Raw genomic sequence first — 144,179 nt, 5'->3', positions numbered from 1 at the left:
CAGGGTACTGGGATCGAGTCCCACATCGGGCTCTCTGCTCAGCAGGGAGCCTGCTTCCTCCTCTCTCTCTCTCTCTGCCTGCCTCTCTGCCTACTTGTAATCTCTCTCTGTCAAATAAATAAATAAAAAAAAAAGAAAAAAAAAAAAAAAGAAATACATCCTCCTAATGGAGCTATGCTGTCCCGACTGCTCTGGCCCACGCTCTCCCTCTGCATCCCTCGCAGGCTCCCTGGTGCTCTCAGTCTGAGCTGTGGGCCTCTGCTGCTTCAGAGGGTAGGAGCAGAGCATTTGTCCCACGTGTGGCCTCTCCTGTCAGGTTTCCCTGAATCTCAGATGTCCACCAGCCCCCAAGGGAGGGGGTGAGATTCTCGGTCTGCACACTCAGCAGTGGTTTCAAAAGAGTTTGTTTTACTTTCAAAACAGATTGTATCGAGCGTCCGGATGACCGGTGGGTCTGGGGCCAGAGCAGAGAGAAGGGCTATGACCACTGGGCATGCCGAGTCGACCTCACAGGTGGACAGTGCCCGCAGGAGCTGGGCCGGGTCCCAGCAGCAGGCAGCGCCCCTGGCCGGTCCACCCCAGCGGAGGGCAGCGGAGGCCGAGCGTCTGGGCTTCCAATGGGTTCCACTCATCCTGGGCTGTTGCTGTGGAAGCAGGCGTGACTCACTCTGTGCCCTGTCCACACCTCACCCTCGGGGGCTCTCTTGGGCAGACCTCCTCCCTCCGTCCTCCCAACCCAGCACAGACTTCCCAGGGCAGTTCCTGTGTCTTGAGGGCATACATCCTCCAGTCACACGTCTCCCAGCGACCCTCGATACTATGACTTCACGAATGAGGGAGCTGATTGACGACATGCCTGGAGCCCAATATCCCTCCCTTCCTCCTTCCACGGCAGTCAAGTAACAGAAGGCTGATCTGGGCACACGGGCTACATTTCCCAGACTCCCTTGCAACAAATCATGGCCATGGGTAAGTTCTGACCAAGACGATGTGACGAAGTGTGTCCTCCCCTTCTTCCCCATCTGGGGGCTGACGGAGAAGCCACTGGCCGAGGGCAGCTGAACAGAGGAGGTAAGGGAGCCCACATGGCCCTGGGCTACTCATCTGGCCTTTTCGGGAGAAATTAATTTGGAGATCGAGCCACTGTATGATCTGGCGAGCTTGTTACGCAGCTGTATACTGACAAATACAGGGCTGCTGAGACCATGTATTGGGATGCTTGCAGCTTTCAACACCATGCAGTCCGCTTTTGGTTTTGGGACTTTGGCAGAGGGATCCTAAGGTGTTTTGCCAAGAAAGTGAGCCTGCGACGGGCTGTCACACACCATGACTTGGCTGGCTCTGGGCTCTCTGTACCCAGCCCAGGGCCTGGCCCCAGGCAGGAGACCGGCATGGCCTGGGAGCTCCAGAGTGTGGCGCTGAGGGAAGGGACCCATGTTTCCTGGGTGCTGAGAGATGCACAGGGCTGGGCCAGGCACTTCTCTGTGTGGTCTTGATTCATTTTTTAAATTTTATTATGTATGATCACTTATACATTCATGGATTTAGTGATGCACAAAGGGTAGGACGTTGGGCACTTTCTAAACTGTCCATGTTCTCTGATCTTGGGCAAGTTTACTGTGGTGTAACTCACACACCCTACAACGGACCCATTTGCAGCGTGCGATTCAGTGGTGTCTAGCAAATTCACAGCCGCGCCTCCGTCCTCACAGCCAACATTAGACCATTTTCAAGACCACCAAGGAAGCGATACCCTCCTTAGCCCCACCCCCAAGATTCCCCAGTCTCCCCCCACTCCCACGCCCTGGCAACGACAGGTCTCCTTTCCGGTCTGTGAACTTGCCTATCCCGACATCCCGTATCAGTGGAATCATACAGCATGTGGTCTTCTCACCCAGCGTAACGTGTTCGAGGCTTGTGTTTGCTGCGGCATCGAGCAGGGTCAGTAAGTCATTGTTTTTTAGAGCTTAATATTATTCTCTTGTGTGGACATGCCACATTCTCTCTATCCGTTTGCTGGCTGGCGGACATTCAGGTTGTTTTCACTCTTGGGCTGTTATGAGCACTTACACACATGTGCGTGTGTGGACGTATGTGTCTCCTGAGCACTTACACACGCACGTGTGTGTGGACGTACGTGTTCACTTCTCCTGGGTCTGTCTCCAGGTGTGGAGCTGCTGGGTCCCATGGCAGCTCTATGTCTAGTCAATTAGATTTACTTTTGCACCTAGACTGTGAAGGTGGCGTCCAGGCCTAGTGGCCTTGGCCCTGACCCTGGGCAGCTCCGAGCCTGCCTTTGCTCATCAGTGACAGGGGGGTGCGGATGACAGCTACCACGTTGCAGAGGGGTTCTGTGGTTCCGACCTGGCACATGGGGGTTCTCGCTGAAGGACAATCCTTCTCTTCAGGATGAGAAGGGGGGTGGGGACAGGACAGAAAGAGGCATCAAGAGTCACACACACCCCACCCCTCAACATTATCCTGACGTCTGCCCCTTTATTCCCATGGGTCTGGTCTGGGGATGTGCAGAGCTGCCCACCGACTCCTGCCTCCCCATCTCAACCACAAGCCTCTACCCTATGGCTGTGGGTTACCTGTTGGGGGGCCACAGAGCCCTCAACTCTCACCCATGCCGATGACAGAGGCTGGGCCGGGCTGGCAACAGCCGCGGGTTTTCTCCGAGGGCAGTAGCTGAGCCCTGCCTGTCAGGGACTCTGTCCTTCCCCACCCCAGCTCACCCGCCCCTCTCCGTGATTCCAAGTGACCTTAGTCCCGCTGCGACATTGGAAGGGACCTCGGCCTGTGTGGGTGGCAATTGGTATGTGAACCCAAGGCCTTCGGCACCTCTCAAAGGCCCGCGTGGCCCCTGGACACTTCTGGTGGCCCTGCCGCAACCTGGCCACCTCGAGCTTACCCAGGGCCAGCAGTGCCGTGCTCCTCCCCCGGGTCATCCAACGTCATCCCCACGTGAGCCCCGTGAGGCAGGTGCTGTCATCATTCCCACTTTGCAGATGGGGAAACCAAGGCACAGAAAAGGGAGGAAATCTTCACTAGGTCCCATGTGGGACAATCAAACCCCAGACTGGCCTTCACCACTCACAGCACCTCCCAGGACCAGACCCCCAAGCACCCTGGGGCCGCACAGCTGAGTACTAGAAGACCAGCTGATCACCCCACCACCCCAGACCGCCCTGGATGCCCTGGGGAGGGAGAGCCCCACGGAGCCCAGACAGCACCCAGGCATCTAGGCAGTGCCTGGGGCTTCACCCACCAGCCCTGGCATTCTGGGAGAAGGTCAGGGTAAGCTAAAGGTCTGTGCCCAGAGGACAAGGCCCAAGGGGCTCCAGGGCAGGGGGGCACCCCACGACTGCAATGAGAATGGTGCCTTTAGAGTTGTGCAGTGCACAACCTGCACACTCACAGTACTGGCCTGGAGAGGACCCAGGGCTGACATGAGGGCCATTGGGCTAGGAGATATAACCAGCCCCTGGAGAGTAGTGCTGCTACCTTGGTCTTCTCGATGCTCTCAGGGCTTTATGCCCCCACTGGGCTGACCAGAAGCTGGAACTAGGGAGGGGCACGGGCCAGGCGGGAGGTAGCTCCCACCATGCTCTTCTCTGATACTCAGGGTGAGGTGGGCTGTGAAGTAACACTATAGTAACTCTAATTGGCCTTAGAAACATTAGGTGTATATACTACAATTCCTAGAGTAACCACATGCACAGGAAGAAATATAGCCAGAAAGCCAGTAGGTCAACTAAATATATATAAATATATTTTATATATATATAAAATTTATATATATATATAAATTTTATATATACATAAAATATATAATATAAATATATATAAATATATATATTTTATATATTTTATATATATATAAATTTTATGTATTTTATATATATATTTTATATATTATATATATATACTATGGTATATATAATATATATTATAAATATTTATATAATATATATAAATGTCAAATAATTCAAAGGCATGCAGAGAAAGAACAAAGAAACAAAAAATAGAATGGACCAGGGTTAATCATTAATATTCTAAAACACCAATTAAAAGTAAGAGATTGTCAGTAATGGATAAAAACAGCCAGACTCAATAATGTGCTGCCTATAAGAGATTCATTTTAAATATAAAGACACAGGTTGAAAGTAAATAAGTTGAAGAAGATACACCATGAAAATAATAGCATCAGGTAGCTGGGTGGATATAGTAATATTAATTAAAATTTATACTAATAATAAACTTTAAGACAAAAATATTATTGGAGATAAAAGAGACATTTGTTATAATAGAAGGGTTGATTAATCAGGAGGATGTAACAGTGATTGATTTTTATGTGCCTAATAATAAGGCCTCGAAAGGCATGAAGCAAAATTGACAAGATCAAGGGAAGAAACAAACAATTTCACAATCATAAAAGGGAGATTTTAACACCCCTCCCACAGCAATCAATAGAACAAATATACCCAAAAAATGAGTAAAGACATGGAAGGTACAAGCAACACTATTAGTCACTTTGATCTAATGATATTTATAGAACACTACACCCAGTAACTGAAAAGTACATATTCTTTTCAAGTGCACTATTGTGAAGATAAACCATTCGCTGGGCCATAAATCAAGTCCCAGCAAATTTTAAAGCTAGAAATCACACAGAGTGTGTTCTCTGGCAACAACTGAATCTCGTTAGAAATTAATAACGAGACATCTAGGAAAATCCTAAGTATCAATGATTCATGAATCTACAAATGATTCATGAATTAAAAATGGAATCACAAGAGGTACTAGAAAATAATTTGAATTGAGTGACAATGGAAATATATCAAAATCTGTGGGATGTAGCAAAATGAGTGCTTATAAGGAAACTTAGAACTTTAAACACTTATCTCAGAAAACAAGAGCAACTTAAAATCAATGACCCGAAGATCCAGTTTGGGTAGCTAGGAAAGGACGAACAAAGCAGGGAACAATAAAACAGAAAACAGACAGCCAAAAGGTGGGGTGGGGGAGCCAAAAACTGATTCTTTGAGAAAATCAACAAAATTTATCAACTCCTACTGAAGTAAATAAGAGAGAGGAATAGAGACAGAGAGACAGACAACACAAATATCATTACTAATAATGGAAATTGAAAAAATATTATTACTGCAGATCCTATAGACTCTTCAAGGTATCACTTCTTTATACCAACAAATCCAGCAACCCAAATGAAATGAGCAAATATGTAGAAAAATCAAACTTAACAAATTGATACCAGAGGAAACATCACCCAAATCATTTTAAAAGACCAGAATAACCCTAATACAGAACTTGAAAAAGACATTTTTAATTTTTTAATATTTTATTTATTTATTTGACAGAGGGAGAGACATCACAAGTAGGCAGAGAGAGAAGGGGAAGCAGGCTCCCCACTGAGCAGAGAGCCGGATGCGGGGCTTGATCCCAGGACCCTGAGATCATGACCTGATCTGAAGGCAGAGACTTTAACCCACAGAGCCATCCAGGTGCCCCCAAAGACATTTTTAAAAAATAAAATTGTAGACCAACATTCCTCAGGAATACAGGCACAAAAATCCTTTTAAAATATTAGTAAGTCAACTCTACAATATACAAAAATAATAATGCATCAGGAATAAGTAGGGTTTGACCCAAGAATGCAAAGTTGGTTAAATATTTGAAATATAATTCATCATATTAACCACGTAAAGAAGGTAAATCTCATAAATTTTAAAATAACTATAGAAAAGGCATATGACCAAATTTGATGCCCATTCATGATAAAACAACTTCAACAAACTAAGGTAGTAGGGAAAGTCCTCAAATGGATAAAAAATATTTACAAAAGCACAGTAGCCAACAATATAATTAATAGTGAGCCTGGAATTTCTTTTCATTAAGATCAAGAAAAAGCTAAAGGTGTCTCCTTTCAGAGTGTCTGCCCAACATTATACTGGCAATCCTAGCCACTGCAATAAGGGAGGAAAAAACCTATAAAAGGAATAAAAATTATTAAAGAAATAAAACTATTCCCAGTTGCCACTGATGTGATTACACAGATGATCCCAGGGAACCTCCTAAACAGCCACTAAAACTAACAACAGCAAATAGTTGATAAACAAAATGACTTAAAAGATCTACGTAAAACAGCAAGCCACCCTCAAAAAACAAACAAACAAAAAACAGACAAAAACCCTAACAATAGGCAACCAAGACCCTAAGCTGAAAATTATAAAACATTGTTGAGAGAAATTTAAGAAGGCTAACAGGTTAAAGAGCCCAGAAATATATCCATGCATCTATACTTAGTTAACTCATGATGCAGGAGTCAAGAATATACAACAGGGAAAGGACAGTGTCTTCAACAAATGGTGTTAAGAAAACTGGACGGACAGGTGGAAAAGAGTGAAACAGGACCACTATCTCACACCATACGCGAAAATTAACTCAAATTGATTAAAGACTTAAACATAAGACCCAAACCCATAAAACTCTGAGAAGAAAACAAGTGGTAAGCTCGTTGACGTGGGTATTGGTGATGATCTTTTGAATCTGACACCAAAAGCAAGAAAAACAAAAGCAAAATAAAGAAGGGGTACTACATCAAACTAGAAAGCTTCAGAGCAAAGAAAACCATCAACAAAATGAAAAGACAATGCACTGAATGGGAGAAAATATTGGTAAGTCACGTACCTTCTAAGAGGTTAATATCTAAAATATATAAAGAACACATACAATTCAATAGCAAAAAATCTGAAGCAATTTGGTTTTTAAAGTGAGCAGAAGATCTGAATAGATATTTTTCCAGAGGAGAATACAGATGGCCAATGGGTGCATGAAAAGATGTTCAACATCACTAAGAACCAGGAAAATGAAAACCAAAACCACAATGAGATATCTCCCCACAACCATCACAATGGCTAGTATCAAAAAGACGAGAAATAACAAGCATTGGCGAGGATGTGAAAAAAAGGAAACCCCTGTATGCTGGCAGTAGGAATGTAAATTGGTGCACCACTGTGGAAAGCAGTATGGAGTTTCCTCAAAAAATTAAAAATAGAACTACCATATGATCTAGAAATTCCACTTCTGGGTATTTATCTGAAGGAAATGAAGACACTAACTCAAAAAGATATCTGCACTGCGTGTTCATTCCAGTGTTATTTACAATAGCCAAGATATGTAAACAACCTAAGTGCCCATCAGTGGGCGAATGGATATATATGTGCGCGCACACACATACACACACACACTCACACATGCACACATACACCATGGAATGTCATTGAGCCATAAAAGAAGGAATGAAATCTTGCCGTTTGCAACAGACAACATAGGTGGACGTACAAGGCATTATGCTAAGTGAAATAAGACAGAAAGACAAATACTGTATGATCCTATGCATTTGTGGAATCTAAAAAAAAAAAAAACACCAAGGTTATATAGAGAGAGAACAGACTGATGATTTCCAGAGGTGGGGGTTGGGGGTGAGCAAAGTGGTGAAAGTGGTCTAAAGGTACAAACTTCCAAATAAGTCACAGGGATGTCACGGGCAGCACGGCAATTATAGTCAATAATGCTATATTGCATATGAAAGTTGCCAAGGGAATCAATCTTAAGAGTGTTCATCCCAAGAAAAAAAAACTCTTGTAACTACAAGAGGTGATAGATGTTACTAGACTTATTGTGGTGATCATTTCTCAGAGTATACAAATATTAAATCACTTTTAAAAAAAGACCTAAATAAATGTAGAGATATACCATGTTCATAGATTGGAAGGCCCATATTCAGACGCCAATTGTTCTCAGACTTATATACACATTCAATATATCTGGTAAAAATGTACAGGTTAATCCTAGAATTTATATAGAAATGTAAAGACCTAGAATGAACAAAAAAACTTTCCTAAAAGAATGACAAAGTGGGAGAACTTCTCTGATTTCAAAATATATGTAATAAGCTACTGTGATTGAGAAGGTTGGGTATCAGTGTAAGGAGAGACACGAGTCAATGGAACAGAATGGAGTTCAGAAATTTATCCACATATATGTGCTTGATTGGTTTTTGACAAAGGTGTCATGGCAATTCAGAGAAGGGGAAAAGCAAGTCCTCAAAAAATGGTTTGGATCAACTGAGTTGCCAACTATGAGACTTCTAGGTCAAAGCAGAGGAGAAGAATCTTTGTGACTTTGGGGTATGCCAAGATTTTCTAATAAACATGGAAAGCCCAAACCATGTAAGGAAAAAAAATTGATACATTGGTCCTTAAATTAAGATTTTTCTACTTTTTGAAAGATACCAGTAAGAAAATGAAAAGGCAAATGACAGACCAAGAGATATATTTATAGCACACGTGTCAAACAAAGGATTTGTATCACAATGTATGCATATTTCCAAGACCTCTAAGAAGGTAAGCCAATAAAAGTGGGCAAAGGATTTGAATAGATACTGCATTAAAGAAGATAAACAAATGACCACAGAGTGAAATCATCAACATCATTAGCTATTCTAGAAATGTGGATGAGAATGACAGTGAGCTATGATTACATGCCCATTAGGATGACCGATGTCAAAAAAGAAAACTAAGCACACCAAGTCTAGACACGGATATAAATATACTGGGGCACCTGGTGGCTCAGTAGGTTAAAGCCTCTGCCTTCAGCTCAGGTCATGGTCTCAGGGTCCTGGGATCGAGCCCCGCATCAGGCTCTCTGCTCAGCAGGGAGTCTGCTTCCTCCTCTCTCTCTGCCTGCCTCTCTGCCTACTTGTGATCTCTGTCTGTCAAATAAATAAATAAAATCTTAAAAAATAAATAAATAAATCTATTGGACCTCTCGTTTATGCTGGTGGGAGTTTGAGATGGTACAACCACTTTGGGGAAAGGTTTGGTGTTTCCTTCAAAAGTTAGACATATACTACTGTGTGACCCACACAGTCCATTCCTGGATAGATAGACTATATATCTGACTTAGATACACTCAAGATAAATGGAAACCTGTGTCCAATAAGGAATCTTCACAGCAGCTTTATTGGTAATAGCCTAAACCTGGAAACCACTCAGATGTCCATCAGTGGGTGAACACACCCAGAATGTGATACACCCACACAATGGAATACCATGCAGCAACCAACAAGAGTGGGTTGTGGGCACCCATGACAATATGGGTGAACTTCACAATAATCACACTAAGGGAGAGAAGCCAGACCAAAAGAAAGAGCGTGTACTCTGCGATTCTATTTGCGTAAAGTTGTAGTAAATGCCAACGGATCTATAGTGAAAGAGAGCAGACCGGCGGGGACACGGCGGGGCTGGGGAGAGGTGGATTACCAGGGCACAGGGAATATGGTGGATGCGTTCGTGACCTCGCTGGAGTCCCTGGCTTCACATGTGTTCACCTATGTGAACCTCATGACATTGAACACTTAGATGGGGACGGTTTATTGTATGTCCATTATATACCTCAATAAGAGAAAGTAAAAAATTCATTGAGCTCTATACACTTACGTTCAACCCAAGTTATACTTCAGGTAAAAAGTAAATAACAATTTAAAATGTGTCCTTGAGTCTGTGATCCCTGTCCCCTCCTCCACTCTCTCTGCTCCTCTCCGAGTTCATCCTTCAGCGACTCCTGTTGCGTTGGGTGGAAATCCACAGCTCCCTGAGCCCCCAGGACAGCTACCACCTCTTTGAAACTCTGCCCTTTCTCACCCCAGGACCTCCTCATTTGAACACAAGTGCGCAGTGTTTGAGTGTTAGGACTCCTTCAACAGACTCCCACAGTCTGAGCGGCTTAAGCCACCGAGTGTGTGGTCTCGGTTCTGAAGGCTGGAAATCCAAAACTCAAGGTGTCGGCAGAGCGGGTCCCTCCTGAGACCCACCTCCTTGGCTGCTCTCCCAAGGTCTTTCCTCTGTGTGTCTGTTCCAACTGCCTCTCAGGGCCTCACTCTAATTAGGCCATCCCTGTAAAGACCCTCTGCCCAAATGAGGTCACATGCTGAGGTATGGGCCATGTCAGGGCTCCAACATATAAATTTGAGGGGAGACACAATTCAGCTCATGGCACCCCCTCTGTGCAGAACCCGCTGCCCACTTTCCCCAGCCACTTGCACCCACCCCTTCCTCATTCTCTTTCATCAGCAGGCACCTCCGGGACACCCCCGCCCCGGCTACGTGAGCCCACCAGGGAGGGTGCCCCGGAGACATCCAGCTTGCAGCATCCATCTCATGGATCACTTCCGGTCTCGCCTCCACCTCCTTTGCTGGTGTCGGTGCTAAGTCAGGTGCCGGTGAGGGGCCCGGACTCAGCAGGTGCGTGGTTAGTCTTTGCTGAGTGCACGGTGAACGAAGGAAGGAATGAATGAGTGAGCCAGTGAGGGGCCCGGACTCAGCAGGTGCGTGGTTAGTCTTTGCTGAGTGCACGGTGAACGAAGGAAGGAATGAATGAGTGAGCCAGCGAGTGCGTGAGTCGCCCTGGCCACGACGCTCCTCCACCTTCCCCGGACCTGGCGGCCACTGGGATCCGCTTGGGGCTGCATTGCTTAGGGCCGCTGGAGCAAGCTTCTCCCTTGGCTGAAGGAGGTCTCGGGAAGCCTGAGGTCGCTGTTTGCACCTTCTCGAGCTGGAAGGAGATCAAACGGCTCACGTTCAGCGGCGAGGCTGGCGAGAGGCCACCGCCAGAGAGATGGGCCTGGGGCTCCTGTGTTCCCGGAGAGGAGCCCTCGTGCTTCCCGGCCCTCTCTGCGGACACGCTGACCCACCTTCCCCAGCCAGGTCCAGGATGGCGGGGTGGGGGGGGCAGGGGGGTGCCGCCAGGAGGGTGGTGCTGGGTGGTCCTAGGCAGGCAGGAAGCCCCAGGGCCTGGCTCCTGAGCAGCGGGCAGGGAGAGGTGGTCTCTGTAAATGGGGCGGTGGATGTTGCTTCCCCGCAGCCAGGATGCATGTGCCTGAGGGCCCTTGCCTGGGGGCGCAGGGGGCCACCACCCCTGGTTGGCCAAGGCCCCACACAGCCGGCAGTGGGGCCGACCTGAGCCCTGCCCAGCCCACGCCTGCCCGGCAGCCGGGCCTCTTTCCTCCCTAACTGCTCCTTTCCTGCCACGCCCCCTCCCGGTGTGGGCGGCCGGTGGGGCTCGGGGGACTCACTGTTTGCAAAGTCCCTGTGCCAGGCTCGTCCCCGCTGGTCTCTGGGAGGCACGGGGCAGCTTTGTGTCAAGCTTCTCCAGGCTTTTCAAAAGGGTCACTCCTAAGGGAACACACACTGTGACCAGGATCTCGACCTCATATCCCACCCCGCACCCACCCAACAGCACTACGGTGTCCCTAAAATGAGACCATAAAGTCCCATCTGGAGGTGTCATGGGGAGAAATGCACCTTCTATGAGATCATGTTGAAGGGCCTGGCAGGGGGCTGCCCCGTTGTAGACGGGCCCCTCGCCCGGAGGTGGGGGGGTATATTCTGTCGAAGGTCAAGGTGTGGGCAGGGCGGTGCTCTCTGTGGAGGCCCCAGGGGAGGGTCTTTCCTGCTTCTTCCAGTCCTGGGGCTCCAGGTGTCGCTGAGCTGGTGGCCACGGTCCTCCTGACTCTGGGGTCACACAGTTCCTCTCCTCCTCTGCGTCTCTCTCACACGGACACCTGCCGCCTGCTACTCACTGGGTTAGGGCCCCCATGTATGATCCGGATGGTCTCATCTCAGGATTCCTCACTCAATCACAACTGCAAAGACCCTTTTTCCAAAGAAGGTCACGTTCACAGGTCTGCGGGATTGACGTGACTGTCACCGCTCAAGCCCATACCCCCGACATGGGAGGTGGTCTGGGGCTGGGGCAAGGACATTAAGAAGACCCAGAAGGAGAGAACAGGAGCGGGAGCCCTTGTGGGTTCAGGCCTGACTGAGGGCCCCCGGCCCCTGGAAGGGGACTTGGACCGTTTCCAGGAACCAACTCCAAAACCAGGAACACTTCCCAGGATACATGGTCTGCGGGCTCCCACGGCTCCCACACGGCTGGCCCATCTGCCCTTGTCCACAGAAGACCACGGGCTGCCCTGAAGAATGCCCCAGAGCGTCAAGGCAGTGAGGGCCTTGGAGTGGGGCCAACTGTGTGAGCCTGGCAAGGTGCTCAGCCTCCGGGAGGGATAACAGTGGCTCCGAGGCCCAGGGGACGGCAGCACGGCCGGGGTGAGGCTGGTCAGCAGAAGCCACCTGGGTCCCGTCCTCTCCAGGTAACAGGTGGATGCCTCGGGCCGCTGAGACCTGCAGGCTGGTCCACAGGGTCCGCACACAGACACGCCGCCTCGTCCTCCAGAGGAAATTAAATCGATAAATACAAGGGGCCCGAGGAAAAGTGCAGACTGTGTACCATTTACGTGAGTGATTAACATTCTTTGGCTGGCGACGTTTCATCCCACCTCCAGGAGAGAAATATTCCCCCTTATTAAACTCATATGCAATGTGTCAGATGGGGGCTGGTTGTTAGGTGGTTTCCCTGTTCGTGCCTAGCGGCTTAGCCAGGAGCCCGGCGGCGGCTTCTTCAAAGGGGCCCCCGCTAATCACCCCCTTCCCCAGCGGGGGCTCAGCCTCCCGGAGGCTCAGCCCCTTGGCCCCAAGCAGAAGCTCTTGTCCGTGGGCTGACGTCAACAAAGGCACGCAGGCTGCAGGCTGCCCGTCGTCCCACCCATGGTTCCCTGCAGCAGGGACCCTGTCCCTGTCCCACGAAACCAGGGGGCCCGGCCACGCTTCCTTGGAGAGCAGACCGCTCTCTGCTCACTCTCCAGCTCCCTCTGCCCCAGGCTTAGCCCTGGACCCCCATGTATCAAGAGAAGTGTCCAGAATATCAGAGCACACCCTACTCTTGCTTCATTCCCTCCCTGTGGCTACACACATGCACACACACGCTGCCTGGGCACAACGACCAGACCTGTAGGGTCTGGCCTGCCTCTGACCTCCAGCCGGGTGCCCTGCCCATGCTCCTCCAAGATCCTGGACTCTGGCTTGCCCCAGCCTTGCACATGCTGTTCCCTCTGCCTGGAATGCAGCCTCCCCACTCCTGTGACAGTCCATCCATCCTCCAGGTCTCTAAGGAGCAACTTGGGCAGGCTTAACAAAGTCCCGCAGATGGGGGACTCACACAGTAGACATGCACCGGCTCCCCGTCCTGGAGGCTGAAGCCCAAGATGCAAGCAGGGACCGGCTGGGCGGGTCCTCCTGAGACTTCTCTCCCTGTGTGTGGATGGCTGTCCTCTCCCTGTGTCCCCATGGGGTCGTCCCTCTGTGCGTGTCTGTGTCCCGACCTCAAGTCTTGTAAGGCCCCAGTCCCAGTGGCTCAGGGGTCCATTCTCACAACCCCGATTACCTCTGTGAAGAGCCTCTCTCCAACCAAGTAATAATCTGAGATCCTGGGGTTCCAATGTGTGAATTTGGGGGGACCCACATCGGCCCACGACAGGGTCTAAACCCACCAGCCTCGGCAAGGACAGGTGTCCGTCCTATAACCACCAATCACCTTGTACTACTCAAGGAGCACATGTTCAGCAAATATTGGCGGAAAACTGTACGAACTTCTTGGAACCTTGCCTCGGGCGGTCCAGTTTTAGCATTATGCGCGCACACACAGTCCGTGCCTCATACAGCAATGCCTTCAATGACAGATAACAGGGAACACAACTAACCTCGACTTAGGCAAGCAGAGGTTTATTTTGTTCTCACACAAGAGGCCTGGAAATAGGATGCAGGCTCCAGGCTGGCGTCTCTACCGCGTTCACGGCTTGCTGCTCCTGCGTGTCGCCTCGTGGCTGCTCCATGGCTGCCACGGCTCTGGGCATCGCCTCCACCGCCGAGGTAGGAAGAAAGAGGTGAGGTGGCACCTACTCTGTTTGTCATTCCTTCCCTTCTTTTTCATCAAGAAAGTTTAAAAAACCCCAGAAGTTCCCAGAAGACTTCTGCTTTGTCCCAATGGCCAGAAATGGGCCATTTTCCCTCTCCCAAGCACGTTTCCACCTGAATCTGCCTCCAGACAGACAGAAATCTTCCCCAGGGGGGCGGGAGGGTGGGGAGGAAGCCCAGTGAGCAAAGCAGAATCCGCTCAGGAAGAAATGAGGGCAGGGACCACACAGCCCGAATCCCCCGCACACGAATGAATGAAGGACGTGACATTCTCGTGCCCCTGAGTAAAGCACATCCACATAGTAAAATGGCCACACGGGGCGACGGACATGTGAGCAGTTCTGAGCAGAGCCCTCTGTGCCAGCTCCTTGGCTTCGGGCCGGTCTCTCTCTGGGTCTCAGTGACCCTTCTCGGAGGGCTGACGGCCCAGGTCCTGGCCAGAAAGGTCTGCCTGCAGGTGCCCTGCTGAGGGGGAGGGCGGGTGCACGGGAGCAGGGAGTCCTGCCCTCAGAGCTCTGAAGGGCCGAGACAGGCCTGCCCCAACCAAGTGCTTCTAGCTAGCATGGGCCTCAAGACCAGCCGGGGAGGCTCTGCGAGGTGCTGGGCCAGTGGCACCTCTCCAGGGAGTCAGTAGGAAATACAGAAGTTTCCTTAAAAACCATGAAAGAGATGGGCCCTGGGCAGGACCGAGGGAGGGACTAGAGCCAGGCGCCACGCAGGCTCTTTCACTGTAGCCCTTCCGCATGCACGTGTGTGTGTGTGTGTGTGTGTGTGTGTGTGTGTATGTGTGTATGTACACGCGTGTGAGAGAGCGAGCGATAAGCGTCTGTCCCGGAGGCCCAACCCTCACCCTCGCACCTGCAGAGGGGGCAGCTTGCCTGTTTGGGGTGTCCATCTTTGGCTTGTGGCTCTAGATAGGGTCCCACAGCTTCATTTAAAAGTCCCAGGCAACTCCTGCTTCCAGCTCCGTCAGCGTACCCGGGGCTGGGCTGACCTCGCCAAGCACCCCGACAGCAGGTTTGAGAGTCCCTGACAGGCCCTGGGGAGCTACCCATGACCGAGAGCCGGGAGAAAGGATGCTTGGGACGGGCAAAGCACAAGGTCCCGTGAGACAATCCCCACCACAGCTTGGCAGGCTGGGCCCCTCAGAAAGCACGCGGGTCCCACTGAGCCAAGGGGGCAGAGGTCAGAGTTTAGGGCACAGAAGCTGGGGCAGGGCACCAGTCAGGAGCTACGGAGTTGGGACTAGAATGGGATTCCAGAGGTTGGTCCGTGCTGGGGAACAGGGTCCCCCAGGGTGCCCAGCCTCCTTGTCCCCTCTACATCCAGCAGAGATGACATCCCAAGCAAGGCAGGACCCACTTTATCCTCTCCACAACACGCTTCAGTCACACCGTGCTGGGACCTGTGAGGGATGGTGGCGGAGGAGCGTGTCCCCAAGTCAGGGGAGCTTGAGGACACCGGGGGCTGCACAAAACCCGCCAACAAATATGAGATCAGGTACACACAGGTTCAGGGCCAGCTGGGAGAGTGGAGCTCTCCACTAGGACACCCATCAACACCCTCCAGAAAAAGAAAAGAGAACAGAGCAACCCCACGACATATCACTCAGAATGCAGGGTACACAGTGAAAAATCAGGAGACTTGGGGGAAAAAAACAAAGGCAGGAGAAGGAGACCCACAGTCCAAAGAAGCAGTCAGTAAAAAACAACCACAAGATGACCCGTGGGCCAATGAAGTCATCACAAGGACACAAAAAATATCACTAACCATAAAAGAAAAAAATTGATACATTGACTTCATCAAAATTAAAATATTCTGCACTTAGGAAAACATGGTAACAGCACTGGGGTGGCTCAGTCAGTTAGGCATCTGCCTTCGGCTCAGGTCGTGATCCTGGAATCCTGGGATTGAGCCCCATGTCAGGCTCCCTGCTCAGCGGGGAGTCTGTTTCTCCCTCTCCCTCTGCCCCTTGCCCCCTCACAACCAGGCTCTCTCTCTCTCTCTCTCTTTCTCTCTCCTTCTCTGTGAAATAAATAAATCAATAAAAAAGAAAAGAAAAACATGATTTAAAAAAACTGAAAAAGCAAATCACAGACAGAGAAAGAATATCCCCAAGGCACACCTCCGGCCAAAGACTCCCAGGAAGAATGTATCAAGGACTCTTACAACCGAATCATAAGACAAACAACCCAATAAAAACCTGGGCACAGGGTGTGAACTCATGCCCCACAAAAGGAGAGACCCAAACAGCTGCCAGTAAGCACAGGGAGCGCCACTCACCGTCATCAGTGATCATAGGAATGCAGATAAAGAGCCTGGGGAGACACCAGTCCACACCCGCCACAACTGGTTCCCATTAGAGACGGGCATCGCCAGTGCCGGCGAGGGTAAAGAATATCTAGGACTCTCCGGCGTCGCAGGGGGCCGTGTGAAGTCGCACCGCTACTTTGGATTCCCTTGGCAGTTTCTCGTAAGTTCAAATACACTTTTACTCTATGACCCAGCTGTTGCCCAACGAGGTCTTTCCCCGAGAGGAGGGATTACATCTGCTTACAAGAAGTCTTGGCCCAAGTGCTCACAACGGAAACCGGAATTAGCCCGCCGGGCGTCAACACGGAATGGATAAGCACTCTGGGGTACGTTTGCCATAAGAAAGAGCAAACTGGGGGCATCCAGGGGGGCTCAGGCTGTCAAGCATCTGACTCTTGATTTCAGCTCAGGTCACGATCTCAAGGTCATGGGCTCCAGCCCCATATCGGTCTCCACGCTGAGCATGAAGCCTGCTTAAGATTCTCTCTCTCTCTCCCTCTGCCCCTTCCCCTCTCGTGTGCGTGCTCTCTCTCTCTCTCTTAAAAAAAGGAATAAACTGTAGATACAATCAGCCTCACACAAACTCACAGCCGTTATGCTGAGTGGAAGGAGACAGAAGAAGAAGGGAACACGCGGCATATGGTTCCATTAGCATGGGATCCCACAACGGGCAGCCCTGGACTTCAGCAGCGGACAGCAGACCATCTGCAGCTGTTACCTGCAGATGGGGAAAAGCTGATGGACTGATTGCAAAGAGGCACAAGGAAATGTCTACAAACGTTCAATAGCCTGGTAGAGGTTGTGGCTACCCAGCTAAGCATATTTGTCAATTCTGCCAAATTGTACACTTAAATTGATGGATTTCATTGTATGTAAGTTGTATCTCCATAAAGCTCATTTTCTTTTAAGCCCAAGACTAGATAGTGTACATGTGGGTAGGTTTGTGTGCTTAAATCCAAATATTTAACCCAATGGTGACACAACCCGTGAATGCTATGTTCTCCGGCAGCTGCGTTCTCTGGCAGCAAGCTACCGCCACATCCCAAAGGCCTATGACAGTGAAGGTTTGTGGCTTGGGCACTTGACATGGTAGCCACCAGTCTGTGCCACAGGCTTCATGCCAGGGTCCAGGCTGAAGGCGCAGTCCAGGTGTGGGATGTGCCATCTTTCCTGGCACGTCTTAATGGTACTTCAGTGCTTCCATTCAAAAGGATATCCTTTTGCATTCCATTGGCCAAAGTAAGCAGATAGCCAAGCCCAGCATCACCGGCAGAGACACGGGCCCTTTCTGTGGGAGGCACTGTCATGGCACAAAGCCTCCGTGGGGATGTCCCATTCTCTTATGGGAAGGCAATGCAGTAGAGTTTGACCAAAAATGGCATCTATCACATCTTCTAATCAACACACACACACATACACACATGTATACACACATATATGATGGACTCTTACATATGGCTTCACACCTTGCAAAGTCTTTTCATAGTCACAGTCCCATTTAACAAGGTCAAAGACTTACCTATTTTTATTTTTTATTTATATATTTGAAAGAGAGAGAGAAAGAGAGAGAAACGCACGAGTGGGGGAAGGGGCAGAGAGAGAGAGGGAGAAGCAGACTCCCCGCTGAGCAGGGAGCCCAATGTGGGGCTCAATCCCAGAACCCTGAGATCATGAACTGAGCCCAAAGCAGACACTTAACTGACTGAGCCACCCAGGCACCCACTTTTTAAATTTTAAGTTGTATTTATTTCAGTAATCTCCACACCCAAAGTGGGGCTCAAACTCACAACCCAAGATCAAGAGTCTCATGCTCTTCTGACTGAGCCAGCTAGGTACCCCAACAAGGTCACAGACTTAAAGATGAGGGGGGCAATGTGGGATGAGGAGCCTTTTGTAAACCCTCCCCAACACCCAGTCCCTCAAGCTAATCCGTTTCTCCTCAGATGTTCCTCACCAACTGGTGACCCTACGGTTCCCTGTTCTCCAGGCTGAAGACCTAGACTTCCTCTCTAACTCTCCTTCCCCCCAAACCCTCCAACTAAGAAGTGTGTCATGGAGGATATTTATTATTAAAGGCACAGAACTCCCAACTCAAACTGGATTAAACAACACAGGGGCACATGGTCCCAGGCATAGCTTAATCCAGAAGCTCAGATTATCAGGCCAAGAACTGTTTTCGTTTTTTCTCTGCTTCTTAGCTTTGCTTCTTTAAGGTTGGCTCCATTCTCAATGAACAGGGCCCCCTAGCATTGTGCAGTGCACAACTTACACATCTGTCCATGGCCGCTGCCCACATCTGTTGATGAAAATAGAGGTGGATAGCAGGCCACTCCCGTTTCTGGGCAGCCCAATCTTCAGGCATAGGAGGCATGCTGGCTAAGGTTCATTTAACAGGGCAGGGCTGCATGCTTTTAATAACGCATATGAAAAAACTACCTGAGGGTAGGAAAAGAACCACCCAAAGAGAGTGAGGGAAGAGTGCCCTATGCACACAGGGCCAGGAATTGTACCTGGCACCAGAAGCTCGTAATTTCATGGGGTATCAGCTAGAATACGATGAATGAATTTTGCCTTGAAGTTGGGTAAAATGAACCCCAGAGACAATGCTGCTCTGGCCTCACCCAATAAATATTAAAAGCAAGACCAAAAAAAGGATCAGAGTTTCTCCAGGGAACTTAACTGCATCCAAGAACAAAGGTCAAGAGTGCTTTTTTGAAATACAAACAGCACCCAACAAAGTAAAACTTATCTTGTCAGCCATGCAACCCAAAATTATCAGCAGGAAACTACAACCCAAAATGAGGAGAAAAACCAATCCATCAAACAGGCAGACAAACAACAAAGGTCAAGAGCATGAAAGCAAGTGTGAATACTGTATTCCCACACCACAGTAATGTCAGAGGGAAGCTTTAGCAGAAACTGGTTGAGGACTCTACATGAATTCTGTGCCACCTTTGCACATTTTCTGCAAAGCTGAGAAATGTAGTTTCTGTTTAATACATTCAATCTTTCCTCTGGCTTTAGAAAATATAAAGATTTAATTTGGGAATATATATATATATATATATATATATATATATATATATATACCCAGTGTGGTTCTCTGGAGATGGAAACTAACATTTCAGATAAATTAAACACTGGATGGGATTAATTGTGCATTAGACATTGCAGAAGGAAGGCTGAGTGAACTGGAAGACAGAGAAATAGAAATTAGCCAAGATGAACACAGAGGGGAAAATAACCAACAAAGAAATGAGCAGTGACAATAAACCATGGGAAATGTTAAAGTGTTCAGATGTAAGTGTCACTGACCCCTGAAGGAGGATAGGAAGCCAGAAAAAATTTTGGAAAAATAATGGCTAAAAATTTCTAAATTTGATGGAAGCTTCAAGCTCACAGATCCAAGAAGCTCAATGAACCTCAAACACAAACAACATGAAGAAAAATACACCAAGATGCATCATAATCCCACCACTCTCTTTGCCAAGTTACTTTCCTCCTTGTGCCTTAGTTCCCCCCTTGAGCAGGGCAACCATGGAAGAGGTGAGAACCTGTGAGTCTCCAGCATGAACACCCTCCCTGGGTGGACTAACGCACCTCCTGCATGGAAACAGACACAGTGCCCCCTGGGTGCTGGGATTAGAGGACCCAGGGCCAGTCTATGCTACCAGCCTCTGGTAGCCAGGGGCCAAGCCTGCCTGGGCACTCAGCCTGGGCACTTCTTAGCACATGCTTTCCCAGAAGCCAGTATAGAAGGCACCAGTGGGACCCATTGTCCCAGAAACAGAGAGTCCCAGCCATGCCTCTGGGGCTCACAAGGCAGTCTCCAGCAGTAAGTGACCAACCATCCTGGTCCCCCGGGGAGGGAGCCTCAAGAATGGTGGGCTTTCATGATTCAACCAGCCAAGCAAGTCTAACAGAGCCACCACCCACAATGCCACCTCCTCCATTTCCTCCTACTCCTCCTGTGACAACCTAAATATGCATCATTGGGGATTGAATAAATACATCCATAAGATACCGCTAATATGTTCTCCTCTAACAAAATGGGGAGCTGTGTTCAGTATCCAGAAGATTCCACAATATTCTGGTACCTAGATAAAGTTCCAGAACACCAAGATTCCCTGGCAGGGAACAGAACATTGATAGCTGGCTAGACCTGGAGAGAAGTCTGCAGGTGTCCCAGGGTTATCTCTGGAGGTGGGGATGGTTATCAGGTGGTTTTTATTTATTTCCTTGGGCCTTTCTACGTTGTTCAAATTGGTTTACTTTTCCCAATAAAATCAGCAAAGGTAGCTACAGCATTTTACACTTTATAACAAAGTTTCCCTGTCAAGGTGCCCCCTGGGGACATGGGAAACTGGAGTAACAGTAGATCTCAACCTCAGTTCCCTGACACTGGGGAGCTGGGTCAGTATCATTCTGTTCCCTGGAAAGAGAGGGCAAATGAGCCAGGTTTGGGTCCAGCAAGACAAGAGTCTTTTGTCCTCAAACTTGGAAGTTAGCCCTGTCATAAATTTTGCTTTCTTAGGAAGGTTCTGGGAATTCTAGGAGGCTGAGGAGGTTTAGAGGTATAGGGAAGAACACTTAGGTTTGCAAAATACACACACAGCTCAAGTTCCCTGAGGTTGTTATATGCTTATATAACTTGGAGAGTCAAGAGTGGTTGATTCTCTCTTCAGGTACAGCTGGATCCAGGTGCTTAAACAAAGCCTCTTGGGTTCTCATTGCCACCATCAGTTTCTCTTCCTCTTCTCTTTCTCTCTCTCTTCTTTTTTCAGTTCTTCTCACCCCTACTTCCTGAGCAAGCCCCAGGGAGAACTTGACTTGCCCTGGCCTGGGCCACATACCCATCCCTGTGACCAGGGGATGTAGGGTACCAAGACTGCCAGCCCCCTCTAAACAACAGGAGAAGAAAAATTGTAAGCAATTCTCCAAAGAAAAGGGAGTGTTACAGCCTGAAGAAGGAGGGGAATCCTGGTCCATAGGAAAAAAAAAAAATCACAGAAATCAGGACCCACTACAGCTGCCTTGTGTGGATGCTAAGACTTGTAGGCACAGCTAGTACACACTCAGGGCTTTGCAGCTTGATGTCTTCCATGGTTTCTGCTAGATGTTGGTCACTCACAGTCCCTGGTCACTCTGATCCCCAAGCAGCCCAGAAAGGCAGACACTATCATTCTCCCTTCACTGATGAGTGAACTGAGGTTCAGAGAGACTGGTAAGTCACCCCAGCTCTACCGGATAGTAAGTTGCAGAATTGAGACAAGCACTCAGATTGTCTGGCTTCTTGTACTACTTTGCTCTCAAGCTCAGGCTGGCAGGTGTCAACACCGTCTTCATCACCACCACTCTCGACATCAACATCCCATCAATGCCACCACCACCATCACCACTCCCATCACCATTGGTAACTGCCCACCACCACCATCACCACTCCCATCACCATTGGTAACCGTCCACCACCACCATCACCACTGCCATCAAAAACAACCCAACACCACCACCAGGATCGCCACCATTGTCATCACCAACGACACCCTCACCATAACAACAAAAACATCACATCTACCGGGCAGATGGTGCTCTGCCCACAATTCATCACAGAGCCATAGTTCTAAGCTGTAGGCCCAGCCAAGGGACTGTGGACCTAAACCAAAACGGAGATTTGATTGAGTCAGATTTTCCTAGTGGGAACTCCTTTCTTGGCAGCTGGGCCTGGGCCTAGTTTTTTTGTGGCTGGGACCCAGCATTCCACTCCCAGCCCTGCAACGCCTCTCCAAGATGGCTGAGCTGATTCCAAAGGCCTGGGACCATGTTCTGGGGAGAAACACACGTGAGTCACTGGGGCTGACATTCTTCGGGATCTGACAAGATTTCTACTTTGGGAACCTGCTGACTGACTCAGCAGCGATTCACCCAGCAAACAGGCTGATGAAGCTAAAAACATACCCTCCTCCTGAGCTCTGCTGGGGCCCCTGGAAGCTGGGGTCTGCAATTGCAGCTGTGTGTCCAGCCTCTCATTGACTACCTGGTGGAATTTGGGGTGGACCCAAGAGCTGCAGTGGCACACCCCAAGACTGTGCAGTGAGCCACAGGAAGAGGCAGAACTCGAACCCAAATCTGGGTGATCCCAGAACCAACAGTCATCACTACCCTATGCTTTCCCCATGTTGGCCCCAGGCTGGCTATTTGGCTCTGCCAGTAGCTCATGGGCTGGGGAGCCCCACTGAGAGATGGGACCTCTGTGGGGGAGAACAGATAGGTGGTCCTGGCAGGTGCTGGTGGGGCACTCCATCAAAGCCCCGTGGGAACCCAGCAGCACATCAGAAAGCCTTTCCGGGGTACAGAGTACCCTCTTGGGCTGCCACAGGCTAGGGTTCTGCCAAGAAAGAGATGACTCCAGCTGGGAAAGTGTGTGGTGGAAGAAAACCACACAGGGTGGGCAGCACACCACACCCCAGGGCTGTTGTCACCCTCAAGCTGAAGGCTTAATGGTAAGGAGGCATTGCCAGAAGCTGGAAGGAGAGAGAAGCTATAGAGAGAGTGGCCTAGGGAGAAGATGTGACCTTCAATCCAGACACACAGACTGCCCAAGCTGACTCCAAAGGGGAGATGCTGACCTGAATATTCTGACCTCATCCTCCTCCCCCTTCTTATCTGCAGCCAGGGGTCACCCTGGCCAAACCCCAGAGGAAGCCCTGAAGTAGGATCCATCTGGCTCAGCCCCTGGGGCAGAGAGCAGGCAGAGAGCAGCCTGGAGGGGCAAAGGAAAGAGTGTCCAGCGCAGGGCATTTCTCTGGCCTTCTGGAGCCACAGAGCATCCTGTGATGCAGAGAAAATATCCTCATTTCAGAGAATCTTGGAATGGGCCTGAGGCCAGAGGTCAAAATGTCACAAGAAATAGAGGTTTCCCTATCAGGAATGGGGATACACCAGGAAGGGGAGATGGGTGGCCAAAGTGAGTTTCCCCTCAGGGAAGCAGGTGAGAGGAACAGGAAATCCATCCAATGTTAGGCCTTCTGGAGGGCCTTGGGTCCTCAGAAAGCTGCAGGTGGCCCTGGAGGCAGCACCCTCTCATTTGACAGTGTGTTCACTCTTCCTTCAAAAAGCACCTCTTCCAGGTGCCTGGGTGGCTCAGTGGGTTAAGCTGCTGCCTTCGGCTCAGGTCATGATCTCAGGGTCCTGGGATCGAGGCCCGCATCGGGCTCTCTGCTCAGCAGGGAGCCTGCTTCCCTCTCTCTCTCTCTGCCTGCCTCTCCATCTATTTGTGATTTCTCTCTGTCAAATAAATAAATAAAATCTTTAAAAAAAAAAAAAAAAAGCACCTCTTCCTTATGGGAGTCCATCACGAAACCCTCCAGAATTGTCACCAGCCTGCAGGAACTTCCTTCCCTTTTTGGGGTTTGCCTCCCTGTGAGAAGATTCCCAGGCCCTGCCTGTAGCACTACAGTGCACAAACACCTCCACTCTGCTGGTTCCTCAGCAACCTCACACGTGGACTCCTTCATCTGGGGATGCTGGAACATGTCCCCTTGCCAGGTTCTGGGGACACACAATGAACCTGCCACTCCTCTTGCTTTTGAGGTGCTCGGAGCCTGCTATGATGGAAGAGATGCAGGCATTGTGTTTGCATGTAGAGAAAGCATCTAACTCAGGCTTGAAGATCAGAAAAGGTCACTCAGAAGAAGTGCTATGAAGAGGTGCTAGGTATCTGGCAACATATCCCGAACATGACACTGCAATCACCCACCAAGTGACAGCTCTGAGACAAGAAATGATGTCATCTGGAAGCTACAAAGATGCTGTAAGGAGGACTATGGGGAGGGGGTGGCAATCAAATGGGGCATGGACATAGGTGGGGGTGGATCTCAAGAGGCACCAGCCAAGAAAACTTGGCAAGGTTTTATGTAAGGGAGATGTAGAGGTTGAGAAGGGGACTTCTGGCTGCTGGATTGGTAAAGGATTGAAACAGAGCAAGACTGGAGGTTGGAAGGCCAGCGAGGAGGCTATCAGAGCAGCCCTAGTGAGAACAGATAGCGGACGTGGGAGTAGAGAAGGAAATTTTGATAGACCCAAGAGCTCCAATGAATGTCCAAGAGGCCAATTTGCTGATGGCTCCCCCACAGGGAGTGATAGAGAGAGTGGTCCCAAAGACAACTCCTGGGGAGAAATGGGGAGAAATTGGGAGAAATGGATGGGTTGTAGTAAGTCTGCAGATGGAGAACATAGGAGAAGATCTGGGATAAGATAGTGAGTTTCTACATTCTGGTCATGGCATAAGTAATTGTAACTGTATTAGCCCCTCTATCATGACAATCATAAAACTGAACAGAATACATGAAACCATGGTTTTCAACATTGTACCAAAGGCAGAATGAGACTGTGATCCCCAAGAGAAAGAAAAAACCCAAGTGAGCCCCCACGGTCTCCCTGGACCTGTGTTTGGGGATACTTCCCTGATCAAAGTGCAGTGAGCGGGCATCGAGTGGGACAAAGAGCCGTTATCCCACTGAACTAAGAGGGCAGAGAAGAGAGTTTGGGATAGCTGAAGTAGCTACAATCTGCAGGGCTGAATTTGAAGGTGAGGAAGCTGCATGGGCAGGGATAGGAAGTCTGTGTGAGATCACCTGGCACTTACCAGGTGGTATGAACCCCTAAAGGTTTGAGAGTGGGACAGAGATACTGGACATCAAGCAGTACTGGGAAACTTTGGGGTTCTTGCTCCCAGAGGGGAGAAACCTCATCAAACTCTGAGGCATTTATCTGTGACATCAGAAATGCCTCAGCAATAAGGACCATACCTTAGAGTAAAGGCTACTATAGGGTAGAAACCCTAAAACCAAGCCTCAACAAGATTTTTCAGTTTGGAGCTTAATTCTCACCAAATTAGGGAAATTTGAGAGAACATCTTAGGCTTTGACAGACCTGTCATAATAAACCAAGACCTCAAACATTCAAGCAATCACTCAATAATTGAACTGCCTGAAAAATCAACCGTTTTTAGAGGAAGATATCTGAATCCAGAGTTTCTACAACATATCAACCACAATGTCCAATACATAATCATCAATTACCAAACACACAAAGAAACAGGAAAATGTGACTTATAAGAGGGAAAAACCACAGTCAATAGAAATCAACACTGAGATATTCTGGATAATAGATTTATCAAATAAACCTTTCAAAGGAATTATTCTAAATATGATCAAAAATTAAAGAAAGATATGTTCAAAGAATTAATGGAAAATATGGCCTTAATAAGGGAGCAGATAAAGAATCAAGGTGGTGAGGTGGAAACTATAATAAAGAACCAAATGGAAATTCTAGAACTGAAAAGAATAATAGCTGAAATGAAAAATTCATTAGATGGGATCATGTGTTACTCAGTCTGAAATATGCCACGACACCTGTAGGAGATCGAGATGAAGAAATTAACATACAGATTTGGAGATGCGAGTCTGAAATTCAGAAGGGAGACCAGACTGGAAGATATTTGAAAGTCATCAGCATGGAGATGAGAATGGATAAGCTCGCACTTAAGGCTGTGGGGGTGGAATAATCCTCACTTTGGCCAAAGCCTTCACTCCCACTAGGGAGGTAAAACAAACAAACACCAACCTCTAGACAGCTTGGGTGACTGCTTTCTAGATCTGTTGAGTGGGGAAAGGATTAGATCAGATCACCCACTCTTTCAATCCCACCTCTCAGAGGATTCTGCCCTCCAAGCATAGACTCAGCCAACCTTGCCTCTTTCAATACCCAACTGCTAATTACAAGCCCCTCATGAAGTAGAGGGGGGCCTTGGGGATTCTTCCCTGCCAATTATAGCTGCTTTAGGAAAATGGCTATGACTGGGGCTCCTCATTGGGTCCCAGGTAGACAAGTTCCCCCACTCCCTCCCACCCTTGCAAAATGTGCTCTGTGATCTTGCCTGATTCTGGAACTAGCAGCCCTCCCATGGAGGCCCCATTCCCCTAGGCTCTGGAACCTGAGGAGGGGACTAGCAGGAGTAGCAGCTGTCAGGAGCTGCTCTTGGCAGCCCAGGTCCCAGGGCCTGTTGGAACAGGCTGCTTAGGTGAGGATGAGGAGCTCCCCATGCAGTGGACAGGTAATGATAAATTATAGTCTCTATCTGAGCTCTTACCTTGGACAGACATTGTACTGAGCATGTTACATTAATTGCCATAATATCCCCATAAAGAGACAAGCCCCATTTTCCAGGTGAGGATACAGAAGTTTTGAGAAGTTCAGGACTAACATAAGGATAAGAAAGAAAGCAGTTAAGACAAGGATCTGAACCCAGATCTCTCTGACTCCAGAGCCTGTGTGTTTAGACTGAGGTGTGTGCCCATCAGCTTTTCAAATCTATTTCTTCCAGAGTCATCTTGGGGTCTGCAAACAGCTCATCATTTCCTAGTTTCTCAGGCTGAATAACTGGGAATCACCCTCTTCCTTTCTTCCACAACAGCCGACTTATAAACCAAACCCTGTTGTCTCCAAAATATGCCTTGAACTAGCTCCATCTCTCCAGCTGTACCTCCACTGCCCTCTCTGGCTTTGTCTACTGCGATAATCTTCTCACTGCCATCCTTGGACAGCCCCACATGGGAGCCAGAGTGATGCTTTGAATGTCCTGCTCAACACCTTCCCTTGGTTTCACATCCGGCTCAAAACAAAATCCATAGTTTCTACCACAAGACCCTGGCTGATCTTCCCCTTCCTCCTCCTCATCCTCATCTCCTTCATAAGCCCCATGTTATTTCTGCCTGGAGTGTATAAGCCCTTTTCAATTTTTGAGAAAGCCTAACTTTGCTCATTCTGCAGGACCTCTACATTGACTGTTCTTATGTCTTCTCCAGATCTTCACATAGCTGACTTCTTGTCAGGTCTCAAGTCCAATGTTACAAGTGTTTCCATGACTGCTTAACTAAAGCACTTGCCCCCAAAACTCATCTATCGCACCTTCAAGAAGTCATCACCCTTAAAATCTTTTGTTTTGGTGTTTATTTTCATATTGTCTGTTTTCTCAACTCCATGTGGGCATGGATTGTGTCTGTCTTATTCCATCCACCTATCCAACCGTCCATCCCCTGAACATAATGCTGGGTAATTGAAGACCTGGAGAACCACTCTGTGCTGGGTTCTGAGGACCCCGAGTTTACCAGAACATGCAGTCTGGCCCAGAGAGACTCCCAGTTTAGTCCTCCTGTTCCCTCTGTCATCTATATTGTGAGCTGGCTCAGGTGGGAACTGCTCCTTGCTTGTAGGCACAACCAGGTAAAGCCCTGGGAGGCTGCTCTGTTTGTGGCTAAGTCTTCACTCTCCGGGTCCAGAGAGGCAATCAAGGAGAAGACTCTATCCCACTCTGAAGAGTTAGGTGAGAAGTTACAAAGTTCAAGGTGACGTACCAAAGGCCTGAGGTGAGGTATATTCTATGTGCTCCAAGACAAGAGAAAGAAGCAAGACAGTGCCTGGAGTGGGTAAGAAGTCTTCCAGGAGAAGCTGGAGTTACAGCTGATCTCAAAGGAAGGAGACCCTGGAGAAGAGGAGCAGGGGTGACAAGTATGGTGCAGAGGCAAGAGTATATGCAGCATAAATGTGGGCTGCCGAGGGATTGGAAGGTAGGGAGCATGGCTTGTACATAGCGAACTCCTACTCATCCTTTGATACCCAGCTTGATGACCCCACATTTGAGAATGCTTCCCTAAACCACCCTGTTCACATCCTCGACAGAGATAATAACAATGATGTCAATGGTGATGCGAATAGGTCATAATAGTCATTAAGGACTTTCTATTCCAGGCACACCGCTATGTATCTTAAGTGCATCATCTCGTCTAATACTATTTCAGTCATGGTGGTGGACACTATATTATGCTTATTTTTCCCATGAGAACGTGAGGGTGGGTCCCTGAGAGACACCTACCCCCACCTTCCACACTTGGTTTATACCTTCCTGGTTATGGAACTGCCCTGGGTCACCAGAGGGATTTTTCTTCTGAAAGTTTCCCCCTCCCCCACACCCAACACACACTGGGAATGCCACCAAGGCAGGGACAGTCTGATCATTTCCTGGGTCCCTGGAGCCCAGCAGAGGGAGTGGCTGAGTGCAAGTGAAACTTGTTTGACTATTGGATGGATGGATGGATGGATGGATGGATGGATGGATGGATGGTTGGATGGTTGGGTGGATGGGTGGATGTGTGGGTAGATGGATGGATGGATAGATGGATGGATGGATAGATGGATGCATGGATGGATGGATGGATGGATGGATGGATGGATGGTGAATAGATGGATAGGTGGGTGGTTGGACGGTTGGGTGGATGTGTGGATGGATGCATGGATGGATGAGTAGGTAGATAAATGGTTGTATAAAGAAAAGGTCCACACACCCTTCCATCCCTCCAAAATAATTAGTTTTGTGGCTACTTCAGCACTGTCCATTGAAAGATGGCTCTTCTATGTACAGAGACCAGGGGCTAGGCCCAGCCCCTCCCACCTTCTCCAGGCACATTCTTCCTCCCTTGCGGTCACTCTCCTGTTAGGTCCCATATCCTGGCACCCATCTGAAGGATTTAGCTTTCTGGGAGGCTCGCCTGAGTGAAATCCCCATGACCCCTGCACCTCCACCCCCTTGCAAATGCCTCTGGCTTTGGCCTCCCCCTCCTCAGCTTCCCAAATCCAGTCCCCCAGCCAGCCCCCACCCGCAAGCCAGAGTCGGCCACCATCACTGCAGCTGTCCACGCTTACAAAGCCCGACTGTTCGATAAGGCTGTGCCAGCTGGAACAAGACACTTCCCGTCCGACGGGAGGTTCTGCACGGAGCCTGAGGGCAGCTGTCAGCTCGGGGGCGCAGGACCGGATCTGGGGCCTACTGAGGGCCAGCACCCTTCCTGGGCACCCCCTCCCCAACCTCAGCCGAGGTGCCTCTAGGCCTGGTCGTGGGTCCCAGGGTTGGCTTCTCGGATTAAAAGGATGGGGTGGAGGTTCTGAGGGGGAGAGACTTTAGTGGCTCAACCCTTCTGAGCCCCAATGCCGCCGGGCTTTAGGAACTCTGCCCCTGTGGGAGGTACAGGATCTGCAGCTCCACGGGAGTCTGCGGGCTGGTGGAATGTGTGGACCCCTTCCCAAGGGGGATGCCATGCTCCTTAGCCTCAGTCCCCAGCATGGGGACGGTACATACAACAGGAAGCTCGGTGTGGTCACCCACAACCAAAATGGACACCAGCATTGACCATGAGGGAGTGCATCCGGCCCCACGAGGAGGGGCTGCCTGTGTTCTGGAAAAACGGTCAACAGGGGTCTCCGGGATGGCTGACAGTCACTGCGTCCCCTTCAGCGTTCTCACCGGGCACAGGCTGCACAGCTGTTTTGTGAACACCTACTGTGTGACAGGCATGGGACTCCGACAGACCAAACCCTGGCCCCTGTGGGCGCTGTTCTCACACACTGCCTCCACCTGCCCCCCCCCCCCCCCCCCCCCCCCGCTCTGCCCGGCGTAGCCTTTTCTGGCTCCGGTCCTTTCTAAAAGGTTCTAATTACATCCTGGGAGAAACAATTAGGATGAAACTGAGGGTTTTTCTCTCTCTGCCCCAGGCCGGGCCTGTTTAATAACTTAATTAAATAAACAGAATTATAATTATCATGTTAATATTTCCTTTCTGTAATGCGGCACATTCTGCTGGAAGAAGCCTCTCTGGGGAATGGTAGAACTTCCCGCAGCCCCCCCCCAGCCCCTCCCCGGGGCAAGGCTGGCCGCTCCCCACCCCCACGGCCTCCCCACGGCTGCCCCTGCCCCGGCTCTCCTGCTCCCGCCCCGAAGCGCTGGCAGAAACCCCAAGGAGGGGAAAAGCCGCGTCCCCTCCATCCTGAGTGTTTACAGTCGGGCTCAAACCACACGATGGAAATGACTCTGAAGCTCCTAATTGCACATTTCCTTCCTCCAGTCTGTTTCTTGTGACAGCCGACTTTGAACCACTTAATTCCCCGGGCGGGAAAGGCGAGAAGGAAAGAGGTCCCTGAAGGGGGGTGGGGTGGGGGGCAGCACCCACTCCCCATCCCCAAGGGCCCGGGTCTGCTGTGAGTGGTGAGTAAGCTTTGTCTCCCCCGGAGGCTCATTTCCTCCTCTGTAAAATGTGACAAAGAATATTCACTTGCAAAGTCATGGCACGGGACCATATGCCCTTAGTAGGCGCTCAATAAACGTAAGGCTCCTCCCTCCCGGCTTGTTGGAAGCCCGTCTGCGCCGCGCTGTACGGAGGGGTTCACAGAGGGCTGCCTGGTTCGCCGGCCAGCAGGAGGCCCTGGGACATGGGCTTGGTTTCTTTGTGACTCGTTTTCCAGGTCTGTAAGTGACCACAGTGTTTGCATCACTGAGTCGTCACCAAGGACGTGAAATGGGGCGAGACGTAGAAGGAAACATAGCGAACAGTGGCCATGACCCCCGCGGGTCCCTCTGGGGGTGGCGGGAGGGGCTGGGGGAGCAGACAGAGCGGTTCCAGGTCTGGATGGAAGGGTACCCGGGAATGTCACCTGCCTCGTGGATCCGCCGTGTCCCCACTGTGAATGGGGCAGGGGAAGATGCAAGATTGCCCCAGGGTGGGAGGCAGGCAATGCACGCGGGAGGGTCTCCCCAGAGGGCGGGGTGCCTGCCCCAAGCCTGGGGGCTGGATGGGCCTCCGTTCCAGGACGGTAGGGCTGCAGCATCAGGGGACACCCTCTGCGTGCTAGAGCCTCGGTGAGGGAACACCTGGGACCTCTGTGTCCCACCTGCCCAAAGACTCTGCCCCTTCCGTCCATGCCTGGGCCCTGGAGCCAGGCAGCCTGGCTTCAGCCCTTACTCCCTGTGTGGCCTTGAGCAAGTCACCCGACCTCTCTGAACCTCTGTCTCTAAACCCCTCAACTGGGAATCGTCACTGGGTGGCTGGGATGATCGGAGAGTTAACGCATGTCAGCTCAGGTCCTGGCACACAGTAGGCACTCAATGTTAGCACAATGTCCATGGCTGTTACTCCTTCCTTCCCAAGCTCAGTGCCAGCCCCCGATGTTCCTGGAGCGGCTCTCCCAGCCACCTCCTCAGGCGAGATCCAGGCCGAGGTCAGGATGCACTTGCTCTGCTGGGAGTTCCCCTCCTGCCCCCTCCCATCTCTCGCGGCTCCTCCTCCTGGATGCTTTTCCCAGCTTGGGGTTTCGGGGCTGGACCCCGCTCTCCACACACCTTTCTCTCAGCACTTCCTACCTCCCTCGGGGGTTCCACTTGGGCCTACCTCCCACTGGACTCAGACTCCCGGAGTGCATGGCTGACCTCTGCTTCTCTCCCCTCTGCTCTTCTCCCCAGAAACCCCAGGAAGGAGAGAGCCGGAGCTAAAGCTTTCCCTCTGGAGGCGTGTCCAGGGATGGAGGGAGGGAACCCACTGTGAGGCCGTGATGGCTGAGTAGAGCGTGGGGGCGGTGGGGGGTAGTCAGTTGGATGGAGATGACAATCCCTGGGAGGAGGTCGGAATGAGTCCAAGAGCTGGATCCAGGCCTCCCTGGATGGTCTACGGAAGGACGAGTCAGGGGCAACAGCCGTGTGCGAGGTGGGGAGCACCACGGAGGCCCAGGCTGGGGCTGGTGGGTGAGCAACCGTTGGGGGGCGTCGTGAGTTGAGGGTGACTTTGAGCACGATGGGGACACTGAGGAGCTTTTGGGAGATAGATCTGGGGTGTCTCTGAGCCCCTGATGGGGACACCAAGATGTCAGGAGATAGATCTGGAGTGTCCCTGAGCTCCCGATGGGGACATCAGGGAGATGTCGGGAGATAGATCTGGGGCTCAGCGGAGACACCGCAGCTCTGGGACGACCAGTAGTTTCTGTCGTGTTTCACCCCGGAATCACGCAGGGAGCCAGGAGCAGCCCTGGGACCAGGGCCTGGTCTCCGTTACCCACACTCAGCCCAGATACTCTTTCCGGCCCTTCCTGTACTTTTCCAAGAGGACACAGGGTGGACGAAGCCCAAAGAGGAATGTTCCCTTGAAAACACAAATCCTTTCAGCTGTTTTCCTCTTCACTTATTGGCCAAAGCCCAAAATCTATACATTTTTTTTTCCTGGTGGAAATAATAGCAAATGTGCCTTGGGCACTAACCCTGTGTAATTGGAGGCAGCAGACGGAAGAACATTCCCAGCCCCGGCTGGCCTCCTGCATCGGAAGGGGCCTGAGCAAGCTGGGTGCCAGGGGCTCTGTGCCCCGGGACGACAGGTGGTGAAGACAGGAGGGCCTGGAGCTCAGGCAACCGCCCTCTCTTCTCCAGATGCCCCCCTCTGGAGCGACCTCACCCTCCACACTAAAGTCACCATGGGAGCCCTGGGACCCCCAGCTCTTCTTCTTGTGCCTAGAAGCAGAACCTCAGCACACCCCAAATCGAACCTACGTCTTCACCTCCCTTCCTCTAAGTTCTCCCCCAATATCCAACCACCTGGAGACGCAGTGAAAGGGGCAGCCCCGCTGACCCCTCCTCTGCCCTTGGGTCCACACTTCCACCTGCAGCCCACAAGGACAACTCCCCTAGCTTGCTGCCCCCCCACCCCAGACTCACATTCTGATGCACCCTCTACCTGTCCCTGAGGTCTTTCCAATGGGACCTTGCTAATGTCCCATTCCCCTCTGCGTGGACCTCCGCTTGCTCCTGGTGGCCCGTGAGGCCCTTGGCCCGTGGACCTTGTCATTCCTCAGCTCACTCCAGGCCCTGCCCTGGGGTTCCCCCACTGCCCGCACCTCCATGTGACCTCCAGTCAGGCCCCATGAGGCCAGTTGCCGATCTTCCTGTTTTCCGTCTTTGCTCATGCTGTTCCTTCTCCCAGAATGCACTCCTCATTATATAAAACATACGGAACAATGGGGCCTATCCTGTAGGGTTATTCCTTCATTCTTTAGGGGGCATCCACTCTGTGCCCCTCACAGTTATAGATGTGGGGGGATAAAGTACTGAGGGAAACAGCCAAAACTCCTGTGCAAAGTTGTAGTCATCCAGGTAGAGAAGAGAAGCATTTAACAAGACCAGCGTATCAGACAGTGCTGGGTGCTACAGAAAATGGGGGGGGGGTGGACTGTAAATGGGGGGATCAGGGGAGGCTAACTGAGCCATCTTCCTCTGAGTAAAGATCTGAAGGGAGAAGGAGGCAAACCATGGGGGTATCCTGGAAAGTGTGCCAAGTGGAGGGTAGAAGAAGTGCTAAGGCCCTGGGGTAGAGAGAGGGCTGCTTATAAAGTTCGAGAAGCAGCAGGAAGGCCCTTGTGGCTAGACTCAAAAGAATGGGGGGTGAGGGTGACCTGGTCAGAGAGGGTCTGGGCCGGGCCGGGCAGGGAGATGTGTGGGCTGCAGATCTCGTGAAGACTGTAGTCTGCTTTAAGATGGAGCCCTGGGGTGTGAGCACAGAAAGGACATGACGGCCCCCAGAGTGTGATAAGATCGTTGCCTTCAGGGCCAAGAGAAAGAGCAAAGGGCCCCAGAGGACCTCTGCAGTCAGCCAGGGCTAAAGTGTCGGGGCAGATGGCCAGAAGCGGTCCAGTTCTGGATGCTATGCAGACGGGCAGGCCAGGACACGTGGAGCCCTTCAAAGAGGGCCCAGCACACGTTACATACTCTGGGGGCGGGAGAATTTCATTTGGCCAATAACTGATGAGAAGAACATAAGTATGCAGGGACAATGGCGATTATTGAGACCAAGGCACAGGGGGACGCTCCTCTGAGCAGGACAGTCGTGGCCTCCAAGCTGGGCCTGGGAAGGTGGTGTGGACGATAGGGGGGTGGCGATCGTGTGGTACCCGTGGGAGAAACTGGAAGACACCTTACTGGGTCCCAACCCCTCCTGGCTCTGACCAGGCAGGACCTGGCATCCTCCTGGGTCCTGGAGTGAGAGGAACAGTCGAGACGCAAGTTTGTGTAGGAGACACCAGCCGTGGCTAAGGGGGCCTGGTTCGGGGGAGTTGGGTGTCCACTGGTCTCTGAACCCGCGCGTTCTAACTCCGCTGACCTCCAGACCCTGCAGCTCCCTTCCTGACAGTTAAGGGAAGTGACATCCTGCAATGCTGCAAATGCCCCTTGGAAAGGAAGGAAGAACATTCTGGAGGCCAGCCCATGGGTGGCTTGTGGAAAAGGGGTCCTGCCAGTCAGCAGCTTTCGTTTTGACATGTTTCTTCTTTAGAAGTTTTTGGGTTAATCCCATCCGAGCCCACTGTGTGGCGGGGGCAGAAGAGGCCTGAGGTCCTGGCGGTCCTACCAGATCCTGGATTTGTTCCACTGGACAAGTTCCCTTCCCTTCCAGGGCCCCCGTGTCCCCATGCTTGTGTTGTCAGGTACATTCCTGCGAAGAAAGGCCCACCGCTCCTCCACGGAGACGGTCCTCTCGCTCCACCGATGGGACAAATTCCAGTTCTGGGCTGCTGGGGCCTCATGCCCGCTCCCGGGACGCCAGTGCTGCGGCCGGCCCCTTGCCCTGCAGTGCCTTCCCTGACCCTGCATCTTCAGCCTCCACGTGGGGCCGGGTGCTCCTGGCAGCCCTTCCCATGCCGGGACAGTCAGCAATGGCTCCACGGCACACAGACATGTCCCCAAACAACATAAATACTTCTCGTGAACCCAAACCAAATGGGTCCCCAGCTTCTCCCTAATCAAAGCCCAAACATGTCTAGAGCTGTCCTGGTGTCACCAAAAAAGGGAAAGATGGCAGAGAAGTTGGGAATGGAGACAGTGACCGGAACCAGCTGCGGCTGAAGCATCTACTACTGCAAAGTGTACCGTGGACGTATGACCACAGGCTGGCCGAGGGATGGGGGCTCATGGGGGGAGGGCACTGTGCCATCACCAGTGATGCCAGGAATCACCTTGTTGGGTCTCTTTGAGGCTTAAGCGAGTTGAGGGGTATTCCCGGTTCCTTCTCCCCCACCCTCCGGCCACAACTGTTCTCAAGATGGCCGTCAGGGGCCACAACAGAGGCAAGAAGGCCTTGGTGATGTCTGTTGCCACGTGCCCAGCCTTCTGCCAAGCCAAGGCCATTGGGAAGGTCATGGGTTCCTTCTGAGTAAGTTCCAAGTTGAGAGGCCACCAGGCCCAGGGCTGGGAAGGGGGACATGCAGAATCTCTCGCGGGCTTCCTGCTGCCTATGGGACGGAGAAGTCTCAGTTTTCCCATCTGTGAGATGGGACCCTGGCCCCTCGTGGCTCTGACCATCACAGGCCGTGGTGCTGGCCACTCCACTCACAGGCAAGCCCCTTCAGTGAGAAAACATCTGGTGCCTTCTGAGTTTTCACTGCATGCCGGCAGCCTTACATGTATCCTAGATCCTTGGTCAGCCTACATGTATTAGCTCATTGAATTATTACAAGTATCTCCACTTTACAGATGCACACAGAGGCTCAAAGGGTTTTCCCAAAGACGCACAGCCAGAGAGGGGCAGCCTGAGCCCAGAGCCCATGGTTCACCTGCCTCCATGCCAGGGAAGCAGAGAAGGTCCAGAGAAGCAAGGAGCCTGCCTCCCTTGACCCCAAGGCCCGTTTGCTCACTTCTATGCCATATCATCTAGGCCCTCCATATCTTCAAGGCATTGCAGGGGCAGCTGCTTTATGGGAGAAGAACACAAGATAGATGTGTCCTACAATGAGCTACCTCTTGAGTTTGCTGCACAAGATTCACAAATTCTTACCAAAGAACACATGGATTCCTGCCAACTGCCAAGCCAATTGGGCATCGGCAGGATTGTCATTTGTGCCAAACTCTACAGGTCTTCCTCGATTTACAATGGGGTAATGTCCTGATCAACCCGCCCTTAGTTGAAAACATTGTTAAGTCAAAAATGCATTTAATACCCACCTCACCTACAGAGCACCATAGCTTAGCCGACCTTCAACGCGCTCAGAACACTGATATCAGCCTACCGTTGGGCAAAATCCTCCACACAAAGCCTATTTAAAATACAGCATTGATATGTCATGTAATGTATTGAGTGCTGTACCAAAAGTGATAGACAGAGCAACAGTGTGCGTACAGATGGCTGTCAGCCATCGCTTGTGGACCCCCCGTGACAGTGGGCTGACGGGGGGCTGAGGATCCTGACTCTGTTCCCCATCCCAAGACAGGGTCGCTGGCCCAGGAAAAGATCTACATTCAAGCTTCAAAGCATGGTCTCCACTGAGTGCATACGTCCTTCACACCGTAGTCGAGTTGGGTGTCTGTGATTAGCTGAATTTCCTCTTGGAACCTTGGAAATTCCAGCAGAGCAGCCTCTCCTAGGGGTCACGCATAAGGATCCGCCACTTCTTGTACAAAGTGGTTAGGAGTAAAAATGTGCCAGGCCTTCTTTTGGTGTTTAAAGAGAAATCATTAATGTGGAGACTTGAGAACGTAGTGGAATTTCAAAGACAAGCATTATTGGGATACAGCGCTCGGCAGAGGGAGAGAGGTCTCCGTGACCATTGAATATGGTGTTCTGGCAAGAGCTAAAGAGAGCGAGCTCAGTGGGGTCAGAGCTTCTCTAGGGCTGGCACAGTGTCAGGCGGACTGAGCACATACAAGAAATACGGGGAGGGGGTGAATGAATGAATGGTGTGCAGGTGAGCCATTTCCCACTCCTCGGCCCCGTGGACTACGGTGTGTTTCCAGATGTCCATCTCAAAGAGGCAGATGCAGACCCTCATAGCCATAGGTACCGGCCCCATCCAGCCATGGAGTGCCTGGCCAGTGAGGGTCAGAGAGCTCCTGGGCCACAGTGGGGCTCAGATGGTGTTCACCCCCTTCCAGGGAGGCCACACTGTCCAGTCCTCTCTCCCTGCAGGGCTCCAGGGCCAAGTTCTTGGCCCATTCTACTGAGGCAGGCTAAGTGCCCCCACACCCTTGGCAACTGCCCAAGAAGATTCCAGGGAAGTGGCCTTAGGGATGAGACACTGTATGAATGAGGGAATGTGTGGTAGGAAGTGACAGTGGTGACTCAGGGTGACTCAGCCTGGAACCTGCCAGGGGCCACTGAGCAGCCGTCTGTGGCCACAGCAGCCCCTCAACCACCCACCTCAGGGCAGAGGTCAGTTCTCCTTTCCCCAGGACCCATCTCTTGGACTGGCTTTGTAGCCAGATGCTTGGAGAATGGTGGGGAAGAGGGTGCGTGGCAGGTGCCTGGACTGAGCCCAGGAGTGGATCAAGGGAGAATCCGTGAGCAGGAGCAGACCGGGGCTGGGCTGCTACCCTGTCCTCTGGAGAACTCAGAAGCTGCCACTTGCCTTCCTTAGAAGCCCATCTCAGCTAGCAAGTCTTCATGTAAGTCGGGGAATCAAGGCCTGGAGGGGAGATGAGGCCAAGGCCAAGGGGCTGAGGAAATTGAAGCAAAAGGAGGCTCCAAGATACTTGTCCTAATGTGGATCAGTAACCCTCCCGGCTATTGCCCAGTCGGTGGAGGATATGGGCATCATCCACGCATGTTCAAACTCTGTCCAAGCGCCCCTGTTGACCCCACCAAAGTCTCTGCTGGAATCATCCCACTTGTCCACATTCCCTCCTTGAAATGATTTCAGGGGCTCATTCCAGTATCTGCCAACCCAGCAAGCCACGAATCAATCCATCCATTCACTCATCTGTCCGTCCGTCTCTCCATCCATCCATCCACCCATCCACATGCCCATTCATCCACCCACCTGCCCATCCGTCCGTCCGTCCATCCGTCCATCCACTCGTTCATTCATCCATCCATCCATCCATCCGTCCATCCATCTGTCCATCGAATGTAGCCCTTCCTTGCAGCCTGCCCATGTCTTCAGCATCCCTTTGGAACACACACACACACACACACACACATCCATCCTAATATTATTCATGCTCCACTCACCACATCCACCCCTCCGTCCCTCATCCACCCACCCATCTGCCATTAATGCCTGCATCCACCGTTCACCTGCCCATCCATCCATTATTTGTTCAGTGAGCCTTGCTTAGCCAGCCTTGACAAGGTCGCAGGTCCTGGGCTTTCCTTCCGGCCCCAGTCCTCGAACCCCACTCCGCCCTCTCCAGCCATCAGACCTGTCCCTCCGGCAGCCTTCATGACTCAGGTCATGGCCCATGACCTTCAGTAGCTCACAGGCACCAATTTTCTGGATCTCCATCAGGAAAACTCTAGATCTTCCCACCCTCCTTGTCAACTATGGGGCCCTTGGACTTGCTCCTGCTTCTGCTGCTGCTGCTGTCTTCACTGCTCATCTGACTGGAGAGGGAGAGGCCCCGAAGCTCCCACTGGCCCGCCAACTGGCTCAGGGAGAACGGGCTTGCTGCCGGGAAGGCCTGGGGCTCCAGACTCCAGGGCAGCAGGGAGTGTGAGCCATGCTTGTCGCTTCCTGTCTGGCCCCAGCCTGCCCCTCCCAGCACTCCTAGGTGCGTCTGTGGTCCTGGGCTGCAGGGCCTAATTAATTCTGGACTGGCCCAGCGCTTTGAGATCGCTGGATAAGAGGGAATTCCAGAGGGGCAGCTCAGCCTCATAAAACCGTAATTGGTTGTGTTTTTATAATCATAATAATACCTTTCAGCTTTTGCGTTTCAAAGTGCTCTGCTCCTATGGTTGGATTTGGTGCCTGCGGCAGCCCAGACAGGAGGGGCTGGGGGGGCAGTGGAGACCACCGAGCGGCACAGCGCCATGTGGCCCTGGACGGGACTGTCTTCTGGAGCCTCCGTCTTCTCCCCTGTGCAAGGGGAGGCAAAGCCGTGCCCTGCAGGTGCGTGGAACAGGAGGCCGTGGTCTGTGGGTGAAGCCGGCAGAGCTGATGGGCTGCCCCACCTGGCACTGAGATGCGGCATCCCCAAACGGTCCGAAGGTGTCACAGATGAGCCTCCCTGGCAGCAGCCTTGGCCTGGCTCCCCCACCCGTGCCCCGCACGTCACTTCGGAGTGTCAGCCCCATCTTTTGCCTTCCGCACGGTGCCGCCGTTCCCCGTAGTCTCCACAGGTCACAGACGGCCGAGGATGACAGACAGGACCCTCCCCACGCAGCCGAGAGCCCATGACTGGTCCAGGACCTGGCACCACAGCCTGCTGATGGCTGCTCAGCATCACCCCTTCCTGGCGCTTCTGGGCTCCCGAGTCCCCAGATCCTGCAAACAAGGGAGCTGCTGATACGTCCCTGGGGGTGGCCCAGTGCCACTGCTCTGGCCCAGGAAGAGGGGCCCCCGGGCCTGGGTGGTGAGAGCAGGGCTGGCTGGGCCTCTCTCCTAACAGGCCGTCCTCTTTAGCTTAAGCTCAGCGTCACCTGGCGTCACCGGGCCTCAGCTGTCCCCAAACTGCCCATGGCACTGGGACTCAGTTTCCCCTCCCGTGGTGGTCTTGGCTGCCCCTGCCCACCGGGCCCGGGGGTATCCCCGGCAGCCCACAGCGCTGGCAGAGCCTTGGCGGGAGGGGTGACCCGGCCTCCTCTCCCAGGCCCCCGGCCCGGTGGCCCTTCCCAACAGAGGAGCCCAGAAACTAGTTCCGGAAGAAAACCAAGCCCTCAAATGCTTCCCACCGTCCTTGGGAAACATCACAGCTGCTTGGTTCAGCTTTCCGGCTCAGCAGGGCCCTGGCCTCCCTCCGAGCCTCAGCTCTCCCCTACCCCGCACCCCCCTCCCCTGGGGCGGACTCTCTCCTCCAGCTGCCCTGATGGTGCTCCGCACCTCCAACGTGACACCCGACATCCTGCCTCGAGCTTCCCCTTCCCTCATCCTTGGATCGGTCTCGGGCTTCACGAGGGGAAGCACAGAGGGGAGCGGGCCATCGTGCGGGCTGGCTGCCCCGCCTGGGCCCTCGCCTCCCAGCTGTCTGGGATGAAGACCAATCCGGCCCCTAGGAAGGACCGATGCCTCAGGGGCAGGTCCAGACCCTAGTCCCTGCCCGGTCCCTGGGGAGGGTGAGCCAGGAGGCTGCAGGTGGGAGACCCAGACAAACACCGGCTCTGTGGGTGCACTTGTGGATCTGAGATCCCCATAAACCTCCCCGGCACCCCTGCGAACCTGCCAGCGCTGGGCACGGCTGGGGGCCCACGCTCAGGCGGGACGCGGGCCCTGGGTGAGTCCTGTTTTTGTGAATGGAACCGAGGCCCAGCTTCCCTAGTCGCCCAGGGCCCAACAGCCTCGCCTGGGTCTCCGCAGCCTCAAGAGAGCTGCTGACCAAAAGGGGAACTTCACCACCTCAGTGTGAGTCAGACAGAATGGAAAACAGGGAAATTCTTGTTGGGTTTCACTAATCCCCAAGCAGAGCCCTGCCCCTGCGGGAGCGCCTGGACTCAGGAGCGTCCACGAGTCCCCTTGGCCTGTCCCCCACACAGGTTCCTCTGTCCCCTCATGCCCCATCTGGCGGGGAGGGGCTGCACCCACACTTTCTGTCTGGGGGGAGCCCTGACAGGCGTGGGCTGTGGAGCAATCCCGCCGGCCACCCACCCATTCGCTCATTCATTTAACAGCTCTGTACTGAGCAGCTACTATGTGCCAGGCCTTGTGCTGTGAGCCAGACCCGCAGGGTCCCTGCCCTCCTGGGGCTGAGAGCCCGTACGGGGGGACCCAGTTAGCCCACAGGCAAGCCGGACGGAGCTGCAGGCTGTTACTCATGCTCCAGAGGAAGTAGCCGGCTGCTCTGACCGGGTGGCAGGGGAGCCTCAAGGAGGGGACAGAGCCCCAGGAAGCAGGGGACATGCACCCCGGTGGGGGGCAGGAAGCACTGCCTGGGGCCCCTCAGAACCTTCTGGGAGCTGTGGAAGGCCACGGCGATGGGAATTAAGCAGGACACAGAGGGCCCCCTGCCCAACCTCCTGTACCAGAGCGCTGGCAGGGTTTCTGGCCAGACAAAAAGCAAGGTCGCCGAATGCCCGGGGGTTCCCACCCTGCAGACAGTCAGATTTGGGGGAATCACAGGCTCCGCTCCCTGGGAGCAGACAGGAAAGCCCCTGCATCTTGGGGGGAGGGGAATGGAGAGAGGCGGGGACTGCTCACCCAGCCCAGAGGCTGGTGACCTGCCAGGGACACCCCCCCACCCCCCACCACCCATCCCCACACACCAGACCTGCGTTGCTTCCCCGGGGAAGGCTCCTCCACAGCCTCCCCGTCCTTGCCCAGGCCAGTGGGCTCTGCGGTCCCTTTAAAGGGGCCTGAGTCAGAGACTTAAGAATGAAGCTGAGTCATGGTGGACAGGGCGGTCACCGGGCTGGCTGGGCGCCAGGGCTGCGGCGGCGGAGGAAGTCGGTGACCACAGCTGCCTGCGTGCGCGCTGCTGCGAAGGGCAGAAACCACAAAACCCCATTTGAAATTCCACCGCGCGGCCCAACTTGGGTAATGAGGTTACCCCTCATAATGGGTGCATTCAGGGCCCATGCGGGCCTGTGGGGCTGGGGGCCTGCCCCCCGGGGCCAGCTGATGGTGATGTCATCTTCCGTTTAGGAGCCCCCCCCCTTCCTTCCATCAAGGACATAAAAAAATGCACCAGGGTTAAAGTGAGAGCCAGAACGGAAGTCTTGGTTTTATTTATAGTTGATAACTTATGTCCGGCTGCTCCACGGGAGGCCCAGCAGGGAAGATAAAGAAGAAGCAACAGAAATGCTCCAAACCCCTGGCTACGGTGGCACCCGCGGCTCCGGAGGGCCAGACTAAAGCCCCATTCCGAGCTCCCTAGCAGCCGAAGCAAAGAGGGAACAGGGCGCCGTAGTGTGATGCCGCAGAAAACTGGGAGCTTTGGAGCCTGGGCTCAGATCCCAGCTCTGCAGGGTTGAGCGTGCCTTCTCGTCCGACGATGAGAAGAAGAATCCAGCGCTGTCTGGTTGGGTTTTAGACGCTCTGCTGGGATCCACGGGCAGATAAGAACGCAGAACCCACTCCCCACGCCTTCTACGATGCAGACGTCACTAACAGAGGGCAGCACACTCCCCCGGGCCAGATCCTGCCTCACAGCCCCATCCCACACAGCTCTCCGGGGACCCCCACCAGTGTACCAGAGTCAGCCTGGGGACTGACCCGCTTATCCCCCGTCGGTGACAAGCTGCGGAGAGAGGCCTTGGTCATCTTGGTATTCCCACCCCCCCGGCCACTGCCTGTGCAGGAAGCTCCTGTCTGGGAAGGAGGGAAGGGGCGAGACGGGGGCAGGCGGATGGAGGAGGGCGGCAGGGTCTCGGGCAAGTTGCTGCGTTTCTCTGTGCCTCGGTTTCCTTATCTGTTAGGTGGAGATCTGGAGCAACTCTCCTGCAGGGGCCCCATAGTAAAATGAGTCCGGCGTGTAAACCGGGAGTCGGCGTGTAAACCGCTCCCACACGGGGAGGCCGCAGGGCGCCAGGCGGGAGGCGACGGAGCTGGGTGGCGGCAGCCATGCTGGGAAGGGGCTGGCCTTGCAGGTGGGAGCGCGGGGGGTCCCGCCTGGCTGGGGGTCCCAACTTGTAGGCCCCAGACTCCCGAGATGGAGGCTCTCAGGGGCACGCAGCGCCCCCAGGGCAAGACTCCAGGTTGCAGGGGGTCACAGTCGGGGCTGTCAGGCCTGCCCTTCTTCCCCTGCACAGGCAGCGACGCTCGGGGACCCCAAGGCGTCGACCCAGAGCCACAGTCCCACGAAGCCTTGTCATTTCGGTCCAGATGCTGTGTCCTGGGCACTCCTCGCACCCCGAGCTGACGGCCTTTTCAGCTTCCACTCGCAGGGCTGGTCTCTCAGGGAGAGACACGCTTGCAGAAGCAGTTTCCCAGATTCCCTTGTCCCTGACCCTACGCGGGGCTCCTGGTGGCCTCCGGGGCCAGCCTGAGGCACGGCGGTGTCCCTGCCTCTTGGCGGAGCCCACATCTGCCCGGATTCCCTCTTCCACCCGGGTTCACCGTCTGCCCTGGCTCTAGCAGCAGATGTGATCCTGAGAAACAGAGGAACGATGTGTCCTCACGAGGGGCCAGGCTGGGAGGGAAAGATGAGGCGACAGAGGCCCCACTTGGGACCCCCTGCGGAACGCCCACCAAGCTGCCCAGGGGACGAGAGAAGCCAGGCCCTGTGCTCAAGGGGAACAGGGACCAGACAAGAGGGCACACGATGACAAACCCAAACGCCGACCGCTTGTGTGCAGGGCCACGGAGGGGCAGACAGGTGCTGAGGAGGTGACCTTGAAACTGAGAACCAAAAGCAAGAAGGTGCGGAGCAGGGGGGTGGCCGGAGGGGGTGGGGGAGGAGGGGGAGTGAGACTGTTCCAGCCGAGGGAACAGCATGCACAGAGGCACGGGGAGAGCTCAGGGAGCTGCACCAGCAGGGACCGGGGGCCGGGGTGGGCACCGTACGTGAGCAGGACAGACCCAGGCAGGCCAGGGCCTCATGGAGTGGACAACTATCCTAAGGGCCAGGGGAAGTCTTGGTGACTGCAGGGGTGGTGTGAACGCAAGTTGATTTACCGCTTGAGAAGAACACTCCTGCCTCCGAATGGTTATGACTTTCATACCCCACGTGGGAGGCTGGCTTCTAGGCGGGTCCCCCATGGCCTTGGGTCCCTTCACAGGCCCAGAACCTGACCGGTAGAGAGTGAGCTGCCCAAATCCATGGAAGCGGTCCTAGCCCAGGGGTCTTCCCCCACTGATGCCAGGGCCGCAGCTTCACCTTCTCAGAGAGAGTGGGTGGGCAGCCTTCCCAACCTGAGTTGGCGAGGAGTGGAAGTTCACCCAGACCCGAGTCTTCAGCCCAGTCCTGGGGTTTGAGCACCATCTTGCACTCTGCAGGAGGCAATGACCCGGCGGGAGCCAGCTGGGCCATCCTAGGTGGCAGGGCTGAAGGCTTTGTGTCACGTGGTCGGTCTAGCCTTGGCACCATCTTAAGGTGGGAGAGGCCCACCAGTGGAAGACCTCAACAGCTCCAATATGGCTCCAGACCCTCCAAAAAGGTCTGCTGGTCTCGCTTCCAAAATAACTTTTGGTCTATGCCTACAGCCCCATCTGCCTGATCTGACTTTCCTTCTTTGCCAGAGAGTGGAGGGGTGAGTGTGAGTGTGAGTGGGTGAGTGGGTGGGTGGGTGAGTGGGTGGGTGGGACTCCAACTGAAAGTACAGGAGGGCGGGGTTACCTTGGTAGGCGGGGCTTTCTTCTCCGACCTCATTCCTTCCTCCTTCTGGGGCTAAGGTCAGAGCAGAGCCACAGCCAGCCTAAGCCCCGCCTTGGGTGAGTCAGGACTCCCCAGCTCGCCTGGGACCCACCTGTGGAGGACCCACATGGCCACCTCCTTCCGTGACCTTGGAACCACCCAGGAGACCAGGGGACAAGGGTAGCTTGGGTGCCCCTCATTCATCTGCTCATTCACTCCCTCATCTCCTCTGGGGTAGCAGCAGTAGTACTGGTACGCATACGAGTACCGAACACTCTCGAGGGCTTCCTATACGCCAGGCACCCCCAAGCAAGACAGGCACTTACTCATGGAACCCACACAGCTTTCCCATGAGGCAGATGGGCAGGAAGAGTGGGGAAAGCACGTGCAAGCCCCAGAGGGAGAGGTAGTAGCCGCTGCTGAGAGGCAGTGCGGTCCGCCTGGACCCTGGGCCAAACCAGCCTGGGACGAGAGATGGGGCTGCAGCCATGAGCCAGCCCCAGACCTCACAGGGCCTCACAGGCCTTGTCAGGGCCTTGCACTTGATCCTGAAGACCGGGGACTCTGCAAGCTGCAGGCACAGGACCTTACTTGCCCCTCTAGAAGCTTCTTCCAGATGTGATGTGGAGGTTGGAAGGGGTGAGAGATGAGGTTAGCGTGGTCACACAGGTCCCAGGGAGCAGACGGTGACGGGATGAAAGGTGACCCTGGCAGGACGCAGGGACAGGGTCCAGGTACGGGCCCAGGGGAGGGGGTGTGCTGATGACTCCGGGGGGAGTCCCCATTCAGCGAGATGGGGAGATGGGTGTGATACGAGAGAGGCATTACCCCTTGTTCGGCTCACCCTGAGCAGGAGATGCCTATAGACCACTAGATAGCCAAGGCGAGGTCTGCGGCCCCACCAGAGGGGAGATCCTCCAAAGCTAGCCGGCTCCTCTGCACGCAGGAATCACGAAAGCCCTCACCAGTGCCTTGCTGGGGCTGTTCCCACTGACAGCCGTCGCAGAGACACGTAAGGACCTCTTGCCTCCCCCAACCCCTCCTGCCTGCCCTAGAGTGGTTTTCATACCTGTCAGCGCCATCTACTGACTGCTTAGGTCAGGCCTTCAACAATGTCTCAGCGTGTCCTGTTGTGTCCCATTTTAGAGACGGGAAAACTGAGGCCAAGAGAGGCCTGTCTGAGGTCATCCAGCAAAGGAGAGGTAGGTAGCATGAGACTTCCAGAATCCTGCCTTGCAACCTCTCTCCAAAGAGCCCCTTTTGAGGAGGACGTGGAAAGGGGTAGATGTCAGAAGATGCCTCATCCTACTCTTGTCTGCTGTCAACTTTCTAACATTCTTGACACTTCCAGCATCCCAACACTGACCCTGACTCAGTCCCACCAGAGCTTAGTTTTGGTTAATGAAGCTCATTCCTTTGGTCTGCGTCTACGACCACCACCACCACCGCCAGGAGCCCAGTTGGGCCCTGCGGAGAGATGATGGGTAGTACTGTAGGAATCTGACGTGACCCTGCTTGATCCTCTCCCTCTGCCTACAACACTCATAGCATGATCCCACCTGTTAAACCAATGATGATGGTGATGGTGATGGTGGTGATGATGGTAGAGATGATGATGATGGTCATGTTGGTCTTGATGATGGTGGCGATGATGATGATGGTAGTGGTGATGGTGGTGGTGGTGGTGATGGTGGTGATGATGGGGATGTGGTGGTGGTCATGATGATGGTCGTGATGGGGGTGATGATGTTAGAGATGATGGTGATGATGGTGATGGTGGTGGTGATGACGGTGATGATGGTGGTGATGACGGTAGTGAGGGTGACTACAGCGATGACCATGCTGATGCGGAGGAAGAAGATAATGGTGAAGCTAACTTATACTCGGCAGTCACCACAGACCCATCACATTTCCACAATTTTATTTACCCCTCAGGACAGCCTTGTGTGCTAGGTCTATTATTCTCTCCATTTACAGAGGAAGACGCAGCACAGAAAGGTGCAGTCACATGACTAGTTAGTGGCGAAGCTGAGAGGCACACCCAGGCGCTCGTACCAGAACCTGCTCACTAACCATGCCCTACCCTGCCTTTGGTTATGGAAGAGCCTATATTTGTGGCCCGCATATCTGACACTCCTTGTCTGCCCACAAAGGGTACCATCACCCCCACTAATCACCAGTCTGTCTTCTCTGCCCCAACGAGACACAGGGAGAAAGCTGAGGTCCCTGAAGGGTGGGGCTCTCTGTGGGGTTGCATGTGCCCCTCGGGGCACTGCCAAGGAGGCATCACCACCTGCTGTTGTGAGCATATGAATGCTCTCTCTGCCACAACTCCCCACCCCATGTGCCTGCTCTAATGGATCAGGTATGGCCCTGACATCCTTCCCCTCATGAGCAATGGGCCCGGGCGCCAGGCCAGGGAGGACACTGGTCAGCACATGGCATGCCTCTCAAGACCCCATCCAGCAAGCAGGTTCTTCTTGGCGCCTTGGACTTAGACCGTGAGAAGGGCCTGCTGTGTGCTTGGATGTGTTTGAGCCTGAAAACGTGCATTATCATCAATCCCATTTTATAGATGAGTAAACTGAGGCCCAGAACAGATTATCAGCTTCCTTGAAGCCTTCGGTCATGGGGGATGGAGCCATGACTCTGGGCCACGGCTGCCTGAAGCCCAGGACACCCCCATCCCAGCCCAACACTGGCGGCCTCCTTGGAAAAAGGGAACATCTGCACCAAGAGTGGAAAAGCCTAATGCTGGCTGGTTGTCTAAATTGTGGCAGGCAGAATTCTAGGTCCCCAACTCTCCCATCCCGTGTACATGCCCACATGACTATTACCCCTGCCGCTGGGAATAGGACGGATTTCACTCCCAAGCTGAGGTTGTGCTAGGTGGCACAGTTGACGTGTTCCCTCCAAGAAGTGGATATCAATTAGCCAGGTGGGCCAGACCTCATCACAGGAGTCTTCTAAAAGAAGAGGGTCTTCTCCAGAAAGGAAGTGGGGCATCAGTCCTACAGCTGCAAGAAACTGAATGTGGCCAGCCACCTCAGTGAGCATGGATGTGGATTCTTTCCCAGAGCCTCCCGAAGGGACGCAGCCAGCCTCACAGCCACATTCCAGCCACACAAGACTCTGAGCTGGGGACCCATCTACGCTGTGCCCGACGTCTGACCTGCATGTCTGGGAGCTAGGAAAGGAGCGTTGTTTTAAGGCAGTAAGTTTGCAGTGGTTTGTAACACAGCAGAGGTAACTGATACAGGTATGCATTCAGGGGGCCCCAGGTGGGACTCAGGGGGTCATGGTCAGTGGGGCCTTGCTTCTAGAGTTCCTGAGGTCTGAGTTCTCCCCGGGGGTCAGGGAAGGAACGGAGAACTAGCAGGTGCCACGGTGGGAGCCCCGACCAGGGTGAGACGCAGGGACACCTCGCACTATCTCCCTGGGCCTCCTGTTCCGGTTTAATGAAACCAAATCAAAGCTGGAGAGCTGTGGGAGGGCAAAATAAAGGAACGCACTCAGCAGTGCTTTGCTCAGTGTCTGGGACATAGTAGGTGTTTAAGAAACCATGCGTGGTCATCGTCTGCTGATATTAATAGTAATTGCACTGTGACTTTATGCAGAAATACCCAGGCAAAGTCCTAGAGCAGCAAAACAGAGTCTGGCTTCTGTCTCCCTGGCCAGAGCCTCATGCGGGAATCTCACTCCCAAGGGGCAACAGAGAGGCTGGCCTGACACCCCCCGCTGCTGGGGTACACAGGGGCCCTGCCCATCTCCCCTGGATAAGCCCACATAGTCGAGCCTTCCAGAACCTTTCGGAGAGCTGGAAAAGGTATTCCTTAAACATCAATAAAAGGCAAAATTTTAAAAACCTAAGAGGTCCTTTTTTCCAGGTCCAAGGACTCTGTGTCACCCTGACACTGGTCCCACACATGCACTGTAGGGGACCAAAATGGACCAAACTGCCGTTTCAATGAGCTCTGGGAGCACCAAACATAGAAGTCATGGCTGGCACAGGGCATGAAGGTGAGCGGCGATCATTCCGTGATGTTTCCAGGACATCTGCTGTGTGCCACCCCCTGGGCTGGACTGTGAAGTCCTCGGGGTCTTTAGAATTGGGCAACGGAGAGAGATCTCAGCACACAGGTTGTTGATGACAGGGTGTGATCGGTGCAGACCACCGGACTGTTGGAGAGGCTGCAGGAACTCTGGAAGGGGGGACGCATGGGGCGGGGGCTTTGCCCCGAGCGCTATGGAGCCAGAGCCTTTTTTCAGGCCGATCAGTGACAGAAAGCATCCCAGGTAGAGGAAATAGGTACAGAGGCCAGAACAGACATGGCATGAGGGGAACCACAAGCTGCTTCCCACCTCCTTTGGGAAGGAGCTCTGTCTGTGCCTTGCCTCAGACAGGACTTGTATCTCAGCATCTGTCCCTTCCAAGACTGACTGTGATGATTATTCAAGTAAATGCACTACTTTCCCTGCAAGCTTTGCAGATTGTGATCTTTGCAGATTGTGATCTCTGGGGGGACACCAGAGAGTGAGGACAGCAGCTCTAGTGCTGGTGATGGTGGGTCTACCTGGTGTGCCTTTGGTCCTCGCAGATGCTGAGTCTGTTAGGAGACCTGAGCAATGAGCAGGGCCAATCTGGGTCTTTATCTCCAAACATGTCCCAAGGTACTCCTGGCCCTTGAGACAAGAATGTCCAATGGCTTTGTCCAGGAGCTTTCCTGACTTTCCTGCAAATGCTACTCTAGAGCAAGGTCAGCACAAGCAGAGCTGGCATGCCATCACTCTCCATTTCTGCATCCATGGCAGGCATCCCCAATTGATTGAAGAATCCTCAACCCAGCATTCAGATAAAGGATCTGGGTGCAGACATGGCCAGTTGATTGTAGAATCCTCAACCCAGTACTCAGGTAAGGGATCTGGATCTGCAGACATGACCAACTGATTGAAGAATCCTCAGCCCAGTACTTAGGTTAGGGATCTTTGGGGCTGCTTGGGGTCTGGTCCACTCTTCTCAGGGAGACGGATGCCCAGCTTTGTGATGAAGCCCGCCAGGGTCCGACTATCCTCTCCGTGCTCTGGCCACTGTTGGCCACGACACTTGGGAAATTGTAGAAGGCAACACAAAGGGAGCACGAGATATTTCTCTCTCTCTTTGTCCCTCCGTCTCTTCCACGTGTGTGCGTGCACACGTGCAGGAACATGGGCAGGGCAAAGCACACGCCTCATGAATCATCTGAAGCCAAACCAAGTGCAAGCCGCATGCCGGAGGGCACTTGCTGGTCCTGTCTCGTGCGATGGCCCGGTGTGTAGGACAGTGCCTGGCACACAGAAAGCACTCAATTAATGTTTTCTGAGCACAGAGACATCTGTGGCTCCAAGCTCTTTCCAGACCGAGCCCATCCTCACCAGCACAGTCTCTAAGTCCCAACGACCTTGTGGAGGCTTTCCAGGTTAGCATCTCTCTCCCCGGAGAGGGAAGAAGGTTGAGGGACCGCGTTTTCATGAAGCAGTTGATGAATTCGGGCCTGGAGAGGTTTTCCCCGAGCCTTCAGTTCACCGTGGAGATGAAGTGCTGGGTCCGTGCAGAGCGAGTGAGCCGGGCTGGGAGGACTGGGCTCTCCAGCGTCCCCACCCCGCCCCTTCCCCTTCCTCGGGGGGATTAATTGGTATCAAAAGCAGGATTCTAGGAAATAGCCATGTTTAAAAGTCCCCCTGCTTAATGTTCCCTTTAATTAGAATGGGTTTCACTTGACGGTTTTGCTGACCCGCAGGGGAGGGCAGCCCCTGCCCGAGTGAGTGCCCGCTGACCCGGGAATTCCTGCGTCTCAGTTATGCCCTGTTCAGGGGCTCCCTTAGCAGAGTTCAAAAGAATGGCTTTTTCTGCAGCAAAACAACAGCCAGAACCTAGAGAGTGACTTCCCTCGGTTTGGGCACCTCTGTGGGAACCTGGACACGGGACATTCCTCTGAAAAGAAGAATGTGCATGTGGGGGACAGCTGGGCCCCTGCCAAGCCCAGTTGCTCAACAGGCTCAGCGGGCAGTGCCTGAGCCCTGGGGAGGACAGAGTCAGAGCTGGGCCTGGGGACAGGGACGTGAGCAGGGTAGGCATGCACCTGCCTCCCGGCGCTGAGGTCAGGAGGTGGTCCCATGACCTGTGACAATGGCCAGGTGGGACACGATGTGACAGTCCAAGTGCTGGGGGGGGGGTCCCAGGGGAGGCACTGGATCCCCCCCAGGGCAGGACAGACCTTCACTGGGAAAGTTGTGTCTAAGCGGGAGGACCTTGGATGGGTCTGGATGGGCAAGGCTGTGCTACACTAACAAATAAGCTGGAGCGTGAATGTCTTAACCCAGCGGAGAGCTGGTCTTTACCCTCATCTTGGGCAGCAAGGGTCTTCTTGGCGGGTCTCCTCCAGCAGTGAGGCAGGGATCCAGGCTGCCTCCCGCCATGAGTGGGGAGCAAGAGATGCAGAGAACTCATACCCGGTTCTAATGGACTCAAACCAGACGGGACCTGGAGAAACAGAAGTCCGGGGTGACGGGAGGCTCAGAAGGAGGTTTTCCTCTTAACCCAAGAAGAGGCGACAGCGTAGAGCCAAAGGCCAAGCCGGAGTTAGGCAGGCAAGGGAGGGATGGGGGAGAAAGAAAGAGAAAGAATGGGCAGTGGGAGCTGCTGGCAGAGCTGCCCAGAAGCAGGAGACACAGGAGAAGCCTGGAAGTTCAAGTCTGGGCTGCCACACCTGGGTCTACATTAAGAGGTGACGCTAGGAAAGACCCACCACCACCATTAACCCAGCAGCCTCAGGGCGGGGCTGGTTGCCAGGAGAGCCAACAGTGCAACTAGAGGGCAGGACAGGACTGGGGGTTGGCTGAATCTCCAGGGGCCAATGACTTTATCCATCATGCCTTCGTAAGGAGGCCTCCAGACCAACCCGAAAGAACCACGTTTGGGAAGCTTGGGCTGGCAGCCATGTGGAGGTGCTGGAGGCAGCTTCCCTGTGACCCCACGGAAGCTCTGCACCCACCTCCCCTCCTCGCCTTCATGGGCTGCTCCCCGTGGAGACTTCTGTCCCGTTCCTGAGTTACATCCTTGTATAATAAACCAGTAACCTGGTAAGCGAAGTCTTGTCTTGAGTGAGTTCTGTGCAACTTTCTAGCCATTCTCAAGCCTGAGGAGGTGGTGATGGGACCCTCCAATCCGTATTGCCCTTCGGTCAGAAGGGCAGGTGACAGCCTGGAACTTGATGAGTGGCATCTGAGTGAGGACTGTCTTGTGGGACCGAGCCCTCCCCTGTGCCGTCAGGGCAGGTGGAGAACATCAAAACTGACTTAATTTGTAGGACACCCGGCTGGTGTCTGGAGAATCTGAGAAATGCTTGGTGGGGAGGAAAACCCGCACATTTAGTGGTCAGAAGTGAAGGACAGAGAGAGTTAGGAGCACAGAGAAATACAAGAGATGTTTCTGTACTTCTGGTGCCCATGTTTCTCGCATCCAAACTCACGTAGATGAGTAGGTCGTCACGTGTGCTGATGACCCTCTGGCGGGGGAGCCCTTAGGGCGGGGCCTGAGGATAGAAAGAGCCAGAGACATGGGAAATGGAGCGAAGGGCCTTCTAGGCAGGGTGAACAGTACGTGCAAAGGTCCTGGGGCTGGAAAGGACCCAGGTCGTTGGAGGCGCGGAGAGAACACAGTGCGGTCAGTGTACAAGAGCCGGGAGAGGTTTGTCCCGACAGTCCGCTGCAGCAGTTAGATTCGGGGCTCTGAAAGGTGCCAAGGGAACAGTAGGGTATAGACGTCCAGCACCGAGGTCTCCAGAGAAGGCTGCCGGCGGTCTCTCTGGTGGCGGCAGTGGGTTGGAACTGAGAGGCGCCGAGGAGGGCAGAGTGGCCCAGCTTGGAGGGGAGCTCGGGCGGGCAGTGAGGCTGGGAGGCGTCGACGATGGGCTCTGGCCTCCCCCCGCCCCAGGTCGACGGCAGCGCATTTGCTGAGCAGGGAAGAGGCCAGCACAGGGGCGAGGGGCGAGGGGCGCACCGCCCGCGAACCACCCAAGTGGGGACGCAGGTAGAGGGTCGGATGCGCGGGGGCTCCGGGAAGGAGGCTGATGGAAGTTCGGAAGAAAAATACTCGAGAAGCTCCTCTAGTCTGGAAAGACAGCTCCACTGGTTCACCACGCCTATGCGGGGCGGGGAAGAAAAGGGAGAAACGGGCCTTTCAGGTGGGCTGCAGCGAGGGGTCCCCCATCGTACGGACAAAGGCACCGAGCCTCAGAGCGAGCAGCAAAGCCAGGAAGGCTCGTGGCGCACCTGGCTTGTGTCCAACACGCCCCCAGCCTCACGAGACACACTCCATCCACAAAACGACCCCAGAAGATGGCGGGGAGAATTATCATCCCCATTTTACAGATGGAGAAACCGAGGCACGGAGCAATTCGGCAAGGTTCCCCGAGGCCACCCAAGAGGCCAGAGGTTGGCCCAAGGTTTGACCCAGGCCGTCTGACCCCACAGCCCCCGTGTTGTTACCCCCAGGCAGGTGACTCATCCGAGGTCCCACAGCCCCCAGGCTGGACACAGAACTGACACTGGCTGCCCCGATGTGGGCTTCCTCGAGGACCGTCAGAGTCACAGAGCCGTCAGCCCAGGGCGGTGACGGGCTCATGTCTGAAATTACACCTGGTGTGAGACAGAACTGGGCTAGCTCCTCCCCTGCCGTCCTCCCGTGGCATTCCTGGGCGCAGGACGGCTCAGCTTGGCCCCGGGGGCTTACTGACGGAAAGAGCAGGCATGGGGTATAGGACGGACCCCCTATCTCAGCAGACGGGTGGTAATTCGGGTAACCTGTGCTGCCATGTTGAAACCATGGAGGGGCCACCTCGGCCGGTCCCCTGCTGAGCGGCGTGCCGTCAGGCCAAGGTCAATCAAAGGAGAGGCGCCCTTTCGGGATCCAGAGGTCAAGCCAGGAAGAGTCTACACCCATAAGCACCCCACTCGCTCCACAAAGTCAACACATTTGACCCCTACAGGTGCCCTGTGAGTGAGTCACCATCCCCACTCTGGATGGGGCACTGGGGTCTCTAGAGAACAAGCACATGCGTGAGGCCACCCAGCCGGCACGTGGCAGAACCAGGACACAAACCCAGATGTTCGGACTCTAGTCATCTCTTCCATAAACACATCTTGCATTGGGCTTGTTCAGTGCCAGTTCCCAAGAAGGGGTGGTTGGGAATAAATAGATAAGGGGTGCCTGGGTGGCTCAGCCGGTTCAGCTCTGCCTTTAGCTTGGGTCGTGATCCTGGGATCCCAGGATCAAGCCCCGCTCAAATAAATACATAAAATCTTTTTAAAAAATAGATAAGACTTTGCCCTCACGGTCAGGGCAAAGGAACATAAGTGACCCTGCCCTACGGAATATTCTTCAGCCTCAAAGAGGAAGGACCCGCTGACACCTGTTACATCAGGGACACAGCTGGAGGACGTGATGCTGAGTGACACCGGCCAGTCACGAAAGGACAGATCCGGGGGATCCCACTTGTATGAGGTCCTAGATTCTCCAGATTCATGGACACGGAGAGGAGGACGACGGGCGCCAGGGGCTGGGGGCCGGGACATTAGTGTGCATGGGGCAGAGTTTGGGAAGATGAGAACGTTCCGGAGAGGGACGGAGCGGATGGCCACGCAGCAGTGCGAATGCGCTTAACACGACCTAACTGCTCACTTACAAACAGATTAAAATGCTACATTTTACATTACGGGTATTTTATCATAATTAACGTTTTCTTAATACATTTCAAAAAAAAAAGAAACAATTGACTTCATTTGCTGTCTGCAGGATCATTCAGCCCTGGCCTGGTGATGGCGTGTGTGTGTGCGTGTGTGTGCGTGTGTGTGCATGTGTGTGTGCACATGTGTACATGTGTGCGCGTGTGTACGTGTGTGCGTGTGTGTGCGTGCGCACGCGTGTGTGTGTGCGTGTGTGTGTGCACGCGCACATGCTTTAGGGCACGCGAACGGTATAAGGAGGGGCCCGTGCCGGCAGGTGCTGCCCCCTCCTCGGCGGGAGGCCCTGCACAAGCAAGCGCGTCTCCAGCCACAGCAGTGACCCCGCGTGGGGGGCCAGGCTCCGGGCACTCTGCTCTACGGAGCTCTAGGGGAGTGGCGGTGACCCTGCCTTGCAGAGGAGGAAACCGAGACTCGAAGTTAACACGCAGGAGAGCACGGGGCAAACCTCATATATTCGTTATCTCCTGCTTTGACGGATTACTCCCAAACCGTACGGGCTGAAAACGACAAATATTTATCACCTCCCAGTGTCCGGGGGTCAGAGACCCGGCAGCTGGGTGGCCCCAGATCAGCATGTATCCCGAGGCTGTGGTCAAGACGCCGGCCAGGGCTGCAGCCATCCGAGGCTTGGCAAGGGCTGGCATGGTCTACGTCCAGGACGGCGCGCTCCCCGAGCTGCTGGGGCAAGGCCCCAGGTCCTCACCGCCCGGACCTCTCCACGGGGCTGCGTGAGCTTCCTCACAACATGAGGGACGTCCTTCCCCCGGAGCAGGTGGTTGAAGGAAGCAGGACAGAAGCCATGACGCCCTGTACGATGTGGCCTGGGGAGGCATAATCCTCGCTTCCACAGCCTGCACTGGCTGCAAGGTGAGCCCTTTAAGATGGAAACGAGCCACACGGCAGAGTCAATAGCAAGACGGGAGGACCATGGGGCGCCATCTCGAACCACCCACCGCCCCAGTCCTGACTCTGCCCACCTGTGCCTGAGTGCCCCAGTGGGACCAGTGGTCAGTCACACGGTGGTGTCGGCTGTCGGGGACTTTTCAGAGATCACTGGGACTGGTCACCACGCTGACCAGAGACGAAAACTATCCCACAGGGGCAGCTGTGGGCCTTCGCGGCCTCAGCACCAAGCCGTCCTCATGTTTAGTAAACAGAGGGGTGTGCGGGCACAGGCGCACACTTCTGTCGCACACATGCAACACAAAACAGGGACTGGGGAGGGGACAGCCACATGCACAACATCCCTCCTGGCTGTAGCCTCAAGAGCTGGATGTTGGTGTCAGGTCTGACCTTTGTCCCCTGGGTGTGACCCCGAGTAGGCCTCCCATACCCACTCTGGCCCTCAGTCTCCCCCTCCAAAGTGGGATGCTTAGCTGCTTCTCCCACGTAGGAGAGGGAAAAAAGCCACGTGTGTCCAGGGCCCACACCAGAGAGCCTCGGGTCCAGCCTCTGACGGCCCAGCTCGGGAAGGGAGAGCCGTTGACTCGGTCAGACACGCTGTACCCCGGCACGCGATCTCCAGGTCCAGGTTCAGCCAGTTCAGCTGATTCCACAAACCCGGAGCAGCCAGACCAGTGGCTCCCTCCCAGGGTGCCTGGGGCCGCTGGAATGCCCCCACTGATGGGAAAGGCTCCAACGAATACTTCACATTCCAGCAGGGAAAGTAACAGGGGACGTGGAATGCTCCTTCCCAGCCCGCAGAGGACATGGCCTTTCCTTTATCTCGCCTGGAAGTTTTGTTTTCCTTTTATCAAAAAGGTGTTATCAGCGTGGCTTTGGGAAGAAAGAAATCGGAATGGAAAATGGGCAGGGGACGTGGCCTGGGGGAAGAGGAGGCGAGGGGGGAATGAGAAGCCCCAGAAGGAGGTCACTGGTCATTGCCCTGCCTTTGGCCACAGCAGCCTTCAGCCCAGAGCGCAGTCGGCCACGCTCAGGACCGGCCGGGACGGCTTGGGCACCAGCAGTGACCACTTCCCACGGCGTCCCCACACCTCGGCCCACCACCATCACCACGGCTCAGTGCAGGCGCTGGTGGGATTCCTCGAGCTCCAGGAGTCAGGGACACGCTGGTTAGTCCGCCCGAGGTCATGCAGCTCGTGAACAGCAGACCCAAACCCCTGCTTCCCGACCCCCGTGCCCTCCGACCCCCCGGGCCAGGAGGCTGGTAGGCCGGCAGAAGAATGGTTAGAATTGCTCACTTCTTTTTTCTTTTTTTAAATGTATTTTTTTTGTTAAGATTCCATTTATTTATTCAGCAGACAGAGATCCCAAGTAGGCAGAGAGGCAGGCAGAGAGAGAGGAGGAAGCAGGCTCCCCGCTGAGCAGAGAGCCCGATGCAGGACTCGATTCCAGGACCCTGGGATCATGACCTGAGCCGAAGGCAGAGGCTTTAACCCACTGAGCCACCCAGGCGCCCTAGAATTGCTCACTTCTACCTGCTGCGGGTTTTCACCCAGAATCCACACCGGCCTTGCTCTTGCCGACTTACGACTTCAGGTCTGGCACTGGGGATTCGGGTCAGCAGGCCCACAGAGGGACGGCTCGCGGGCAGGGGACAGACGGCCCCAGGAGAGGCTGAAAGCACAGACACCCATGAGCGTGCCTGGCCAGTGGTGGGTGAACGTGAAGGGACAGGATGGTTGGATAAGGGTAGGAGGGTGGCGGCCAACGTCGGCCCGAAGAGGGGACAAACGGACAGACAGGTGCCGAAGTCGGTGGGCCGTGGAAGGAAGGCGTGCGCAGGGCTGACCGCGGGCCCGACTCCCTGTTCCTGCAGCTGGGAGCCAGGAGCCTGAGGGAGGCTGGCCGAGGCGGGACTCGGTCCGGGATCCTCCCTCTGAGACAGGTCATTCGGGCACACCTGCCCTGAGATGACGGTGCAAGTGACTCTTGGCCTCGGGGATATGGAATCTGACAGGTAAAAGGGTCCATAGAGGTCACATGGGTTTCATGGCCTTGAGCCCAGAGAGGGCGAGAGCCTCTCCTGCAGCCACACAGCAGGATGAACCCTGGGACTCCACCCTTGGTCCAAGCCTCTTGTCTCTAACCATCATCTGGGCTCCAGCAGCTTCAGCCTGCCCTAAACTTGGGCTTGAGCCTGACCCCCTCCCCCTGGCCTAACCCATCATTACCGTGGACTCTGAGGAGGACCCAGGACCAGCACGACAGTGTCCTGACCTGCTGCCCTGTGTGTGGGGACTGGCCAAGGTGGGGGTCCCTGCGAGGCCGCTGTGTGGCCATTCCAGGGGTCCTCTGAGACCCAAAGGCTCAAGGATCCTCAAAGCCCCAGGGAGCCGCGGGAGTCTCCGTCCCTGGGAGCCAGTGGTGACACCCGGTTATCCAGTCGCCAGGGATCAGGCCCTGTGCTGGGTGCTGGGGGGTTGGGGGGAGGGATTCTTGTCTGCGCCCCTGAGAGCCCCCAGCCTGTGGACACAAGGCGCTCCGTCAGTGGGAATCAAGGGAGGGAGTCCTGCCCGCAGGACGGAGTTAGAGAGGGAAACCACGCGTGGCTCCGGCTCCGGGATCCATGTCTTCGTTCCGTCTACTTCTTTGGAATGGGGTGTCCATGGGTGGTAAGGGGCTCGCTCTTGGCTACGCTGATTTGGAGTGAAAGCCCACACTGCTCTGGACCACAGATCCCTGGAAGTAAAACCCGAAAACACAAATCTGGGAGCCAAAGGCATATCCCTCCACGGTCTTCCCCCCACAACTGGACATGCTGTCTGATCACCTCCTGACATATTCCCCCCAAGACAGTCCGGGACCCACTCTCCCATTCTGCAGGTGGAACCCTAGGTCGCCGCTCATAGGACGTGGGGCACCGGGAGCCCCACAGGGCCACTGACCCATATCTGACGCCTGGTGCACAGTGGGGCCTCAGCCAAGTCTGCAGACGCAGCCCTAAGAAAGAGGCCACCAGTCTTTGGAACCAGAGAAACCTGAGTCCAAACCCCCGCTCTTCCTTTTATCGTCGGTAGGAGCCGAGGCCCGTCGCCTCACCTCCGTGGGTCTCGGGTTCCCACTCTGCGAAATGAAGATGGTGACAGTAACTTCGTAAGAGCCTTGGAAGGACGGACGGAGAGCCCAGGTTCGCAGCGCGCGCTCCTCGCTCCCTCCCGCACGCCCCTCCCCCGGCAGAGCCGCCGCCGCTCACCTGTGGGCGGCTGAGGCCCCGCCCCCTCGCATCCCCCGCGGCCAGGTGAGCATCCCCCGGGCGGCTCCGGCCTGGGAGCGTGGGAACTTCCTGCCGCCCTGTTTGTCTTGGGCTGCCCGGGAGGGGCTCCCGGCTCCGTCCGCTCCGGCAGGCTCGCGATCGCCCAGCCTGAAAGGGAGGAATTGTTCCCGTGACCTTTGCTTTCCTTGTCAGAGGTGCGCCGACTCTCCTCCCTAAAGGCCAGGCCAGCCCTGGTTTCCCACTCCCCAAGGGACTGAAAGGGCCACCTTTGCGCCTGAGGGAGGGAGGGGCGCGCGGGGGTGGGGTGACGAACGGGCAGCATCGGTCCCTGCCTGAAGGAGGGAGGCTTCACACCCATCGGTCCCCACTCCCTGAGCCAGCGCTGAGATGACCTTCCCTGTCCCAGGAACCAGCACCCCCCCCCCTTTCCTGGTCTTTGCTGCCCTCTGTGCCTCCCAGGACCAAGAATAGGACCCAGCCCAGAGTCAGAGGCTCAATCAAGCTCTGGCGAGACCCACCCCTGAGAGCAAGGCAACCCCCCTCCTCCCACTTCCATGGAACCCTGCCTCTGGAGGGTGCCACCAAGGCTGGTCTCTACAGGGAGGGCCACGGGTCTCTACATCAACTTCTTACTGCTCTGCCTTAACCTCCTCTGCCCCTTGGTCTCATGGCAAGCCTACAGCCAGGCTGCCCACCTGCCCTGCTGTGACATGTCTCGTGGCCCCAGGGTGTGACCCCAGCAGCCACGGAACCTCGGGTGCATCGGCCACGGGGCAGCCGTTGCAACCAGCGCAGTTGGGGTTAAGGGCAGCCTCGGATCACGGAGGCTCCATTTCCGATTTTCCAGAAGATGCCAATTATTAATGATCATTGTTCTTTCCTTCTGGGGCATGAAAAAGCAGGTTCAGCTCACAACCGGAAAAGCAGCAGGTCAAGGTTCCCAGAGTATGAAATGTCAGCCTCCGGCAGCAATGACATTCACCCAGAAGCACTAAAAATAGACTCCAGAACAGAACCATCCAGTCTCTGGAGGCTGGGGAAGAAGGTGAGCTTAGGGCAGAAAGGACGCTCACCAGCGATGTCTGTGGCCACATGGCAGGGCAAGTAGTTTACTTGTTTTATTCTGGGTTGTTGTGGTTGTTTTTCCCTTAAGAGACAAAAAGAAAGCAAACTTAAAAAGGGCCAGCCCTGAAGGAATTTGGTTTTTTAAGAATGACTTTACTGGATGTCAAGTTCAGATAGAAAGGAAAGACCCAGCCTGGAGTGGGATGTGACCACGGCGGGTCTGGGGCCTGGCCCCAGCAGGACAGAAAGCTCACGATCCTCCCCAGCTCCAGGGGACTGGCTACGGCAGCCTGACTGCCCGAGGCCAGCACAGAGAGAACTTCCGTGATGGTGCAAATGTTCTTTATCTGCTCTATCCAACATGGGAACCACTAGTCACACACAGGTATGCATCAAGCTCTTGAAATGTGGTGATTGAGGCTGAGCAACAAAATTGCCCATTTTATTTCACTTTAATTGACTTAGATCTAAAAAGCCGTATTTAAAGGGTGGCTACTGGCTACCATAGCGGACAGCCCTGTGTTAGGCTTTACAGGAAGGAGAGCTGCGATCGATTAGCAATGTCTGCTGGGAACACAGGATTGGACGATAAGGCATGAACACTGCATTACCCAATGATTGGGATCTGCCACCAGCGAGGTCACCTGACTCCTAAGCCATGGATTCAGATGCCTGGACAATTTTTGTATTTAGGAGGAAAAAATATCTGTAAGGTTTAGTGCCACATCCCCATGACATGCGGCCTCCTGGTCTTTCCTACAGGCAACTGCAATTCTCTTAAATGGTCTCCCCGCCGTGGGACCCCCTCTCCCACATTTCTACCCTTCTCTACACAGGAGCCAGAAGGGTCCTTCCCAAACACCAATCCGACCACACTCTACCTTGCTCAAAACCCTGCATCTAACGTCCTCACCATGACTGTCACCATGCAATGTCTCTCTGACCTCATTCTCTTCGTTCTCCACCCCAGCCAAGATAGATGACCCCCAGCCCTATCTGATGCTGGCTGCTTCCTTTCCTTCTCCACTGCCCAGGAAGCCCCAAAGAGAGAGCAATCTCTTGCCCCTGTTGTGGTATCCTCCACCCAAAGCACAGTTTTAGAAAAGCTCCTGCTGGCAACCTAATGTGATTCCAGGAACTGTCATGCAGATTCTTTTATTGTGCCCTCAAAGTAATAAGACAAGTACCATGGTTGCCCTGTTTCACCGAGGAGGAAACCAAAGGATCTGGCCAAGGGCATTAGAGAAAATGGCAGACCTGAGCCTCGAACATAGGAAGATGGCCATCGTAAACCTCACTTTCTGCACGGAGCAATCGGTTTCAACACGGTGTCTGTGCTGAGAATGAGAACCAGGTCCCAGAACTTCTAGTCCAGAATTTCTTCTACTGCTAATTACACATGCTAGAGAAAAGAAGCGATGGATGGACAGGTGGATAGGTGCATGGATGAGTGGATGGGTGGTGGGTAGATGGATGGGTGGATGGACACAGGGAGGCGTGGATGGATAGATGGATGGATGGATGGATGGACGGACGGACGGACGGATGGATGGATGGATGGATAGATGGATGGATGGAATGATAGAGGGAGAGGTGGATGGATGATGGATGGATGGACAGAGGGAGGGGTGGATGGATGAATGGGTGGATGGATAGACAAACGGATGGGTGGGCAGATGGATGAATTGGTGGACAGGTGGGTGGGTCGGTGGGGGATAGTGGAAGTGTAATGGACAGATGGATGCATGTGCATGAATAAAAGGGCAACAAAACACCATAAGAAGTGAAATAAAAGGTCATGACTAGGGGCGTGGATAACAATCCGCCTTTTTCTTAACCATTTTTTAGGGTTATCAAAAATTCAGGTCATGCAAGAAATTCTTTGAGCCTTTTCTTTTAAAGAGATAAAACGCATGATAAGCGATGTGCCTGTATCCGGAAAGCCCTGGGCTGTGCGAGGCCTGCTTGCCTCTCTCCTCCCCCTGCCACCACCCCGCCCTCCCTCCCCTTCTGGCTCACTGAGCTCCGCCCTAACGCAGCTTTCCCAAGGGAAGGCTGAGAAACAAAAGCAGTTTCTTCTGAATGGAACTCTCCCCTGAGCCAAAAAGTAAACACAAGTGAGCCTGGAAGAGCCCAAGTTGGTGTGTGTCTGCTCCGGCAAGGATTACATAACCAGGACGTACCTGGGAGAGGCGCTGATCCAGGGGATTTTACCAGGCTGGGGGGGGGGGGGGGGGGGGGGGGGGGGGGGGGGGGGGGGCACGCCCAGGGCAGGAATGGCTCTGCAGCTACCTGGCCTTGCTGGGAACTGGAGCCAGCTTGGTCTGGGAGGGAGGAGATTGAAGTGTCATTTATTGAGGCTGCCCTTGCACTAAGACAGGCCCTTGCAGGATTGTTGTTTTTTTGTGCTTTGGGTTTTTTGGGGGTTTTTTTGTTTTTTTTTTGTTTTGTTTTTGTTTTTGTTTTTTTTTACTTCACTACAGCAGTGCCGGCTACGGACAGTTATGTTCTCTTTACAGATGACAAAACAGAAATGAGACACAGAAAGGTACCACCCTTAACCTAAGTCGCACAGCGATTGCTGCAGAACAGGGAGATGAGCCCTCGTCTGGCCCCAGAGCCTGTGGGGCTAACTGAGCTGTCTGGCCTCTCCCTCCTCTTTCTCTTTCCCGCTCTCCCTGCCTCTCCTGCCCTCCGGCTCGCCCACGGAGTCATGCATCCATTTATTCTTGCTCTGTTTCTATCCGTCCATCCACCTGCTCAGGCCCCAGTCGCGTTCCACCTCCCACACCCGCCCTCTGTCCTGGGCCGATGGGGGAAGAGGAGCGGAAGAGAAACCAGATGCAGCTGCTGTCCCCGAAGAGCTGGTTTCTGCCGAGGGAGTGAGACCCATCAGTATCCGTCTGCCATGGGATGTTGAATCCCATGTGGGTGCACGTGGGGGACCAGGAGGAGTTTTATAGTGGGTTTTCTCATGAGATCCAGGTCAGGGCTGCTCCTCCTTGTGGGAGAAGAAGAAACAGGTCCACAGAGCCTCAGGAGTCTCAGTCTTGGGACCTGGAGTTCAGGGAGGGCTTCTCAGAGGAGGCAACCGAGCAGGCTTGGGGAGCACACCTGAGATTTCCTCCAGCAGAGGTGGAAAAGGCAGCTGTGCTTCTGGCATCGAGAGCCTTGCGATGGAGGAGAGGCGGCGAGGAAGGTGGGGTCCACTGTGGCCTGGTCACCCCTCCAGACCCGGCAGCTGCAGCCTCAGAGCTCTTGGGGGTGGCTGGGGAAGACCCCACCTGGCCAGGCCTAGGACAGGAGGCCCAGGACATGGCTGAGTCAGACCACCCCTTCTCCACATGGCTCAGAGTGAGCATCCCCCCTCTCTAGACCCCAAGCGCCCCATCTGTAAAGTGAGGACAAGAGGACTCTGGGAAAAACCGTGGGCATGGCTCTGGGCCCTAGTGAGCCTGCAGACCTGTTTCCCCCCGCCCCCAAGAGACTGAGAGCCAGGAGACTAGTTAGCAGGCGACGGGGCCATCTAGGACTCCCGGCCCAAACAGGGGACCCCCCGAGGGTGGGACCCAGTGTACAAGCCCCATCGTGAAGGCGGCTTCCCCCTCCTGCCACACCCAAGGGCTGCCAAGAGCCACGCTGCCATTATGTAAGCCAACTACCCAGCCACCGCTGGCTGGCTGTGTTGCCGTGTAAATAGAGTCCTGTATTTACCTACCATGGGAAAGGGACAGGTCTGCCCAGCGAGGCAGGCAGGGGTGAGCTCAGAGGCCTTCAGCTCTGATTTCTGTGACATTCCAAGTGTGCACACATCCTGTGCCCACCAACCGGGCATCTGTTGGGGCACATTGGCGGAGGGATCCATGGGAAACTACAATCTGGGAGCCCAGGCCATGGGTCTTCAGGTCGCATGCTTGGGGTGGCAGCCTTGGCCAAGGAAGCCGGCAGCAGGAGGCCAGGCCAAGACTGCATCTGGGTGACAAGTTGCCAATGGTCCCCAATGGCCCCAAAGACCTCCCTGGTGTTGGTACCACTCAGCTGCCCTGGATGGAACAGGGACCATCTGCACAGGATATCAAGGAGCTCAGAGACTAGAGGAACCAGCCCTGGGTACAGCCCTACCTCCCATCAGCACTGCTCCAGGGCACCAGACTTCCATTAAGAAGCTAGTGTGTACAAAAAACCTTTGTCTTTAATTCCCAGAAAAATCTCAGTGGTCACATTGTTTTACACAAGAAGAGAGGCAACTGACTGAGCCTACACAGCTAATGAGATGGAGTCATGATTTCAACCCCTGGTCTGTCTGGCCCTAAGTAGTTATTTCTAATAAATATACTGCCCTCTCTGTTTCAGTGCTTTCATCTGCCAAGTCGGGATAGTCATGAAATCCAAGAAATGGCATCGCCCTGTATTCTGGGGCCGTTATGGCAGGTTTGAGCGGCATTATCTGTTCATGGATCCTTGGTTGGCTCAATGTGTGAATGGGTGAATGGACAGCGGGATAATTAGGTAAACAAGTGAACAGTTGGGTAAACGAGTGCCTCCTTTATGAGGTGAGGAAGAGGGAGGGAGGGATGGGTGACCTGTAAGCAGATAGACTGGTTCATGGAATAAAAGGTAGATACATAGATGAAGGGGTGGATGATTGAAAGGGTTCTAGCTGATGGGATGGAGGGATGCATGGACAAATAAGATGGATACATGAATGGGTAGAACGGATGGATGGATGGGTGGGACAGATAGACAGATGATGGGTGGATGGATGGATGGATGGATGGATACGTGAATGGGTAGAACGGATGGATGGATGGATGGATGGATGGATGGATGGATGGATGGATGGGTGGGACAGATAGACAGATGATGGGTGGATGGATGGATGGATGGATGGATACATGAATGGGTAGAACGGATGGATGGATGGATGGATGGATGGATGGATGGATGGATGGGTGGGACAGATAGACAGATGATGGGTGGATGGATGGATGGATGGATGGATACATGAATGGGTAGAACGGATGGATGGATGGATGGATGGATGGATGGATGGATGGATGGATAGGACGGATAGACAGATGACGGGTGGATGGATGGATGGATGGATGGATACATGAATGGGTAGAACGGATGGATGGATGGATGGGTAGGACAGATAGACAGATGACGGGTGGATGGATGGATGGATGGATGGATAGGACGGATAGACATATGACGGGTAGATGGATGAATGGATGGATGGATACATGAATGGGTAGAACGGATGGATGGATGGATGGATGGACAGATGTTGGGTGGATGGATGGATGGATGGACAAATGGGATGGATACATGAATGGGTAGAATGGATGGATGGATGGATGGATGAATGGGTAGGACGGATAAACAGATGACGGGTGGATGGATGGATGGATGGACCTTTGAATGGCTGGGCCAACAGAGGACTGAAGAGACAGGTAAGTATGTAATGAACGGATTACTGAGCCAATGGACAGGTGGCGGGCCACATGGAGGATTGGTATCAAAAGCAGAAGACCAGCTGGAGGGTGGATGGAAAGGGAGGTGGTGAGGGATGGATGGGTCCCTTCTGATCTAATCCCGGTCGCATAAGAGACATTCTCAAATACTCTCTCAAATACTCTCTCCCCCAAGCAAGATCCTGCTCTGCAGTCCAGGTGTTGCGCAGACCTTATGTCAGAGTCACCTTTTGGACTCAGTATCCTCTCTACTGGGCCAACGAACCTGTGGCAGGTGGGGTGTGTAGTAGGGGTCTACACAGGGCCCTTTCCTCTTCTCCAACATTGCCAAGTCCAGGATCCTAAGTCAAGGCTCCCAGAACAGCCTCCTCTCCTAATCCTCCCTCTCCTCCCACAGGTGAACCAGCTGCTCCTTTCCCATCCCACTGAAGAAGCCAAAGTGAGAGTCCCAGATGGGAGAGAGGAGTGTCCGCAGCCCTGACATGTGTCCCTAGAGGGTGATGCCCACCTCTGGGCCTCTGCTGCTCCAGTAGACAAGCCACAGGAGTGCAGACAAGACTGACAGCTGGCGGAGCCCTGGAGGCCCTCACTTTATCCGCGGCCACAGCCCCCAGTGCTCCTCCTCAGGAGGAGTCTCTGAACCCCACCTGCTGGGACCACCTGAATGGGCCCTTCCAGGGTCGGGAGGCTGAGGCCTTGGCCAGGACAAGTCACCACAGCCTGTGAGGGAGAAACAGCTGGACCAGGAGAAGATGCCTGGTTTGCTCAGGCTCCTCATCTCGCCGGCCGTCTCCGCACACCACACCGCTCCCCCAAATACTGCCTTCCCATCTCTACCCTGAGCGCACGTTGGAAGCCGGCCTAGGTTAGGGACTTACCACTTGTTGCAGTGCAAGAGTCTGGGAGGTCCTCGGTCGGGCAGGGAGCCGGCCTGCCTGCGGGAGGGGTAGCAGGGTGTGGGAGTCTCGATGTGCCACACTTGCCCCAGAGGCAGGGGGAAAGGGCAGGACGTAGAAGCAGGAGGCGCTGGGGCAGGCTGCAGGAGCAAGGGCTGTGCCCCCTTCTGCACACTTCGTGGCCTTGGCATGGTGGCTCCCTGAGGCTGACCTCCTGCTGTGGTGCCATCACCATCTCAGGGCGGCCGCGGGGTACCCGGCCCTTCCCCTCTGAGATCCCAACCGAGAGGCCAAGGCCAGGCCTGGGAGGAGAGGGAGGGACCAGAAGGGAGCCTGGGACTCGCTGTCCCCACCCCTCACTGATCAGCCGTCAGTCATGTCCCCTGGGAGGCAGAGCACGGGCCCTGGACCTTCTCGATCTGCCTGAGCACACGGAGCCTGAGCCAGACCATTCCCACACCAGGCCAGCCCCTGAGGAAGGACCCGTCCCAGGCTTGGGGTCCCCACTCCCGCACACAGAGGCCGCGTGCGTCTCCATTACAGCACTCAGTAAACCAAGCCCCGTAGAGACCCTCACCATGGCCCAGCCACAGGGCACCCAGGGCTGTTTCTTGGGCCCTTCGTTGCCACTTGCGGGCCCTCGCTGTGAGCACAGGGAGGGGAAAAGCTGGCCCACCAAGGCCGGGAGGGCTGGGCCTCTTTGGGCAGCTTTTCTGGGAGATCCTCATGGGGCCACATGAGGGCCGGGGTGGTACAGCTAGAGACTGAAGGCAAGCCCGGTGCGGTTCCTCCTCATGCCGCAGCTGCTCTTCGCCTCCTGCATGGCCAGGGCACCCCCTACGGTCTGACCCAGGACCTGAACTTCCCCAAGGGGTGTTGGAAGCCCTGGTTTTCAGACAGTCTCCCCAGCAGGGAAAGGGATAGAAACCACAGACGTTTCACAGGTGAGGAAGCGGACTCCGAGAAGTTCAGTGAGCAGCCCAGGGTTGCAGAGCGAGGAGAGGGAAGGGGGAACTCAAACCCCGACCTGAGTCTCGCCCGTGGTGGGTGGTGAGCAAACGCACAGACACCTCCGCGCACGCTCTAAGCCTCCACCCTGGGATGTCTCTGCCTGGCTGACAGCTTCATGGGGCCTGGTTCCTGCTAAAATACCTCCAGAGATGGGGTGTTCACTACTGGGCTGGTGCCCGCGTTCTCTCACCCCCCGACTGCTGTGCCGCTCCTCCCCACACCCCACCTGCCAAGGTCCGGGATCTGCTCCAGCTCACACAGGTAAATCCTGTTCCTGCCCATGGGGCAGCCGGCGGGCTCCCAGCAAGTTCCGAGTGAAGCTTCCAGAGACTTGATCCCTGACCCCTTCCCAAATCCGCTTGCACACCTGGCTGCCCTCCTCTGACCTCGCTGAGCCTCTCCGTAGCCCGGCTCCCACACACAGAGCCTGCCGAGCCCGCCGTGGGTCCCTGGTCCCTCACTGGCCTCTGGGCAGCCCCGGGCCATCCAGCTTTGAAGCTGAGAACTGGGAAACCCCGCTCTGCCCAGGCGGCTTGCTTCCCGGACCCCTCTGCACACTTCCCTCAGTCCCAGGCAGCATGGAAGATTCTGGAGTGTCTCTGGCTCTCAGAGGGGAGGAGGAGCCCTCGTCCATGCTGCATCGAGCAGGGGCAGCAGCGAACCCCTCGTCCAGACAAGGTGCACTCCCAAGCCCAAAGCCTGGGGAGGAAAGCCCATTGCCCTGCACGCAGGGCACGGCAGGCACAGACGCACGCGGCCAACACTTTCCAAGGCAGACTCTGCTTCCGTAGGATGCGGACAGGACCCAGGTGGGCTGGAAGTCACAAGATGAAACCAAGTCTTTACTGTGGACTGGCTGGCGCCTTGACTACGCAGTCCCAGAGGAGAGAGCAAGCAGTTTCTCAAGCCAATGCGACCTCCAAAATCCTCCTGGAACATCTTCTGGGACCCGTGCTCCCCGGAACCCTCTTTGAGAAATAGCCCAAGTTGCTGGCGAAGCCCCCAAACAGCCCCATGTGAAGCTGGGTCGGAGGAGACCCAGGGACCCCAGGGAGCAGACGCAGGCTCCCGGCCAGCCCCCCACGCCCAGGGACCAGTGGAGGAAAGGTCCCCCCCTTGCCTGGGGTTGCATCTCTGCTCCAAAGATTCGGTGGCCCCGAAGCCCATGACGCCGCCACCACCAAGAACGTGGGGCCGAACAGCAGCCCTTCCTGGGGCCGGCAGACGTGGCCCCGCAGAGCCTGCAACTCACGGCCAGAGACCAAAACTTTAGGAGGTACAGAAAGGCCCCTGCACATGTCCAGCCTGGCTGGGGGTCCCCAAGAGGGCCTCCCAGCCCAGTTCCAAGACCTTCATCCTCCTCCCTGGAGACTGATGGTTGTGCCCACTGTGCAGATGAGCAAGCTGAGGCTGGGGTTATTCTCAGTGGCTCTGGTCACACGACTCCGAGTACCAGGACTTGAATTCTTGTCCTTTGGACCAAACTGTGAAGGGACTGTTCTGGGTGGCATTCCATCACCCCCTGCTCCCGCTGGTCGGCTGACGGACCTGCGACCATGGCGAGCCCAGAGCCCTGAGGAAGCCGAGTTTTCCAGAATGTGACCCAGGCTCGGATAACCTCCTGGCCTGAAAAGAGCACGCCCCTTCCCAGCCATGCACCCGCTGTCCTGCAGCCCCCTCCCGCCCGACAGCACACTCCCCGTGAAACCCTAGGCTGTGAGGCTGTGCGGAGCTGAACACCAGGGGAATGGGCCCTGGAAAGGCGCAGCTAGCAGATCATCAGCCCTGCCCGGCGAAGAGGGCAGGTCCCAGCCCGACGGCCATGCCAGCGCTCCTCCCACACACCAGGATGGGACTGTGGGCAGAGCCTGGGCTCCCACGCCGGCCCCTGGCTGGGCTTGGGCTCCTGGATGCCAGCAGGAGCCCTGGAGAGGCAGAGAAAAGGACAACACGATGCCCCTGGTTCCAAAATGATGAGGAACCTCTGGCCGGCAGCAAGGGAGCCTGCAGCCCAGCACGGGCCCCTTGGACTGGAAGGACAGCAGCCCAGCACGGGCCCCTCGGACAGGACAGGAAGACAGAGGGAGTGTGACGCCCCGCACAGCTCCAGGATAAAGTCCGGTAATGTCCCAGCTGTGACTTGGCCTCCTGTCCCTGTCTCGTCTTTCCTGGCCACTCCTACCCCGTGCGTCCGCCAGCAGCACCCTGCCTTCCACGACAACACGAAGGGCTGACTTCTGCCCCAGGTCCCCGCTGACTCAGGGACAGGCCCCCCCACTCAGCTCCCTGCACCTCCTTGGCCCTCCCCGGGGGCGAAATGACACGTGTATTGTTCACTAGACCGTTGCCAGCACCAGGAGGGTCCTCTCCACCATGTCTCCGGGTGGACCGACGCCTGCCTGGCACACAGGAGGGGCTCAGGGGTGCTTGTTGAAGCGCCCAGTTTAACCCCCCAGGGGACCTCAGTCCGTCTCTGGGCTCCTCGGCTGAGACCATGCGCAGCCAGGAGACCCTCCACGTGGTCACGGTCAGTCCAAATCCCAAGTCCTGACTGTGAGCGCCAGGGGGGGCCCAAAGTGCTCAGTGCTGGGCAGTGCATGCAGTAGGCACTCAGCAGTGCTGGGAACACCTGGCCGGCTCTCTCCGGGGTCACCGCCCACACGTGGTGATGCGTATTTGCAGGATGTGGGAAAGGTCATTTCTGCCCTAGAAACCGAGCAACATGAAGGGGATGGATGGACACTTCAAGGGGTAGTAACAACGGCTAGTGAGTCAGCCTGCAAGGTGAGTTCTCTGATGAAAAGGGTGCACAGAACGGGATGGAAAGAGGGGGAGGTGAATGGGTGCCTTCTGCGCTGAAACGTCACCTTCAACCTGCCACCCGAGTGACACCCGGGATGGCCACACTCTGCCCTGACACGCAGATGAAACTAGCTGGTCAGCAGGTCCTGGCAAGTCACAGCAGTGGCAGATGGACGTGTTCCTCCCACTGTGCAATGCACGCTGGTTCTGGAAGCTTCCATCAGCCGAGCGTCCTTGGTCAAACTCAGCTCTGGACCCTGGAGCCACAGCGTGATGAGGGGAGCGTAGGCAGCGGTGTGAGCACGAGAGGCTGCCCTGACCCCCATCACTGCCCTCACAGGCCTCTCCGTCTCCCTGGCTCCTCCTCCAGCGTCCAGCCCTAAACCAGGGAAGCTGGTGATTCAGCCTGTCCGTAGCGTCTTCCCATGTACCTCCTCTGTGCCAAGCACGGGACGCCAGGGCTCAGTTCTGGGTCCACCTGGGTGCTCCTAGTGCCTTGACTACATACAGTGCTAGCGATGATGCTCAAAGTCTCCCTCTGGGCCCCATTGCTGTCGCTCTGTCCAGGACGAGAGGGAGGCCTCGATCGCAGGGTCCAGGGCCCCCTCAGGCCACGGCACGCAGAGCTTCATGTGAGCTGGGGCCCTGGGATGTCCCAGAAGTAACTGAAAGAACCACCAGCCCTGGGATGACCTGGGGCAGCTGGAACACCAGGAGCCCCACGCGGGGCACATCCCAGCATCACGCTCGCTCCGGTGCCGGAAGACCCTGCGTGTCATCAGCTCATGGGCTGGGGACGTAGACATGAGCAGGACAGGAAGACAGAGGGAGGGCGTGATGGGCAGAAACATGCGGCATTTGGGAGAATGCGGAGTCAGCGTTTCCACCCCAGGGCAGGTGGGAGGCGGGGGCGGGGGGTGCGAGGAACACTGAGCTTGAAGGTCAGGTAGTCTGCTCCATGCATGGCCAAAGCAGGGGGGCCCCCAGAGGGACCCAGAAGGACCCAGAGGGACCCAGAAGGAGCCTTGGAAAGCAGCCAATCCCATCCCTTCGTGATGGGGGCAGTGGGGACCAGGTGGGAGGTGGGGCGGGCAGCGACCTTCTTCAGGTCACAGAGCAAGTCAGGGAGGGTGCCAGGGTTTACATGCATTGGGGATGCCCTGGCCTAGGCTCGGACCTGGCACCTTCTGCCTCCTTGAAGCCCAAGAGGAGCCATTTGAGTCTACAGAGCAACGTAGGGTCCTATCAGCTAGCTTGAGACATAGCAGGGAGTGGGTGTTGGATTGACTGATGCTCTCCAAAACCCCAGATGGGAACAGCTTCTCTGTCACGGCCCCAAGCGTGGGTCTGCCATGGCCTTGTCCACTCAGCTGCCCCCTACCAGACATCCCAGCAGCGCAAGCTCACTGAGTGTGGAATGGGTGGGGGGCTTGTGGGGTGGCTGGACCGTGGAAGGGGTGAGTGAGGAGAGGACACAGGGTCCTATAGAAGGAATGTTCATGTCCGCCCCCCAAGTTGTATGTTGAAATCCTAACCCCTACAGTGATGGTGTGAGGAGGTGGCGTGTGGGGGAGGTGGTCAGTTCACAAGGCTGGAGCCCTACCGGATGGGATCAGTGCCTGATGAAAGGGGCCCCAGAGAGCACTCTTGCTGCTTCCTCCGCCTGAGGACACAGTGAGCAGTCATGGTCCGCAAACAAGGAGACAGGTTCTTACCAGACACGGAGTCTGCTACAGTCTCGACCTTGGACCCGCAGGCTCCAGAAGGGTGAGGAATAAATCTCTGCCATCTATAAGACACCCACATCCATGGGAGCTTTGTGGTAGCAGCCCGAGCACACTCGGCGGGCAGAGGGACTATGGATGGGTGGACGGGGCAGCGGGGGCCCACTGAGGCCGAGGTCCTGGTTGTCCTGGGGTCTGGGCAGCTATAGGGGAAGCTACAAGGGGCAGTGAGGTCTGACTCTGTGCCCCAACTCTGGGGATGGGAGCCGTGGGAAATAAGCAGAGTGGGGGGACGGCCGGCTTCAGGCTCAGACCCCTGCCAACCCTCCATGCCATCGAGTCAAACTTGTTGTCTGGCCCTTTGAGTCTTAAAAAACCCCAGGAGCTTTAACCCTGCTACCTGCTGCAGCAAGAGGGGGTGCGTTGGGAGCACAAGGGAAGAGCCCACCCTTTCAGGCCAACACCAACCTGGCAAATTCCAGGTGATCCTGATGCCTCACATGTAGTATGACAGTGAGTTTGAGCACAAAGGTGTCCAACTTCAAAACCAAATGCAGCCCTGGAAACCCCCAGGAGCTGGGCTTACAGGCCAGTGTGGCCCCTGAAGGCCAGTGCAACCCCAAAATTAGCACCTGCGGGATGCACGCCTTATCACCACGTGGCAGACCTTGCTCCATTTCTCCCAGGCCTGCCACATCCTGATGCCCTAATCTCGCTGAGCTGCCCATGAAATACTTAGAAACAGGTCTAATCAGAAGTGTACAAGATTTCTAGGACAAAATGATGAAATGCCATTAAAGAATTTAAATCAAGGCCTGAATAAGTGGAGAGAGATGTTCTCTGAGAGGGATCTAGTATCACAGTTGGCCAAATCTTCAGGGACTGACATGCTTACTCTCTTCCCTTCAGAATCCCAGCAAAGCTCTGAGTTTGGGTTTGTGTCATTTCTTTAAAAATAAAACCAAATCTTCTTTTTTTGGGGGGGTGGGGGAATTGGACCATGTGAATCTGATGTTCAGGGAGGAAAAACATCAATCTCGAAAATTGTCAAGATGGCTTTAGAAAGGGAGACCAGGGGCCCCTCGGTGGGGTGGCAGGTTAAACATCTGACTCTTGGTTTTGGCTCAAGTCATGATCTCAGGGTTGTGGGATCAGGCCCGGCACTGGGCTCTGTGACCATCGTGGATTCTGCTTGGGATTCTCTCTCTCTCCATCTGCCCCTGCTGCTTACACTCTCTCTCTAAAATAAATAAATAAATCTGAAGAAGAAGGAGGAGGAGGGGGGAGGAGGAGGGGGAGGAGGAGGAGGAGGAGGAGATGGGGGAGGAGGAGGGGGAGGAGGAGGAGGGGGAGGGGGAGGAGGAGGAGGGGGAGGGGGAGGAGGAGAAGAGCAGAGAAGAAAAGAAAAGGAGGAAAGGAGGACCATGAAAGGATGCGACCGACCAGATATTAAAACCTATTCTGAAGCTATGGTAACTAAATGGTGTCTTCCTGGCATGGGAACAAACTAATTAGCAGGAAAAAGTTCAGAGGTTCCTCCCAGTATATGTAGGAAATTACAACAGACAAACGACAAAGTTTTTGTTTAAAAGAGCTGGGACAGGGCGCCTGGGTGGCTCAGTCTTTAAGCATCTGCCTTCTGCTCAGGTCATGATCCCAGGGCCCTGGAATCGAGTCCCGCATGGGGCTCCCTGCTCAGGGGGAAGCCTGCTTCTCCCTCTTCCACTCCCACTGCTTATATTCCATCTGTTACTCTCTCTATATATATGTCAAATAAATAAAAATAAGACCTTCTAAAAATTTTTAAAATTGAAATTAAAAAAATAAAAGAGCTGGGACCATGGACAGAGATAAATCCCTAACTCACACCGTACACAATAATTTCCAAATGAGTAAAAGGTAAAGGAGTTTTGTGTTTTTTCTTTATAAACTGTAAGCATATGGAAAACAATAATGATAAATATCCTTATAACCTCACAGTGCAAAAAGTCTTCCTACACAGGACAGGAGACCCAGAAGCCATTAAAGGAAATTAATTAATTAATTAATTAATTAAAAATAAATAAAATTGAGTACACAGAACACATAAAAACTCTTAAAGCACTGTGTTTTAGGAAGGCCATTCTGGTGACCAGGATGGGAGAAACATTGGTGGATGATGCCAGCAGGAGGTCAGAAGTCCAGGGGGAAGAAAGTGACCATAGCCCTTTAGAAGATATCAGTATGAATCGGAACAGGGGCCAGGCAGGGCTTGTGAAGGACACCAGAATTGTAGTGGGGTTTAAAACACCTATAATAGAAACAGGCTTTATTAATGTAGAATGTACTTCACCTTTTCCCCAGCCAATCCTTGGTGCTAGAGAAAACTCCAACTTGGCCCAATCAGATTCACTCCCTCCCCTGCCCCAAAAGCAACCTTGGGGTGTATTTGAGGGAGAATGGAGATGCCCACTCACCAGGTGAGACAGGCTAGGAGGAAGCCCTTGAACACTTCATTCTCCAGATATGGTCCCCTCCACTCCCACACCCCAGCTTCTCTGCTTTTCCAGTGGTCCCCAGACTGTGCCCAGGACTCACCTGAGGGCTTGTTAAAACACAAGTTGTTGACCTTGTCCCCAAAGTCTCATCTTTTTCAGAACTGCATTGCCTACTCTCTTACCTATGACTTTCCATATGGGTTTTAGAATCAGTTCCTCAACACCTACAAAACAGTTTGCTGGGACTTTGACTGGGTTCAAATAATATTGGGTTTCTCAATCCATGAACATGGACTACCTCTCCACTTACCCCCAGAGTTTCTGATTCAACAAGTCTAAAGAGGAGCCAGAGATTTTGCATTTCTACCCCATGCCCAGGTGACCCCACCTTGAGAATGGCTGCCCTAGGCCTGGGCAGGAAGCCCCACTGGGTTTGGAAGTTGGGGCTATTCTGAAGACTAAGACCTCCTGGGCCCCAGGATATCAGAGGGAGCTTTTGTTCCTATGCAAATCACATCAGGCCAGTTCTGGGATTTGCATGCTAATAGCTGACTTTTTCAGGTTTTTAATCTCTGGCAGATAAACAGTGAGTGCCAGGAATCTGCAGGTGTGTAGGTTCAAGGAGACACAGCCCCTTGTGAGAAAAGCCTTTTTCTCTAAGTATCCAATTCCTCAACTTTCTGGGTGAATTTCTCACCTCTTGCAACTTCCTCTCCCACTAAGTATCTTCTCAGGAAATCTCAGAAAATCAACCCCAGGTCTGAAACTAAGGCTCTGCCCTTCCCCAACAGGCCATGGTAGTGGCCTCTGGCTGACCCCAAGGTGAGTCCAACTGGTTGGCCCAGGAAGGGCCTGAGCAGTCACAGGAATCCTTGGAGGACAAAACGTGACATTGTGGGCAGAGGGCTGGCATGCAGGACACCTGCACTTTCTTCCCACCATGGAGAAGATGAGAGCCACCTACGGAAGGTAGAAGGAACAGCATGGGTGAGGCTCAGAGGCCAACACCAGGCCTCCATTAGATCATGCAGGTAGAACTCAGAGTGGCTCCCCTGCTGCTTGCCTGTGACTCTGAAGCCCAGGTCCTCACTGGACCAGAGCTCATCCAGAGAGGTGCCGGCCCATATAGAGCTCAGTTCCGTGCAGAACAGGTGCACAGGACCTCAGTGACGTAAGTTGTGGCCCAAAGGAGGTGGCTGTGGCCCATCTCTCTGGCTGACTGTGTGGGTAATCCTGGATGGGGGGCCTTATTCTCCTCTGGGAGCCCTGACAGTTCCTTCTCCTCCCCAGTGTCTGCAGGGGCCCCAGGAACAGGACTCCATCCCTCAGATTCCTCCCAGGGGCCAATTAAGAGCCTGGTCTGGGGAAACAGGGACCCCCAAGAGGAAAGGGTGGCTATGGCTACAGAATGCAGTAATTGGATTGCCTTTGAGCTTGAGTTGCCATTGACATTGGGGTCTCTGATCAACACAAACAGAGGGCCAGAGCTATTCCCATGGACCCAGACACAGCCCATTTGTTCCCAGAGCTACAAGACAAGCCATAGCCTTTGTGCCCAGCAGAGGGGCAGTCCTGAACACCCCATGTCCCTAACTCCACATTCTCTCCCTGCATCGGGGTTCTGGTGCCCTTGAGCTCAAGTACAACCCTGGGCCCAGACCCCAACCCTGGGGGCTGGTGTACCAGGTGGGAGGTTTGGGGTCCAATCTGGAGCTGCCATCAGTGCCAGCGTCTTTCAAAAGTGGCCAAGAACCACCCTTTGGTAGATGCCCACATGCAGCAAGGCCAAGACTTGAATGGCCAGGGGCTTCTGCTCCAAGGTCCCATAGACCCGGGTTCGAATCCCAGGTGGGGGCCCCAACAGCTGTTTGAGCCCAGGCTTCCCAGGCCTCACCAGGCTGTGTCAGGTAGAGTGAGGAGATCCCAGGCAGTGGTGAGGGCCAGAGGTGATGAGGAGGTGCTCCTCTCCATGGCTGCAAGGCCTGCAGCACGTGAGTCGAAGAGGCCATTGCCGTTATTTCTGTCGGGGTCCTCCGCACTCAACAGGGAAGCTGGCACCAAAGCAGCACTTGGGAAGCCCATGAGAGGTACCGCACAGATCTGCAAAGAGCCATGCACATCCAAAGTCACTGCCAGTTCTTGAAACAGCACTTCGGCGTGGCTTTGACCTTGCTGTGACCTGGCCCGGGACTAGACCCGCTCCCCCATGGAGCCCGTGGCACACTCGCTGTTCTGGCACTCATCAGCATCCTGGGGTACCAGGCCTCGGTCTTCCAGGGTCCCTCCTACTTCTCCACTGTGCCCCACCACCCTGGGTGGGATCTTCTCACAGACCACAGCTTTGCAACCACGTATCTGTAGAGTCAGCAAGACCTGCTGCACAAGGTCCCACAGACAGGGCAGCTTAAACCACAGGGTTTCTTGTCCACAGTTCCTGGAGGCTGGAAGTCCAAGAGCCGGGCAGGGGCAGGGCTGGTTCCTCCCAAGGCCTCTCTCTTTGGCGTGCACAGGCTGTCCACCCTCTCTGTGTGTGTCCTGATCTCTCCTTACAGGTAAGGACACCTGTCAGATGAGATTAGGGCCCCGCCTAATGATTTGATTTTACCTTAGTCACACATCTCAGAGAAACACTTCACTTACTAGAACACTGTTTTGTTATAAAAGAGCATAACCGGGACCAGCCGGATGGAAGAGACGCGTAGGGCAAGGTGTGGGGAAGGGGCGTGGAGCTCCGGTGCGTTTCTACTCCCCTCAGGTCTCCACCAACCGAGAAGCTCTCCAAACCCAGGCTTTTGGGTTTCACGGAGGCCTCATCGATTAACTCATTACTGGCCAACGGCAGGTGATTCAACCTCCAGCACCTCTCGGGAGGTGTTACTGAAACCTCCTGTCCTCTAACCACTGGGCTGGCTCCCTTGGCAACCGGCCTTGCTCCTGAGGTGCTTTCCAATAGTTGCCTCATTAACATAGCAAAAGACACCTTTACGCTCTCATCACGGGAAATTCCAAGGGTTTTAGGAGATTTGTGCCAGGAAAGGGGACAAAGACCAAATCCACATCTCTTATTATAAATCACAATATCACACCTGTCCAAAGCCCCATTCTGCTGAGCAGCACCTTTCGGGCAGCACACCCATCCCTGCCCCTGGGGTGCCACACACGAGCAATGGTGGCATATTCTCTGCTCATTCTAGCCACCTGAGGTCCAGACCAGAAGTCCACTATGGTGTGCCCTCATCGATGCGCACAGCACCGCCAGTGAGTCCCAGGCCCCAGACAAGAGGATGTGTGCTTCTGAGGGGAGCACCCAGCAGCGGAATGGTCCCTGCATGGGGCTTCCCAGGAAGAGAAGGGACATCTGGGGCAACAGAATTCACACACCAGACGAGAAGTGGATGGAAAAAGGAATCTAGGTAATATGGTACGGTGTCCCACCAAAAAACACCAGCACGGGAATCAGGCTGGATCCACTGTGACCCCTGCTGACTCCCTCTGTTGGCCTGGTTCACATCACCTCCCTGTCCAGGAACCACCTCCTTGGCTTCTAAAACAGGGGAGGATCTTGCCGTGTGATAGACACCATTGTAGACACACACCGGATCCCATCTCCCGGTCCCCCATCTTGGGCACTCACTGCACTGCCCAGGAAAGGGAAGAAAGAGAACACACGAGAAGTTACGGACAGTGAGAAGTGAGTAAAAGTGATGTGTGGCTTCCAGCCATGGTGGCAAGAAGCCCCCTACACACCTCCTCCAGCAGAACCAAGAGACGAAGATGGCCTGGGTCTCAGGTCACCACGTGCTGGACAGCTGCCCTGGGAAGCCGGCCCTTCGGTCTGAGCTCTGTGTGAGAGGGAAATGAAGTTTTGCGGTGCTAAGCCATTGCGACTGGGAGATGAACTTGTTACTGCAGCAAAACTTAGTGTACCCTGACTAATACATTAGAGACACAGACGGGACGCACACACACCTGACCGAGACCTATGCATTGTCCCGGCACTCAGCTTGTGTTCCAGCCAGCCGACACCGACAGATCTGTGGGCCGTAGGATGTGTCAAGGGCCTCCTAGCTCATGCACACCCCCGTGGGTCATTGATGTGCTCCCTCTTGCTGAATACCCAGCCGTGGGACGTGGGAGCAAGGGAAGCTGCCCCTTGGGAGGACCTCATGCCTTCTTACCACTTGCTGCTCAGGCTTGTCCGAGCCTGCTTTCCTCTCTGCCTGCCCTCCCAGGGCTGCTGGGCTGAGGCCGCCACCCCCGGCCCCTTCCAGCGGCCCTTCCCTCATCGCTGGCTCAGGACACCCTGGTGATTTCAGCGTCCGTGACGTTTTTCTCTGCCTTTCAGCTGCTACTTGTAGAGCCAAGTTGGAGCTTGCTCCCCTGGAGACACTGGGGAGCCGGGCTGCCCCACGCTGTCTCATTCTTTCTCAGGGTGTGCCGCGGCCTCAGACCCAGGAGAGACGATTTCACTTTCGGTGGGGCTCCTTCCAGAGGTAACGTGGGGGCCCATGGCTCGGTGGTCAGCTCCCTCCCCGAATCCAAGAAGAGGGAAGGGCCGTCCCAGGACATGGGCTCCAGGCGGACAAACAGAGCGAACATGACTTTTTACAATGGGGCTTTGATCTGCCTAATGTCACAAGACAGGCTGGGGACAGACGCCAGGCCCTGTGTGACTCCTGGTTCCCACAGGAGATGTCCTGCGAGCTATTCACACGGGGAGATTCTTGGCAGACCTGGCCCTGGGCCTGTGCCCATCACAGACACAGCGTGGCAATTAGGTTTTGGAGAAAGGTGGGTGAGGCTCGTTTGGCTAAGACTTCAGCCTCCAGCGCAAAGGCATCATCACAGGGAGGGGGGGCAGGAGGCTGCCCCCGCGGCCGTGGGCGCCCTCCCGGTGTGAATGAGGGTGAGCACGAGGAATTCCTGCGGTCAGGGGCAGCCTGGAGGGCACAAAGGCTGGGCTGGCGCCCTTGACAATACTCACTCTGTCCCTGGCTGATGGTGACCTTCGCCAAAGCGCTTAGTGAATGGGCCACGCTGCTCCCAGGTGTGTCCGAGCCTCAGGCGCTGGAAGAACATGAAGAGGCTGGGCCGTGGGGAGCACTCACAGGACGTTCTGGAACGCGGGTGCCCACGAGGGCCAGCCTGGGGCTCGGGCCAGGCCGGCGGGGCTGCCAGGGGCCCATCCTTGGGGCTGTCAGGACGCATTATCCCCACCTGTGCGCAGGAACAATGGCCTCACCTGTACCGCCCTGCCATCCCGAGGTGGATGAAACAGTCCGAGCCTCCTGCCCGCAGCTCTGGTTTCCTGGCCCACTCCCCTGGGAAGGCTGCAGCAGGACACACCGGGAACCCAGATCAAGAGAGCGGCGGGCGGGCGGCGGGGCTGGCCCCTGCGAGACCAGACACCCTGAGCATCTTCCTGCCCTGGCCTTCCGGACCACTCACTCCCAGGAGGAAGCCTGCATAGATCAGCTCCCTTGCTGGGCCGTTTCTCAGCCACACCAACCTTGAGCCCAGCAGGAACGAAATCCCCACTGTCCCGCCCAGTTCTGCATCTCAGCCTCCCCTCCAGCCCCACTGCTGTGCGGACGCGGTTAGATAAGAATGAACTCTGAGATGCGTCTGCCAGGCCCTGAGCTGTGCATCCTAAGACCTTTCACTCATTTAACTTTCCCAGCACCCCGTGAGTAGCTGGGGACACTGAGGCCAGCAGCTGGTAAGGGGAAACCTAGGGTGTGAACCCCGGGGTAGGGCACCCCAGCCCGTGACTGTGGCCACCAACCTGGGGGAGGCACCAGATGGTACCCAGTGCTGTGCCCTGATGCCCACACCGGGCGACTGCTTGTTCGTTCAGAAACAAAGCACCTGGAGTGAGAGGGTAACAGGCTTCCCTTCCTAAGTGTCTCTCCAGGCCAGGCATGTCCCAAACACCCATGCACAGTCTTGACCTCCCTTCCCAACCTCTCAACATGGGGAAGCAGGATCACCCCCCCCGCGCCCCCCCACACACACCGGCCCATTTTACTGAGGAGGAAGCCAGGTGAGAGGGGCGGGGTGACTGGCAAGAGGTGCCATGGGTTTCAAATACTGCTCTTCTGCCTCCAGGAGGGGGGTGGGCCTGGGGGAGGGGGGCAGGGCGGGAGAGAGATGGGGAAGAAACAAGAGGGGCGCTGGGAGCCTGATGAAGGAGTCACCTCCAGCACACAGTCCGCGGTGGTCTGTGCTGGTGAAGAGACCCGCGGTGCCTGGGGTGGTCTCAGGGCAGTCATGCCCCCCCCCCCCCGCCAGCCCCACATCTGGGGGTCAAAGCTCATCTTGTGCCCCGGTTACCCCAAGTATCTGTCCACTTTGGGTTTTGAATGACTCCATCTCGAAATCGTCACTGCAGATGGGGCTTCCAGCCCTGGGGCGAGGGCGGGGGGTGTGGAGGTTGAACGATGCCCCACAGAGACGGGAACCGCAGGCCCGCGCGGATGGCCGGGAACCTGCGTGTCCTCGCAACCAGACCCTCAGATGCCGGAGAACCACGCGCGTGCCAGCCCGAGCCTCTGCGCTGCCCAGCAGACGGGGCTGGGCTGGCGTCCGCCTTCGGAGCTTATCCTCTGCGTCCGGGGTGCGGGGACCACCTACGGCCCTGCGTCTCCGGCGTCTGGGCGACCCAGGGCGGGCGGGCGTCTGCGTGCGGGGTGCTCCGCCAACGCCAGAGCCCGGGGAACGGAATAATAAAGAACTAATTTACCCAGCAGGGCCCTTTCGGTGTCTGGGAAGCTCCTGCACCTTCTCCGAGGGGCAGAGGTGCTTCCTTGGGAGGAATGCCGGTGCACAGTCGGTCTGTCTAGAGGCCGCATCAAGAATTCGGGTGAGGTTGCTCCGGTGGCGCACTCCCCGCAGGCAGATGCAGACCCCGCGCCCCGCGGCCCCTTGGAGGCCCAAGCCACCCGCACAGGACCCCACACGGGAGCCAGAGAAAGCACGGCGCGACCGGACTGTGCGTCCCCCAATGTGCAGAGGCTACGAACGGGAGCCCCGCGGAGCCCGCAGGAGCCCGCGCAACAGCTCGACCGACACGCACCGGGCAGGGGGCACACGTCGGCGCACACAGCCACGAGGCCGGCAAGAAGAGAGCAGGGAGGCCGGCGCTCCCAGGACGGATGCAGTGTATCGCAGTGGTGGGCAGGGATGGGCATCCAGGCCAGGAAATAAGGAAACCAAGGGTGGCTGCATCAAAATATGAAGGAAAGAAAAGGGAATCCAGTGGCATGTTCACCTGGTCAAGGACATGCTTCCAGCCCCACCGTTCTGGACGCCCACCCGCCTGAGATCCCAGGGCCTCACCCAACCCCCAGGTCAAGTCACCTGGGGACTCTCTGAAAGGATTCCTATATTATTTAGGGATATAATGAAATGAGATAGCTACTCAGAGTCAGAATCATAAAGACAGAAAGTAGGAGGGTAGCTCCCTGGGTTACCCCAGGGGCTGGGGGAGGGGAGGAAAGGGGTGTGTGTGTGTAGTGTTTACCAGGACAAGTTTCAGTTTGGGAAGATGCAAAGGTTCTGGCTAGGGATGGTGGAAAGGGTTGCACAACAGTGTGAACATGCTTAGTGCTGCTGAACGGCACACTAAAAAATGACTGAGATGGGAGATTTTATGGTACGTATATTTTAACACAATAAAAAAGAGAGAAGAGAAGAAATATGCTTCTATATGTAGAGTCTTCTGGAAGGTGTTCTTTGAAGAAAGCCTCCAGAGATGTAGCCTCCAGAGAAGGAAACCTGATGGCTGGGGGTTAGGAGTAGGAGGGTAACTTTGGTACCCTTAGAATTTTGAACCCTGTGAACATATTACAGTCAACAAATAAATGCATTCTCTCTTTTTTTTTTTAAGGGGGGAAAAAAAAAAGAAGTGAGCTGGCGAGCCACAAAGAGACACAGAGAGACCTTAAATGCATTTTGTTAAGTGGAAGGAGGCAATCTGAAAAGGCCACCTTCTGTACAATCCAACTTATATGATGTTCTGGAAAAGTCAAAACTATGGCAACCATGAGAAGGTCAGGGGTTGCCAGAGACTCTAGAGAGAGGGAGATAAACAGGTGGACTCAGGGGGGTTTTATGGCAGTGAAGCGAGCGTGTGGTGTTATAATAGTGGATGCAGACATCGTACACTTTTCTGCACCCACAGAATGTTCAACACGAAACATGAATCCTAATGTAACCTGGGGACTTAGATCTAAGGGCTGCCACTGGCTGCTGGGTACATGGGACCAAATGCAGAGTCAAGGACCAGAAACACAAATATTAGGATTTTGTTTTTCAATCACAGACCTATTTGAAAAACTGAACTTTGGGGTGTTTGGGTGGCTCAGTCGGTTAAGCATCTTACTCTTGGCTTTAGCTCAGGTCAAGATCTCAATGTCTTGAGATCAAGCCCTGCATTGGGTTCCATGCTCAGCATGGGGTCTGCTCAAGATTCCCTGCCCCTCTCCCTCTGCCCCCCTCCCCCCCTCAAACAAATAAATAAACAAATAAAATCTTTTTTTTAATTGAATTTCATATTTCTAAGCACAGAGCTGTGGTGTGAGAGGAACAACTGGAGTTAGGAATCCAGAGGTGTGAGCCCAAGCCCACTGTGTTCCACCTTGACCCTCAGTCTTCTTGTCAGTAAAATAAATGGCTTGGGGTCCTTCTCAGTGCCCCTTCCACTTATCTGGGACTTGGCTGGGAAGAGGCTCCCTGACCTGTTGTTAAAGCAGAAGCCAATCCCTTGAGTGTCACATTTCGAAGTTTGACTTCCTTGGATATTTTGTGCGTGGAGAGCCACTGCCCATTATTACTTAAATACAAGCTTCAGGGGGGAAAAAAAAAACATTAATAGCAATTGTTGTGTTCAATTTCAGATCAGTCAATAGAATGTGGTCAATGACAGTCAGCAAACACAGCTACATGCCTGACCCTGAGCAACGTGTGTGCCCTATCTCGTGCCAAGGAGCTTACATCCAGCAAAGGGAGACAGACATGCACTACCGGCTAGAATACAGCCCGAGAAGTGCTTCAGCAGATGCATTTCTTAGAAACAGAAGCTACAATTTACTCAAGATGCACAGAAGTGCAGGCCCTACACTACGCCCTTCACCTACCCCCTGACATAAGGTCCTCTAGAAATCAGAGCCTGATGAAAGATTAAGATATTGACCCTTCAATGTCCATGAGCATGGGAGAGAGGGAAAGGAATATGTGAAGAAGGAGATGCCGTGTATTACCACACCAGCTGCGGCTCTACAGTAAACTTTCAAGAGACCAGGGTGTGGGGGGGGAATCCTTTGGAAGGGTTTCTACACCATCACACCTTAAAGGAGCCCACAAAAAGGAGAGAGATGGGAGGATTTGACATCCTGGCCCATTACATGTCCCTTGTCCTTTGGGTCGAGATTTGCCCCAAAGGTTGTTTCATCTCAAGAGAAAATGGAAGTTAGACCCCATTGCCCTGAGTGTTTTTCATCCAAGTCTGAAAGCAAAGCCATGACCCAACAAGGATAAATGTCAAACCAAGAGATTAAAAAAAACAAAACAAAACAATAGAAGGAACTTGAAAAGGCATATAGATTGGGTCCAACACACCTATGTGTCTCCCTGTGCACTCATAGCAGCCCTAGGAGATAGGTATTTTCATCCCCATTTCTCAGGTAGAGAAACATAAAGGTAGAATTTCCATCCTGCTCCATAATTGGTATGGGACTTAACTCTCTTTCATTAAAAACAAAACTAGAGAGGCCCTTGGTGGCTCAGTCAGTTAAGCGTCTGCCTTCAGCTTGGGTCATGATCCCATGGTCCTGGGATTGGGCCCCCCGCTCAATGGGGAGTCTGCTTCTCCCTCTCCCTCTCTCCCTCTTCCCTGCTTGTGCTCTCTCTCAAATAAATAAAATCTTAAAAATTATTTTTTAAAAAATCTAGAAAACTAAACAAAATATATGAAACAGCTGTTTTCAGGTATTCAGCAATAAGCCGCTCAAGACCATTATTCCCTAGAGAAGGAGAAAACAAAGCTTAGCCCTAGGGTCACCTTGGTGTTCTTCATGGGGACGATGTCCCAACCATAATGCAGGGAAAGGGTGTTTAGTGACCTCTCTGAGTTGAGAAAACTCAGATAGGGACTTTGGGAGGTCGGGACAACTGGAAATTGTGAGGCAGAGTATAAAGAGGAAAAAACTAACACAGAAAGAATTCCGGAAACATTCCCAGTGTCCCCTTGAGTATTTGGCTGAAGACCAGTTTCACATAAGTGAGGAGAAACTGCACAAGGGTGGGCAAAGCACCAGTGGAGGGCCATGAACTGAACAATTCCCAGTGCTCACCTGAGACACATAAACTAGAGTGGAAATATCTTGCAGAATACCTAGGCCATTCGGGGGAAATGCAGAATGACACGCCGTAGTCATAGAGATAAACTAGCCATACACTATAGGCTACTCAAGAACAGAGCTTGAAAACAAGCTTCAAAAGGATTAAAATGATCCACAAGGAACTTTGATGCCTGCCAAAACAAATGTCGATGCCCTGTAAAAGACAACAACTGCATCCAAACTCAGAACACTGTGACATACATAATGCCCAGCATATAATCAAAAATTACCAGATATGCCAACAGGCACCAAAATGAGACCCATAACCAGGAGAGAAATTAGTTCGAAGAAACAGACTCAGATATGCTAGAGATGATGTGATTAATATACAATGACTTTATTTTTTTTTATTTATTTATTTGACAGAGAGAAATCACAAGTAGTCGGAGAGGCTGGCAGAGAGAGAGAGAGAGAGAGAGGGAAGCAGGCTCCCTGCTGAGCAGAGAGCCCGATGCGGGACTCGATCCCAGGACCCTGAGATCATGACCTGAGCCGAAGGCAGCGGCTTAACCCACTGAGCCACCCAGGCGCCCAATATACAATGACTTTAAAACAGGTATTATAAATATGCTCAAGAAATGAAAGGAAAATGCAAACATAGAAACGGAAGATACACACTCAAATGAGACTTCTAGAAATGACAAATACAACATGTGAAATGAAAAATTCACTGCACAGACTCAGCAAATTAAAAACCTAGATCAGAAAACGCAAAGATACAGGAATGTTAAAGCCATCCAAACTAAAATACAGAAAGGAAAGATACTAAAATAAATAAATAAATAAATGGCAACTTGTTACCTGCAGGACCACATCACGACGTCTAAAATTCATGCTAATGGACTCCTAAACAGAAAGGCAAGGAAAGACAGTCAAAATATTTGGAGAAATAATAGCTGAAAATTTTTCAAATTTTATGAAAAAATAAACACAAAAACATAAGAAGCTCAAAATGAATCATAGACCAAAATGTAAAATCTAAATCTGTAAAATTTCTAGAAGAAAACAGAGGAGCTAAATCTTTGCAACCTTGGGTTAGGCAAAGATTTCTTTGATATGGCACTAAAAGCACAGTCAATAAAAAGATTTATATAGAAAACCTATAAAAGGAGAAATTGATAAGTTGGGTTTTATAAAAGCTAAACCTTCTGCTTGTTGAAAGACACGCTTTTAAAAAATAAGAAGACAAGCCACAGATGAGGAGAAAATACTTGCAAACCACGGATCTGACAAAGAACGTGTATCCAAAATATTTAAAGAACTCTCAGAATTGAATAATAAGAAAACTACACACGAAAACCTGAGCCAAATATTTGAATAAACATGGCACCAAAGAAGATAAAGGGCTGGCATGTAAACACATGAAAATACATTCAACATCATCAGTCGTCAGGGGAAGCGTATTATTGAAATACCTCTTATCTCCTAGAATACCAAGACAACGATAAATTATTTATTTATTTTGAAAAAAAATTGACAATACCAAGTGTTTTGAGGATGCACAGGAATTAGATTTCTCATACATTGGTGTGGCACTTTGGAAAACAGTTTGACACATTTCTTATAAAATTATACTTATCGGGACATCTGGTTGGTTCAGTAGGTTGAACCTCTGCCTTTAGCTCAGGTCATGATCCCAGGACCTTGGGATCGAGCCCCACATTGGGCTCTCTGCTCAGCAGGGAGCCTACTTCCCCCTCCCTCTCTCTGCCTGCCTCTCTGCCTACTTGTGATCTCAGTCTGTGAAATAAATAAAATCTTTCTTAAAAATTATGCTTACCATAGAACCCCAAAATCCCACTCCTAGGTATTTACCCAAGAAAAGGAACACTTATGTTCACACAAACATCTGTATGTGTTTGTAGTTTTTGTAGCTTTCTTCAAAATTGCCCCAAATTGGAAACAACCCAAAAGTCCTTTGATCATTGGAAAAACAGACTATGGTCCAGCTACACACTGGAATACCACTCAGCAATGAAAATTAATGGAATACTGATACACACATTGAAACATGGATTTCTGGGGCACCTGAGTGGCTCAGTGAGTTGACTGTCTCGGGTCATGATCTCAGGGTCCTGGGATGGAGTCCTGCATCGGGCTCTCTGCTCTGCAGGGAGCCTGCTTCCTCCTCTCTCTCTGCCTGCCTCTCTGCCTGCTTGGGATCTCTGTGAAATAAATAAATAAAATCTTTTAAAAAAAAAAAAAAGCCCCAAAATGGTAGGATCCTGGTCAGATAGTTCTGTGCCTTATAAGAAGAGGAAGAGACACCAGAGAACGCTCTTTCCATACGTGCTCATGGGGAGAAGGACGTGTGAGGACACAATGAGAATGTAGGCACCTCCAAGTCAGGGAAAGTAGTCTGGCCAGAAATCAACCCTGCTGATACCTTGGTCTTGGATTTCTAACCTTCAGAACTGTGAGAAAATAAATTTCCATTGCTTAAGTCATCCAGTCTGTTGTGGTGTTCTGTTATGGGGACCCCAGCACACTGACAGTCGTTTCAAGGAGCTGATGTAAAGAGGCACCAGGGACTTCTGGAAGAGGAGTGGAAATATTCTGTATCCTGACTATAGTAGTAATTACACATTGTACCCATCAGTCAGAATTCACAAAACATCAGAAGCAAAAAGGATGAACAAAACAGTGTAGAGATTATAGCGCCATCAGGTAGCCAAAGGAAAAACACACATGCCCTACCGGGAGACAAGGATGAGAATGATGAAGACACACCATCAGAAACAACACAAGCTGGAAGAAACTTCAGTGTGTGGTGGGACTCAGGGAAAGAACAGAGCCTCTGCTGGGGCTGGAGGCTGCTGGGAAGCACCACATGGAAGGTGCCCAGCTTCAAAGGAGGGAAGGATGTTGGGCATCTACACAGGGGGAGGTGAAGGGGATTTCAGCCTGCAAGGTGGGCTCTGATAGGAGATGTGGCTAGAAACATCAGCTGGGGGTATAGTGAGAAGAGCCTCAAACTTTGGGCTGAGGATGTTGCATTCTACTGTAGAAGGAGTGAGACGCAGCCACATGGTGGAAGAGAGGCCGAAATGGAGTTTTCCCCCTCTGCACCTTGGAGCAGATGCCAAGGATTGCTGCGAGGCATATTACAGCTGGCCATAACTCAGGTTGGGGCCCTCACTGTAGTCCTCAGTTAATGTGGGTCTCAGAGTAACCATTCTGCAACTTCTGTGGGCCAATGTCAAAGAGCTGGGAATGTAGAAAGTGCTGAAATATTTCCCAAGCCTAGAACAAGCACCTTACATTCTCTGGACACATCGCTGTGGCTTACGAGGCCCTGCCCGGCCAGCTGCCCACCTCCCTGACCTCATCACCTCATACTCTGTATCTCCCTCATTGTACTCCAGTCTCTCTAGCCCCCTAGCCATTCCTATAACATGCTAAGCAAACTCCTGCCTCAGGACCTTTGCACACACTGTGGTTGCCTCAATCTGGAGCACTATTTCCCCAGATATCCACTGGACTTGCTCTCAGACTTTTTTAGTTCTCTGCTCAGTGTCCCCTCATCAATGTAGCCTGCCCTGACCTCCCAAGCTAAATAAATGCCCACACCCACACCCAGACATTCCCTCATCCCCCATCCTGTTCAGTTTTCCTTCATAGCATTCGCTTCTTTGTATCTTCAGTGTTTGTCTTCTCCTACAAGAAGGTAAGCTTCAGGAGAGTGGGCCCTCAATAAATGCATATGGAACGCACAAGTAGGGGACTGACTTCTAAGAATTCCTTCCGCCTGAGCTCTGGCTCTGGAGAGAACCATTCATGGCAGCCACATTCCTTATCCCAGTGGCTGGCACAGAGAAGAAGGGACAGTGCTGGGACTGATCAGGTTTTTCTCCAGGCGTATGTATTAGTTATCTACAGCTGCATAACAAATTGTTATGAGAGAGCCCAAACATGATGAGTTAAAGCAATCATAAACATTTGTAATCCTGACAGTTTCTGTGGGTCAAGAATGTGGGAGGGGCATGAGGGTCTCTTCTGAGGTAGCAGACAGAGGTCAGCTTGGGGGCCAGTCCTCTGGAAAGTCTGACCAGGGAAGGAGATCTGCCTCCAGGGCTGGTAAGCCGGTGCTGGATGTTGGTAAGAAGCCCCAGTTCCTCTCCGTGGGACCTTTTTTTTTTTTTTTTAAAGATTTTATTTATTTATTTGACAGAGAGAGATCACAAGTAGGCAGAGAGGCAGGCAGAGAGAGAGAGGAGGAAGCAGGCTCCCTGCTGAGCAGAGAGCCCGATGTGGGACTCGATCCCAGGACCCTGAGACCATGACCTGAGCCGAAGGCAGCAGCTTAACCCACTGAGCCACCCAGGCACCCACCGTGGGACCTTTTGAATGTCCTCATGTCATGGCAGCTGGCTTCCCTCAGAGAGGTTCATGACACCCGAATGGAAACTGCTGTGCCCTTTATGACCATCTCTGCCGTACTCTACTCATCCCACAGAAGCATTGATTCCGCCTAGGAGGACCCTACACCAGGGTATGAAACCCAGGAGGTAAGAGACATGGGCATTACCTTTCCAGCCGGTTACCACATTCCTGCACCTGCCTCTAGAGGCTGACGTAAAGATATGTCCCTTGTCTTGGAGTGCCCTTCTCCATCTCCTTCCACATAAGCTTCTTCTTCTTCTCCAGGGCTCAATGTTGAGGCCTCCTGCCCTTGAAGCCTTCCTTGGTCTACCTATGGCTGAATTAAGGGCTTCTTGGGGAACCCGCTGCACCAGCCTCAATTAGAGCATGGATCCTGTTGTGTTACAATGGTTTTTCTCCTGATTTTTCTTCAGAATGAAGCTGAGAACTCCTCCGGGCAAAGACTATGTCTGATTCTTCTGTGTCTCCAGCACCCAGCAGCCTGAGTTCATCCCAGTGGTATTGGGGGTTCAGTGGGCATTGATTGGATGTATGTATACATGGATGGATGGATGGATGGATGGACGGATGGATGCAAGGAAGGATGGATGATGGATGATGGATAGAAACATAGATGCACAAACGCATGACGGATGGATGAGTGGGTAGGTGGATGGACGGATGATGGATAGATCGGTAGGTGGGTGGATGAGTGGGTGGGTGGGTGAGTGGATGGACATGGATGAATATGAGGCTGAATAAATGCAAAGCTTTCCTCTATTGCGCTTACAAAGTAACTTCATAGAATTCTTAGAAATCCCAAGGCAAGAGGAATCTTCAAATTCACCTACAGATGCACCCCCAGAGCCAGCAATGCAGAAGAGCTGTATTGACCGGAGTCTAAATAACAAGTGCTGACAAGAAGAGTTCCTTGTTCTTTTTCTTGTTAAGATTTCATTTATTTGTCAGAGAGCGAGAACACAAGCAGGGCAAGGGGTCAGGCAAAGGGAGAAGCAGGCTCCCTGTTGAGCAGAGAGCCCGGTGTGGGACTCGATCCCTGGACCCTGGAATCATGATCCGAGCTGAAGGCAGATGCTTAACTGACGGAGCCACCCAGACATCTCGAGTTCCTTGTTCTTGACGTTATCTGTCTCTTGGTAGCAACGTCTCTCCCCACCATGATGTACCCTCGCTGATGCACACAGGCACACATGCATGTGGGCACATGAGGACACGCTCACATGATCACGAGCCCACATGTGCACGCTTATGATCCAGGCAGCGATGCAGGTGCCCTCATCAAGCAGTCTACACATGCTATGCTCCACAGGGGCTAGTCAGCTCTCCCTGGGGCTAGCAAGACCCCACAAAGCCACCTTCCTCTGGCATCTTGTCCTGACCTCGGCAGGGGTGGGGAGCCTAGAGATGGAGGGGAGGGGTAGGGAGGAGAGAGGAGGGTACCCTTGAGTCCTGTGCACCTGTTCATCTGCTCACCTGCTCCTGCCATCTGGTCTGATCCAGATCCCACAGAGCCCTGCCCCCACCCGTCTGTCTCCCTCACTTCCTTTTTCACCAGGGGCCTCCATGGGGACCCAAGATTCCCATAAGCCCTGGGATCAGGGAAGTGAATGCTTGCAACAGCGCTTGTTCCTTTTAGAAAAATGGGAAACACTCTTCTCAACGCATCTCCTGGGGAAGTGCAATCATGGGACAGCACCTGGGCCTTCCCCCGACGCTCCAGTGGGAAGAGCAGGCAGTCCTGGGGCTGGGGCAGGCCGGACATCACAGGGCCTGAAGCAATTGCAATCTGGAGGGTCTGTCTGAGGACAAGGACACCGTACTACAAACACAAAGGAAGTCCCAAAATAATCATTTAGAACTAAAAAGAAATCACAACAGAGGACACATTTTTTTAAAAGCTGACCAAAACATAAACATCACCAGATGTAGAAAAGTAGCATATGATTACATCGTTCACTAACTGCCTGAGTCTCCTTTGTAATAACTTCTTCTCCTGCATCATGTGGGCTGCACACTCTGCGTGTGACAGTGACTTTGTGACAAGATTTTCTACTACAAGAACAAGACACATCAGTCTGTCCTCAGCATGTTTGGCTGAGGTTGGTTTATTTTAAGGCCACCTCTGAACTATCTTCCAGTTCCTTGTGGGGAGGAACATCCGTCAGGGGGCACTCCAGCCTCTGATAACCACAGGGGACCCGCCAGGCCAGTTCAGCCAGGTCCTTGTCGCCTCTGGTCCTCAAGGGAACAGATGGTCTTGAATCCTGGTCATTGTGGCCCTGAGTAGGAAGCTCCATGAGGTCCACTGCGCCAGGATGTGGTAGAGACCAGCCCCCAGCCCAGACACACATAGAAGCAGGGGCGACTTGTAGGCTGGGCTAGAGTGGCCCATGAAGAACACTGGGAATGACCCATGCTGGGGGGCATCTGAGCAAGTTTCACTATCTTCATTGGCCATCCGGTCATGCCTCCTATAAACGCCCAGGGTCCCGGCCCCCAAAGCCATCTCCAGCTTCCCTCCTACTATGGCTAGGCCTTCAGTCGAGGTCCGGGAGTCAGGTTGTGCCTCATACCCAAAGAAGTGGTCTGCACATTCTGTTAGAGGGAAGGCAGAGAGGAAGGAAAGATGTGGCCTTGTCCACAGGCACTGGGATTTGAAGAGCTGTCATTCATCACCCTAATCCAGGCTTCCAGAACCTGCAATTCCAGACGACCCATATGGAGGCATTCAGTCCCATGGCTAGGGACAGAGGCCTCACTACAAGGTGTCTCCTGGATCGTTAAGGGAATGTGGGTGGGTGGAGGTCTGTGAACAGCCCCAAACTCCAACAACCTTTGCTGAGCACAAGGGAGAAGACTGTCACCATCGGGAATCAGTAAAGTCTCAGTTTATGGGAGAAGCTGCCATCCCTAAACCCTCATGTAAGCCTTCCATCCTGCCCACTGCCCCCCCCACACACATCTGACCCCACAACTACCACCGTGGGGATAAACCAGGCGTCAGGGCCAAGCTCAGGTGCAGCATGACTCCTAATGGTGCCCACGGGAGCACAAGAACCAGGAATGGAGGGACCAGCAGGTGGGGAGACCTGGTGGTCCCTTTGCTGACCATTCACTCACCCACACTTCCAAAAACTACCTCCTCCCCTTTGCTTTGGTTACTTCATCTATAAAATAAGTATGCGAGAAGGCAACAGCTCTGAGCCCCATCCAGCCCCTCAGAGCCATGACAAAGGTATCTCAGCAAGGACACAGACGTGACCACCTGTGTGAGAAACCATGGGCATGTCTGGGATTCCTGGCTCCACCCTCAGTGCAGCCTCACCCTTACCCATTCATACACCTGCCCAAACCCTTTGGTCAGTTCATGCTGGGGTCCTGGCTGTGTCCCAGATAGGTCTTGGGCTAGTCTGCTCCCCAAGCCACAGGAAATGTCCCCTAGCCCCATCCCTACCCCTCCTGGACTTTGAGACACAGACCCTCTCCTCTGAGAGGCCTGTCTTTGAAACAGCGCCTGAAACCACTCCCAGACTCAGTTTCCCCACTGTAAAATGATGGAGTGACTCCAGAAGAGCAAATGAGACCGTGTGTGTGGAAGAACCAGGCTCACATCACCCCCATATGAGAGACGGCAAGATGCTCGCAAGATTCTCTTTTCTTTTACACTAAACACGAGCAGCCAACTCTTCCTGGGACCAACTTGCCTCCTCTGGGAGCCCATAGTAGATGACTTGTCCACATTTGTCAACTTGCCTCTGAAACCCTTTTCTGACCCTGGAGTCTCCATTGTCCCCACTGTCACTTAACAATTAGCAGTGTCCTGGAGTGTTTTTCATATCTGAGCCTTGGGTTTTCCATGCATTCACATGTGTCTCCACCATGTAACAGGGAGTCACTGGGGACCAGCTTGCCTTGTCTCCCCAGTGCTCTCAGGCATGGGTTTGCTATGCTGGTTAGAAGCTCCTTGTCAATAAAAAACAATTAAAATTAAAAAATAAAATAAAATAAAATGCCCTCCAACCTTTGACAGGGAAACTCACTGGAAGTGTTCTTCCCCTCCTGGTTTATCTGGACAGATGAAGTACACCATTCACAGACATGTGGGTGGCTTCCAGGGCTAACCAGAGCCAGCAGGGGGTGGGCAGGAGGGCTGGCAGGAGCAGATGGAGTGGTCTGTGAAAGGAGACGCTCCGCACCCACCCACCTCCAGACTACGGCACGGGGGTAGGGGTCCAGATGGGGCCCAACGAACACCACACTCAGGCGGGACATACAGCCTTTGATATCTGATCCCCTGCGAGCTCAGTTTCCCCTTTTGCCCCATTTCAGCTGTACACCAGGCAGAAGGCTAGAGGGTTTTCTTAAAAAAAAAAAAAGAAAGAAAGAAAATCCTGAACCTCTTTCACTTATGTTCATTCTCCTAGCATTGAAGAGGGTGACGAGACTTTTTTTTCTTTTTTAACAATAGGTACAAGCTGCCAACTAATTCTAGGGCAAACCTACCTCCTTTAGTTTCTGGAAAATTCACTTCAGTGTGCCCTCTGATGTGGTTGGTTAAGTCGTTTCTGATCAATCCCATTTGAATGCAAAATGGCCTGTATCAATCTGTTTGTTTGTGTGAGGAGGGAGGAACTCCCCATAGGAAGCTGAAGCCTCCTTCACAGCTGCAGTGGGACAGGAGAGCTGGCCCCAAGCCAGAAGGTAAGTCTTCCGCCTCTGGTGACCTTGGAAGTGGGCTCAAGCACTCCACTCCCCATCCTGGAGCCTCAGCTGCAAAATGGAATCATTTTCTCTGTGACCAGAGGGGATGAATGTAAGATCATGAATCAAAGGGAGACACACTCTGGGGCTTTGAAAAAATGTGACATAGGACATGTGTGGTATTTTGGCTCAGACTGAAGTATCAAGTCATACCCAAGTTCTGCCTGGCTGTCATCAGACTAGCCAAGAGATCAGTCCCTGATTTCATGTGTTATACAAAAAACATACTTTAGGTGTAAATACACAAAGAGATTTAAAGTAGAAAAATGGAAAAATATATAAAGAAGGACATCACCCAATGCTAAAAAGGTCAATTAACCAAGATGTGACCATCCTAAATGTGCATGTACTGAGTAAGAAAGGTTCCAAATACATGAAGCAAAAACGGACAGAACTGAAGAAAGGAAAAAACAAAGAAAGAGAGAGAGAGAAAGAAAAATGGACACACTATTGAAGATTATGGTTGAAGATTTCAACAGTTCTCTCATTATCTGGTGGAACAAGTTGACAATCAAGAGGAATAAAGATGACTTTAACAACACTGTCAGCCAACTTGACCAAATTAAACTTGCAGGGATAAAAAATACAATATCTGAAATAAAATACTCACTGAATGGAATAAACAACTCATTTGACACTCCAGAGGAAAGATTGGGGAACTTGAATACACAGCAGGAGAAACTACCCAAAATGAAGTACAAATGAAAAAAGGAAATTAAACAGTGTCTGTGACCTGCAGGACAAAATCAAGTGGTCTAGTGTACATATAATTGGAGACTCAGGAGTTGAGGTAAGAAAGCTAGGAGTGTGGTAGCCATTTTCCAAGATGGCTCCCAGTGGCCCACATCTCTTGGGACACATGACCTTGACAACCCCTTCCCAGTGTGAACAAGGCTGAACTGGTAACCACTCAAGCACTGCAAGAATGATGTGGTGTGACTTCTGAGGGTAAGTCATATAAGGCCCTGTGACTTTAGCCTTATTCTCTCTTGGACCAGTCACTCTGGAGGAATCTGGCTGACACATTTGAAAGCACTCAGGTAGCCCTAGGAAGAGGTCCACATCATGGAAAACTCAATGAAAAGAGCATGTGACTACAGCCCCAGCCAACACCTAGATTGGGGCCTTCTTATGAAGGACTTTGAGCCAGAGGCACCCAGATGAGCTGTTCGCACATTCCTGACCCACAAAGAAAGACTCTTTGAGATAATACACTTATTGTTTTAAGCCACTGGTTTGGGAGCATATGTTTATGCAGCAAAAGTTAACTAATTCAGGGGTGGGGCAGAAAAAAAAATATTTGAAGAGGGGCCCCTGGGTGGCTCAGTCAGTTAAGCATCTGCCTTCCGCTCAGGTCACGATCCCAGGGTCCTGGGATCGAATCCCACATTGGGCTCTCTGCTCAGCAGGGAGTTGGCTTCTCTCCCTCCTCCTTATGCTCTCTTGCTATCTCTCTCTCTCTCTATCTCAAATAAATAAATAAAATCTTTAAAAAATATATCTGAAGAAGCAATGGACAAAAATGTTCCAAATATGATGTACATTGTAAACACACAGATCCAAGAATCTTAATGAAACCCAAGCAGGATAAATGTGAAGATGGTTTCATCATGACACATTGTAAGCAGAGAGAGCGAGAGAGAGAGAGAGAGAGAGAGAGAGAATCTTAAAAGCATCTAGAGAAGAAGATACATTGCATATGGAAGAACAAAGAACAACATTTTTCATTATGATCCAGTATATAGTATATCTTGATGAAAGTTTAAAAAAAGTATGTATTCTGTCTTTTAGAGTATAGACTTCTATAAATATCACTTCAATCAAGGTGGCCTATAGCATTGTTTAAATTTTCCATGACTCCTAGGGGTTTTTTTTCCCATGGATGCAAATGAGTAACATCCTTCTTTTGTTACTTCATTATATATAGAAAAACATATACAGATATAATATGGATAGATCGGTAGATGTGTATATATCAAAAATACATACATATATGTGTACCTATTTATATATATTATATATATATTTTTTAACCCCCTTTACTTATTTCTCCCACCTTCATCCCCATCCTCTGGCAACCACAAATCTACTTTCTATATCCAAGAGTTTAAGAGAGAGGGAAAAAATGTGCCAAGACAATCGATACAATTTTAAAATAAAACCTAGGAAAATGTCTTTAAGACCCTGAGATAAGATGTATTAAACCAACATAAAAAGCCTGAACACACACACACACACACACACACACACACACACACACACAAGCACAAACAATTGGCAAGATTATAAATTTAACCATATCAGATTTAAATAAAGTTAATTATATTAGAAGTGAAAAACTTTAGTATGACAAAAAATACCACGGAAAAAATGAAAAGCCACAGATAAGGAGAAGATAGACTCAATGCTCATATTTGACAAAAGATGTGTATCCAAAATACATAAAGAACTTCTAGGGGCGCCTGGGTGGCTCAGTGGGTTAAACCTGTGCCTTCCTCTGGGGTCATGATCTCAGGGTCCTGGGATCGAGCCCCGCATCGGGCTCTGCTTGGTAGGGAGTCTGCTTCCTCCTCTCTCTCTGCCTGCCTCTCTGCCTGCTTGTGATCTGTGTCTGTCAAATAAATAAATACAACCTTAAAAAAGAAGAAGAAGAAGAAGAAGAACTTCTAAAAACCAGTAAGTGGAAAAAAAAAATGGGCAAAACATACAAAAGAGTCAAAGAGAAGGAAACTCCGACAGGCACCACGACCTCGCTGGAGACCAGGGAAGGAAAATGAAAGCAGTCCGTGATGCCATGTCGCCTCCGGGACTAGCCCAAAAGGGAAGTCTGGTGGCGGCAAACATGGGCCGCAGTGGGGGAGCGGGACCCCATCACATCTGTTTTGGGCAAGAAGAATGGGGGAAAGGACAAAAGGAGTTTCAGGCTGTTAAAGGATTTCCCCAGAAGCCCCGTCCAATAACCGCCGACACATGTCGCCGGCCACAACCGTGTCGTGCTGTCACCACATCAGTAAAAAAAAAGGCGGGAAACCACTGTCCTTAAGGCAGATCCAGGACGGCCCCAATGACGGTTTGGACTGTAGGAAACATGGATGTTGGGCACCCGCCCCACTCCGGCCGTCTCTCTGTCGGGCTGGTCCGTGGCCAGAGACCCGGGGTTCAAAGACATCGGCTCCGATCACGGACCCTTCCGCCCTTGGTCCCCATCCTAGCCCGCCAGAGCCACCATTCCTGGCAGAGGAGCGGCCCCCAGGACCCCAGAACCTCGCGGAACGCGAATTCCCTTTCCGGACACCCGCCAGCCCGTGGGTCTTCCTCGGAGAAAGGCCAGGGACGCATCAGGCGCCCAGCGAGGCCAGCGCGACGGCCACAGGCAGGGGCGAAGAAACCGCGGGGGGAGGGACGTGCGGGTCCCCTCGGGGCTCCAGCCTCCGAGCAGTCACCGGCCGCGGCGCGTCCCGGGCCCCGGCTGGACACCGCGGCTGGCGTCTGCTGCGGGGCCGCGCAGCATCCACCATTCACGCGTCTTCCGAGCACCGCGCCCCAATCCTCCCCCCGGGAGGGCGTCCCCCTCCCCCAGTAGCATCCCCTCCCCCACTGGCACCCCGCTGAGTGTGGCTTCACTGCCCGCTGCGCAGGCCACCGGGCCTGTGATTGGTCAGGAGTGGTCACGTGGCCAAAGGCAGCCAATGAGGCCGTCGCTGAGGAAGGCTGGGAAGACACCTGGGCTCGGTGCCGCCGGGCTCGGGCTGCAGGTGCGTGGGCTGCAGGTGCGTGGGCTGCGGTCCCGTCTGTCGCCGGAGGGTGTGGCCCGGAGGGGACAGGGACAGAGCGGGGCGGGTCCTGGGGCCCGGGGCAGCCCACACGCGGCTGCTGCCCAGCCGCCACGACCTCCTGTTCACAATGTGGCTGAATCCCCCTTGGGGCTGGGATTTCTGCCTCTTGCCAGCCAGACGCGCAAGTAGCCGCGGGAGCCCAGGCGCGAAGCCCAGGGACACGGGGGCGGGGGTGTGGGTGCGGCCCCGAGGCCTGCGTCCGCGGCGGACAGCGGCCCCGCTCCCTGCCGCAGCCAGGCCGCGTCCTCCCTCGCCCGCGACCACGGTGCGCTGGGCTTAATTTATTGTAGGAAACCCTTCAAGGCGCAGGAGCTTTGGAGAGCCTGGGACAATGGGCATAAAGCACGCATTTAACCCGTCTGAATGGAGGCTAGATTTACTGTCTGGGCCAGACGGGAGTTTTGTCCCCGAGTCATCCCGGAGTACATCGGCCACTAAAGATCTCAACAGAAGACGAAGACGGAACAAAGGAAGTAAATTTTAAAAGGAACTTTGTCAAGGAGTTTTAGATGTTCAGCAGATAGAAAACCGCGGCTGCCCTCACCGAAGTGACTGTTGGATTTGCCGAGCGGTTATGGATCAGAGAAAGATGCTAATGAAGTACTTTAAATGCACGTTTGATGGACCCCGGAGAATGGGGCCAATTTCATACAAGCCCGCAGCAAGGTTAAGGAATCAAAGAAGGTGGCCGTCAGATTTGCTGCCGGGGACAAGGCTGCATTGTCAGGCCTTCTTTTTCAGCCGGGAAGCATGTTTTAACTACAGTGTTTACCAACGTGTACATCCTAGGCTGGCTGACGGGGCCTGCAGGATTTATGACCAGGAACAAACCTCTTAGAGGGGAAAAGAAAACAGCTCCTACCAGCTGGGGAAGGTCTGTTTATAAGGGCCCTGGAGCTGCGTTAAGTGTCTGGGCTTGGGGGAGCTCCATGGGGGGTGGGCAGAGGCATTTGCAAAGCCGGAGACCTAGCCTTGCAGATGGAAAGGTCTTGCCTTTCTGGAACAATCCGAGGGAAAGGAGGCTCCCTCGGTGGCATCCTGGACGGTTTCAATATGGCTTGTCTCAGTTTTGTCACCTTAAGACAGTCCAATGCTGGGCCGCTTTCAGGGGAGTCGGCCGTGAGCCTGAGTGCCAGCGACGACAGGATGGAGACTTGGAGATCCAGGTGGTCACCCAGCGTGGTTACGGTGACAGGACTGATCAGACGGACCTCTGTGAACTGGCTTCCTGACCGGAAGGTGGAGTGCCCTCTCTAAACCTTCACGGTGACAGGTACCAACCTGTTACTGCAGACCTTTGACCCAAGGCCCTAGCTTGCCCACCAGCCCCCCGACTGCACCCCGTCCCATGCTCTCCTGCACATGCCTGGCCCTCCCAAGGCTTCCCTTCCCTCAGGCAGACCGTGGGCTGCCTTCCTGGCCTTGGATGGGTCCTTGGCTCTCCTGGAAATGGTCCATCCCACCTGTCACGCCATCATTGGGCTCTTGCAGGTTGGGCCTCTGTGCTTTGTGATTAGCTGGTGCTTTCCTGGCCCACACTGCTTTCCACACGCCCCCTAACTCCGTCACCCAGCCCCTGTCTGAGCTGTCCCCTCTGCTTAGACTGGCACTACTCAGTGCGGTCCCCAGACCAGCAGCGTCAACGGCAGCTGGGAACTGGGAGACGTGCACACAGGCCACTTTAACTGACTGAATCCGAACCTCTCAGGTGTGGAGCCCAGGGGCGTGTCTCAAGCTCTTCCAGATGGTTCTCGGGAACACCAAAGTCCAAGAGGCCCTTCCCACTCTGCCTGGCTAGTCCCCTGCTTGGTGTGAACCCCCCAGTAGGAGCTCAGCCAGCCCCTGTAGGAGCAGGTGGCATCGTGGAAGTTTCCTGGGAAGAACAGGCAGAAGGGAGGGGGGTGTCTTCACCACCCCCTACTCAGGTCCCCCTGGGCTCAGTGAATGGCTGAAGAAAATGAAGTGTTCTGGCAGGACAGGGGGCTGGCTCTCCCTGGAAGGGGCTTTGGGGGCTGTATGACAGATGACCACAAGCAGGAATTTATTCTCTCCTAGTTCTGGAAGCCAGAAGCCCTAAATCAAGCTGTCGGCAGGGCCTCCCTCTGGAGGCTCTTCTCAGAGACAGTCCGCTCCCCGTCTCTCTCCCAGCTTCTGAGGGCTGCAGGCCGTGCTGGCCGTGCTTGGCTGTTAGATATGTCATTCCGGTCTCTGCCTCCCTCTTCCCGCAGCCCTCTCCCCCCCGTGTCAGCGCCTCGAATCTCTCTCTTTTCTCTTATAAGGACAACTCCTTAGACTCAGAGCCCACCCTAAATCCGCGATGACTTCATCTCAAGATCCTTAACTTGATTACATCTGGAAAGATGCTCTTTCCAAATAAGGACACATTCTCAGGTACCAGGAGAAAGCGCTCGGATATGTCTTTGGTGGCGACACGTTCAACCTACCACGGACACTGAAAGCGGTCGGGTGGGTGTGCTGGGGACAGACCGCCTGAGCTCAAAGCCCAGCTCCACACCTCCTGGCCTCAAGACCTCCCGTGAGGGTCTCCACCTTCCAAACTTTGCCTTCCATTTCTGAAACGGTAACGAGTGGAAGCATCTCCCGGCCCTGGTGTTGCTTCTGCAACTCCGTTCTCCACACACTGATGCTAGATCCATCGGAAAGTGCCATTCCCTGCTTCAATCTTTAGGGCTCCCCACTGCTCCCAAGATATGCCCCTCCCCACCTCCCTTAGAAGGACGTCAAAGTCCTTTTTGCCGCCCCTTCCTTACCAGCTGCATCTCTCATCACCAGGACCTTAAGCAACATTCCAGAAAGCCCGGAGGCTTTCTCTGACTTCTCTGCAGAATGTTCATTCCTACCCTCCTTGTTAGCAGCCAACCCCACTCATCCCGCGGGCCTCCTCCCCCTCTTCCTCCAATCCTCCCTCCCCCGCTCTCAAGCTGCAGCCTATAGAGACGCCCAGTAGAAAGACCTGAAGTGCCTGGCCCATAGCCAGTGACAACAACATCCATGTGAGTGAGCCTGGAAGTGTCTTCCCCTGCCCCAGCCGAACCTTCAGATGATACGACTCTTGCTCATGGAAGACCTCAAGCCAGAACCACCCACCTAAACCACTCCAGATCCCTGACTCTCAGAAGCTATCAAGGATGGTCAATGTTTATCATTGTTTGAGAGTGCTGTGTCTGGGGACGACCTGTTACACAGAAATAGATGACTGTCCCAATTCCTTTGGACTCATGTGTAGCCAATAGGTTTTAGCGTCAGGCAGTCCGTCCCCAGCACATGGCTTGGAGCAACAGCTAGAGCGTGAGGGCTACAGATAGAGACTATTTATCTGGCTGGCTTAAACAAGATGGTGCCTTCTTTACAAGGACACAGGGTAGCTTCTTACCCAAAGACTCTGCTCTCTGCTGTTCTTGATTCCTCTGTTCTCTCCTTCTTGGGGCTTTTGACACCTGGAAAATGGCCACTCTTTCAAGGTGACCTATTTGAATTTGTCTTGTTGAGACAGCATATAATTGATATATATATTGACATATATATATATATATATATTATACACCATATAATTGACAAAGTAGGGTTAGGTGTCCATCCAGGTTCCATCTCCTTTGGGTGGGGGACAGTGGCAGAGAACAGATGGGGGGGTGCCCCAGTGAGACTCCAAAAGAGGTGCCAGTTATAAGAAATAGGGGCCAGAAGGACACCACACTAGGTATCTACACTTAGCACATCACTTCTCCAGAGGACAAGTCTGTCTGTGGCCAGAGCAGGAGTGCAGCAGCCACATTTAGAGGCAGAAATGGGGCTATGTTTCCTCATGCCTCCAAGCACTGGGAAAACCTTTGTTTACAACTACCCCCCATCCATGGGTGCTCTTTGCCCACCTTGCTTTTCTGATCTTTCTTGCATGTTCCCGCTTGACCTGAATTGTGTTGTCTGCTTTGCCCAGAAGCTGCAGCACCTTGGAGATAACAACCTTTCTCGTGGAACCACCTTCTACTTCAGCTGTCTTGCCATGCACCTGTGGTCAACCTCTGTCTCCACATGTTGACTTCAGACAGGAGATCCACTCTGGCCCGGCAACCGAGATGATGGGGACCCACAGTGGAGCCCATCTGTGCCTCTCCTGACTTGACAAGAGGGGGTTGATGCCACTTCCCGAGCCCCAGGCCATAATCCCCTGAATATCATTGCACTGATCACTGATCACTGACTTTCAGCCTATGGCCTGGACTTTCTGAGGTGTTCCCTCCTCTGTCCCCAAGAATCCTCTGGCCATGTCCCTCCCTGCTGTCAGTCCTGTCCTGGCTCCCCCTTGCCCTCAGGGTAAAATCCAAGCTGTGCTATGTAATCAGTCATGCCCCAGGGATCCATCCCCACCAAGATCTCTAGCCTCCTCTTTGAATGCTCTCTCCTCCTTGAACTTCCAATTTCTATAATGCTAAACATCTAATAGCAGCCCTTGGGTACCAAGATGTTTCTTGACTCTCACCTCCAGCTGTAGGCCCTCCCTCTGGCCCAGAATGTCCTTCTGCTGCCAGTCTTCTCTTGGACAAGTCCTGCACATCCTTCCACACACTGGTCTGGGGTCATTGCCTCCAGGATATCTTCCCTGATCTGCCACTTCAGGTTAATTTGGAGATAACCCTCCATGCCCCAATAATACAACTATCAATTTCTTCACCATTGTCTTCACCCCTCTTTCTCAAGATCATCTCCATGAGACTCTTAGTTCCTAACCTAGATCCTGATACATTGTCAATGAAGCAGTGAGTATAGAACTGATACCCCTGCATGGTTTCCCATCTTAAGACCCAAGGACTATTGCAATCCAGGGGAATAAAAGGATGATCTTTTCAATAAGAGGTGCCAGATTGACCAGATAGCCAATGTAAAGAAAATGAACCTTTACCTCTAACTTTCATCATGCACCTAAATTAATCTTACCTCCACCTGGCATGGTAGGAGTACCAAAGTGCTGTCAAAAACCAGCACTAAGCCACCGAGGCACCCAGCTAAGGGGTGCCTCGGTGGCTTAGTGGGTTAAGCCTCTGCCTTGGCTCAGGTCATGATCTCAGGGTCCTGGGATCTCAGGGTCCTGGGATCAAGTCCCGCATCAGGCACTCTGCTCAGCAGGTGGCCTGCTTCCCTCCCCCTCTCTCTGCCTGCCTGTCTGCCTACTTGTGATCTCTCTCTCTGTGTCTAATAAATAAAAAAATGTTTTGAAGAAAAAAAAACAGCTAAAACAGGGGATCTAAATATGATCCAGAGTCTCAGAACATAATACGAAAATGTTAAATTTCAATTAAAAACCTTTCATCATCTCAAGAATGAGAAATAACTCAAATGAAAAGTGGTAATCAATAAATGCCAACACAGAGATAACAGAGATGTTAGTGTTATCTGACAAAGATTTTAAAGCAGTCACGATAAAAAGCTTCAGTAAACAGTTATGAATACACTTGAAGCAAATGAAAAATGGATATCCTCAGCAAATCAGCAAATCAATACAAAAGAAGAACAAATGGAAATTTGAGAACTAAAAAATACACTAACTGAAATAAAAATTCAACGGTAGAATGGGAGGGACAAAGAAGAACCGGAAGATAGAATAATAGAAATTACCACCTCTGAACAAAAGAAAGAAAATAGACTAAAAGAAAAATGAACAGAGCATTGGGAATCTGTGGAGCTCCAGCAAAAGACCTAGCATTACATCATCAGAGTCCCAGAAGGAAAATAGAAGTAGAGCAACACTGAAAAAGTACTCAAAGAAATAATGGCTGAAAACTTCCCAAATTTGTGAAGAGACTTAGACTTACAGATTCAAGAAACTGAGCAAACTTTAAACGGGATAAACCAAAGAAATTCACAACAAGACATGTACTAATTAAACTTCTGAGAACTAAAAGTGTTATAAAATCTTGAAAGCAGCTCAAGGAAAACCGATGGAACTGAAAGGACAAACAGACAAATACAGAATTATAGTTGGGGATTTCAACACCACTCTCGCAACAACCGGCAGAACAACTAGGCAGAAAGTCAACAAGGAAACAAAAGCACACAACACAATCAACTCATGGAATCTAGCCCATAGTTTTAGAACATCCCACCCAACAGCAGTAGAAAGTACATTCTTTTGAAGCATTCATGGAACATACATCAAGATATACCGTATCTTGAGCCACAAAACAAACCTCAACAAATTTAAAAGAATAGAAATTATACAACATGTTCTTCAACAATGATAAGATCAAACTAGAAGTTAATAATAAAAAGACAACAGAGAAATCTATGAACACTTGAAAACTAAACAATACAATAATAATGCTTGGATCAAAGAGGAAGTCTCAGAGGAAGTTTTAAAAATACATTGAACTTAATGAAAATGGAAATACAACTTGCCAGTATAGAGGGAGATAGTTAAAGCAGTGCTGAGAGGAAATTTTATAGCACTAAATGCATAAAATAGGGAAAATGTCTCAACAAACTAAGGTCCCACTTCAGGAACTTACAGAAAGCAAAATAAATAAATAAATAAATAAAAGAACAAAAAGGCAGAATAAATGAAAAATTAAAAATAAGAGTGGAAATCAATAAAATGGACAACAGAAAAATAATGTTTTAAAAACTAGTTAAACAAAAGTAATAAATAAAAATCTGTGAAACAAAGAGCTAGTTCCTTAAGAACAGTGATGAGATTGATAAAACTCCAGCAAGACTAACAAAAGAGGGAGAGGACACTAATTGCCAATATCAAGAATGAAATGGGGTATCACTGCAGATCCAGGAAACATCAAAAGGATAAAATAGAGTAATATGAAAGACTACACATACAAACTTGACAACTTAGGTGAAATTGACTAATTCCTTGAAAAACCACAGCTCACTCAATATGAAATAGATGAATTAAATAGCATTATTGAGCAAATTATATTCATAATTTTAAAAAAAAAAACTTTTTTCAAAAAAATTCCAGGCCCACACAATTTCACTGGAGAATTTTGGTAAATGTTTACAGAAATATTAACACCAATTCTACACAATATCTTTCAGAAAATAGAAGATGAAACACTTTCCAATTTGTTACATGAAGCCAGTATTACTCTGATGCCAAAAACAAAAACAGTACAAGAAAAGGAAAGAAAGGAAATCACAGACCGGTATCTTCCATGAATACAAACACCAAAAGCCTTTAAAGGCTTTAGCAGATAGAATTGAGTAATGTATAAAGTGAATTATACACCATGAGCAAATGGGGTTTATTTTAGGAATGCAGAGTTTGTTCAGTACTCAAAAATTAATCAGTACAATTTGCTGTAATAATAAGTGAAAGAAGATAAACCACATGATCGTATTGATCCATACAGAAAAAGCATTTGACAACATTCAACATGAACTCACTGAAATAAATAGGAGTAGATGGGACCTTCCTCTTCACCAAATTAATAATTTTTAAAAACCTATAAAAAGCCTTCAGTTAACATATACTTAATGGTAAATGACGAATAGTTTCCATAAAAGGCTGAGAAAAAGGAAGCCCTCTCTCACCACTCTTATTTAACATGGTAGTGGAAGTTGTGGCCACTGCAATAAGGCAAGAAAAGGGAATAAAAGCCATACAAATGAGGAAGGAGAAATAAAACTGTTTCTCTTTGCAGTTAACATGATTGTAGAAAATCCCGAGGAATCTACACACACACACACAACTCCTGTGATTAATAAGAAAGTTCAACAAGATCACTGAAACAAGATAAACATACAAAAATTGGTTGTGTTTCTATTTACTAGCAAAAGAACAAAAGGACATCAAAGTTTAAAATACAATACTATTTCAGTTGCTCAAAAACTAAATACTCAGGTGTAAATCTAACAAGAACGTGCACAGGACTTATAGGCTGAACACTACACAAACTCATGAAAGACATCAAAGAAGATATAAATAAATGGGAGGCATACAATGTTCTTGGATTGGAAGAATCAATCAACATAATAAAGATATCAATTTTCTCTAAAGTGATATAAAGGTATTCATTTATATGCATAATTCCTTTCAAAATTCCTGCAAGAATTTTGTAGATATAGATGAGATTCTTCCAAAAGGTATATGGAAAGGAAAAAGAATTTGAATAGATAAAACAATTTTGTAAAGAATGTAGCCAGAAGAATCAGCTTACCTGATTTCAAGGCTTATTATAAAGCTAAACCAATCAAAATGAAAACATGGTCAAAATACGTGAATATGAGAAAGTTAGAGGGATAGACATATAGGTCTATGAAACAGAATAGAGGACCCAGAAACAGATCCAGACAAATATATACTGATATATATTAAATTTTTACAAAGATGCAAAAGCAAGTCAGTGGAAGAAAGTAAGCATTGAAATAGTTAGCCTTGGGCAATGAAATGAACCCTGACCTAAGTTTCACACCTTTTACAAAAATCAACTCCCAATGGATCATAGACAGGTACAACAGGTAAAACTATAAAATTTTTAGAAAAAACAGGGAAGATCTTTAGGATCTATAGTTAGACAAAGAGTTCTTGAATTGTCACCCAAAGAACAAATATTATTTAAAAATATATAAAACTTTTGCTCTGCCAAAGACCTTGTCAAGAGGATGAAAAGGCAAACTATAGACTGGTAAAAAAACAACAAACAAAAATAATAGACAAAAATTTGCGATCTATATATCTGATGAAGGACAAGTATCTAGACTGTATAAAGAAATCTTATAACTCAACAATAAAGTAGCAAACATTCCGATTAGAAGATGGGCAAAGACGTGAAGACATTTCACGGAAAAAGATATCCATATGGGAAATAAGCGCATGAAAAATGGTCAACATCATTAGCCATTAATCGTGCACATGAAAACCACAACCAACTACACACCTATCAGAATGGCTAAGATTAAAAATAGGGACAGCACCAAGTGTCACTGAGTATACAAAGAAGCTGGGCATATCATAGGTTGCTGGGGGGAATGCAAAATGGTGCAGCCACTCAGGACGACAATTTGGTTTTACATTCCTGGCTTTTACTCTAGAGAAACGAAGACCTATGTTCACACAAAAACCTATATGTGAGTGTTTATAGCAACCATCCATATCTGTAATAGCCAAAAGCCAGAAACAGCCCAGATGTCCTTCAACAGGTCAATAAATAAGCAAGCTGTGACCCGTGCACCCACGGACTGCTACTCAGCAATACGAAGGCATGAACTCGTGCTACACATGACAATGTGGACGGGTCCCCAAAGAAGTATACTGAGTGAAAAAAAAAAAAAAGCTGAAGTATTGTTCCAATTATATGACATTCTTGAAATGAAAACCTAGAGAAATGTAGGGCGGATTGTGGTTCTGTGATGGTTCAGACTGTGGCAAGAGTGGTTGCCAGAAGTTAAGGAGGGAGGCAGGACAGGAGAGAACTGGGGGTGGCTATGAAAAGACAACAAGGCAACAAGGGTGATCCTCATGGTGAAGGAACATTGCATGTCTTGACTGTATCAATGTCAGCATCTGGCTATGACACCGTACTCTAGTTTTACAAGATGTCGCCGTTGGAAGAAGCTGGGTAAAGCACATAGGGGATCTCTCCATAGGACTCCTTACAACTACTTGTGAAACCATAATTATCTTAAAATAAAAAGGGTGTTTTTTTTTAGAAAAGAAAAAGGGGGGAAAGAAGCTTAAGAAATGGAAAAACATAATTAAAGTGGGAGAAAGGCAAGCCACAGCATGGGAGAAGATGCAATGCATAAATCCAACAAAAGACTTGCAATGGGAATGCACAAACACCTCCCAAAGATCCATAAGAAAAAGCCAGACAACCTAATCTTCTGACAAGTAGCGGAAAGGCTGGCGCATGCACTACACAGAAGAATTGTACCGTGGACCAATAGGAATCTGATTACTAATCCTCAGCCCCCTTGGTCATCAGGGAAATGCAATTAAAGCCACGCGTACTGCGTATCCAACAGAAAGGCTGACATTAACAATACTGAAGAATCCAATGTTGGGGAGAACGCGGAGCAGCCCAGGTCCTCGTGCCTTGCAGTGGGGAGACTGAGGGGCAGGAGCATGGCACTCTGGCCCGGCACGTCCAGCCCGGGAGAAAGGATGCCCGTGGCCACTAAAGAGGCATGCTGGAATGCTCACAGGGAACGGATTCATAGCAGCCCACGCCTGGAAACGAGGGAGATGCCCACTAACAGGGTGTGGACAAACTGCGGGGAACTCCGACAAAGGGATGGCTCCCAGCCATCGTTTAGAAAGAAAGCACAAATCTCAGAGGTATGCAGCAGGAGGGATGGGTCTCCAAAAGATGGTGTTGACCGAGAGCTGCTGCTAGGAAAGATCACGTCTTGAAGGGTTCCATTTTTCCAAAGCTCAAAGACAGGCAGAGCTCGGCTAGGACGACAGGGAGCCGATGAGGGGCTCCGCGGGGTGGGGGTGCTGGCTGGCAGAGGGCACAGGGCAGGAGCTGGAACTGTTCACTTCCTTGGCCCATGTGGTCGTTACCTGGGCGTAGACAAGGTGTGGGCACATTGCTTATATATGTGGTAAAACTCAACGTTAAAAAAAAATGATTTTCAGGGGCTCCTGGGTATCGCCCTTGACGCACAAGGACAACAAGAAGCCTGGTTCGGATGCATCTTCTCTCTATTTCCGCAAGTCTACACACTTATATACGCTTACATGACCAATCAGCGAGCAGGGTACAGGAGGGAGCGAATCAGGCGGTGCACCTAAACGAACAACTTCACTTGCAACCAATGCTGTTTACTTCCTCTTTGGGCGTTCCGCTTAGTCTCACGAGGCAATCCTCACCTGGCAACTAGCCAGGCGCCATCTTTTAATGGCGGAGGCCGCCCTGGCCAGGGGCCTGCCTCCGACACCTGGGTGGCTCAGTCGGTTAAGCGTCTGCCTTCGGCTCAGGTCAAGATCCCAAGGTCTTGGGATCGAGCCCGCATCAGGCTCCCTGCTCTGCAGGAAGCTTGCTTCTCCCTCTCCCACTCCCCCTGCTTGTGTTCCCTCTCTTGTTGTATCTCTCTGTCAAATAAATAAAGCAAGTCTTTAAAAAAAATAATTTTCAGGGCACCTGGGTGGCTCAGTGGGTTAAAACCTCTGCCTTTGGCTCAGGTCATGAGCCCAGAGTCCTGGGAATCTCTGCTCAGCAGGGAGCCTGCTTTCTCCTCTCTCTCTCTGCTGCCTCTCTGCCGACTTGTGATCTCTGTCAAATAAGTAAATCAAATCTTTTTAAAAAAATAACAATTTTCAGTGGTTTTTCAATGAATGAATAAGACACAAAGAGAGAAAACGAGAGAAGCTAAGATCAGTGGGTCCAGAGAAACAAACCCAGACCAGAAACTGGCACCCGTTTCTGGGGGCCAGGGTGCCCCAGGGAAAAATCCCACCGGCAACCAGGTGGGAGAGGCAGCAAGTCTTCTCTGTGGATGTGAGCCCACCCTCCTTCGCCTGCAGGAATGCCCAGGCTGCCATGGGTCTCGGCCTGAACGTGTGAGCTCTTGGGGCAAGGCTGAGGCAGGGTGGAGGCTGGTGGGGGTGTGGGGAGGCGAGATTGCCTGGCATACAAGGGCCCTAGATGGGTACTCAGCAGCGGGAGAGGGGTACCATGGGAAGGTGAGGAAAAGCCAGTCCCTGGTGAAAAATCCAGGTCTGCGCCAGGCCGTCCTTCGTGCTGCTATGGAGCAGGCAGCTCATAAATGTCTATGATCTGCAGGGAATTCCTGGAGCACGGAGACATTCCACAGCTCGGCCCCTTCCCAGGAGCTGCTCTATGAATTGACTCACTGATAGATTAAGGATTTGACTTTGTGCCATCATTTACAAAGCGCTGCTAGCAAATAAAACTCAGGGTTCAGGTCCCAACACCACCTCTCCATAGCTGTGTGACCTTGGACAAATTACTTAACCTCTCTGTGCCTCCATTTCTTCCGCTTGAAAATGGGAATGCCGATTGGCTGGAGTTCGTAGATGTCAGACTCTCAGAACAGCGCCTGGCATGCCAGGAGTGTAAGTCACACGGCCAGCTGGTGGCACCGGCAGACCCCAGCCCATCTCTATCCCCAGAGCTGTGCAGGCCCCGAGGGCAGCCCCCAGCCGCCCGCTTGGAATTGAGCACTTGGGACGTGGCTAGGATCTGCAGAGAGATGCTGGGTTTCTAAGACGTCTTACCAAGTAAGACCGATATCCGGAATGCCAAAAAAGAGTATGAAATGTCCCTAAGAATGCTTTCCATTGATTACATATTGAAAGGATAGCATTTGGGATGTATTAAGTTAAATGAAATGTAATACTAAAATAAATCCTTTTCTTAGTTTGTTCTTCCTTTTTTTTTTTTTCCTGAGAGTTTATTTACTTGACAGAAAGAGAGAAAGAGCACAAGAAAGGGGAGGGGCAGAGGGAGAGGGAAAAGCAGGCTTCGCCCTGAGCGGGGAGCCTGACACCGGACTCGATCCCAGGACCCTAAGATTGTGACCTGAGCCGAAGGCAGGCACTTAACCAGCTGAGCCATGCAGCTGTCCTGTTCTTCTGTTTTTTAAACCATGGTTCCAGGAAAACTCAACATCACCCAAGCAGCTCCCGTCCATGGTCCCCCGACCTTCTGCTGGACCGCAGTGCCCTGGAGACATTCTCTCTTCTCCACTCGCAATCTCCTTCATTCTCTCATATGGGAGGCACTCGGTTTCCTCCATGAGGAGCTCGGAATCATGCCCGTCCATCAAAACCTGCCCCTCTGTGAGGGAGTGACCCGATTTCTGGTGATAACAGGTCACCAGAAACAGATAACAGGTCTTTCCCCAGAAAAGAGGGTTCACGTCGGCAGTGCCTTCTGCCAGAGGGGGAGAGACGGAAGCTGGGCTCCCTGGCAGGCGTCTGGGAGAACCCGGGCCATCTCTAGCTGCCAACTGTACTCCTGAAGTTGGAAGAAACCTGCCAGGTCGTCGGTCTGAAGTCCTCCGTTTCAGGATAAGGAAAGTCAAAGGCAGAAGCAAGGGAGGTCGCAGGAACAGCCAGAGCTCGGAGGCCAGACTCGGGGCTGCGGCTCCCCTAGGCACCAGCTGCTCCGTGAGGACAGGCTGGGGACAGGATGTGACTTTCTGTTCCCCCTCTGGCACCCCTATGAGACCTCAGGAGGGCTGACTGAGACACTCTAGGGCCTTCGACAAGACAACACCCCCAGTTGTACCCGACAAATTAGGTGGGGAGCTGGGGGTCTGCCTGGGGAGCAAAGCATGGTGTGTCTCAGACCCCAGCACATTCTCTAGGCCTGCCGGGGCCCCAGTGTGTGAGACAGGGTCATGCTGCACAGTGGAGCCATCCTGGGGCTTCCGCACCCTCAGGACAGCTGGGGGAGGCTCCAGACTCAGGATGAGAAGCCTGGGGCATCGCAGGCTGGTGGCTCTCGGTCAGGCCCCACACAGCCCTGAGCCATGTCCACACTCCTCTCCCTTGGGGTCCCTCCTCCTCAACTGGACCACGTGGGAAACAGGAGCCCTCCTGACTGAGCAAAGCCGGGGTGAGCGTGGGGCTGGGCTGCCCGCCCTGGTCCCCACCACCCCACTGTCCTGTTGTCACCTCTCCCGTGTCCGCTCTCAGCTGGCAGGTGGTGCTCAAGACTAGGAACAGCCTGGGGCCAACAGCCTCGCCCTACAGCTCTGTGACCGTCAAGAAGTCACCCAACCTCTCTGGCTTCGCTTGGTGTTGTTATCAGGGCTTATCCAGGACAACCTTCCCGGGCTGTGTCACAGGCAACAAAATCCTCTCGCTCTCATCCTGCCTTAGCTACCGAGGCCAAGTCAGGATCCAGGCTCAGCAGCTGGGTCCTCTGCTCAGGGCCATGTGGGGCTGAAACCGCAGTGTACGCTGGGCTGTGGTCGCATCTGGAGCTCGACTGGGGAAGGCTCAGCTCCCAGGCTCACTCGGGTTGTCGGCAGAATGCATTTCCTCACGCCTGCTGGACTGGGCTTGACCTCGTATGGCCATCAGCTGGAGGCCATCCACAGGCACCGCCAGGCAAGCTCCCCCCACCCCCAGACACAGGGAGAGACTCTAGAGGGAGTGTGATGGCCGGCCAGTCACACATAACATAACATCGTCTGGGATGTGATGGCCCATCAACTTCTCTGTCATTCTGTTATTTGGAAACAGGTCATGAGTCCTGCCCACACTCCCGGGGGAGGTCACACAGGGTGCTTTACTGGAGGGCCTGGAGCAGAGGGGTCACCAAAGAGTCTCCCCTCCTCCACCAAAGAGTCTCCCCTCCTCCACCCCTACGATGCCCCTCACCCCCCTCCAGTACCCCTGTAACCCCACCACTCCCCCAAGTGAAATTCTCATGTCCCCAGCATACAGCCAGGTGCCATATTGGCCTGTCCCCATGCTGCTGATCCTAGGGGACTCCCTCCCTGCCCGGCCCCTCTCTTCCACCTGCAGAACGACGGTCTGGGTGGGCTAGTGGGCCGTTTCCTGCAGGCACTGCCCACACGTGTTGGGCACCTACTGTGAGCCACACGGCGGGAGGGAGTGGAGGACGGAGGCTCAGTACAAAAGTAGAAACCGCACAGAAAAGGCCAGCAGAGAGGCTGCTGGCCCAGGGGAGGAGGGTGGCTGGCCCTGAGTCCTCCATCCCCCGTACCCCCAGCTCAGGGCCCCCCTGGCTCGGCTGACACACAGACCCCTCCACAGAGCCCAAACTGGCCTATGGGCCTGAGGGCCCGCCACCTTGACATCTGTGGACAAAGGCTTCTGGGGGACCACAGGGTTAGCCAACAAGGGTTTGGGAAGACCACAGGACCTGGCCCAGTTCTCCCGCCAGCCTGCCCCTTTCCCTCTCTGAGCCTCAGTTCCCCAGCCCCCCCGATCTGCACAGGGCAGGGGGGCTGGACCCCATCGTCTCTGAAGTCCGTACTGACCCAACACTCACGGATTGGATAAAACACTGAAACAAAGAGCCATGGATGGAAGTTGGAGCTCCCCAGGCTAAAGCTGGGCCCTGAGCCAGAAGACAGCCTCTGGACCCCATGGGCAAACAGATGGGGACAGTCAAAAGGGCCACTTGGCATGGGCAGGCCAGATGAGGTCGGGCTGGCTGGCACCAGGCAGGACAGCCCCATGGTCAGCCTGCAGGATGCGATGTTCTGGGGACCCGGGCCTCCACCCTGAGATGCCTCCCGCACCCTTCTCAGAGCTGGCAGGCCAGGGGCAGGAGACAGAGGGCCGCGGGGAGTGCCCAGGTGGGAGCGAGGATGGCTTTGGTGCAGGCTGACCAGCTGGGGTCAAGCCCGGGGGACATCATGTGCAGTGAGCCTTGATTTCTCCATCTATAAATTGGGGGCACGTGTCTTGCCCCTGGGACAACGTAAGGACTCCACAGGATAAAGAAACGCAGGAAGCTCTCCCTGAAAGGCGACGGACAGGAGCTGAAGGTAAGCAAAGGGAAAATAAAATGATCTGGTCTGTTCTGTTCCTTTAAGAACTGTAACGTGCCCTGGACTTCGCCCGGTGGGGGCCCACGATCCGGTGGGAAGGAGACCCTCCCCGGGCCTGTGGAAGGGAACCCACCAGCACGCACCTGGCGCTCTGGCTGGGGCACATTCCCCCTTCATGGAGGATTAACATGTCCTCAGAATCGGCTGTTTCTCCCACTGGGAAGTTTTCTTTATCTTTAAATCTGACTCTGGGGGCGTGAAAGTCACAAATTTGGCCCTTGTGACTCAGGAGCCGTCAGCAGGGAAATGCTGTTGGGGCTTGAGTGAGGGCAAGGAGAGGTTTCCAGAGATCAGGGAGGGCTTCTTTAAGCCTTTCAAAGCTTCTCATTCCATCACCAGCTGACGTGCACCCAAAAGAGCAACTTTTCCCAAGGAACCGCCTCCCACACCTAGGGCGAGGCTGGTCGTGCCACAAGCACCTCCGATCACCACCTCGGGCCTGCTGCCCACAGCCCCGCCGGCAGGGGAAGGTGCCATCGCCTCCCAGTGACCACGGTGTTTGTTTCTTTGGGTTCCTACCAACAAACCGTGGGCTGCTGACTCTCTTAGCCATGGCAAGGACAAGGGATGTGCTGAGTCGCGCTGGGGACTGGAACAGGACAGCAGAATTGAGGTACAGTTTCCAGAAACCCGGCCCCTCTGCCAAGGCTGCCTCCACCCCCAGCCCACCACCTGCCGGGCTCTGCACCCGACGTACGAGATCCCCTTGCCTCCCCACGAGGGCCTCTCAAGTTGGTGTTCTTACGCCCGCTGTGCATATGGGGGAACGGAGGCTCAGAGATGTGAAACAGCCCACCAAGATCTCACCTCTACAACGCAGGGGAGCAGAGCTGAACCCATGTCTGTCTGCCTCCAGCATCTCCCGCCTGGACCCCTCTTCCCCACGAGATGTTCAGCACCGGCTGCTTGCATGGCCATGATGAACATGAACGTGGTGGGGGGGGGGCGCGGCGTGGCCAGCTGGACCAACGGGTGAGAGAATGAAGGCACTTGGGGTCCTTAAGGAAACTGATGGATTTTTTTTATTTTTATTTATTTATATTTATTACCCTGGCTGCTCTAAACGGGCCGACCCCCCACACTGCTTGGGAATCTGCCGGAGTCAGAGAAAAGGCAGGTAGGAGGCAGGTGGCATGTTTGGGGGATCAGGCCCAGACACAGGGACCAGGGAGAGTAAGAAGGGGCAGGAGGATGAAGCCATCTGTGGCCCATCCCCAGCGGGGCACCTCTGAGCAGCCACTCTGGGGTTTGGAAGGGGATGGGGGAGAGGAGGCTCTACCCATTGGCTCTCATCCCCCGTGGCCAAGAGCGACCGTAGAGAGTTCACTCCTTCACACTTCCAGGTTTGTGAGTGAATCCAGGGGCTGAGCTGCAGACACAGCACAGCAGAGAAGCCCAGAGCAGAAAGGACCCACCCTGGGGCCACCATGGGGAGGTGCTCGGAGGGGCCCCTGCATGCAGCCGGCTGTCACGGGAAGCCCTTCTCTAAAAAGGATGAGGTGGGATGATGGGAGGCAGGGCGTAAGAGGGACCGCGCGTGCATCTGTTCACTGCATCAGTGTTTACACGACCAGACTTGGGGAACACGGGGATGGATGTTTCCTGCTCTGGTTCCTACACCTCTAGGAAAACCCCCTCTCGGCTTTGAAGGTGAGTGGCCCCGTCACATGATGATGCTCGGTGGACGGACAGATGGACGGACGGAGGGGCATGTGGGTGGCTGGGTGGGTGGACGGATGGACGGACGGACGGAGGGGCTTGTGGGTACGGGGGTGGGTGGATGTGTGGATGACTAGGCAGGTGGTGACGCCCAGATTCCTCCTGTCACTAATAGCCCATCCACCTCTGCATTGGCAATGGGTCCAACAAACAAGATGGGATCCTGAGCCAGTTTGGAGCTAGACAAACAGCAGCCAGACAGCCAGGAGCTTCTGTATCAGATGCACTGAGAAGGCTCGGAGGTGGGAGGTGGCTGGTGTCTCGCAGCCAGGAAACACAAGCTGCCTCCTGATGGCCTGGCGGGAAAGCCTCCCAGCTCTGTTTGAATCCCGGCTCCCTTCCTGTTAAGCTGGCTGAATGACCTTCTACAAGTCACTCAGTTCCCCAAGTCTTGGTTTCCCTATATGTAAATGAGGGCCATAGGAGTCCCCACCTTTGGCTACTTCTGCTGCAATAGTGTCATCATATAGTAAACCTAGAAGACCCTTCTTTGGGTAAAGAAACCCCAAAATGGAGAAAGTTCTATAAGCTCATAGCCAGGGCTGAAACTTCTGATCATGGTGGTGGGCAATGGAATGGAGCAGGGCAGTGGAATTGGGAGCCCCCAGCTGTGGTTTCTGACATAAGATGGTCTGCTCCAAGATGACCAGGGATTCTATAGAAGGACCCCAAAGCCTAACCCAAGACTTGGCTCAACCTGTATTCTGAGAACTCTTCCAGATGTGGATAGAAGGTGTCTGCATCACCAAGGGGTACAATCCAGGGGTGTTCTCAGAAAATCGGGTGAGCTGTCCACTCCCCACATGGAATCTGCCGCCGGACTACAGCAAGAGAAACAAGATCCATGCCTCATGGAAGAGCAGGGGAGGGAGAGGGAGGAGTTGGTTGGTTGATCGGTTGGTTGGTCCATCAGTCAGTAACTTAGGAAATGACACGCTTGCAGCCTTGTCCGCCAAAACCTGGACAATGGTAAATCCCTCCCTGGGGTCCCTCTTCCAATACTCCCTTTGGGTTCATCCCCCCTGGGCCAGATTGAATCACATCACTGTCCCACTAAAAACCTTCTGTACTGGGGCGCCTGGGTGGCTCAGTGGGTTAAAGCCTTTGCCTTCAGCTCGGGTCATGGTCTCAGGGTCCTGGGATCGAGCCCCGCATCAGGCTCTCTGCTCAGCGGGGAGCCTGCTTCCTCCTCTCTCTGCCTGCCTCTCTCTGTCAAATAAATAAAATTAAAAAAAAAAAAAAAAAAAAACTTCGGTGACCCCCGATGTCCACAAAACAAAATCTAAGGACCTGCCTTAAAGCTGAAATCGAGCCCCCAAACCTTTGTCCTCTCCCCCATTATAGGCCTTCTCCAGTGATCCTAGAGAAGTTCCCCCGGCCACGCCTTGCTCATGCTGTCTCCCAACCCTGGTGTCTTCCCTCCTATCCACCATGCATCCAAGTCCTGCTTCCAGAACAAATAGCCTCCATCAGGAGTCCTATTTAAGGGAACAAGTCAGGACACCGGGGACAGGGCAACCAGGCTGTTCTTTCTGGAAGAAAAGAAAAAACAGCAGCATATTGATGTATACGCACACGTTGGTCTCCATTTTGGGCTTGTTTTTCAAGTATATCCATGTGTGGAAACCTTAAGGTAAGAGGACCACGTGTTACAGGTGACGAAGATCCCTGGAGTGCGCCCGGCTGCCTCTGTTCACGAATCCACGCCTTCCCGGCCGGCCTTCCTGGGCAGACACTCTGGGAGCAGGAACAGTCAGGGGCTCCCAGGCTGAGGGAGTCTACGTGCCTGAGGCCAAAGAGGTGGGGTCTTCGACTCCCCGACCCTGGCCAGCACAGTGCGCTGCGCGGCAGTGACCAGAGGACAGGCCTGCTCCCCCAAAGAGGGAACCCCGCAGACTGAGAAAGCTTCCTCCGGTTTCCATCCGAATGATTTTAGTCCCATTGGCAGTGGACACGTATGAGTGCCATGGGGCTGCTGTGACAAGTAGCCACACGCGTGGTAGTTTCAAATGACGGAAATCGATTCTCTGAGTCTGAAACCAGAAGTCCGCAGTCAAGTGTGGGCAGAGCCCCACTCCCTCCAGAGGCTCTTGGGGAAGGTCCTTCCTGCCTCCTCTGGCTGCTGGGGGCCCCAGGCATCCCTGGGCTGTAACCACATCACTCCTGTCTCTGCTCCGACTTCACGTGGTCTCTTTGCAAGTGCGTCTTCTCCTCTTTTATAAAGACACTCCTTGGATTCAGGGCCCTTCCTAAGCCAGGATGATCTCATCTTAAGATCCTTATTTTCATTGCATTTGCAAAGACCCTACGTCCAAATAAATTCTCATTCTGAGGTGTGATGGATATGAATTTGGGATGGACGAGTGGTCCACGCCGCGTGTCATGGAGTCAAGGAGGGACTCTCCCCTGCTGCTGGGCGCTGAGGCCCCCTCCTGGCTCAGCTATGTCGTCGCCTCCCACTCCACCGTTCCCCGTGGCCCATGGAATGCACACGTGTCCTTCTTGGCACGGCCTGTTACGCCCGACACCGCTCCGAGAAAGGAATCCCACAGACCCGGAGGACAGGGACCCCTGAAAGAGCCAGAGAGGACTGGGCAGAGACCACAGGATGGGGCATGTAGTCCCTACACCCGCACTGCCTGTGGGCGTGGTGGTCTGCCACCAGGCATCAGGAAAGGACATCAGTGGGGCTCCTGGGTGGCTCAGTGGGTGAAGCCTCTGCCTTCCACTCAGGTCATGATCCCGGGGTCCTGGGATCAAGCCCCGCATCGGGCTTTCTGCTCAGTGGGGAGCCTGCTCTGCCTGCTTCTCTGCCCACTTATGATCTCTGTCTGTCAAAAAAAATTTTTTAAATCTTTAAAAAAAAAAAAAAGAAGAAGGGACATCAAGGCAGGCACAACATTGGGGAGGCTTGGGGTCAACGCTTAAGGAAGAGCAGGGTTCCTCCAGGTGGGCCGGGTAGGTGAGGGTCACCCCAGGTGCCAAGCTTCCTGGGTAACATGCTGGGGGACGGCGTGCTGGACACAGAGTGTGTGTCAGGGAAAGGGTGGGACACAAGAGGGGGATAGCGGCCAGGCTGCTGGGCAGAGGCTAGAGGATTCTCAGGGTCTCTCACGCCATCCATCGGCCAGCCACCATTGGGCAAGTGGACGGGGACAGCACCAGGAGACCGGTCAGGAGGCGGCACCGCGCAAGCCAGGCCGTGTTGCTGCCGGCACTGTCCGGTATCCAGCAGGGAGGCAAGGAGAGCTCATCCTCGCTGGGGACCCGGAGTCATCTGCAGCCGGGGTGGGAGTCCTTGAGCCGCCGGGCAGAAGGTGGCCACTTGGATCATCTCCGGGAGACAGGTCCTGGCTCAAAGACACGGACCCCAGTCACACGCGGAGGACAGCCACAACAAATATTTCACCAGGAGACCCTCCAGGAGGGGGAGAAATGCCCAAAGCTCCCTTTGTCTTAAAACATTAATGTCCAATTTTAAATTGGGTCGGGGGGCGGGGGAGGGGAAGAGAGGAAGGCGGGGGTGGGGAGCCATCACTGGGCATCATTCATAAGCCACACACTGGGCCCTTCATCGGGCCCAAAACTCACCCTTGTAGCTACGCAAAGATTTATTGAAGCCCCAGCGTGGGCTCATTTATTTTCCTCCAAACCGATTTGAAAAGACCGTTTGCATCTGCCCTGGAGGGGAAAAAAAAACCAACACAAAACAAAATGTGCTTATTTGGCAAACTTTGTTTGAAAAATCTGCTGGTCCCCAAAGAAGTGACTGCGTGTTTCGTCGGGGCCCCGGGGCTGTGCGCGTTAGGGAGGGGGTGGTTGTGATTCCGCCCTTCCCGATCATCTGCTGGCCAGAGAAAGCACCCAGAGAACATAAACTCAGACATCCTTTCTTGCACATTAGGACCCACAAAGGCTATTACACTGGGGCCTTTTGGTCCAAGATCAAGCTCTCCTTGGGGCTTTATATGGCTCCTGTAGGGGCAGCTGTGCCCAGACATCTGTGAAATGCAAAGAAAAGTATAAAGCTGAGTGGCTTGGTGGGGAGGGGACAGTAAGAATCTCAAACATCAGCTAACCTTGAGAAAGAGGCAACAGTTCTATTTACTGTCCCCAGAAAAGAGAAATGTCATCCATGAATGAACTCTGACCGTCTTCATAGCCATAATATACAAAGAGCTTTTATAAATCAATAAGAAAGAAAAACACACTCATGGGAAAATGGGCTAAAGATACAATTAGGTGATTCATGAAAGGAAGATAGGGTCCGCAAACACAGGTAGCGAGACGCCGAACTTTGCCAACCGTCAGGGAAATGCAGCTGTGGCACTGACCGCTCAAGTGTCATTTTGCTCCTACCAAACTGGCAAAGTCATAGAAGGAAGGTAACTTCACACTGGTGAGATCTGGAGAGCAGAGGCACAGCTGGGGGACCTCACATGGGGCCTCACATGGGACCGCCACTCCCAGCGACAGGCCTCTCCAGCCGAGACCCAGGTGTGCTGTCTGATCCAACCCACTTCTAGGAATTCAAGGACCGGCACAGAGGTTTGGATCTAAGAGTCCCAGGCACTAAGCCTCATCTAAACTGCCCACAGAGCCAGAACGGCTCCTCCCCAGGGTCTCCAGCCTCGGCACAGGCAGCGGGCCTTCCAGAAGAGTCATGGCTGTGCACCTCTCCCAGAGGGAGTGTGCACTCCTGGTCTCGTGGCTGCAGAGATGCGTGCTAGAAAGAGTCGGGGGGAGCCAGGGGAGCAAACCCGCTGAAGGTCAGGACCTGCCTTCCCCAGCGATGAGCCTACTCAGATGAGCAGAAAGGGGCCGGGGTTTCCCTCCATCACTGGGGCTGCTCCCGCACAAGCCTCCTGCCCAGCAGTCATTCCCAGACCCTGTAGCAGCCCGACGCAGCCAACCCCAGAGTCGCCCCACGCCCAGAACAGTGAACTCAGAGCATCAGCCTAGAAGGTGCCACAGGGCACACCCTGGTCCACAGATGGGGAAGCTGAGGGTGGCAGTTCTCCAAGGTTCTCACCCCCTGACTATCTCTCAGCAGGGGAGGTCAAGGAGCATATGGGCCTCGGTCACAGGAGGACGTCAGACCCAAAACCCAGGCCACCAACACCAGCTCTGGGTACCAGTGCTGGTGTACACAGAAGGTACTCAATACTTGCTTGTCAAATGAATAAGTGTGTTGGGTGCCCCTTCCCTTCTGCCTCATGAGGAGATGGTGGTTTACCTGCCCCTGGATCCCTACCCAGAGCCTTGCCCGGGGCGTATGACCAGCAGGCACCAAAGTGTCTGTCTGCTGAGGCCAGGGCACGGCAGCCCCGTCCAGCCAGAGCCTCTGAAGGCACAAGGAGCCCTACGGGGTCTTCTGCGGCCTCTCGGGGCTCAGGCCCCTCCCTCCAGCGGCGCCAACCGCATCCCAGCACCACCCACCTGGGCATTAGTCTATAGAAGAACGTAATTATTTCATTTTCAAGGAGGACCCTGTCCTCAACAGAGGAACAGGGAAGCTGGTCCGTCCTTGCCGTGGAAGACGGTCCAGACCCGACCTCACGGGGGAAGGCAAGCGTCCCGCGGGCCGCATCTCCCAGGAACCCCGAGGACCCCACTCGGAGTGGAAGATGCCGGTCACAAAGGGCAAGCCCTGTGCCCGCACCCATGCGAGGTCCCTAGAGTGGACGAAGTCCACAGAGACAGAGAGCATCCCGGGGCTACGGGGGCCGGGGCAGTCCTGGCCTCACAGGGTCAGAGTTTCGTTGGGGATGACGAAGCAGGTTCCAGTGTAGATGCTGAGGACTAGGTCGTATTGTATTTAACCACGATTAAAAACAAACGACAGCTTTGACTCAGGCGGGCCTCCGCCGGGTGTGAGCCACAGGGCCGTGGGCGAGTTCCTCCGGCCCCTCAACCCCACCTCCCGCGCACAGCGCGAACACGACCGCAGCGCCTACGTCCTGGGGCTCCCATGGGGCTGCCAGAGCAGGTCTGTGCTGAGCGCCCCATCATCTGACGATGGCGGGGGACCTTCGGCAGCCAGGAGGCCCTGGATCTGGGCTTCCAGGCCCGAGGTTCAGTGCAGACCACACTTCTTAGAGCTGTCGCTCTGGGCCTCTGGGCCTCAGTTTCTTTGCCCATCAAATGGGAGACGTAGCGTCTGTCCCCCGACAACCTCCTGGGGGAGGCAGGCGGTACTGGACGGGCTCCTGCCTTTGATGAAGAGCTCCAAGACCAGGTGGGACACCTCCCTCAGGGGTACGGTCCCCCTGATTCCAGAAGAGCTCAAGGCAGGGACCTCGCCCAGCACGTCCTGACCTCACCTTTATACGGCTGACTTTCTGCCTCCTCCCGCAGACCAGCAGCAGCTTCTTGAGCACAGGGAACGTGTCTGACTCGCCTCCGTGTCCCCAGTCCCCACTGCCAGTAGGTGCTCCATAAGTGTTGGTTGCGTAACGAATGCCCCTTCTGGCTGCACCGTTCTGCCCCAGACTCAGAAACGCTGTGAGGTTCGGTGGATGCCCAGCGTTGCAGAGAGGCATGTCCTTCCACTGGGACGGGGAGCCGAGAAGCGGCACAAAGGGGGTGTTTCCCAGGCCCCCAACCCCCGCGAAGGGCCAAAAGGAACGGCCCTCTCTTCGGGCTGCGTTTCCAGATGCTAACGTGGTTGGTGGTCACCAAGCCTCCTTCCCCTCTCTCCTCCTCGGCACAGAGAAAGGAGCCTTCGGCAGAGAAGGATGCCAGCGAGGAGGAGGAGGGAGAGAGAGAGAGAGAGAGAGGGGGAAACCAGAATGAGCTAAAAGGCCCTCCATGAACATGTGTTTCCCTGTATTATTAAAACACTTTGTCTTTACAACTCAGAAAATTAAAAACCTCTACCGGAGCCAGGCCGTCCACATCAGTATTCACGACATCTGTCTTTCCCTACAAAACGCTCTGAATGAAAGCTCCCAGCAGAAACCGGCTCTCTCCTCCCGGCAGCCCTCTCGTCCCCCTTCAAAACAGATTGCGAGACAGATGATTGCATTGTTTCGTCGCATTTCCATCTGAAAACTCCCCTCCGTGTTGGCCACTGGGCGCCCCTATTAAGGCCCGGGCACCACGGGGCCACGTGGGGTGGCAGAGCTGTGTCTCCCGCTCCCTGGGGCCTTTCCATCGGAAGAGGAAAAAGGACCAGGCAGACAAAGGTGCGGGACATAAATTAAGCCCTAGCTTTTTAAGTTCAAACTGAATTTTCTTTATTTTTCCACAGCTGTCAGAGGAACCGGGTAGAAATCCAGTAATGCATGTTTAATGTATTAAAAAAGGAGGAAAAAAAACCCCACCAACCCGTCCACTCCGAACGTTCCATCCGCCGACTCGCATTGGGGACATTATTTCAGGCCAGTGAACTCTGAGCAAGTCAAGTGTGGAGACGTGGACCGGGGCCAGGGACCCCCCACCAGTGGCTGTCATATCTACTGAAAGCCACTTGTCATAGGCAGCCAGGGGCGGGAGGGGGACACACATTGCTCAGAGCAGGAGGACGGCCACCAAAGAGGCCTGCGTCTCCGAGGCCTGCTTGTGGGCGCCGGCCAGGTCGGACAGACTGCCAGTCGTGGGGACACCCCCGCCCCAAGCCAGCCAGTCCTCACCACACACTCTGCCCACCCAGCCCAAGTTCGGTCTCTTCCCCCGTGGGGAGCGAGCAGACTGCTGGGCCGCCGCCTCCCAAGGACATCGCTGTGCAACAGGGCACCCCCAGGCTGCCACCACGGGGCTCTCTGCTACCCGTCCAGAGTAATTTCCCGGCACAGACTGGCCCACGGTCCCCAGCCACATGGTCCAAGGGTCCAAGGGTTCCGCAGAGCACGGTCCCGGGCAAGCACTCTTCCAGCATGAGCTCACGCCGTGGAAACTGGGGTCTGGGAAGGCTGCGGGACACTTAGGGGCTCAGGGGACACCAGCGTCCACGGCTGAATCACATTCTGGGATCACGGAGCCGGCTAGGAGAAGGAAAGGCTGGTCTTCCAGTTAGCAGACAGGGGAGGACATGACCCATGAAGTCCAATAGATCTGACTGGGGCGTGGAGGGATTTTGCCCAAGTAACGTGCCTTTTAGAGGCCTCTACAAAGTCACAGGATGGCACCTTTTTCCAGAAGATTGTGTGAGTGAATGTATCCCTCACAGTCAAGACCCAGAATCCTCACCACGAGGATGTGCCTGATCCTCCCTCTTTCTAGTCCTACCTACCCCGCACCCATCATCCATAACCCCCGGGACATCATCCTGCTTTCCCTCTTTTGTCTTCCAGAATGTTCCATATATGTAATCATACAGTGTGGAGCTTTTAAGATGGGTTTTATTCACTCAGCCTAATACCCCCGGGGTGTGTCATGGGCCGATCTGTGCTCCTGCCCGAGGTTCACATAACAGAGTCCTAACCTCCAGCATGTGGCCGTGTGGCTGTGCTGGGAGAGGGTCTTTAAGGAGGTGAGTGAGTTACACCAGGCGGTTGGGTGGGCCCTTGTCCAGGCTGGCTCGCATCCTTGTAAGAAGAGGGAATTTGGACACACATGGGGACCCTGAAGGTGCAGGTGCACGGACAAGGTGCGGGCCGGCCGTCTGCAAGTCAGAGAGAGGCCTCAGGAGACGTCAGCGTGAAATACATGCATGCACGCACATACGCACACACATGCACACGTGTTCCTTCATGAACACACACGCACACACACGCATTCATTCATGCACACACATGTACACACATATACACGTGTTCCTTCATGCACACACATGCACACGCGTTCATTCATGCACACACACGTACGCACACACGCACACGCGCGTTCACAAAGGGGGACGTTTCCCATGCCCCCACATGCACGTTTCCCATGCACACATGCACACACACGTACACACACACACACGCATTCTTTCATGCACACGCACTCATACACACGTTCATTCTTGCACACTGCACACACACGTGCGCATTCATTCATGCGCACACACATGCACACACGTTCATTCATGTACACACACATACGCATTCATTCATGCACACGTGTGCACACACGCACACACGTTCATTCATGCACACATACACGCACATGCGTTCATTCATGCACACACATGCGTACACACATGCACACGTGTTCATTCATGCACACACACACAATCACCTACACTTGTGCACACATACACATAAGCGCGCACACACATATGCACACACTCGTTCATGCACACACACATAGCTGCACACACACTCGCATGTGCATGCACACAAGCACACACGCATGCACACACACAAGCACATATGCCCATGCACACACACAGGCACACACTCAGGCATGCACACACAAGCGCACACACAATCATACACACACACAATTATACACACGCACACACTCGCGTTACTGCTCCTCCCGTGGACGGAGGACCCCCTGACGCATTCGTGGGCTGCCTTCAGCTGATGCCGGGTTTTCTCCCAGGGTAAGTCTCTCAGTGGAGACAGAACCCTCCAGGCTTGCGCACATTCCCCGGAGCCAACATCTCTCCAGAAATCTCTTCCTGTGCCCCCAGCTCAAGGCGGAACGGCACGTTGCAGCCGGGCATTTCCTAGGGCAGAGCTGGTCATAAAATCTGACGTGCAAAGCCCTGGTGCTGTCTGCGGCCAGTCCACGTGAACTGCTTTTCTGAATGACATTGTTAGAGGCCAAGTGCAGGGCGGGGCTGGGCTGCCAGAACTGAACGAGGCCAGCAAGATCAGCTCCGTGGGTCCTCCCCGGAGGACGACAAGAGGGCCTCCAGCCCCAAGCCTCGCCTGCCGCTGAGCTGGGAGACCCCCGTGGAAGGCCCCCGTGCCCGGAGACAAAAGGAGCACCTGGCAGGCCGTGCCCTCCCGGGGAGCCCCGACCCGTGGCGGAGGCCGGGCGCCCGGCGTGAGGCCTCCATTGTTCGCCTCCCTCTCCGCGGCCCCTGCACGGACTGACAGGGCAGCCCCAGAGGTCACCTCCGGGGCGCTCACAGGGGGCTCCTGGGCATCTGTCTCAGGCCGTGGGCAGCAGGAGAGGGGCTGGCCCAGGCCTATTGTTAGGGGCCCAGCAGCCCACCCGACGGGAGAGGGGCCCATTGTCCCGAGGCAATCTGCCACACGCCTGCCTCCCATATTCTCTAAGGAAAGGGGACACGGCACCGGACACGGCCATGAAGCCTCGGTGAGGGGCACAGACTGGCACCCCTCCGTCCCAGCATGTCGCATGTCCCTTTCCAAAACTTGAAAACGAAAATCCATGTCTCCTAAGCCCTTCCCAGGCCCCGATGACCGGGCTCAAGCCTCTGAGCAGGACTCTGCTGACCTAAATATGCTTGAACAGGGACACCGTGGAGACTCACTCCCCTGTCCACGCGTGGCCTCACGTAACATCTCGTTCAGATGCCTCCCTGCCTCTCCAATCGTCCGTGGAGACGCGGCTGCTGATGACGTCTCTTGTCAGGTTTGAAAGGTCCCATGACAGGAGCGGCAAAGTTTCTTTCCTGATCACTCTTGAAAATTCCACTGCAGCCAAAAAAACCCTTCATTTTTCACAAATGCTGCTACCAAGGAGATCAGCCAGTCAAGCACATAATTTAGCCTCTATAATCCTCAAATGATATCAGCCTAGACAGTCCTGGGGCAAAGCTTGAGGCTTTTGGCCAGAAACCTCGTCTGGCGCTCCAGAGCCATCCAAAGAGTCTGTCCGCGAGAAAAGCCAATGTGGGGTTTTCGTTCCCACCTCCCAGGTGGGCCTCCACAGCCCACGTCCCCCCAGACCAGAGAAGCCCTGAGACACAGGCCAGTGGGACCTAGACGCCTTCATCCCTCCAAATCTGACTCCTACGGATCTTACGTAAACTCAGCGAGTGGAGACACAAAAGGTAGCGGACTGGCCGCGGAAGGGAGACGCGCTCTCCTTGAACCTGAGCTGAACGGCTCCCCTCCACCTGCGGGCCTCCGCGGTGCCCACAGGGAAAGCCCTGCGAGGGACCACGTCTCCACGCCCTACCGGCGAGGCTCCCTCAGTGGGGTCCTTGGGGACAGGGCCTAGCCCCTCCCCTTCTCCCCAGGATCAGACCCGGGCCCTTCCCCATTCTGAGGGCTCCCCTGTGAGCAGGAAGGGATGGAGAATTTGAGGAAAGGAGGAATGCAGGGACGCGGGGAGGTGGGGAGGGACAGAGGGAGACAGAGATTGGAGAATTTGAGGAGACAGGAGAGATCTGAGGATACAGAGACACCGTGGAGCCTCACTCTCCTGTCCACGCATGGCCTCACGTGACATCTCGTTCAGATGCCTCCCTGCCTCTGGAATTGAGAGAAGGAGGGGTGAAGCCGGAGGGACGGAGAGGCAGAGGGACCAGAGACGCAGGGATGAGGCAGGAAAGAGAGGAAGCCTGGAAGGGTGGAGGGCGCGCACCGTGCAGGGCTCATGCGTGGCTCATTTGACCCCCCCCCTCCTTTGAAGAACAGTCACAACGAAGGCTGTCACCTGTGAAGCTCTGGGAAGGCCCCACGGCAGTCAGCTGGCCATCATGGTGACCTCCTGCCCCGATGACCTCCTCCTCCCCAGGCCCATAAGCATGGAGAACCCCCCGAGCCATCGCATCACCCTCGGCGCCCTCATCCAGCAGCCTCTGCCGGTTGCCTGCCCCACAGGTGCCCCCGCTCTTCCTTGCCAGCAGAGCCCCAATGTTGTCCAGGTGTTGGCTGCTCAGTGCCTCGGGAGCCCCTCCCCAGCCAAAGGGCCGATCGGTCACAACCTGGCTGGCCCCAGACATGGCACATGACATGGCCCTGACCAGCGCATCGTGGGGAAGCTGGGGGCCTGTGGTGAGCTCCCCAAAGAAAACGCTGCAGGGAGGTGCCCCTTCCCCACTTCAGACACTGTCGTGTAGGGCCACAGCGCCAGACAAAGCCACTGCCATCCCGTAACTGGAGGAAGCCCCCAGATCCCCAGCATCTCGGAGCTCTCTCCACGCCACGTCTCACGTCACCCTGCGAAGACGGCACCATCACGTCCACGTTCACTGGGAGCCGCTCTGCCTTTGTGCGCGCTCTGCTGCTCGGGGGTCCCCTGGGTCCAGCTCTGTCTTCCCTGAAGCTGCCCAATCTACAAAGGTACACATGGCATCCCCGTAAACGGCTGGATTATAAAGGCATAATCCACGGCGAAAGAAGCCAGGCTCGAAGGGCTGCGTATTGTATGATCTTGACATGACATTCTGGGAAAGGCAAAATCACAGAGACAGAAAGCAGATCAGTGGGAGCAGGGGCTGGGGTGGGAGGGAACTCCTGAAGGTTTTATTCTGGATTCTGGCTTTATTCTGGATTCTGCGGTGGCTACAGCACCCCATACGTTAATCCAAAATGCACTGTACGCCTGGAAAGAATGAACTCTACTGCAGGCAGATCACATCATCAGTAGCCTGGCTTTAAAACAAAAGTGGGTAAAATGCCCCCCTTTGCCTGGTTGAGGGTCCTGGGGGCTTGACTAGGGCACTTCCACCAAGAGCTAGGGCCCCTCCCCACTCATGAAGGAAGAGCCCTGAGGTCTGCAAACTGCTTTTGGCCAGTGAATCTGTTCCTATGAGCAGAAACCCAAAGGCACCCCAAGAAATCTTGGGGTCCCCTGGAAATGTGCTGAGAGACATCCCCAGCCCGTGGTCCATGCTGCTGGACACAGAGGCCATCCTTCTGGAAGAAGTGAGCCTGGGTGCACTGGGGCCACTCAGCCGGACCCAGGGAGGGGACAAGGTTGTGGAGACCCCCAGTGAACAGGAACCACAACTTGAGAAGGCAGGGTACCGCCGAGCCAGGAGCACAGCCCGGAAGAGAGCTGTGGGCCCATAAGCAGCTTCCCAGGGAGATGACCACGCACACACGCATCTGCAGGACTCAGATGCCACTCCCCCTGCCCCGGCCGGGTGACCCCGGACAGGTCCTTGTGCAGCTCTGTGCCTAGCTTCCCCGCGTGGGGAATGGCAGTGAGCCCCGTCTCCTGTGGCTTTGGCAACTGTAAATGAGATAAGGAGCGTGACCCAACCAGTGCCCATTTCAAGCTCCCCGAGCAGCCAGTTAGCACCTGCAATCCTTACCCAATCCAGCCACCCCGATCCTTACCAGCACCCAATCCTTACCAGCACCCGCGGCCTGTGCCAGGGCTGCCCACGGGCTGTGCGAGGGGCTTTGGGCACCCCCTCCACCCACCATCTGGGCAGTTTCATCTGGTTTCTCTCGGGGGTCTGCATGTGATTGGGTATGAAGGAGAACTCTGATGCTCAATGAAATTTGAAAGCCGGGTCCCCAAGGCCTCCCCGCTGACGGCCTGGGACTCTGCCACTTGCCTTGGGCCTGGAAACAAGCCTAACGCTCTCCAGGCGTGCGGAATCAAAGCTCCTCTGTCGAGCACTCATTTTCCAAGCACTCGGAGGGCCTGGGAGGTCCTGCGAGGTGGTAAGGACAGGGGGGTTCTAATTGGCCCTCCCCGTGGCCAGCACCACCTCTTGAGAAAGGGCTGCTCAAAGAGGGTTCAATTTCCCAACCCGGGGAGGGCATGTGTTTAATTAAAAACCATAAAAACGTAACGGGCAGAGCAAAAGAGCTATTTCATCTTTCACAGTCAATACGGGCATGTGTCTTACCTGGAAAAAGCAGTTGATGCAGAAAGAATTTCCCAAATGGGTTCCATATGCCTGCTTTCCCCGCAAGCAGGGCCTTCCACGGGGGCTGGGGCAGGGGGCTGGGATGCAATCCCCCTTAAACACTCAGCCTCAGAGCACACCCTCCACCGGCAGCCGCTGTTTAAACAGAAGACGTCATGGTGAATGATATATGGTAAATTCTAGAGATTGTTTCGTCCAGGGGAAATTGCTCCTGGAGCCAGCTCCGTCTCAGGTAAGCCACGGGGAGCTGCTGTGAAGTGAACTGTTCAACCCTCCCGAGGCCCCTGACCCAGGGAGGCCCCTCGTGCCGGCCGTTTACTGCCAATTACTCCACGGCGGATCCAGGCCGTGAGCACAGGCCCGAGACACTTGGCATCCCAGTGACAGGAGGAGTCAGAGGAATGTCTGACTGTACCCCACACACACGCTGTGCCGATGGGAGCGCCAGAGAGGGGACTCGAGTCGTGTGAGATAGCAATCTAGTAAGCCATAAAGGGTATCGTGGATTCAGGTTCCCAACTGAAATTCAAAACTCCGCCAGGGGGATAGAGGGGGAGGGGGGAAGGGCAGTGACCTAAACACTCAGACCTCCCGCTGTATCCAAATGTCACCTCCTCCAAGGGGCCTGCTGGGGTGTCCCGCCTATCACATGGATCGCTAGCTCCTCCCTCTGTGACATGATTTTTTTTATATTTATCAGTTTATATTTATCAGTTTACTCAGACCTCATCCTCCCTAGGACTGATTTCTAGGAGAGCAGGGATCATGTTTACCTTGCTCACAGTGGTATGTCTTTGCCTAGGACAGACCTTAGCATATAGGAAGTGCTCATATAGGAAGTGCTCAGTTCATCACCATCACCATCATCACCACCAATATCATCACCATCACCGCCATCACCACAATCACCATCATCAGCATCAACATCAACATCACTGCCATCCTCATTATCAACACCATCACCACCATCACCACCATCATCACCTTCATCACCATCACCACCATCCTCACCACCATCCTCACCACCATCATCACCATCACCACCATCCTTATCACCATCATCACCATCACCATCATCATCACCACCATCATCACCATCATCATCACCATCATCACCACCAATATCATCACCATCACCGCCATCACCACGATCACCATCATCAGCATCAACATCAACATCAACATCACTGCCATCCTCAATACCACCACCATCACCACCATCACCACCATCATCATCATCACCACCATCCTCATCACCATCATCACCATCACCACCATCACCGCCATCATCACCATCACCATCATCACCATCACCATCACCATCACCATCACCACCAATATCACCACCATCACCATCACCACCAATATCAACACCATCACCACCATCATCACCATCCTCGTCACGTTCACATCACCGCCATCATAATACCAGTAACAATTAGCCTACATTGAGTGCCAGGCAGACACTGTTCCATGGACTCTCCAGAGGTCAACCCATTGCACCCCCACCCTGTGTTGTAGGACTGTTACTGTCCCATTTCACCTGTGAGGATGCTGAGGCATAGGGCTTTAGAAGCGTGCCCAGAGTCAGACGACTCACAAAGACAGAGCGGGGATGTCCTTGAGTAGACAGCAGTGGCCCCTGAGCTGATGGACCAGCATCTGAGGGCTGCCCTCTGCCCTCACGCTTCATTTCATCTCTCAGCAACTGACAAAGGAGCTAGGGTGGTACCCGTTCCACAGGGGAAGAAACCGGGGTGGGTGGAGGGCTGGCCCCTTCCCTACCAAGTTGCTTGGCTTCTTTCAGCCCCACAACCCCCGGTGTTGAGATTCCAGCCCCTCGGATTTCAGCCGACAGCAGAGTCAGCTGACCACCTGGGGCTTGGGGCCGGAGTCGCCCCAGGCTGCCCCTCTGCGCCCTAGGCCTTCCCTTGTCCTGAGTCCGCCCTGCACGCACACGGCCCTGGCTCTGAATTCTGTGGTCTACCGCCAGCCCTGGGGAACCCCAACTTCTCTCTGCAGGGAGGGATAAACCGCAGAGCCTCTGAGAGTGAGCCTCTCCAGGAGCCCTCACTCCGCCACTGGCTTCCATTCCGTTGCATCCAGCCAACGCCCACGTTCCGTAGACTCAGGAACCAACGGCTGGGATTCCGGATGGTGTCCGGAAGGAGGCTGTGGCTTCAGAGTCTGGGGGAAAGGATGCGAAGCGAGTCTTCAGCGTGGTCCTTAGAGAGGACCTCTGACCTCTGGCCTTAACCGTGCCGCACTCTCTGGCTGCAGCTTCGGGCTGCCTTGGTTTCCACGTCGGAACAAACTGATCGGGTCCCACCAGCACAGAGCACACGCCTGCCCCGGGGGGCTGGAGTTGGCTCTGCATGGCTGGGGGGGTCTCGAGAGCCCCTCCAAGTATTCGACACAGAGGTACACGGTGAAGGTGTGTGGCGCAGTTTTAGAAGCAGGTCCCTTTTGGGGCCTTTCTTCAGGATTTCTGGGCAGACGGCCAGCTTCTCTTGCCAATTAAACGCCCCATTTGGCCGGCTGGTGGGCCCCTGAGCTGGAAGGGAGATGCCTGCTACCATCGCTGTCTGGATGTAATTTGAGGGACAGGAGATCTCAGAAGGCAAGGGAGGGGGTGCACTGAGATGTGGTCACGGCAGAAGCATCCCCCGCAAGCTCCCCTGAGAAGAGAAGCCACGTGCCCCGGTCCCGGTGCGGGGTCTCCCGGAAGGACGGAGTCCTTGGATGGCTGGGGCTGGGGGCTGGAGAGGGAAGGGGAGGAGGGTCACTGACAGCCCCGTGGCCAAGCGGTGTGTGGGGGTGTGGACTCCTCTCCCAAGAGCTGCCTTGGGGGAGATTGGGGGCCCCAGTTCAGCAGCGGGAATGGCGAGGCAGCCATCAGAATGGACCACACTGTGCTGAACTCATGGTCCGCAGAACTCCAGATGCTTTATGCAGCTGCGCAGAACCGGGAGGAGGGGTCCTGTAACGCAGGTGGGGAGACGGGTTCGGGGCACCCGAACCACCACAGGCTGGCGAGAACGGGGCCAGGCGTGAGCGGGAAGACGAGGCGTCCCGGGGCCCTCCTTCAGCCCACCGGCCTCCGGCCTCCACCTGGCTGAGGAGCCCAGAGGAGTCTAGAGGCAGCGAGCTGGCCAGGGACGGTCCCAGGCGGGCCGTGAAGAAGGCCGTGGACGCATGTGTGTGCACAGACGTGTGCAAGCGTCTGCGCGTGTTTGCACATGTATGCACTAGTTGGGAGAGCCTTTGAAGGAAAAAAGTAAAGAGATGGCGGAGAGCAAAGCCAGGTGCCAGGAAAGGAAGCAGAGGGAAGATGAAAGGCAGGTGCGTGCCCCCCTACCCTTTCCAGAAGCTTCCGTGGGGTGGGAGGCCTCCTGATGGCTCCCATTTGCAGAGGCTGGGCTACTGGAGCTACCACGATGCTGGGGCCGCGTGGCTGAGGGGACACGTTGGGTCGGGGGCCAGTGACCCGGAGGGGGCTATCTCGGCCACAATCTAATTACCAGATGGGCCCTCTCCCGCTCCCGAAGAAACAGGAAATCCATCTGAAAGGCAAGACAAATCACCGAGCCTGCCTCCTTCCCATCTGCCGTGATATGTGAACACGGCGGCCGGTGGCGGCGCGCGCTCGTTGAGTCTGGGGGTTTAGATCCGGGGGGCTGTTATCAGTCGTGCTCACCCACGGCCTCGCCGGGCCACTCGACCCCAGCGGCTGCTCCAGGGGGCCAACTCCTTGGAGACACGTCTCACTCTCTAATTCAAGGCGACAGCAAGACTACTTCATGTCAGGCCCGAAGAGACCGCTTCCTGTTTTGCAAAGGACTTGTGCCTGATTTCAAGGCAAATTAAAGATCACTCGGAAACGTCACCCCCACCCACGTGCAGGCCAAGGGCGCCGCAGGCTGGGCTCGCCGCCTGGGGTTCACCTCCGAGGCCGCAACTCCCATTGGAAGCCCGTCGGGCAGGCCGGCCCCTCCGCACCAGCGAGACAGCACGGGCTGGAGAAACCGGATGCCCGTTCTTCCATTTTGCCCCTCAAGTGCTGTGTGACGTGGGCCGAGTGGCTTGTCCTTGCTGTTTCTTGTTCCTCTGGCAGCACCAGAAACTCCTCCATGCCATGATTTAAAGTTCCAGCTCGGGGCGCCTGGGTGGCTCAGTTGTTAAGCATCTGCCTTCGGCTTAGGTCGTGGTCCTGGGGTCCTGGGATCAAGCCCCGCGTCAGGCTCCCTGCTCAATGGGAAGCCTGCTTCCCCCTCCCCCACTCCCCCTGCTTGTGTTCCCTCTCTCGCTGTGTCTCTCTCTCTCTCTGTCAAATAAATAAAAAAAATCCTAAAAAATAAAATAAAATAAAGTTCTAGCTCTTCCACCCGGCCTTCCGAACTCCCCGCAACAGGACCCTGGTCCCATCGCACGTGCCCCACACCCTGCCACCGCCCCGCACCATCGTCCTGAATGCCTTGCTGGTCTCACAACCAGGCCCACACATGGCCACCACCCTGCTCTTGTGGGGGTGTCTCTCCATTAGCAATGCCGCTCCCGACCCCATCCGTGGAGGAGTGACCACCGGCCAGGTCCTCACCACGCATTCCCATTTTACAGATGGGAGAACTGAGGCTCAGAGCCGTGAAGTGAGCCGGTCACCTCACAAAGAGCCGGTCACCTCACAAAGGGACCCAGTGCAGCTTCTGCTCAGCTGCAGAGCCCCCCCGGATCTCTCAGTGGGGGTTTGGGAAGGCGAAATCATCTTACACCCAGACAGGGTGGCCGGGAAGAGTCCTGTGCGGCCCCAGACATCACGGGGAAGGTCCCGACCTGCAGGGGCAGCATGGGCAGGTCGCAGAAGGACACGGGAGACAGCAGGAACCCAAAGTGCCCCGCAGCAGCCAGCCCTCCTGACAGCCTCGGTCTCCAGGGGCTCCCCAAGCCCCGCCCTGGGGCAGCACTGTGTGGCGGAGAGAGAGCCCTGCACACCCCCTTCTTTGCAGATGGAGAAACTGAGACACAGAAACGTGTTCTCACCTCCCCAGCGTCCCATGGCTGGTCGGGGTTGAGACTCAGCCAAGAACCCAGCTCCAGCCACTGTGTCCCCGGAAAGAACCCCGGGGACCCCCAACTCATACCAAGTGCCTAGTTGTCTGTTCTCCTAACCAGTTTTCTGTAAAAGACGCCAATAAAAAGTTTCTGTAAAATATCTATTTTAACTATGATTCTTGTTCACATCCGCAAATGACTGCGAACTCACAGACTTGCAATCCGACCCTGTCAACAGCGCCGGGCACCCCGCATCTGAGGCTCTCTCGGCTGGGGCTTCGGGGTCTGTATGGTGTGACCGCGGGCTGGGGGCTTGAAACACCAGAATCGTGCTCTCTCCCAGGTCTGGGGGCTGGGGGCTGAAACCAAGCTGTCGGTAGGGCGGGCTCCCTCCAGAGGCTCTGGGGAAGGACCCCTTCTGCCTCTTCCAGCTCCTGGGGCTCCGGTGTCCCCAGCTCACGGCTGTGTCCCTCCAGTCTCTGCCTCCGTGGTCACAAGCCCCTCCCCTCAGCCTGGGTTCTCTCCTCTTCTGACAAGGACACTTGGCACCAGATTTAGGACCCACCCAGTGAATCAAGGATGATCTCACCTCAAGATCCTTCACTTAATTGCACCCGTAAAGAACTTGGACATCTTTTGGGGGCCACAACTCGACAAGGGCCAAATATGTTCCTTACCAGAGTCCTGAACCCTTTTAGGGCTGGATGAGCTCTGCAGCAATAATGGAGCCATCGCTTCTAAAGCTGAAAAAGCCGGCTCAGGGCCCCCCAACCCACAGACGTGAGGGACCGAGTCCCAGATCTGAGCCAGCCTGCTCGCTCCGTCAAGGTAACCCCGGGAATCCAGCCTCGCTCCCCACGGGACAGAGCCACCTGACACGAGGCAGAAAGAGGAGACGGCGTGCCCTCTGTGGGCAGATCCCCGAGACAGAGGGGCTGGAGCCCCCAAGAGTCCATGAGTTAAGCCCCTGGTCCTCCCCTGGGGAGGAGTGAGGGTCGCACGGGAGCTGCTTCCAGGCGAAAGCCTCAGCACGCCCCGCTGGTGTCCGGCCACGGAGCCTCTGGGAGGGCGTGGGTCCTCCCCGGGATGCCGTCCCAACCCCAGGGACCCGGGGGGGCTGGCAGGAGCCGCAGGCCCCCACGGGCGGGCAGACAGTGAGGCAGCAAGGCTCCCCCGCCCCGTTGCCTCATCCCCCGAAGGGCTTCGATAAATGGAGAGATAGGCCCACTCGTTGCGGGTGCCGCGGGGAAGGCCGCCTCGCGTTAAAACGGGCGGGAGCCCTTATCACACGGTCACTCCACAAATCACCGCAGACAGGCTTACGTCAGCCCCTCGGAGGGGCTCCTGAGGGGCCGTTAATCCTAATGGATTTGCCCAAGTGGAGATAAAGCAGCTTCTCTTTCCTCCTGCGTCGTAGTAATTCACTTTACAAATGGATTCGGGGATGGTGGCCGGGCCGGGGGAGATGGGCATGTGCGGGCCCCGCAGCAGAACGGAGGTGGTCAGGTCCCTCGTTCCCAAACCTTACAGAACGTGAAGCCAAGCGCGGGGCCCTCCTGAGAGTGGGGCCGAGTGCTCCTGGCCACAGGTCCAGGGACACCGGCCCGGTCCCCACTCACGTGGAGAACGTAGAAAAGGCGTAACCCGGTGTGCCCGGGGAGGTCAGTGCGGGATCCAGGGCCACCAGAAAGGGAACCGCCGTTCTGAGATAAAATCCCAGTTCTTCCTCCCTCGAAGCTACGCAGCCTAGTGTATCACTTGACCACTCCGAGCCTCAGTTTCCACACCTGTAAAATGGAGGGGTACCACCTTTCAGTGCAGCGGTGAGGCCAAAATGCCGCCGATACAAGGCACAGAAGAGCGGATGAATACATGGTGCCTGTTCCTACTGACGGGGTCGCTAATACCCCTCATGCCAAACGGGGAGTACTGTACCCCTGGCATGTGCGGGAGACTCTGCCTTCAGAGCCCTGGGTTCAAATCCCGGCTCCAACACTTACTAGCAGGGAGCTTGGGCAAGTGATTTGGACTAAGATGGCATGACCCCAGCCAGCAGGTTCATGCGGGGGTGAAATGAGGGGGTGCGTGAGAAGAGCAACGCCCAGCACTGCGGGGAGGGGCGTGGGGGAGGGGCAGGCCTGTCTGGGGGGACGCAGAGGGCAGAGGAGGAAGGCCGCCCCAGCCCGCAGGAGGAGGTGGGCCCACCGGGGGCGCATGGGTCCCCGACTCGAGGATCGCAGCCTCCCGGCGGAGACAAAGCGGGGGAGCTGTGCCGTCAGACGCCCAGGAGAAAACTTACACAAAATTGCAAATACAAAGCGAGGTCTGCCCAAGGGTGTGACTCAGGAGGAGGAGAGGATTCTGGATCCAAACGTAACAAACCTCACAAAGATCGCAAACACCACGAAGCGTCGAGGAGTGTCCAGGCTTTTCCTTCTGAGCGGCCGGGCCCACGCCTGTGACACGGTTTTCCTGCCTTTGGAACTGAGCACCCTTCCCACTCGCCTCAACACAGCCACCCTTGTGCGACCGTATTATTATTTTCTGCAGAGACGAGAGAGATGCGCCGGTCCCGCTGCGGCGAGCGGGGATGGGGTCCGACTGCCTCTTGCGTGACTCTGACTCTCAGAGATTTCGTTTCTGCTGTGATGCGGGAAGAGGGGCTGGGGATTTTGGAACCCTTTCGTTTTGGAACAACCAATAACTGAAAAAAAAAATGGACAGAAACGCTGTGAAATTAAGGCTAATGCTAAAGGAATTCAAATGATTTTTTTATGTCTTTTTTTATTGCGGTAAATACACAGAACGGAACGTCGACTCTGAATCGCTGTCACGTGTCCGGTCCAGTGGCACTCAACCCACTCACCTCGCCCCACCGCCACCGCCCCAACCACGACCTGAGCCTTTTCACCGTGTACAGTGGAAACTCTGTCCCCGTGAGACACCAGCTCCCCAGCCCCCACCCCCAACCCCCGCCACCATTCGACCTTCTGTCGAGTCTGACTACTCCGCGTCCCTCCTGTGAACACCGAGGAGTCACGCAGCGTTTGTCCTCATGTCTGGCTTCTTTCGCTCGGCGTCGTGTCCGGGTCCATGAACGTCATAGCACCTGCCACGATGTCCTTCCTTTTGAAGGTTGGAAAATACTCCGCCGTGCTGACGGACTGCATTTTGCTGGTCCACTCACCCATCAGTGGACACTTAAGTCCCTCCCGGCCCTGGGCTGTTGGGAATGATGTAATCGTGAACATGGGTGTACAGATGGGTCTTCAAGATCTTCTTTCAGGTATTTGGGGTACAGTAAGAAGCAGACCCCCTGTCAAGCAGAGAGCCCGACGTGGGACCCGATCTCAGGACCCCAGGATCATGTTTGCTTGATGGGCTTTGATTTACATGTCCCTGCTGGTTCAGGTGCATTTTTCAACTTGTTGCTACATCGTACTGAGCTACCCAGTTCCCAACACCCACTCTCTCTTCCACCGGATTTGGTACAGTATTGACAGCCTCGTGTCCCAGTGTCTTCAGGCCACTGTGCTGCACTGGGGCATCTCCAATCCCCCATTATCGAGAAACACCGGATCTGATACCCTGAAATGTAGCAGATGGGGTTCAGTGACACGGAAGAGCTCAGCCAGTTGTACGCTGTGCCCTACAAACCCAGGAACCCTGTGAGCTTTAGTTTGCCTGGACTCCCACACCGAAAAACAAAGAAGAAAATGCATATATGGTGTTCTCTTTATAATCAGATACCCTGCAGGACCAAGGAAATTCTTTTTTTAAGATTTTATTTATTTATTTGACAGAGATCACAAGTAGGCAGAGAGGCAGGTGGAGAGAGACAGGGAAGCAGGCTCCCCGCTGAGCAGAGAGCCCGATTCAGGGCTCGATCCCAGGACCCTGAGATCATGACCTGAGCCAAAGGTAGAGGCTTTAACCCACTGAGCCACCCAGGCGCCCCACCAAGTAAACTCTTCAAAGAGAAACCTTTCACTTTCACTAGATTGGGTAGGAACTGGATCCCCCAATGGACAACATGACAGATCTGGTGATTGGACACATTTTTCAGAGACCAGCGTCTGGCCCCATGAATGTCAAATGGGACTCCTCCTGCCCACAGACACACAGCCCCCTGGGTCAGGGGCCATTAAGAAGAGCTGAAACCGCATCCCAAGGGATCACCCCTACGGGCACGGGCAGATCCTGGGAAGCCAACCTGAGCCCAGAGTCAGTGGCAACGCAGCTGTCTGGGGGACGTGACTAGAAACACATCCCCCCAAACCCACCATCCCTCACCTGGACCCCAAAGCAAGGACAAGTCGGAGACAGAAGGCACAGCAGCTGTGCCTACAGCCATTAAAGTATCTCCCTTTCTGTAGGGCACCTGGGCGCCCCGTCAGCTAAGTGCCCAACTCTTGATCGGGCTCAGGTTGTGATCCAGGGTCCTGACGTCGAGCCCCGCGTCCAGCTCAAGCTCAGTGGAGAGTAGCTCGAGATTCTGTCTCTCCCTCTCCCCCATCCTGTCCCCGATCCCCCGATCGTGTGTGCTCTCTCTCTTTCTCTCTCTCTAGAATAAATAAACGTTTTTTTAAATCTCATTTCTGTAAATAAAAAGAAATACGCATGACGTTGTGAGCACATTGGGGGCCCCCGAGCTTGGCCTCATGATAGATCGCGCGTGCGGGACGGTCTACACACTCCAGGTGTGGTTCCAAGTGGCTTGGATCCCAGGGTCCTCTCTGGGGAACAGAGTCTGTGCTGTTATGACCCAGAAGATCCCGAGGTGACTGCGGGTCCCCCTCACCAAGCTTCTTGAGGACCCTTGATCACCTGAGGGGTCAGCCCAGGTGGAGACCAACGTGTGGCAGCCCCTGCCCGCTCCCCACCCAGCCTGGTGCCAAACCCAGGGTCAACCCCGGATGCCCTGTGTGGGCCGTGGAACTGCCCCTGGGCTGACCGGACGCCCCTGGCGCCCCTGATAGCCTGAGCCTATAGGCCACCCAAGTCACCTTTCTGTGGCTTACTGTCGCTGGTGCTCTAGGACCCCCTCCCGCTGCCCTCGCCCTGTCCCTCTCTCAGACTCTCGGTCTATCAACTCAGAGGCAATGAGGAACCAAAGCGCCGTACACCCCCACTTCCCAGAGGAAATCACTTCCCTACTCCCCCCTCAAATGGTCAGTAACGCCATAAAACCATCACAACCCCTTTACATCAGTCCTGTAAATTACAGAACCTGGGTCAAGGCTCTCTTTTTCCTCGGCAGAGTAAAAATAGCCGATTCTTCATTGGGAGAGAACTTGGAACAAATCTAAAGCCATGACATTGGGGGAAAACGCAGCCGGCCATGACCCTCCAGTGATTCCAGCTCAAGCTGCCGGGTCTCCACCTCCCCACGCCACCCCCCGGCCCAAGAATGTTCCCACCCTTCCTGCCTGGAGCCCAGCGGTGGGAGGTAGAGGGGGAGGCAGGGAAGAACAGCCGTGGGTCTCCTTATCATCAATAATTAATCGGAGTACATCTGGGGTCAACACAGATTCAGAGAATGATACCATTTTCAGTGGGAATCCGGCACGTGGTTTGAAATCTGAGAAAATAAGTGGCGGACCCCGGCCGTCCCATGGTCCCTCCCCGGGCAGAAGTGTGGGGCAGGTGCTGACGTTAGAAGGGACGTTTCTCTCAAGTTCCCAACGATCGGAATCACGATCCTTCCTGTCGCGGCGGCCCATTGGCCCCGGGGAACAAAAGCTCGGTTCTCGGGAACAGTCGCCCACCAAGCAGGGGTCTCCTCCTGGCAGAAAGCAGCTCTGGAAACAATCAGAAAACATTAAAGGAGCAAAACGCATTTGGCAGCCCCCCCGTCTGCCGGGCGAGTTTCCACTTTGTCGCAGACCAAAGCATCTGGCCACTCAATTAGGTGGGGGAAAATGGAAAATGGCTAAAATTCATCGTCGAAACTATCTCATTTCTTAGCGAACACTGTTTACTGTTAAGAGGGGAAGTGGTCTGCTTCAGCTCTGAATAAAGGCCATTTGGGGAGATCCCGGATACCGGAGTCAAAGATAAAAGGGAGGACCTGTTTTGACAGATGAGTTCACCAGCTGATTCCTGCGAACATGCGGAGATTTGAAATGAAATCACAGAACTAACCAAGATTGAAACGTTGCAGGACATCCGGAATGACAAGACGGGTCCCGGCTCGGACGGTAATAGGTAATGAGGCTTCTGATAATGGCTTTGGAGACCAGCTGTCGGCCTGTGTGGCAAGATAGGCTTGAGCACGTCTGCGGAGCCAAGTGCGCGCTCCCCCGGGGCCCCGGAACGCCGCGGAGATGAAGGGATCCGCTGGCCGGGGGCTTAGGGGAAACTCACTTGCAGCAAACGCAGCCCAAGCCGAGAGTTTCGTAGGCCTCGTGCGGACACTACAGCGTGTGGGTGTCCGTGGAGCAGGATCCCGGGGAAAGCAGCGGGAAGGGTCCCAGGGTCTTTTCGGTCACGTGGATTCTTCATGTTACCGAGGAGCAGCTCTGGCATAGTAGGGCCGCTGCCCCCGCCCCGCTGAGCAGAGCAGAGACAGACAGTGCGGGCCGCTGGGCCGTCTATCAGAAGCCCTCTGGGGTGTGCAGCGGGGTGCAGGGGAAGCGGGGGTGTGGGCGGGGCCTGGCAGGGGGGCCAGAGCAGAGGAAGAGGCGAGGTGAGCAGAGCCCCGAGGGTTTGGAGGGGCTGTTGGGAATCAGGCTTGTGGGCGAGGAACGTGGCTCAGTCGAGCCCCGTGTGGCCAGGGCCCCCAGGGCACAGAGGAGGAAGGAAGGGCCCAGTTCGGATCTACGCACCGGAGCCCCGTGTCCTGTCCCAGCAACATGCCTGGCATTCCCGGTGCGTCACGAACGCCTGCTCGCGTGACTTTCTGGGCACCCCGTGGGCTGGCGGGTTTGCCTCCCCTCCCGCGCCCTTCCTGGGAACGGCGTTGGCGCTGGCGCTAGGAGGGGCGGACGGAGGTCCGGGAGGGTCTGTGCCGCCAGCACAGTGGTTCCTGCGAGGCCGAGGCATCCCCTCTTCCCGCTTCTCCCGTGAGGGATTCCTAAGAACATCTCCCCCTCATTAGAGGACATTACAGCCGGTTCCTGAGGACAACGCCTCAGAGGCTTTAAATAAAAGTGCTTCCGGGCGCCTGGGGGGCTCAGTCATGAAGAGGCTGCCTTCAGCTCTGGTCGGGATCCCAGAGTCCTGGGATCGAGCCCCACGTCGGGCTCTCTACTCAGCGGGGAGCCTGCTTCTCCCTCTCCCGCTCCTCCCGCTTGTGTTCCCTCTCTCGCTGTATCTGTCAAATAAACACATAAAATCTTTAAAAATAAATAAATAAAAGTGCTTTAATAAAATACTGTGCCAGTATCACTGCCTTTCTCAAATATGCTTGCCCAGGGAGCCCTTCTGGGTGGAGAACCTCTTAGGATAGGGATCCAAGGAACACACTTTGGGGACAGTTCACACCCATCGCCTGCATTCAGGAGAGCCGGGTCCCAGGAGCCTCAGGAATTCTAGAATCCAGCCTGTTGTGGTCTCCTCGGCATCCTGTCAAGGTTTCCTCGGCCCAGGCCCGCCACCTAGGTACCCCCACCGCCCCGGATTACCCGCAGACGCACTCAGGACATCACAAATGACCTGATGTGTCCCCGGCTCCGTCGATAGTAGGTAAAAAGCCTGCTGACGTTTGACGTTTCGCCCCCACGGCTCTGGAACCTGGGGGGTTGGCTTCCGGGGAGAGCCGGCGAGCTGGCTGTGGGCATCGAGGTCCCGCTGGTCCTCACTTAGCAGAGGAAGGGAGAGCCCTGCTGTGGTCCACGGATGGGGGTCTCGCTCCCGACCCGTCCCACCTTCACCACCTCCTCACTCCCCAGGCAACCACGCCCGGCCTGGGGCTTCACACGGGAACTGGGGGGTGGCGGACGGGGGCACAGCTCAGCTCACAGCCGTCCTTAAGGACTCCCGCACCCGCGTTTCAATGACAAGGACGTTTGCTACTATGTTTAGGAATGAACAGGGTTTTTAGGGAGGTTTACGGCAGCGCAGTTAACGAGTTCTGAAAACTGTCCACCGAAGCACTATCCTCGAACGCACGATCCTTACTCAGACTTTTCCAGCCGTCCCCCGTCGCGTTCCCCACGGGCATTTCGTTTCACAACGAGATCGAGGGTCACCCGTAGCCGTACGCCTTTTCGAGTCTCCGTTATCCTGGGAGATTCTTCAGTTTGGCTCTGTCTTCGTGATGCTGGTCCCTTGAGGGCAGCTACAGAACTGAGGCCGGTCCTTGGTGCGGGCCGTCGGGAGGGTCGGGAGGCGCCCGTCACGGGGCCGCACAGCCGTGGCGGTGCTGACGAGGGCGGCGTGGAGAGGCTGGTGTTCTCCAGGCCCCCCCATGCACCCCGCGGAAGGTAACGTCCCCCCTACAAAGATGCTTCGAGGTACTCTAAAGAGCACGTTCTTGCTTAAACTTTCCCATCCATCCCGCTGAGCACTTCCCTACCCTTACCCGTGTCACAGGCTGCTCTGATGGCTGCAAAACTGTCATCTCCGGAGCCCACCGTCCCGTCCGCGTTTGCTAACCGGTGATCTTCTGTGAAGACCCTTCTCTTCTCCACTGTGTACTCACCGATCGGTCTACTCATTATCAGTGTGCACTCCGGGAGTCACGCTCTCGTGATGGGATTATACCCCATTCCTGGCAGTGTCCATTACCGTGATGGGTCCCTTGGCCTTGTCCAATGGGAGCTCACGTGGCATCCGTCCTCTGACGTGTCCCTGGACGGGGCTCTTCACTTCTCGTATATAAATGGTCTTTGGGGAGCGTACAAGGTGCTTGAAACTATACCCCAAAGATGACATGTCTCCATGTTTTATAAAGGGGCGAAGGTCCAATAGCTTCCATCCCATTTTCAAAGGGACGGTCACCTCCCCCAAAAAGACAAAGCGACTCTGGAAAGGAGACCTGGGTGGGGGTCCCTGCTATCCCAGGGGCCCTGGGTGACAAAGGAGCACAAACCGTGCGTCGAGTGGGGGTGCTCCCAGGAAGCGGGCGTTCCTTCCTCGGCCCCATGGGACGTCGACAGGTGGTAGGCGGTGGCTCTGTTGGGTCCCAGGGGGGCGTCCCTGCAGGGGAGAAGAACAGGGAGGGCATCGCGGCCCCCATCCCCCCGGAACCAGCCTGTGCTCCAGGCCCGAGGATGTCGGGGGAGAAGGCTCTGACTTCAGAGCCGATCTGAAACCCTTGCAGTCGTGTGACCTCTCCACCATGCTGAGCAGTGAGGCCGGGGGCCCGCACTCCTCTGGGCACTAATGTCCGGAGGGCTTCCGGGCAGAAGCCGCCCCCTGTGTGGGGGCCTGGCCGTGCACTCTCAGCCGCCGCCGTGTGCAGGGGCTTCAGCCCGCCCAGCTCTCTCCGCTCTGGCCACAGGGGTGGGTGTGGACGAATCCCCGCTTCCACGCTACACTCGAGGGACCCGGGGCTCCAACAAGCTTTGCCGCCATCCCATAGTCTATAAGGGACCCGACAGGCTGTGAACCTCAACGCACCATTTTGGGCATCCAAAGTCCCAATCCTGTCCACACTGGCAAGACCACCCACCCCGACCCGGGGCAAAGTTCAGCTCCAAGTTCTTAGAAAGGGGCCGTGGTAGAGCACAGTGAGGGTCCTTAACTCCACCCTGCACCGTGGCTACCGTCCCCCCAACACCGCGGGCAGAGTAGAGCCCCGCGCACTGCTGGGGGCTCGGCCAGCTGACTCACTTTGAACAGAACAACGTCTCCCGACACGGGCAAGCAAGGGCTTGAAAGATGCTTCTGGGGCTGGGGTCCTGGCCCAGAGCCAAGCCCAGGGGAGCCCAGTGCTGGTCAGCCAGACCCCGACCAGGCCCCAGACCTGCCCCATGGACCCGGCAGTCCAGCAAGAAATACATCCTGACCGTTGTGTGCCCGGAGTTTGAGACTGGCTTGTCATCCCTTACCGGGGCCATAGCTGACTGATACAGAGATGGGGCTGGGGACACCTGACCCCTCATTTCACCCTCACTTTTTAGATCGCCACAAGCTCCTCCCTCCCTTGTGTGTGTTTGCGCCTCTGACCATGAACTTCGTGGTCTTTTTCTATGGCCAGCGGAGTCCGGAGAACACTTGGGTGACAGCCACATCCAGAGAAGGAAGGACACGCTTCCCATCGAAGTAACATGTGAGTCTGGCCCCGAGCCTGAGGCTGGAGAAAGGGAAGGGGAAGGCGCCCAGCCAGGAAGGGCGCAGAGCAGGGCCCCTGTGAAAACGTCCCCTGTGAAAGAATCAGCCCCGAGCCCAGGCTTGGAGTTAAGGCCCTGGTACAGACCGCAGCCAACGGAGGACACCAGATCTGGCCCGCCCTCTGGGTGCTCTGAGGCTCCAACCGGAGGCTTCATGGGGAAGTCAAGGCTGATTACAGGACAGCACTGAGAAGAGACCGGGGCAGAAATCCCTGACTCTTTCTGTCACTCCTGCCTCCCCAGGAGGGAGGGTGGGGTCCCACAGAATGGGTTCCCAGTGACCCAAATGCAAGTGTACCAAATGCAAGTGCAGTGGCGGGTGTGGGCTCTCCGGAGGGCACCTTGGCCGTCGGTCCCTCTGCCTCCTCTTCTCCACGCATCACGTGGCTTCCGCCCTGCAAAGCAAGCGCGTTAATGAGGAGGGGTCATGGCTCGGAGCTGGGAGTCACGCCCGGGGCCACAGGGGATCTCGGCATTCTGTTGACCTCCTTGGCTCTCCTGTGGCCGTCTTCCACTGGGGACACTAGAGGGGACAACCGCATGGAGCCGTCCATCCCTGCGCCCCAAGATGGAGTGTGATGAACCCCCAGCAAGGGGGAGCCCTAATCACTTACCCATCACCACTCGGTGCCCCCCACACCCCAAGGTCCCCAGGCCTCAGCTGAACAGAGCCTAGTGGGGTCTGGCTCAGGCTGGGTGAACCAAACCAGCACTCCCAGCTCAGGGCCCTCAGAGAAAAACGTCTTATTCTGAGAAGTCCTACGAGATGGCTGTGGGTTCAGGTGGGTGGGGAACGGCCGCCAAGGGGTGCTCCGGAAAATGGGAGCCCCAGACCCACAGAGATGGCCCTGAGAGGCAA

The sequence above is a fragment of the Mustela putorius genome, unplaced genomic scaffold, assembly GCF_011764305.1.
Source record: "Mustela putorius furo isolate JIRA1106 unplaced genomic scaffold, ASM1176430v1.1 tig00000127_pilon_pilon_pilon, whole genome shotgun sequence".
NCBI lineage: Eukaryota > Metazoa > Chordata > Mammalia > Carnivora > Mustelidae > Mustela > Mustela putorius.
The sequence above is the reverse complement of the archived record's forward strand: the minus strand, read 5'-3'. Positions refer to the sequence as shown.